Below are 141,271 nucleotides of genomic sequence, written 5' to 3' on the forward strand. Positions count from 1 at the left end.
TTTTTATGTAGTAGTTTAGAATGACTAAACAACTTTTTTGCCACTTTCATTGTCTTCCAAGAATCCCATCTCTCTTTCCATTCTTCATTTTCTATCATTCATTCTTCTCAGAACAGTCTGTGTGGTACTCTCTCTCTCCATTGTTTCTTCATGGATAAAGTGGCATCACAGGTACTCACGGGTTATCCAAATAGAAGAGAGAATTCTCATTTTGAGTCAATGACTGATTTAAGCCATCCCTCCCACAAGTTCAATGATGATGTGCTCAGTCACTTCAGTTGCGTCCAGTAAACTCTGCAATCTATGGACTGTAGCCAGCCAGGCTCCTCTGTCCATGGGGATTCTCCAGGCAAGAGTACTAGAGTGGGTTGCCATGCCATCCTCCAGGGGATCTTCCCAACCCAGGAATTGAACCCATATTTCTGGGATCCCCTGCATTGTAGGCAGTTTCTTTACCCACTGAACCACCTGGGAAGCCCATTAGCGCATTCGGTTCAGTTCAGTTTAGTTCAGTCGCTCAGTTGTGTCTGACTCCGCAACCCCATGAATCGCAGCACGCCAGGCCTCCCTGTCCATCACCAACTCCCAGAGTTCACTCAAACTCACCTCCATCAAGTCGGTGATGACATCCAGCCATCTCATCCTCTGTCATCCCCTTCTCCTCCTGCCCCCAATCCCTCCCAGCATCAGAGTCTTTTCCAATGAATCAACTCTTCACATGAGGTTGCCAAAGTATTGGAGTTTCAGCTTTAGCATCAGTCCTCCCAAAGAACACCCAGGACCAATCTCCTTTAGAATGGACTGGTTGGATCTCCTTGCAGTCCAAGGGACTCTCAAGAGTCTTTTCCAACACCACAGTTCAAAAGCATCAATTCTTTGGTGCTCAGTTTTCTTCACAGTCCAACTCTCACATCTATACATGACCACTGGAAAACCATAGCCTTGACTAGACGGACCTTTGTTGGCAAACTAACGTCTCTGCTTTTGAATATGCTATCTAGGTTGGTCATAACTTTCCTTCTAAGGAGTAAGTATCTTTTAATTTCATGGCTGCAATCACCATCTGCAGTGATTTTGGAGCCCCCAAAATAAAGTCTGACACTGTTTCCACTGTTTCCCCATCTATTTCCCATGAAGTGATGGGACCAGATGCCATGATCTTAGTTTTCTGAATGTTGAGCTTTAAGCCAACTTTTTCACTCTCCTCTTTCACTTTAAGACCCCCTAAACCTTGTTCCTATTAGCTCATGGTATCAGAATGAGGAGAAGTAAACCTACAGGTCTGTCTCCTGACTGCTTTCCTAAGGCATGTAACTGGTCTCTTATCAACTGCACACAGGCCTCCTGAATGCATAGTTTCTCTATCCCACAGAGCTCCTTAAACTGCTGTTGTAAGGGACATATGCAGTAAGCAAGGGCACCAGTATAAAGACAAATGCTAATCAAATAGTGTCAGAGCAGCATTTCACATACTCCCATCAAGCACAGGATATGAAGTGAAGAACAGAATGGAGAAATCATGTCCTAGAGAGGGCTGGTGGGCACTGCGAGTAGGCTGTGTAGGAGTGTCCTGTGCACTACCAAGAAGCCAAGAGATGCACTCCACACCATGTTTCTACCAAGAAATGGGAAGAGCCAGGTCTGACAGGGAAACATTCTATCCCTAAATTAAAACAGAGTGCAGTTCATGGACTGTGAATGCACATTTATGGCATAAAAGAATTTCAAATCTCTGTTTTCATAAAGCAAAAATCTCAAGTCTTTGTGATTGAGTTTCACATTAACTGGGACTTTATTTGCTTTCAACCTAAGCATTGTCAGTTTGAGAAGTAATCCACTGAGATACATAGATCTCTCCATCTAAATTCTAGGGTTTCTTCTTTTGATCCTTGATAAAAAAATTTTATCCAAGAAACAGAATAGATACATGAACCATTAGAGAATGAAATAGGGAATCAAGAAAGATTTAAGTTTTGGTGGCCCCTGCTTTTTTTTTTTAAGTTTTTTAAAGACTATAGCACAATAAAAGGATCACTGGCTCCGAGTCTCCTACAGACAACAAGTGATCAAACCAAAACAAACAAGCAAACCCACATCCCTAAACAAGTTTCAGTTCAGTTCAGTCACTCAGTCGTGTCCGACTCTTTGCGACCCCATGAATTGCAGCTCGCCAGGCCTCCCTGTCCATCACCAACTCCTGGAGTTCACTCAGAGTCAGTGATGCCATCCAGCCATCTCATCCTCTGTCATCCCCTTCTCCTTCTGCCCCCAATCACTCCCAGCTTCAGGGTCTTTTCCAATGAGTCAACTCTTCGCATAAGGTAGCCAAAGTACTAGACTTTCAGCTTTAGCATCATTCCTTCCAAAGAACACCCAGGACCAATCTCCTTTAGAATGGACTGGTTGGATCTCCTTTCAGTCCAAGGGACTCTCGAGAGTCTTCTCCAACACCACAGTTCAAAAGCATCAATTCTTCGGTGCTCAGCTTTCTTCATAGTCCAACTCTCACATCCATACATGACCACTGGAAAAACCATAGCCTTGACTAGACGGACTTTTGTTGGCAAAGTAATATATCTGCTTTTGAATATGCTATCTAGGTTGGTCATAACTTTCCTTCCAAGGAGTAAGCATCTTTTAATTTCATGGCTGCAATCACCATCTGCAGTGATTTTGGAGCCCCCAAAAATAAAGTCTGACACTGTTTCCACTGTTTCCCCATCTATTTCCCAACAAGTTTAGGCAACCTCAATTCCCTGCCCTGCCCCATGGTAAAAAACATGAATACCTTAGGTAGCAGTTCAGAATTTATCTTTATCTCTTACCTGACCCATCAATGGCAGTTCAAAGTCATGATTTTTTTTGGACATCCATATTTTTGCATATAGAATATAAATTCATATTAGATGATAACTGATTTTTTAAAAATTCAGGTAGAGAAAGAAGCAATAACTTTTAACTAAAACCTTCTACATTTTTTGATTACTGTTGAACTTGCTACCATTTAGCAAAAGCAAAATTTCATATGTTTACCTCAAATCTCATTGCTTTACAACTGTGGCATACATTTCACTAAAAATAAAAAGATGAAGCAGTTGATCCAGTGATTAATTTAACACTGCTTTCATTAGGAAAAGGGGGGAGGGGGTCATGATGAAGAGGAGACCAATAGACAAAAAAGGTAAATTAAACATACAATGGTTCCCTTAAAAAAAAAAAAAAAAGAAGAAGAAGAAGAAAAAGAGTTATCATTTTCAATTATCAATTAGTATCAATTCAATTATCAATGGCGATAATTGAAGTAAAGGAAACTTCAGCTAGTCTTTTACATCCAACAATGTGGAAAGATGGGATGTATTTTTCAAGTTTAAAATTTCTATATTGACAGTAACATTTTATAATTAGGCATAATATAAATATGCATCCAGTTAAAATTAATACATAAAAGTCTTGCCACATGACTAAGAATGAGACTGATTTTTCCCTACTAATGCTTTTGCAATTTTTTAAGTGAGAGGCTTGGTTTCACAGTTGCCAAGCAATAGAGATTAAAATAAGTCTAAGAAAGTCATCTTTTAAAATGAAATAGAAAGTAATTTTATCAAGAAATTAATTTCTCTAGTTGAGAATCAAACGATAATTCAAAATCCCTATTAAAGGAAGCCTATCCTTCTTTTAGAAATGGCCAATTTTCCATTGGTACTCAAGCTTAAAAGGAATTTATTATTTGAAATTTGCATAAGGAAATAATGAAAAACTTACTGGTTAAAGGCTACTAGTATGTCTTCCTTATGGTGGCTGCTGCTGCTGCTAAGTCGCTTCAGTCGTGTCCAACTCTGTGCGACCCCAGAGATGGCAGCCCAACAGGCTCCCCAGTCCCTGGGATTCTCCAGGCAAGAATACTGGAGTGGGTTGCCATTTCCTTCTCCAGTGCATGAAAGTGAAAAGTGAAAGTGAAGTCGCTCAGTCACGTCCGACTCTTAGCGACCCCATGGACTGCAGCCTACCAGGCTCCTCCATCCATGGGTTTTTCCAGGCAAGAGTACTGGAGTGGGGTGCCATTGCCTTCTCCTTCCTCATGGTTACTAATAAATAAATATGCTATAATTCTAAATAACTAGGGCTGCTTCCCTCCAATAACTCAGCAAGTAGTTTATATTTTTAAAAACTAAAAGATCTTCATGACCCAGATAACCCAGATCACTCACCTAGAGCCAGACATCCTGGAATGGGAAGTCAAGTAGGCCTTAGGAAGCATCATGACAAACAAAGCTACTGGAGGTGATAGAATTCCAGATGAGCTATTTAAGAATCCTAAAAGATGATGCTGTGAAAGTGCTGCACTCGATATGCTAGCAAATTAGGAAAACTCAGCAGTGGCCACAGGACTGGCAAAGGGCAGTTTTCATTCCAATCCCTAAGAAAGGCAATGCCAAAGAATGTTCAAACTACTGCACAACTGCACTCATCTCACACACTAGCGAAGTAATGCTCAAAATTCTCCAAGCCAGGCTTCAACTGTATGTGAACTTCCAGATGTTCAAGCTGGTTTTAGAATAGGCAGAGGAACCAGAGATCAAATTGCCAACATCCGTTGGATCATCAAATAAACACAAGAGTCCCAGAAAAACATCTATTTCTGCTTTATTGACTGCGCCAAAGCCTTTGACTGTGTGGATCACAACAAACTGTGGAAAATTCTGAAAGAGATGGGATTACCAGACCACCTGATCTGCCTCCTAAGAAATCTGTACGCAGGTCAAGAAGCAACAGTTAGAACCAGACATGGAAAAACAGACTGGTTCCAAATTGGGAATGGATTATGTCAAGGCTGTATATTGTCACCCTGCTTATTTAACTTATATGCAGAGTACATCATGAGAAATGCTGGGCTGGATGAAGCACAAGCTGGAATCAAGATTTCTGGGAAAAATATCAATAACCTCAGATATGCAGATGATACCACCTTTATGGCAGAAAGTGAAGAACTAAAGAACCTCTTGATGAAAGTGAAAGAAGAGAGTGAAAAAGCTGGCTTAAAACTCAACATTCAGAAAACTAAGGTCCTGGTACCTGGTCCCATTACTTCATGGCAAATAGGTGGGGAAAATAATGGAAGCAGTGAGAGACTTTATTATTTTGAGCTTCAAAATCACCACAAATGGTGACTGCAGCCGTTAAATTAAAAGACGCTTCTTCTTTGGAAGAAAAGCTATGACCAACCTAGACAGCATAAAAGGCAGAGACATTACTTTGCCAACAGAAGTGCATTTAGTCAAAGCTATGGTTTTTCCAGTGGTCATGTATGGATGTGAGAGTTGAAAAATATCTTTATGTTGTTGGACAATATCTTTATACTGAGCGCCAAAGAATTGATGCTTTTGAAATGCTGTGTTGGAGAAGACTCTTGAGAGTCCCTTGGACTGCAAGGAGATCCAACCAGTCCATTCTAAAGGAGATCGGTCCTGGGTGTTCTTTGGAAGGAATGATGCTAAAGCTGAAACTCCAATACTTTGGCCACCTCATGTGAAGAGCTAACTCATCTGAAAAGACCCTGTTGCTGGAAAAGATTGAAGGTGGGAGGAGAAGGGGATGACAGAGGATGAGATGGTTGGGTGGCATCACCGACTCGATGAACACGAGTTTGAGTATGCTCCGGGAGTTGGTGATGGACAGGGAAGCCTGGTGTTGTGCAGTCCATGAGGTCGCAAAGAGTCTGATATGAATGAGCCACTGAACTGAACTGATAGCCACATTTCTCACAGCCTTTAAAATCCTGATGTTCACAGAAAACTGTAGAATCTTTTAAATTTTATTTATTTAACTTTACAATATTGTATTGGTTTTGCCATACATTGACTTGAATCCGGCATGGATGTACATGTGTTCCCCATCCTGAACCCCCTTCCCACCTCCCTCCCCATCCCATCCCGCTGGGTCATCCCAGTGCACCAGCCGTGAGCACCCTGTATTATGCATCGAACCTGGACTGGCGATTCTTAAAATACAAAGTGACTTTTCATGAATTTAGGTCCCTTGGACTTAACCTATTTTTTGGTCAAATCAATCTACATAAATGTCAAGTAATTGACTAAATTCTGAACACTTTTAATCTAAATATGATTTTCCACATTTTATTAGATCTCTGATAATATGTTGTTAGAATAAACATACACACACATTTCCAAAATATTTCATTATATGCAATCCAGGCACTTTTTATCAAACTAACAAGAAAAGTTTAATACTTGGATGGAAATGCAAAAGATCTAAATAACTAAAACAGTTTATAAAATAAAAATAAAATTGGAGAACTTATATTATTTGATTTGAAAAATTACCATAAAACTATAGTAATTGGTGTGGGGTGGGAGGTGGGAGGGAGGGGACATATATATACCTATAGTCAATTTATGTTGATATATGGCAGAAACCAACACAATATTACAAAGCAATTATCTTCCAGTTAAAAGTAAACTTTTTAAAATGTCAAAAAAACTTATAGTAATCATGATAGTGTGATATTGGCGTAAGGATGGACCTACAGAACAATAGAGCAGAATGGCAAATCCAGAAATAGACACAAACATTTGTCTGTTCAGTTAATTTTCTATACAGGAGCCAAGTACTTCAGTGAACAATGATAGTCTTTTCCATAAATAGTGATGGAATAACTGAATATTTGTATAGGGATAAAGCTTAATCATTACCCCATACTCCATATTATGCATAAAAATTAACACGAAGTGGATCATAGTCCTGACTTTAAACGTTAAAAATGTAGTTTCTAAAGGGTGAAAATTTTTTAAACAAGGATTTTTTTTATAAATAACGTTAAGCAAAAAGAAAAAATCAATAAATTAGACTTCATCATGATTAAACCTTCTGCAATTTGAGAGTCTCTTAAGAAAACAAAAACTAACCATGTGATGAAAGGTTTTATATAACATGATCATCGATGTTAAATCCTGGTTATGATACTTTGCAAGATATTACCATTGGAATAAAATGGGTACATCTCTTTACATTTCTAGAAACTGTATATTAATCTATCAGTTCAGTTCGGTCACTCAGTCATGTCCGACTCTTTATAATTATTTCAAATTAAAGGCTTAATCTAAAAAAAGCACATCACAGACTGAGAGAAAACATTTGCAAAATATATATCTAACAAACAGCCTATATACAAAATATATTTCAATATTTTAGATATAAAAAATAAGATGATGAAACTTAATAAAGGTAAAATATTTGAACAGACCACTCACTGAAAGTTGCATACAAACAATGACAGGAAAATATGTTCAACATAATTGTCTATCCCAGAGATGCAAGTGAAATCTCCATCCAACTGAGTGGCTAAAATTAAATGACTGACACTTTTCTGGTTCCAGGCTAGATGTAAGCACATGCCCCTATCTATGTTCCTCACACTGCTTTCAAAACAAACAAAGAACCAAAATAATTCTACATGAAATTTATAAAGCAAGCAACAAAAGATGCCAGAAGTAGAGTGAAGAAGATAGATTGTATAGAGACCCTGAGACTAGAGAAAAGCCAGTGGTGATTTCCTATAGGTTTTGTTTGTTTGTTTGTCTTTGTTTTTTGCCTCACATATCATAGCCTGGGCACTTAAGAGTCTTGTGACCTGGAAAGAACAATGGGCAAAAAGAGAAAAACTTCCAGAAAAAGCCCACTTTCTCCAGCATAAGAACCAGGAAAAAGGACAAAAAACTTTTGACCATTCCTTCCCAATTTAGGGATACATAAAAGAGCACACACAAAGACACACACACTCACCCCTTAATTGTCACTGGCCATGGAAGCTGCAAGGATTGTAGACAGTCTTGTCTTTTACCCCACCCTGCAATAACAGGGAGGCACCTTCTTGTCAGCCATGGAGCTGACATGAAGTCCTGACACTCATTCCTGACAAGTAATAATGGAGTAGCACTTTACATTTACAGCCATGGAGACTCTGGGCAAAGACTGATTTTTGGTCTCTTCCCTTCAGTAACTAGGTGGAACTCAGCCCTCGCCAAATGACCACAGACTGTGGGAACACACTTGTCCTTCATCACTGATCTGCAATAGCAAGGTGGTGTCCCTTTTCCTCCACATGGGATGCTGCAGCTGCAGAGAAGATCAGCAAAGTTCTGTCTGTGCTTACCACCCTTCAGAAAAAGGGATACCCCTCCCGACTAAATAAAGGGGGATGGGGGTACAGAGGACTACAGAGAGAACTGAACTAGAAAGAGCAATTTTCTTAATCTTTGCATGAAGTCCTGTGCAGAACTCTGAATAGCCCATGCATAAACCAAAAAAATAAGAAAAGGTTTAAGAACTGAACACTGATGTGGACTTTTGCCCAGGTTTCGAATGCTGTCATAATTTAAAAAAATTAAAAGTTAAAAAAAAAACAAACCTGAATTTTGCAATAAGGAGCTCATGATATGAGCCACAGTCAGCCCCAGGTCTTGTCTTAGCTGACTGTACAGAGCTTCTCCATCATCATCTCTTGGGTTGTTGAAGAAGTTTGCTATGAACAGTGTTCTCTTGACAAAACTTTGTTACTCTTTGCCCTGTTCATTTTATACTCCATGGTGAAACTTGCCTGTTATTCTAGGTATCTCTTGACTTCCTATTTTGGCATTTTAGTCTGCTATGATGAAAAGGACATTTTTAATTTTTTGAGTGTTCGTTCTAGAAGGTGTTGTAAGTCTTCATAGAACCAGTCAAGTTCAGCTTCTTCAGCATTGGTGCTTGGGGCATAGACTTGGGATTACTGTGATGTTGAATGGTTTGCCTTGGAAATGAACTGAGATCATTCTGTCATTTTTAAGATTGCACCCAACTACTGAATTTCAGACTCTTTGGTTGACTATGAGGGCTACTCAATTTCTTCTAAGGGATTCTTGTCCACAGTAGTAGATAAAATGGTCATCTGAGTTAAATTCATCCATTCTCGTCCACTTGAGTTCATTCTCGTCTATATGTCAATGTTCACTCTTGCCACTCCTGCTTGACCACATCCAATTTACCTTGTCGTGGACCCAACATTCCAGGTTCCTATGCAATACTATAGTTTACAGCATCAGACTTTACTTTCACCACCAGACACATCCACAACTGAGCAATGTTTCTGCTTTTGCCCAGCCACTTCATTCTTTCTGGAGCTATTAGTAATTGCCACCCACAAGGGATCAGTTACATTGGGGCTTCCCAGGCGACGCTAGTGGTAAAGAACCTGTCTGCCAATGCAGAAGACTCAAGAGACATGGGTTCAATTCCTGGGTCAGAAAGATCCCCAGGAGGAAGGCTTGGCAACCCACTCCAGTATTCTTGCCTGGAGAATCTCATGGACAGAGGAGCCTGGTGGGCAACAGTCCATAGGGTCGCTGAGAGTCGGACACAACTAAAATGACTTAGCATGCACACACACTTCCTCAGTAGCATATTGGACATCTTCCTAGGTGTCTTGTAAGGGGAGCTTATCTTCTAGTTTCATATATTTTTGCCTTTTCATACTGTCTATGGGGTTCTTATGGCAACAATACTGGAGTAGTTTACTATTCCCTCCTCCAGTGGACCATGTTTTGTCAGAATTCTTCACTATGACCTATCTGTCTTGAGTGGCCCTGCCCCGCATGGCTCATAGCTTCACTGAATTGTGCAAGCCTCTTCATTACACAAGTCCCTGTGATATATGAAGGGGGTTGTTCCACTGCCTTCTGATATTTTTCAAGTGACTTCATACGTCCATCTTTCCAAAATTTTTATCTTTTTGAGCAAAGAACCCTTCCAGGTACCTTTTATATTCTTCCAGGGAATTGAAATTTTTTGCAATAAGCAAATTTTGTAAAGACAAAAATAAATGGAAATCTGAAGGTGTAACATCTAATAAATACGGCAGATGAATCAGAACTTCCCAGACAAGCTGTAACAGTTTTTGCATGATCATTAAAGAAACATGAGGTCTTGTTTTATCCTGATGGAAGATTATGCATTTCCTGTTGCCAATTCTGGAAGCTTTTCTGTGAGTGCTGCTTTCAGTTGGTCTAACTGGGAGCAGTGCTTGTTGGAATTAATTGTTCAGTTTTCCAGAAAGAGCTCATAATAGAGGACTGCCTTACAATCCCACCATATACACAACATCACCTTCTTTGGATGAAGACTGGCCTTTGGTGTGGTTGGTAGTGGTTTATTTCACTTGCCTCGTGATCTCTTCCATTTCATATAATTGTATAGCATCCACTTTCCATCACCCATCACAATTTGTTTTATAAAGGGAACATTTTCCTTATGTTTCAGTACAGAATTGCATGCATAAATATAGTCAAGAAGGTTTTTTTCACATAACTTTTGTGGAACCCAAACATTAAAGTGATTAACATAACCAAACTGGTGCAAATGATTTTCGATGCCTGATTTGTATATTTTGAGTATGTCAGCTACCTCCTTCATGGTATAACATTCAGTTCAGTTCAGTTCAGTCACTCAGTCATGTCCGACTCTTTGGGACCCCATGAACCGCAGGATGCCAGGCCTCCCTGTCCATCACCAACTGCCAGAGTCTACCCAAACCCATGTTCATTGAGTCAGTGATGCCATTCAACCATCTCATTCTCTGTCGTCCCCTTCTCCTCCTGCCCTCAATCTTTCCTAGCATCAGGATCTTTTCAAATGAGTCAGCTCTTCGCATCAGGTTGCCAAAGTATTGGAGTTTCAGCTTCAGCATCAGTCCTTCCAATGAATATTCAGGACTGATCTCCTTTAGGATGGACTGGTTGCATCTCCTTGCAGTCCAAGGGACTCTCAAGAGTCTTCTCCAACACCACAGTTCAAAAGCATCAATTCTTTGGAACTCAGCTTTCGTTATAGTCCAACTCTCACATCCATACCTGACTATTGGAAAAACCATAGCCTTGACTAGACAGACCTTTGTTAACAAAGTAATGTCTCTGATTTTTAATATGCTGTCTAGGTTGGTCATAACTTTCCTTCCAGGTATAATATTGATTGTTCTTAATTAATGTCTCAATTTGATTGCTATCAACTTCAACTGGTTTACCCAACCATGGAGCACTGTCCAGCAAGAAATCTCTAGCACAAAACTTCGCAAACCACTTTTGACATGTTTGATCAGTCACAACACTTTCTGCATACACTGCAGAAATCAAGTTTTGTGTTTCAGTTGTGTTTTCACCTTTCTTGAAACAATAAAGCATAATATGCAAAACGTTACTTTTTTCTTTCATCTTCAATATTAAAATGGCTACACAAAAATTCACCAATTTTGATAAGGTTTTTCTAATGCATGTATTGTGACAGTGGTCACAATACAATCTAATTGTTTCAAATGAAGTTAAAGACAAGTAAGTGCTACTAGAGCCATCATAAGAAGAACAAAAATTAAAGAAACTTTTGGCCAACCCAATAAATCACAGAGAGAAAACAACCTGAGGGACTTATGGGACAGAAACCAAAGGTCTGACATTTAAATCATCAAAGCACCAGAAAGAGAAGAAAGAGTGTGAATTAATATTTACTGAATAAATATTTGAAGAAATAGTAACTGCAAAGTCCTAATACTTAGAAAAAGACACACACAAAAATCTAATGTCTGAGGAAGCAGAGCCAACACTAAAAGAAAAATCCAAATAATCTGTACCAAGACATATCAGAAGAAAATTTTTGAAAAATAAACACAAAGAAACATCCTGAAAGCAGCCAGAGATAAATGAGGGTTAAACCTACAGGAGAATAATGATTTGAGTAACAGCTGATTTATCATTAGAAATGATGGAAGCCAAAAAAGGCACAACCTTTCTAAAGTGCTGAAAGAATGAACCAAAGTTCATTGTCAATGAACCAAAGTTCATTGAACCAAAGTTCAATGTCAACCAAAGTTATACATCCAGAAAAAAATATTCTCTAAGAACAAAGATGAAATCTATATTTTCAAATGAAACAAAATTCAGAGAATCTGTCACCAGCAGATCTTCTCTAAAAGAATGATTAAAGTAAGTTCTTCAGACAGAAAGGAAATGAGACCAAAAGAAAACTTAGAACACCCAAAATGGAGAAAAATCAACAGGAAGAGTAAATATATAGTTAATACAATATACTATTTTTTCTATCTTTTGAGGTTTTCCTTTTCAGTGGGTGAAAGTAAAAATGATAACACTGTCTAATGTGATTCTCAGTGTAAGTAGAAGTAATATTTAAGGCAATCATATTATAAAGAGGGAGGTTAAGGGCTGATAAAGTTTCTATATAATCTTTGAAGCAGTAAAATATTGATACTAGTAGCCAATGATATGTTACAGAGATTGGGAGAATGGATTACAAAAGATGAAGACAAAATTTTAAAAAACCAAACTACATGTTATGCACAAAATCTCACATGAAATGTAATGATTTAGGTATGCTAAACCTAAAAGTACCAAAAAGATACACCATGCAAACACTAAGCCAAGAAACCTGGAATGACTATATTAATATCAGACAAAGTAAATTTCAGAGCAAAAAAAAATGACCAGAGACAAAAACAATATTATATAACTATAAAATAGTCTATTCATGAAGAAAAGATAACAGTTCTAAATATATATTCATCAAACAACAGAGATTCAAAGCACAGTAGATGAAGTAAAATCTGACAGAATTGAGAAGAGAAACAGACAATAGATTATAATTATAGTTTGGATGTTGGGCTTTCCAGGTGGTGCTAGTGGTAAAGAACCCTCTTGCCAAAGCGGGAGATGCAAACAGATTCAGGTTCTATCTGTGGGTCGGTAAGATCCCCTGATGGAGGACATGGCAACCCCCTGCAAAATGCTTATCTGGAGAATCCCTTGAACAGAGGAGTCTGGAGGGCAATAATGCATAGGGTCACAAAGAGTCAGATGTGACTGAAGTGAGTTCGCACACACACACAGTTTGGGATTTTAACACCCTTCCCTCAATAATTGACAGAAGTAATGAACAGGATTCAGAAGAGAAAGAAAAGAATTGAAGGACCCCATCAATCAACATAATCTAGGGAACTCCTTGGTGGCCCAATGGTTAGGACTTGGTGCTTTCACTGCTGTGGGCTGGGTTTGATCCTTTGTAGGAGAAATAAAATCCCACAAGCCATGTAGCATGGCCATACACACATACACAAGCAAAAAACCAGGATCTAAGTGAAATGTACTGAACAACAGCAGAATACATCATTTCAAGTATACCTAGAAGATAAAGACAGTCTATGTCCTGGGTGTTCATTGGAAGGACTGATGTTGAAGCTGAAACTACAATACTTTGGCCACCTGATGCAAAGAGCTGACTCACTTGAAAAGATCTTGATACTGAGAAGGATTGAGGGCAGGAGAAGAAGGGGACAACACAGGATGAGATGGTTGGATGGCATCACTGACTCAATGGACATGGGTTTAGGTGGACTCCGGCAGTTGGTGATGGACAGGGAGGCCTGGCGTGCTGCGGTTCATGGGGTCGCAAAGAGTCAGACACGACTGAGCGACTGAACTGAACTGATGTCCTAGGATATAAAACAAATATGAAAAACATTAAAAGAATTAAAGTCATACAAAATATATTCTCTGACCACAGGGGAATCAAACTTGAAAGCAATAACAGTGATCAGAAAGTCTCCTGACCTTGGAAATTAAACAACACTTTTCTCAATTATGACAAACTGAACATTCCAATGGTCAAAATGAAGCTTCATGAAAATAATGTATGTATGAGAATAAAAATACAGCATAACATCTGTTGGATGTGGTTAAAGCAGTGCTTATCAGGAAATTTAGAGAACTAAAGTTATATAGTAGGAAATAAAACCAGTAATCTAAGCTTCCACCTCAAGAGAACAGTAAAAGAAGAGAAACTAAACAGAAAGCTAGAAGAAAGGGAATGATAAAGATAAAAACAAGAATCAGTAAAACGGAAAACATGAAAGTAAAAGAGAAAATCAAAGTCAAAGCTTTGGGCTTTTTAAAAATACAAATGAAATAGATAAACATCTTAGCAAGACTGACAATGATAAAAGGAAGATACAAATTACCAACATCAAGGATGAAAGCGAATTCCTACAGAACCCACGGATATTAGAAAGAATAATAAGACAATAACATGATCAAGTCTATACACAGAAATTCAACAAATTAGACAAAATGGCCCAATTCCTTGAAAACCACAAACACAGGATGAAGCTGATTGTTTAAGTAGTCTTATGTTAAATAAATTGAATGTGCAGTAAAAAGAAAGCCAAAAAAAAGAACTTGCAAAAAAGGAAATCTCCAGATCAGTTGTCTTCACTGGTGAATCTACCAAACATTTAAAGATGAATTAATGTGTGGAATCTAGTCAACCTCATGGAAGCTGAGAGTAGAATTATAATTGCCCAGGGTTGGGAGGGGGAGGAAATGAGGAGATGCTGGTCACAAGGTATAACACTTCAGTATGCAAGATAAATAAATTCTGGAAATTGAAAGAACAGTGGGATATGTGATGACTATAATAACAGTACGTGAAATTTGCTATGAGATTAAATCTTAACTGTTCTCACCCCAGAAAAAAAGAAAAAGAAAATGCTAACTGTGTGAGGTGATGAATATGTAAATTAGATTCTTTGTGATGATCACAATATATATGTAAATCAAAGTACCAAGTTATACACCTTTAATGTAAATGATTTTTGTCAATCATACCTTAGTGAAAGTGGGGGTGATATAACATCGGAAATTGAAATTTTTAAAACATATTATGATTATTTACAATTCTCCAAAAAAATAAAACAAATTTTATAAAACATGAGCAGGATCTGTATGGCAAAAAATACAAAATGTTGACTAAAAAAAATAAAACAAATGGAGATACATGCCATGTTCATAGATTAAAATACTCAGTATAGCTCAGATTCCTGAGGTTTCGGAGAAAAGTTTGCCTTTACCTCATGATAACCATCTTCCATCTGAAAAGCAGCTTCTGATTTGCCATTGGATCCTGACAGACACTAAACTCCTGAATATAGGAAAGCAAGTGATTGCTGCTGCTGTGTTGCTTCAGTCGTGTCCGACTCTGCACGACCCCACAGACGGTAGCCCACCAGGCTTCCCCGTCCCTGGGATTCTCCAGGCAAGAACACTGGAGTGGGTTGCCACTTCCTTCTCCAATGCATGAAAATGAAAAGTGAAAGTGAAGTCGCTCAGTCGTGTCCAACTCTAGCGACCCCATGGACTGCAGCCTACCAGGCTCCTCCATCCATGGGATTTTCTAGGCAAAAGTACTGGAGTGGGGTGCCATTGCCTTCTCCGAAGCAAGTGATTATGTGACCCAAAATATCCATCATTTACTTATGTAATCTGCTTCACTGAATTATAATAATGGATACATAAAGCTATTTCATTGTTAAACGGGATAGCAAAATGTAAGACCAGACCAGAGCCTCCCTGTGGTCCAGCGGTTAAGAATCCACCTGCCAATGCAAGGGACACAGTTTTGGTCACTGGTGCTAGAAGATCCCACATGCCGAGGGGCACCTGAGCCTGTGTGCCACAACTTCTGAACCCATGCTCTGGAACCTGCTAGCAGTAACTACTGAAGCCCATGCCCTGTATAGTTCATGCTCTACAACAAGAGAAGCCACCGCAGTGAGGAGCCTGCTCACTGCAACTGGAGAAAGCCCACACACAGCGACGGAGATCCAGTGCAGACAAAAATAAATAAATTATATTTAAAAAAGAGACCAGAGCAAAACAGAATCAGAAAGTATAAGCAAACTGTATAATAAAGTAGTTCACAGTGTCATGGTATCAATACTTATTTTAGAAAACTGTTGACCAAAGCCACCTGCATACTTGGGCAGCCATAATGATAATCACTTGCAAGAGCTGTTTTGCAACAGAGGTCCAGATAAGGAATAAGGTGCTGTAGTCAAAAACTAACTGGGAGAATTCAGGAGGGGCCTAAAAGAGGAAGGAGATGTCAATCTATATTCTACCAAACTCCCATAATCCTTCTCGCTGAAATTCATCTTGGCTGAGAGACACACACACCACCAGGAAGGACCCTGAGTCATACCGAACACAGGTCAAGCAAGGTGATTGGCCAGAGAAAACCCGGAAACTAATCCCATTACCATAAAACCCGAGATTGTAAGCCACATGATAGAGCGGTTCTCCTGGTTTCCCTTACTTTGCTGCTCTCTGCCTGAATACCACTTCCCAATAAAATCTTTTGCTTTGTCAGTATGGATGTCTCCTTGGACAATTCATTTCCAAGTGTTAGACAAAAGCCCACTCTCAGGCCTTGGAAGGGGTCCCCTTCCTGCAACACTTACTCTTATTGACTCAACACATGACTCCCCAATGCACCTTAGAGCCCCATGGGGAGTCCCCTATAAACATTTAACAGAGGAGGAAAGAGTACTTTTCTTAGGTTATGGATGTGTCTGCAAGGGATGGTGGCAGAATGGTGACCCTAAAAAACTGTAGTGAAGAGAAATCCTCCTTAGTGGGCAGAGTTTGGGGAGGTATATTTAATTGTCCACTTTGTTCGGAGGAAGATACGTTTAAAATCATACTAATTCTCTTGGACTGCAAGGAGATGCAACCAATCCATCCTAAAGGAAATCAGTCCTGAATATTCATTGGAAGGACTGATGTTGAGGCTGAAACTCCAGTACTTTGGCCACCTGATGGGAAGAGCTGACTCATTTGAAAAGATCCTGATGTTGGGAAAGATTGAAGGTGGGAGGAGAAGGGGACGAGAGAGGATAGGATGTTTGGATGGCATCACCAACTCAGTGGACATGAGTTTGCGTAAACTCCGGGAGTTGGTGATGTTCTGGGAGGCCTGGCGTGCTGCATTCCACGGGGTCTCAAAGAGTCGGACACGACTGAGTGACTGAACTGAACTGAGCTGATGTTGAAAATCATACTAACTCAAGATTAATGATTCAATGAGTTCACTGGTAGTCTGGGACTGGAAAATTATCAAGGAGACTTGGAAGAGACTATGTGGATACACTTCTAGGAACCAAACAGAGAGGGAGGATACAAATAATCACTACTGGACAGGACAAGAGGGTGAAAAACAAGTAGAATTTGGGTATTTATTTCTTTGGCCCTCTGCACGAAGCCTTGAGTTGGCCATTTTAATGTTCCTCTTCTGAAGACCATAGCTCCTCTTGGGGCAATTTCTTGCCAAGCTGTAGTTATATACCTAGCCCCCCACCATAGGTCTTGTGGTGAGAATGGCTCCATACAGCTACTAGTCACAGGGTGTGTCTCAACAACCCTGCTCGTATTTTATTAGATCTCCTTAAGTATCCCATTGTTTCCTAACAACTGACCACAGCAACCCTGATCATAAACTCCACAAGAGTAAGGATTTTTATCTCTTAATATTGTTTGTTAAAATCCCAGCATCTAGGATCATGTCTACCGCACAGCAGGTTTTCAATAAATGTTTGTTGAACAAATATATATATGGCCCATTTTCTCTCCATTAGAACACTGTAGACTTAAAACTAGTCACAATCTAGAAACTGAGAGTTATGTTTTTGGTTTCTTTTGTTATTGTTGGAATGTTTAGGACTTCAAGCCTGGGAGACAGCATCTCAAGTGACCCTCAGAGAATTGTTCCGAAGAGGAAAGGGGAAGGAGTCAGGCCATATTCAAATTTGCAACAAAGGGGGCAGGTAGTCTGAACATCAAAGATTATTGTTTCAAGTTAAGAATTTAGCACTATTCTGTGCAAGAGAAGATGCAAGGGTCTGGGCTCACTAAAATTATTCCTTTCAGATGCATTTCAGCTGTCTGTGGCCAGCATCTTGGGTTTCCACACTCCCTACAGGGAGTGCCTCAGCCTGATGGCTATTAGATAGCAGATATTCTTCTTCCTGAATTCCCTTAGGACTCACTGGCTCACACAGAAGAGCTGCAACACTCATGACTGTGACATCATTGTTTACTGATATGGCAGGAAATAAATACTCCATTTCACAACATGAATAGCAATTCATATGGCATCACTAATAATTAGTTTTCAAAAATGCATGTTATCTGCTATCTGGTATTGGAATGGATGTGAGAAAACAACATAAACTGATACAGTTTTTCTGAGGACAATTTATTCAGTTCAGTTCAGTTCAGTTCAGTCGCTCAGTCGTGTCTAACTCTTCGAGACCCCACGAATTGCAGCACGCCAGGCCTCCCTGTCCATCAGTGAACAGTGAACTGAGTTCACTGTTAGCGTCTGTTAAATATTTAACATTGACAGGGCCTACATGGAGGCTCATGGTTAAAATGGCTCATTATGTTGACCTCACAAAGAATGAAGTCACATTGACCCTTGAGACTGATCGCATTGCTCAAGCAGACATCCTGTTTTCCCACTAGTGCCGACTTTCTCAAGGCTATGCGAGCACCAGATTCCAGACCTCAGGTTACGTGACCACAAGACCCTAGCTGCAGGCTAAAAATTAACCACCTGCTCAAAGAATTTTTCATTGGCAAGGTATAAGAAGGACCCCGTCAGGAAGAGAGGACACTGGTTCTTCTCAAGGGCCAGTCACTTTCTTGGTTTCCCTTTAATAAATTTCCTTTTCTTGACTGACTGTCTGGCTCACTCTCTTTTCTCCACACTTGCCTTACAAACATGACCTTTTTTTTTTAATGCCATCTGGCTTTCAGGATCTTGATTCCCCTGCCCAGGGACTGAATCAGGCCCTTGATAGTGAAAGCACAGAATCCTAACCACTGGACCACCAGGGAATTCCCATGTGTATACACTTTAACTGGGCAAGTCTATCATTTTGGCATTTCTGTTAAAGAAATAATCACAAACATACAAAAAATGTATGGGCAATGATGTGTGCTATATATTATTTATAAAAGTGAAAACTGGAAACAAACTGAACATCAGTCACAAAGAGACTGATTAAATAAACATGATATACCCCTACAATGCAGCCAAGAAAAAGAATGCTTTAGTTCTACATAGCCTGACTAGATGGGCTTCACTGGTGGCTTAAACTGTAAAGAATCTGCCTGCAATGCAGGAGACCAAGGTTCAACTCCTGCTTCAGGAAGATACCCTGGAGAAGGGAATGGCTCCCAGTATTCTTGCCTGGAGAATTCCATGGACAAAGAAATCTAGTGGGCTACAGTCCATTGGGGTCACAAAGAGTTGGACACAACTGGAGACTTCCACTTCACTTTCAACCTGACCAGATAACTGGATCAAGAGACACTTTGTGCAAAAACAAGTAGTAAATAAGTAGTGATCATGCTTTTTGGAAAACGCAGTTAGCTCTAACATAAAGTCTAGAAGTCAACATCAGTTAATACTGGTTTTATACGGACGATGGGATGGAGAGTAGAGGGAAATTCCATTATCCGGCAAGGACTTATAATTTAAAGAGAAACATTAAAATATACTTACATTAAAAAATAAACAGGGACAACTGAAGTGTTTAAAAGAAAACAGGCTTATTTAATAGCTCTGCTCAGCACAGAATGTAAGGATGATAAAATATCAAGTTGCGAAGCTTATTACAACACTAATAAATGTAGTCGGGATGACCATCTACTGAACTGTCACATTTTGCTTTCCCAGTACAAGTTCAATGGTATTTACCTTAAAAGCTGCATTTAAAGAAAAAGAAGGGTATTTGATTATTAACAAACCAACTGCATTGTTTATGGAAAACACATTTTTTTGTCCTTCCTAAAGAGTCCACATGACACTGAGTGGGTCCATTTTTGCAAAGATGGAAAATTCAATATGATTAACGAGGTATATCCATGACCATTGGGAGTTGACCAACACAGAAGACTCCTTACCCAGTTGAGGTAAACCTGAATTCCTTTCACTCTGGCCTGGGGCCTAGCCAGGGAAGAGGGTCGAGGGTGGGGTGTGGGATGTGGCAGGAGCTCATCTCCACGGGAGACGTGCCTAGATCCCGGCTGCGGGGAAATCCATCCTGTCTCCCAGTGAAGAGGAAAAGTTAAAATTTTACATAACCTCCTGCTCCTTCTGCCTCTCTAACTCAGCTTACTCCTTGCAAAGTCTGGATCACGTAGGTCATATAGTCTCAGAAAGGGGGGACTTACAATACTAGGAACTGGAGCTTATCTCACTCACCCTTGTCCTGCTCTTTGCAACTGCCCAGCCCCTGCAAACCTGCTTAATCATGCCTGTCCATGTAAAGGTCAGGCATCCCCCTCCCCATCTTGATTGCTGTTTACAAGCGTGCAAAACCCCTTAGTTTAAACCAGCCTATTAGCAGCTAGTGTTGCCCACTATAGTCATTCTATAAAAACTCTGTAACCCCTTTGTTCTGGGCTCAGAGCTTAGAATGTTAACTCCTTTGGGCCCGCTGGCGTAATAAACTTGAGTTCTCCAACTCTCCCGAGTGTGGTGCTTGGTTTCTGCAACACCAAAACCCAGGCGTGGGAGCACGCCCACAGACTCCTGCAGGGCAGGTGAGGACGCGCCCAGTCGAGCACTAGCACATCCACTCCGGCGGGGAGACGCCTCCGGATCCAGCCAAGCAAGGCGGGAGAACACGCCCAGACGCAGGACTGCGGTGGATTCCCTGAACGAGGCATAGCGAGGCCAGAGGATGCCAAGATGGAGCGGCAGCGGTGGTGGCTGGGAGCAAGGGAAGAGCCCGTTAGCACCCGCTGAAATGCTCCCACTGCCCTCTCTGCTGGCCCAGAGCCCTGTCCACCCTGGCAGCAGGGAACTGAGGAGGCTGAGCACCAGGGGCAGGGTGTTCCAGGCACGGGTCAGGCTGAGAATTTCCTAGGAAAGCTGCTGACGCTTTATGTCTCTGCTCACGTAAATTGCACTAACTACTTGATGATTGTATTCCTTTTTTCATCTTATGAATAGGACCAAACTTTAAAAATCATTGTTATAGAAAAAATGTTTGATGTGAATTAATATGACCTTATTAATATTAATTAAATTACATATAGTTAATATATTAACTTTAAATATATAAATATTTATTGCTACTGCTACTGCTAAGTCACTTCAGTCATGTTCGACTCTGTGCGACCACACAGACGGCAGCCCACCAGGCTCCCCCCTCCCTGGGATTCTCCAGGCAAGAATACCAGAGTGGATTGCCATTTCCTTTTCCAATGCATGAAAGTGAAAAGTCAAAGTGAAGTTGCTTAGTCATGTCCCACTCTTAGAGACCTCATGGACTGCAGCCTACCAGACTCCTCCATCCATGGGATTTTCCAGGCAAGAGTACTGGAGTGGGGTGCCATTGCCGTCTCCAAATATTTACTAGTGATTTATATTAATATTAACTAGAATCTAGTTAATATTAATATATATTAATACATTAGTTCTTATTTAGTTAATATAGTAACATATTGCAGATGTTAACAAGCACAATATATGCAATTTAGTTAAAAGATGTCCTTATAATATTATTCTCATATGTACCTAATTTGGTTAAAAACAAACCAGGATGTTTACTTAAGGTGGCAGCAGAGTCATCTCTGAGAAATACGTGTTTTTTGTTTTTGCCGCACTGTTGTGGGAGCTTAGTTGCCTGACCAGGGAACCAAACCAAGGAAGCTCAGAGTCTTAACCATGTAACTGCCAGTGCTTTTCTTGATAATCATTTTCTTATTTTGGATTGTGTGCATTTTCATACATTAATCATTTTTTAAATTCCTCTTTTCCCTTTCCTGAGATAAATTCTGTTTGTCTCAAATACTTTCTTTTATAGTATCGCTGTGCTCAATGTTCAAATGTCTTATTTGCCTTATTCCCAAAATGTGTCTTGACTTCTTTTGGCAACCTTGAGTTTTAATGGGAGCATTGATGGAAAAAGAATGCCTATTCTTTTCTTTGTATTAAAAAAATGTGAAAAACATAGTGATGGAATAAATGTTAGGTATTAAAGCAGGACTCCAAGCAACAGTTAGAACCAGACATGGGACAACAGACTGGTTCCAAATTGGGAAAGGAGTACGTATGTCAAGGTTGTACACTGTCGCCCTGCTTATTAAACTTATAGGCAGAGCACATCATGTGAAATGCTGGGCTGGATGAATTACAAGCTGGAATCAAGATTGCTGGAAGAAAATATCAATAAACTCAAATACATAGATGACATCACCTTTATTGGCAGAAAGTGAAGAGGAACTAAAGAGCCTCTTGATGTAGGTGAAAAAGGAGAGTGAAAAAGCTGGGTTAAAAGTCAACACTCAAAAAATGAAGATCTTGGCATCAGATCCCATCACTTCATGACACATGGATGGGGAAACAATGGAAACAGCAAGAGACTTTATTTTCTTGGGCCCTAAAATCACTGCAGATGGTGACTGTAGCCATGATATTAAAAGATACTTGCTCCTTGGAAGAAAAGCTATGAACAACCTAGACAGCATATTAAAAAGCAGAGACATTACTTTACTGACAAAAGTCGGTATACTTAAAGCTATGGTTTTGCCAGTAGTCATGTATGGATGTGAGTTGGATTATAAAAAAGCTGAGCACCAAAGAATTGATGATTTTGAACTGAGGTGTTGAAGAAGACTCTTGAGAGTCCCTTGGACTGCAAGGAGATAAAACCAGTCAATCATAAAGGAAATCAGTCCTGAATATTCATTGGAAGGACTTATGCTGAAGCTGAAGCTCCAATACTTGGGCCACCTGATGCAGAGAACTGACTCATTTGAAAAGACCCTGGTGCTGGGAAAGATTGAAGGCAGGAGGAGAAAGGGAGGACAGAGGATGAGATGGTTGGATGGTATCACTGATTCAAGGGACTTGAGTTTGAGCAAGCTCCTGGAGTTGGTGATGGACAGGGAAGCCTGGCGTGCTGCAGTCCATGGGGTCGCAAAGAGTCAGGACACAACTGAGAGACTGAACTGAACACATATTCAAGTTTCCCAAACTGTCTCTTTTATGAAAAAACTGCTATTTCAATCGGGAGCCAATAGAAGACCACCCGTCGCATTTGGCAGTTACGTTAAAATTTAACCTGTTCTCTTCAGGATCTTTGAGATTCTGGGCAGGTTACTTTTTAAGACACTGCTCTACTGCTTTCTAAAATGCATAAAAGCCTCCAGAGAGACCACAACTGTGGACGCGGAGGTCTATGGGAAATGTAGTCTTGAATCCGTCTGTTTCACCGCGCGGCACTCTGGGAAGAGCATTCTGGGCTTCTTCAGCGCGTGTGCAGCCGTAGCCCCGCCTCCTCACTCGTCTCTGAACTCTAGGGGAGCGGTGTCGTTACGTGGGGTTCTGCTCGGAAAGTGAAGGGTGCGCACCTGGGGTGAGAGTGCGAGGGGGCGGGGGGTCAGCTGGGAGGGGGTGCCTTTGTGCCTAGGGATGAGAGCGGAAAATCTTTGACACGCACTCCCACCAACGCTGGTGTACATGCTTGAGCGGGCCCTCAGCCTGGGGAAGGCCAGTAAGGAGTGACCCGGGCCCTCGGGCTCCGAGGGTGCAGGTCGGGTTGGTCCGGTTAAGAGCAGGTGTTCAGTCTAGGCCTGGTTGTGTGGGACCTTGGATTTGGCCTCGCCTGCAGCCTAACAGGGGGAAAAGCCCATGTCGGCGACAGGAGAGAGAGTGAATTTATACCGCTGATGATGGCCATGGGTCTGCAATGAGAACCCTAGCTACGGAGCCAGAAGAGCCTGGGTAAATGCCAGGTCTGTCACCTGGAAGCAGGGTTACAGAAGGAACCTGGATAAGAGTCCAGTTTCTCATGAAAATGATACTAATGATGACTGTTTCATGGCGTTGTTTTGAAACTTAGACCTAAGTCATCCCTTGCAAAGTATTTACACAAGTGCCAGATAATGAGCACTGCATAAGTTCCAGTGCTATTATAGTTGGAAGACACTTTATTCTTTTTCACTGGACGGCTTTATGTAACCTCACAACCACTTTAACAAAAGGGGAGGCTCGGGGTGGTGGAACGATGTGCTCAGGTCATAAGTTAGTGGTGAGGGAATTCAGATTGGAGAGTAGGTGTGCTTTACTTACAACCTCAGGCTTATCTAAATATCACACCAGCCTAAAACCGTCATTGTAGCCTTCACAGCCCTTAATATAGTGGCCTGCCCCCAGTTTCCAGAAATACAAGGAACGTGAATGTAGATGGAATCCTACCATGTGTCAGATGTGTTCTGGGAATTCTACTGTCTCTTCCTGTCACTTGGGGCAGACAGCGGTCCCTGGCCTCTTCTGCATTGTCAGGAAGTCTCTCTTTTACGTGTAGTATTATAATAAATTCCAAGAATTAGGCGTTTGCTCCTAAAATGAATTTGTTTCTTAGATCCACATCCCACTTACCTTGAAATAAAGCCATCCTTGTGAGGTTGGAAGCAGGGAGTCTCTATAAAAGGGAGTCTTACCTGGAAGAGAGCATGCATAAGACTTTAGACCTCGCTCCAGAATCTCCTAGCAGAGACAGACTGGGCCTAGAAAGGAGTAGATGCTAAATTTGCAAGATCAGAAGCTGTTCTTAATCCCCCTGCTCAGAATGAGCCAGTCTTGGTGATGATGCCACCTCCAGAAGCCACCAAACTCTTGACCTTGGGGAGTTTGGGCCATTGCTGAGAAGAGCAAAGTGAGCTGAGGTGGTCCAGGGGCAGGCTACTCAGGAAGAGACATTTTGTTGGATAACTTGTAAGGGCAAGGGCTAGGGGTAAGAAATAACCAGCAGAGGGAGGAAATGCTGTCTCTCCTCCCCTTGAATGGCCCCACTTATTACAGATGCTGTGCTGCTGTCAGATGTGTCCATCACATGTGACACTTGTGACATCCTGACCTCACAGGATCCCAGGATGATAATATGTGAAGGGCTTTCCAAGGTCGTCTATTTTAACTCTCTTGAAAACTTTAAAGACATTGAACCTGAAAGGTTCAGTAATTTGTCCAGGGAAACTCAGTTTGTGACAGAATTAGGAGAACAGTGCACTCGATGCTGTCATAGGTTAGTCACCAAAAGCATCTTATCAAAAAGGCCTTTTAACAAATACATCACAGCTAAAACAATTTAAAATTATTGCCTTATAGCATCCTATCTAGGCTTTCTGTGGATTGTTTATACCAGGGGGTAAATAATAGTATTAATAGTAAGAAAAATAGATAAATGATTCATACTGAGTATTTTTCTGCTAAGTTAGTTTTAATGAAAGAATAGTGTCTTATTCTTTGGTGTATTTGATTAAACTAAATCTCTTGTTTTTATTTATTTGTGTTAGAAGGACACATGTATTATTTTTAAACAGTTGAGAAAAGTTTACATTCACTTGGTAAAAAACCACAGATGTAATCCTCATGGTCATCTCAGAGTCACACAAAGAGAGGTGGTGCCACCTGTACATGATCCCTCTCATGCCTTTTCAAGGCCCAGAGGAAGATGAGGAAAATAAGGAAGATGATCCCCAACTGGGGTGCTGAGATTTGGGGAGGTGAATCTGGGAGCTATACAACAGGTTAAATCTCATGACATCCATCTTCTTTCTGTCCTCTCAGCTGAACCACAATTCTCTACTCTCCCAAAAGCAGAAAATGAACATAATTCAGGTGAGCTCTTTATTCTTTCTCCATTCTGCATTGTATTGGATTTATAAGTCTAAGAAGCATACATATATTAATGGAAAAGGAAAACTAGAAATAGATCAAGTCAATCTTGAGGGATAATATATACACTGTCTTACTATTCACTGTGATGTTTGCTGTCAGCCTTTGATAGGTAACCTTTGTCAGGGTAAGTAGGTTACTTCCAGGAACCAGTTTGCTAAGATTTTACATTAGTCATGAATGCATATTAAATTATGTTGATTAAAGAACCTGCCTGAAATGCAGGAGACCCAGGTTTGATCCCTGGGTTGAGAAGATCCCCTGGAGAAGGGAATGGCTACCCACTCCAGTATTGTTCCCTGGAGAATTCCATGGACAGAGTATCCTGGCAGGTTACAGTCCATGGGATTGCAAAGAGTTGGATACGACTGAATAACTAACACACACACACACACACACACACACATTTTGTTATCTATTGGAGAAAAACTATAGCTTATTTCCTTTATAAATACTGTAAACAATATAATAGATTTTCTAGTGTACTAAACGGAGAAGGCAATGGCAACCCACTCCAGTACTCTTGCCTGGAGCATCCCATGGTTGGAGGAACCTGGTAGGCTGCAGTCCATGGGGTTGCTAAGAGTCGGACACGACTGAGCGACTTCACTTTCATGCATTGGAGAAGGAAATGGCAACCCACTCGTGTTTTTGCCTGGAGAATCCCAGGGACGAGGGAGCCTGGTGGGCTGCTGTCTATGGGGTCGCACAGAGTCGGACACGACTGAAGCGACTTAGCAGCAGTAACAACAGCGTACTAAAATCCGTGTAGACCTTAATTGCTAATAAGTTTGGTAAGTTGCTTCTTACATGTTTTCCTAGGACTTTTTGCTAGTACTGTATTTAGGATGTTTATTTTTGTATTCACAAGTTGAACTACATATACTTTCTTGTTTCTGTGTCCAATTACGGTATCATGGCATGGTCATAATCTCATGAAAGGAAATGGGACATTTTCCTGCTCCTTTAATAATATTGTAGATGAGAAAATTGTGTTTATGTGTAGGTTTTGTAAAGCTCACCTATGACTTAGGACCTTATGAAGACTTTTTGCATGAAGATTTTCAGTATTTATTGGTCATAAGTCTATGGTGGATTTGTATTTTTTTCTTTCATCATTACATTTTCATAGAAAATTGTTCATTTTTATTTAAATGTATTTATATAAGCTTGTTTATAGTATTCTCTTAGGATTTCTAAGTATTTGTTTCTTTTATCAGCAGTATCCTTTTTGATCAGCTTTAAAATTTTATTCAGTATAATTGTTGCCAATCAGGAAAGGACAAAGTATGTTCTATTAGGCCCAATCTAAAGCTAAGAATTTCTGTGTCTGAGGGTCTTAGTATTCTGTGCTAGCAGTGGAATCTAAATATTGTGAGTAGAAGAACATACACTTGCCTTGTTTGTGATTTTTACCTTTGGGTACGTTCCTGTCAGCACCCTTTGTTGACAAGAGTATGCTTTCTCCATTGAATTGCATTAGCATTTCTGAGGGAAATCAACTAGCATCCTACGTATGGATCTGTTTCTGGATTCTGTTTACTTCTTTTTTTATTTTCTAAATATTTTTATTGAAGTATAGTTGATTTACAGATTTCTGCTGCATGACAAATTGACTAAGTTGAATATATATATATGTGTGTGTGTATATATATATATATATATTTAGTACATTCTTTTTATATTCTGTTCCATTATAGTTTATCACAGGATATAGAATATAGTTCCCTGTGCTACACAGTAAGACCTTGTTGTTTATCCATCATATATATAATAGTTTGCATCTGTTAATCCCAAACTCCCAGTCCTTCCCTCCCCTGTCTCTGCTCCCACTTGGGAACCACAAGTCTACTTTTTATATCTTTGTGGACTCTGTTCATTTCTGATGATCTTAAATCCTTTTGCTAATACCACATTTTCTTGATGAGTGTCTCTTTACAGTAACTGTTGAAATAAATAACATGTGTCTTCCTACTTTTTTAAAGAGTGTTTTGGAGATTCAAAGTTCTTTGCTTCTCTATAGAAAGTTTTGAAAATCAGCTTGTTGATCTCAGGAAAACCTGCTGAGATTTTGATTTTGACTGCACTAACTCTATAGAATCTGTAATATGCCTCAATTTGAGGAGAATTGGCATCTTCTTCAAAATGAGTCTTCCAATTCATGAGCACATTATCTCTCTCACTGGGGGATTCAGAGGGTTTTCATTTTTTTTTAAGGTTTTTTTTTTTTTTTTTGATGTGGACCACTTTTTTCAAGTCTTTATTAAATTCCTTACAGTATTGCTCCTGTTTTGTGTTTTGGGTTTTTAGCCATGAGGCATGTGGGGTCTTTGCTCCCTGACCAAAGATGGAACCCACACCCCCTGCGTTGAAAGGTGAAATCTTAACCACTGAGTCTCCAGGAAAGTCCCAAGGTTTTCATTTTTATTCTTTTGAGTCAAAATCATAGTTCTGACTTACAGTTTTTACAGTTTAAAAGAAAAGTCTGTGTTTTGAAGATAAGCTCTAGTGGTGTAGTAGTGAAAGCAGGAACAATATAGGAAGCTATTTCTGTAATCCTAGCAGGGATGATGATCGTGAGAGAGTTACTTACAAGAAGTAGTGGGATTCTGGAGGTACCTTAGGTAAGAGCCAGCAGTCTAAGAGTGTGTGTTTCTTCTCTACAACCTTACAAATAGAGTATGTCATCAAACTTTTTGCATTTCTACAAATGTGATTAAAAAATGATAACTAAAATTTAGTTTTACAAGCTTTCTTCTCATAAGTGAGGTAGAACATCTTTTTTGTTTGTAATTCATCTATATTTCTTTTTTATTGAACTGTTTATTTCTTAAACATTTTCCTGTTGATGTGCTAATTTTTAATTACTATATCCAGCATAGCTTTATAGCCATTTTTTGGCAATATAAATTGTACAATTTTCCTAGTTTTTTGTATTTTTTCTCTGCTCATGCTTTTTATTTTTATTTTTTAACTGTGGTGAATTGTTTGGGCATTTGAAAAATATTTATTGAAATATAGTTGATTTACAATGTTGTGTTAATTTCAGGCATATAGCAAAATGATTCAGTTATACAAATATACACACATATATTTGTACACAAACACACACACATGTGTATATATATACAGTGTATATATTCTTTTTGAGATTCTTTCCCATTAAAGGTTAATACAAAATAATGAGTATAGTTTCCTATGCTATACAGTCAGTCCTTGTTGGTTATCTATTTTATATATAGTGATGTCCATATGTTAATCCCAAACTCCTATTTTATCCCTCTATCCTTTTTCTGTTTGGTAACCATAAGTCGTTTTCTATGTCTTTGAGTTTATTTCTCTTTTGCAAATAAGTTCATTGGTATCTTTTTAGATTCTACATATAAATGATATCCTGTATTTGTTCCATTCTCTTTATGCCTTACTTCACTTAATATGATAATCTCTGGATTCATCCATGTTTTGCAAATGGCATAATTTCTTTTTTGTGGCTGAACAGTATTCCATTGTATGTATGTATGTATGTCTGCTTTTGTGTATATGTATATCTTCTTTATCTATTTTACTGTGGAAGAACATTTAAGTTGTTTCGTGTCTTGGCTATTATAAATCCATTCAGTTCGGTTTAGTCACTCAGTCATATCTGACTCTTTGCGACCCCATGAACCACAGTATGCCAGGCCTCCCTGTCCATCACCAACTCCTGGAGTTTACTCAAACTCATGTCCATTGAGTTGGTGATGCCATCCAACCATCTCATCCTCTGTCGTCCCCTTCTCCTCCTGCCCTCAATCTTTCCCAGCATCAGGGTCTTTTCAAATGAGTCAGCTCTTCACATCAAGTGGCCAAAGTATTGGAGTTTCAGCTTCAACATCAGTCCTTCCAATGAACAGCCAGGACTGATCTCCTTTAGGATGGACTGGTTGGATCTCCTTGCAATCCAAGGGACTCTCAAGGGTCTTCTCCAACACCACAATTAAAAAGCATCAATTCTTCAGTGCTCTGCTTTTTTTATAGTTCAACTCTCACATCCATACATGACTACTGGAAAAACCATAGTCTTAACTAGACAGACCTTTGTTGACAAAGTAATGTCTCTGCTTTTTCATATGCTGTCTAGGTTGGTCATAACTTCCCTTCCAAGGAGTAAGTGTCTTTTAATTTCGTAGCTGCAATCACCATCTGCAGTGATTTTGAAGCCCCAAAAAATAAAGTCTGACACTGTTTCCACTGTTTCCCCATCTATTTGCCATGAAGTGACGGGACCAGATGCCATGATCTTAGTTTTCTGAATGTTGACTTTTAAGCCAACTTTTTCACTCTCCTCTTTCACTTTCATCAAGGGGCTCTTTAGTTCTTTTTCACTTTCTGCCATAAGGGTGGTGTTATCTGCATATCTGAGGTTATTGATGTTTCTCCCAGCAATATTGGTTCCAGTTTGTGCTTCTTCCAGTCCAGTGTTTCTCATGATGTACTCTGCATATAAGTTAAATAAGCAGGGTGATAATATACAGCCTTGACGTACTCCTTTTCCTATTTGGAACCAGTCTGTTGTTCCATGTCCAGTTCTAACTGTTGCTTCCTGACCTGCATATAGGTTTCTCAAGAGGCAGGTCAGGTGGTCTGGTATTCCCATCTCTTTCAGAATTTTCCACAGTTTATTGTGATCCACACAGTCAAAGGCTTTGGCATAGTCCATAAAGCAGAAATAGATGTTTTCTGGAACTCTCTTGCTTTCTCGATGATCTAAAATGTTGGCAATTTGATCTCTGGTTCCTCTGACTTTTCTAAAACCAGCTTGAACATCTGGAAGTTCATGGTTCACGTACTCCTGAAGCCTGGCTTGGAGAATTTTGAGAATCACTTTACTAGTGTGTGAGATGAGTGCAATTGTGCAGTAGTTTGAGCATTCTTTGGCATTGCCTTTCTTTGGGATTGGAATAAAAACTGACCTTTTCCAGTCCTGTGGCCACTGCTGAGTTTTCCAAATTTGCTGGCATATTGAGTGCATCACTTTCACAACATCATCTTTTAGGATATGAAAGAGCTCAACTGGAATTCCATCACCTCCACTAGCTTTGTTTGTAGTGATGTGTCCTAAGGCCACTTGACTTCACATTCCAGGATGTCTGGCTCTAGGTGAGTGATCACGCCATCGTGGTTATCTGGGTCGTGAAGATCTTTTTTGTACAGTTCTTCTGTGTATTCTTGCCACCTCTTCTTAATATCTTCTCCTTCTGTTAGGTCCTTACCATTTCTGTGCTTTATCGAGCCCATGTTTGCATGAAATGTTCCCTTGGTATCTCTAATTTTCTTGAAGAGATCTCTAGTCTTTCCCATTCTGTTGTTTTCCTCTATTTCTTTGCATTGATCGCTGAAGAAGGCTTTCTTACCTCTCCTTGCTATTCTTTGGAACTCTGCATTCAAATGGGTGTATCTTTCCTTTTCTCCTTTGCTTTTTACTTCTCTTCTTTTCACAGGTATTTGTAAGGCCTCCTCAGACAGCCATTTTGCTTTTTTGCATTTCTTTTTCCTGGGGGTGGTCTTGATCCCTGTCTCCTGTACAAAGTCACGAACCTCTGTCCATAGTTCATCAGGCAGTCTGTCTATCAGATCTAGCCCCTTAAATCTATTTCTCACTTCCACTGTATAATCATAAGGGATTTGATTTAGGTCATACCTGAATGGTCTAGTGGTTTTCCCTAGTTTCTTCAATTTAAGTCTGAATTTGGCAATAAGGAGTTCATGATCTGAGCCATAGTCAGCTCCCGGTCTTGTTTTTGCTGACTGTATAGACCTTCTCCATCTTTGGCTGCAAAGAATATAATCAATCTGATTTCGGTGTTGGCCATCTGGTGATGTCCACATGTAGAGTCTTCTCTTGTGTTGTTGGAAGAGGGTGTGTGTTATGACCAGTGCGTTCTCTTGGCAAAACTCTGTTACTCGAAACTCTTTGCCCTGCTTCATTCTGTACTCCAAGGCCAAATTCACCTTTTACTCCAGGTGGTTCTTGACGTCCTATTTTTGCATTCCAGTCCCTTATAATGAAAAGGACATCTTTTTTGGGTGTTAGTTCTAAAATGTCTTGTAGGTCTTCAAAGAACTGTTCAACTTCAGCCTCTTCAGTGTTATTGGTCGGGGCATAGACTTGGATTACCGTGATATTGAATAGTTATTATAAATAGTGCTGTGGTAAATATTGGGGTGCACGTATTTTCAAAGTATGGTTTTCTCCAGATAGATACTTAGGAGTGGGATCACTGAATCATATGGTAACTCAATTCTTAGTTATTTTAAGGACCTTCCATAATGTTCTCCACAGTGACTGCACCAATTTACATTCCCACCAGCTGTGTAGGAGGGTTTTCTTTTCTCCACACACTCTCCAGCATTTGTTACTGGTAAATGTTTTGATGATGGCCATTCTGACTGGTGTGAGGTGATACCTCATTGTACTTTTGATTTGCATTTCTCTAATAATTAGTGGTACTGAGCATCTTTTCATATGCCTGTTAGCCATCTGTGTGTCTTCTTTGGAGAAAGGTCCATTTAAGTCTTCTGCCCAGTTTTTGATTGGGTTACTTGAGTTCTTTTGTTATTTAGTTGTATGTGCTGTTTGTATATTTTAGAGAGTAATCCCTTGTTGGTAGCATCACTTGCAGATATTTCTCCCCATCTGTAGGTTGTCTTCCATTTTTTTATGGTTTCCTTTTCTGTGCAGAAGCTGTTCCATTCAATTTAGGTCCCATTTGTTTATTTTTGTTTTTATTTAAATTACTGCAGGAGATAGTTCCAGAAAAATGTTGCTGCGACTTATGTCAAAGAGTGTTCTGCCTGTATTTTGTTCTAGGATTTTTATATTATCCAGCGCTCCATTTAGGACTTTAATCCATTTATTTTTCTATATAGTTAGTTCATTATTTTACATGTAGCTGTTCAGTTTTCCCAGTACCACTGGTTGAAGAAGAGACTCTGTTTTCTCCATTGTGTAATCTTGCCTCCTTTGTTGTAGATTAATTGACCATAAGTGTTTGGGTTTATTTCTGGGTTTTCTATCCTGTTTCATTAATCTGTATGTCTGTTTTTGTGCCAATACCATATTGGGTTTTTTCCTATTTATTTTTTAACATATTTTTAAATTGGAGGATAACTGCTTTAATAATCCCATCATAGATCACAGCCTTATCATGGAGAAGGGGCTTGCATACCTCACTGAAGCTATGGGTGGCCATGCAGGGCCGCCCAAGATGGACAGGTCATATTAACGAGTTCTGACAAAATGTGTTCCACTGGGAAAGGAAATGGCAATGCCCACCAGTATTCTTGCCTGGAGAACCCATGGAAAGTATGAAAAGGCAAAAAGATACAACACCAAAAATGAGCCTCCCAGGTCAGAAGGTGTCCAGTATGCTACTGGGGAAGAGCAAGAGATGACTCTACACATGGACATCATCAGATGGTCAGTACCGATTTCAGATTGATTATGTCCTTTGCAGCAAAAGATGGAGAAGCTCTATACAGTCAGTTAAAATAAGACCTGGAGCTGACTGTGGCTCAGATCATCAGCTCCTTATTGCAAAGTTCAGGCTCAAATTGAAGGAATTAGAGAAAACCACTAGGCCATTCAGGTATGACCTAAATCAAATTCCTTATGATTATACAATGGAGGTGATGAATAGATTCAGGGGATTAGATTTGGTAGACAGAATACCTGAAGAACTGTGGACAGAGGTTCATAAAATTGTACAGTGTTACAGTGACCAAAACTATCCCAAAGAAAAAAATATAAGAAGGCAAAGTGGTATTTGAGGAGGCTTTACAAATAGCTGAGGAAAGAGAAGCAAAAGGCAAGGGAAAAAGGGAAAGATATACCCAGCTGAATTTACAGTTCCAGAGAATAGCAAGGAGAGATAAGGACATCTTCTTAAATGAACAATGCAAAGAAATAGAGAAAAACAATAAAATGGGGAAGACTAGAGGTCTCTAAAGAAAATTGGAGCCATCAAGGGAACATTTCATGCAAAAATGGGCATAATAAAGGACAGGTATAGTAAGGACCTAACAGAAGTAGAAGAGATTAAGAAGGAAGAATATTCAGAACCATATAATAAAGGTCTTTTTCAGTTATGATTTTCTCAGGATATGTGCCCAGTAGTGGGATTGCTAGATATATGGATGGAGAAGGCAATGGCAACCCATTCCAGTACTCTTGCCTGGAAAATCCCATGGACAGAGGAGCCTGGTGGGCTGCAGTCCATGGAGTCGCTAAGAGTCGGACACAACTGAGCGACTTCACTTTACTTTTCACTTTCATGCATTGGAGAAGGAAATGGCAACCCACTCCAGTGTTCTTGCCTGGAGAATCCCAGGGATGGGGGAGCCTGGTGGGCTGCCGTCTATGGGGTCACACAGAGTCGGACACCACTGAAGTGACTTAGCAGCAGCCGATATATGGTAATTTTATTCCTAGTTTTTTAGGGAATCTCCATACTGTTCTCCATCGTGGCTGTAGCAGTTTGCATTCCCACCAGCAGTGCAAGAGGGTTACTTTTTCTCCACACCCTCTCCTGCATTTATTGTTTGGGGATTTTTCGATGATGGCCATTCTGACTGGTGTGAAGTGATACTCATTTTAGTTTTGATTTTCATTTCTCTAGTAATGAGCTGTCTTGAGCATCTTATCATGGTGTCATTGGCCATCTGTATGTCTTCTTTGGAGAAATGTCTGTTTAGGTCTTCTGCCCATCCCAGTGTTCAATGCAGCACTATTTACAATAGCTAGGACGCTGAAGCAGCCTAAATGTCCACTGACAAATGAATGCAGAAAGAAGTTGTGATACATATATACAATGGGATACTACTCAGCCATAAAAAGGAACACATTTAAGTCAGTTCTTGTGAGGTGGATGGACCTGGAGCTTGTTATACAGAGTGAAATAAGTGAGAAAGTAAAAAATATACCTTAACACATATATATGAAATCTAGAAAACTGCTACTGATGAACCTATTTGTGAGGCAGGAATTGAAATGTAGACTTAGAGAACAGATTTAGGACACAGTGAGGGAAGGGGAGGAAGGGACAAATCAAGAGAATAGCGTTGAAACATACATCACCATATGTAAAATAGAAAGCTAATGGGAAGTTGCTGTATAACATTGGGAGCTCAATGCAGTAGTCTGTGATAACCTAGAGAGGTTGGATGGGGTGGGGGCATGGAGGGGAGGTTCAAGAGGGCGAGGACATATGTATACATACAGCTGCTTTCATGTTGTTGTATGGCAGAAGCCAACACTATATTGTAAAGCGGTTATTCTCCAAGCTAGGCTTCAGCAATACGTGAACTGAGAAAATACAGATGTACAGGCTGGATTTAGCATCACATCTTGCTTAAGCCTAGCTTGAAGGATTTTGAACATGACCTTGTTACCATGTGAAATGAGTGCAGCTATATGTTAGTTTGAACATTCTTTGGCACTGCTCTTTGGGATTGGAATGACAACACCTTTTCCAGTCCTATGGCCACTGCTGAGATTTCCAAATTTGCTGATATACTAGGTGCAGTACTTTAACAGCATCATTTTTTAGGATTTGAAATAGTTCAGCTGGAATTCTGTCACCTCCACTAGCTTTGTTTGTAGTAATGCTTCCAAAGGCCCACTTGACTTCATAGTCCAGGATGTCCTGCTCTAGGTTAATGACCACACCATCGTGGTTATCCAAGCCATTAAGAACTCCAGGCTGGGTGAATCCCAAGCGGCAATCAACATTGCCAGAAATATCAACAACCTCAGATATGCAGACAATACCACTCTAATGGTAGAACGTGAAGAGGAACTAAAGAGACTCATGATAAGGGTGAAAGTGGAGGGTGAAAAAGCTGGCTTGAAACTCAACATTCAAAAAACTAAGATCATAGCCTCCAGTCCCATCACTTCATGGCAAATGGAAGGGGAAACAGTGGAAGCAGTGACAGATTTTCTTTTCTTGGGCTCCAAAAATCACTGCAGATGCTGACTGCAGCCATGAAATTAAAAGACGCTTGCTCCTTGAAAAGAAACCTATGACAAACCTAGACAGCATATTAAAAAGCAGAGACATCAGTTTGCCAGAAAAGGTCTGTATACTCAAAGCTATGGTTTTTCCAGTAGTCATGTATAAATGTGAGAGTTGGGCTGTATAGAAGGCTGAGCACTGAAGAATTGATTTAGGCTTGTGGTGCTGGAGAAGACTCTTGAGAGTCTCTTGGAGTGCAAGGAGATCAAATTAGTCAGTCCTAAAGGAAATCAACTCTGAATATTCATTGGAAGTACTGTTGCTGAAGCTCCAATAATTTGGCCACCTGATGTGAAGAGCCAACTCGTTGGAAAAATCTTCTCCAGCACTAAAGTTTGAAAGCATCAGTTCTTTGGTGCTCAGTGCTAGAAACGACTGAAGGGAAGAGGAGAAGGAGGCATCAGAGGATGAGATGGTTGGAGATGAGACAGCATCCCCGACTCAATGGACATGAATTTGAACAAACTCTGGAAGATAGTGGAGGACAGAGGAGTCTGACATTCTACAGTCCATGAGGTCGCAAAGAGTTGGACACAACTTAGCAACTGAACAACTCAACAGCAACTTGGTTTACAGTGTAGTGTTGATTTCTGCTGTACAACAACATGAATCAGCCATAATTTTATATATATATATCCTCTGCCTCTTGAGCCTCCCTCCTCACTCCCATCTCACATCTCTAGTTTGTCACAGAGTGCCAGGCTGGGCTCCCTGTGTTAAATAGAAGCTTCACACTAGCTATATATTTTACACATGATAGTGTACAGATGGCGATTCTACTTCCTCACTTCGACCTTCTCTCTCCTTCCCCCATTGTGTCCATGAGTCCGTTCTTTACTTCTGTGTAGTAGAACTGTACTATTTTTCTAGAAACCATATAGATGCATTATTTGTTTTTATGTTTCAGATGTATTTCATTCTGTATAACAGGCTCTAGGTTCATTCACCTCACTGCTGCCGCTGCTGCTAAGTTGCTTCAGTCGTGTCTGACTCTGTGCGACCCCATAGACGGCAGCCCACCAGGCTCCCCCGTCCCTGGGATTCTCCAGGCAAGAACACTGGAGTGGGTTGCCATTTCCTTCTCCAATGCATGAATATGAAGAGTGAAAGTGAAGTCGCTCAGTCGTGTCCGACTCTTAGCGACCCCATGGACTATAGCCTACAAGGCTCCTCCATCCCTGGAGTGGGGTACCATTGCCTTCTCCACATTCACCTCATTACAACTGTATAAAATTTGTTCCTCTTTAGGCTGACTAATATTCCATTGTGTATATATCATATCATCTTTCTTGATTCATCTGGTGATGGATATCTAGGTTGCTTCCATGTACTGTTGGTGGTGTTGTTCAGTCACTAAGTTGTGTCTGGCTGTTTGTGAGCCCATGAACTGCAGCATGCCAGCCTCCCCTGTGCTTTACTATCTCCTGGAGTTTGGCTCAAACTCTTGTCTATTGAGTCAGTGATGTCATCCAACATTCTCATCCTCTTTTGCCCGCTTCTCCTCCTTTCTTCGGTCTTTCCCAGCATCACAGTCTTTTCCAATGTGTTGGTTCTTTGCATCAGGTGGCCAAATTATTGGAGCTTCAGCTTCAGCATCAGTCCTTCCAATAAATATTCAGGGTTGATTTCCTCTAGGGTTGACTGGTTTGATCTCCTTACTCTCCAAGGGACTCTCAAGAGTCTTCTCCAGCACCACAGTTTGAAAGCATCAGTTCTTTGGTGCTCAGTGCTCTTTATGGTTCAACTCTCACTTCCGAATATGACTACTGGAAAAAACCATAGCTTTGGCTATACAGACATTTGTTGGCAAATTGATGTCTCTGCTTTTTAATACACTAAGTTTGTCATAGCTTTTATTCCAAGGAGCAAGCATCTTTTAATTTCCTGGCTGCAATCAACCGTCTGCAGTGATTTTGGAGTCCAAGAAAATAAAGTCCATCACTATTTCCATTTTCTCCCCCATCTATTTGCCATAAAGTGATGGGGCCAGATGCCGTGATCTTAGTTTTTTTTTTAATGTTAAGTTTAAGCCAGCTTTTTCACTGTCCTCTTTCACTTTCATCAAGAGGCTCTTTAGTACCTCTTCGCTTTCTGCCATTAGGGTGGTATCATCTGCATATCTGATGTTGTTGATATTTCTCCCAGCCATCTTGATTCCAGCTTGTGAGTCATCCAGCCTGGCATTTTACATGATGTATTCTGCATAAAAGTTAAATAAGCAGGGTGACAGTATACAGCCTTGACATTCTCCTTTTCCAATTTGAATCAGTCCATTGTTCCATGCCCAGTTCTACCTGTTGCTTCTTGACCTGCATACAGGTTTCTCAGGAGACAGATAGGTTGGTCTGGTATTCCCATCTCTCTTTAAGAAATTTCCACAGTTTGTTGTGATCCACACAGTCAAAGGCTTTAGCATGGTCAATGAAGCAGAAGTAGATGTTTTCCTGAAATTCTCTTGCTTTTTCTCTGATCTAGTGGATGTTGACAGTTTGGTTTCTGGTTCCTCTGCCTTTTCTAAATCCAGCTTGTACATCTGGGAGTTCTCAGTTCACATATTGTTGAAGCCTAGCTTGAAAGATGTTGAGCATGACCTTGGTAGCATGTGAGATGAGGGCAATTGTACAGTAGTTTGAATATTCTTTGGCATTGCTCTTCTTTGGGATTGGAATGAAAACTGACCTTTTCCAGTCCTGTGGCCACTGCTGACTTTTCCAAATTTGATGGCATATTGAGTGTAGCACTTTAACTGCATCATCTTTTAGGATTTTAAATATCTCAGCTGAAATAATATCATTGCCACTAGTTTTTTTTTGTAGTAATGCTTCCTAAGGTCCACTTGACTTCAACTCCAGGATGTTTGGCTCTAGGTTTGTGAGAACACCTTCATGGTTATCTGGATCATTAAGATCTTTTTTGTATAGTTCTTCTTTGTTCTTGATATCTCTTCTTAATCTCTTCTGCTTCTCTTAGATACTTGTTTCTGTCCCTTATTGTGCCCATCTTTGCATGAAATGTTCCCCCAGTATCTCTAATTTTCTTGAAGAAGTTGCTAGTCTTTTCCATTTTATTGTTTCCCTCTATTTCTTTGCATTGTTCACTTAAGAAGGCTTTCTTATCTCTCCTTGCTATTCTTTGAACTTTGCATTCACTTGGGTATATCTTTCCCTTTCTCCTTTACTTTTTGCTTCTCTTCTTTTCTCAGCTATTTGTAAGGCCTCCTCAGACAACCATTTTGCCCTCTTGCATTTCTTTTCTTTGGAATGGTTTTGTTCACCACTTCCTATACAATGTTATGAACCTCCATCCATAGTTTGTCAGGCACTTTGTCCATCAGATCTAATCCCTTGAATCTATTTGTCATTTCCACTGTATAATCAAGGGATTTCATTTAGTTCATACCTGAATGGCCTAGTGTTTTTCCCTACTCCCTTTAAGTCTGAATTTTACAATAACGAGCTCATGACCTGAGCCATAGTCAGCTCCCGGTCTTGTTTTTCTTGACTATGTAGAGCTCCATCTTTGGCTGCAAGGAATATAATGAATCTGATTTAGGTATTGACCATCCATTGATGTCCATATGTAGAGCCGTCTCTTGTGTTGTTAGAAGAGGGTGTTTGCTATGATCAGTGAGTTATCTTGGCAAAACTTTTGTTAGTCTGCCCTGCTTCATCCTGTACTCCAAGGCCAAACTTGCCTGTTACTCCAGGTGTTTCTTGACTTCCTACTTTTGCATTCCAATCCCCTGTGATGAAAAAGACATCTCTTTTTGGTGTTGGTTCTAAAATGTCTTGTAGATCTTCAAAGAACTGTTTGGCTTCAACTTCTTTGGCATTATTTTTGGGGGCATAGGCTTATATTACTGTGATGTTGAATGGTTTGCCTTGGAATTGAACCTAGATCATTCTGTCATCTTAGGGATTGCACCCAAGTACTGCATTTCAGACTCTCTTGTTGACTATGAGTGCTGCTCCATTCCTTCTAAGGGATTATGTCCACAATAGTAGATTTAATTGTCATCTAAATTAAGTTCACCCATTCCCTTCCTAGGGAGAAGGCAGTAGCAACCCATTCCGGTACTCTTGCCTGGAAAATCCCATGGATGGAGGAGCCTGGTAGGCTGTAGTCCATGGGGTCACTAAGAGTTGGACAGGACTGAGTGACTTCACTTTCACTTTTCACTTTCATGCATTGGAGAAGGAAATGGCAACCCCTCTAGTGTTCTTGCCTGGAGAATCCCAGGGACGGGGGAGCCTGGTGGGCTGCCATCTCTGGGGTCGCACAGAGTTGGACACGACTGAAGCGACTTAGCAGCAGCATTTCCTTCCTAAAATGTTGATGTTCACTCTTGCCATTTCCTGTTTGACCACATCCACTTTACCTTGATTCATGGACCTAACATTCAGGTTCTTCTGCAATATTGTGCTTAACAGCATTGGACTTTACTTTCATCACCAGATACATCCACAACTGAGCATTTTTTCCACTTTGGCTCAGCCTCTTCATTCTTTCTGGAGCCGTTTCTTCACTCTTCTCTAGTAGTATATTGGAGATCTACCAACCTGGGGGATTATCTTCCAGTTTTATGTCTTTTTGCCATTTCATAGTGTTCATGGTGTTCTCAAAGCAAGAAAAATGAAGTAGTTTGACATTCCCTTCTCCAGTGGACCTCATTTTCTCAGAACTCTCCACCATGACCCATCTGTCTTGGGTGTCCCTGAATGGCACAGCTCATAGTTTCATTGAGTTACATTGAGTTACAAGGCTGTAATTGATGTTATCATTTGGTTAGCTTTCTGTGATTGTAGTTTTCATTCTGGAGGTCATGGTATTGCAGTTCTTGCTGCTTCCGTCTACCCTCTGATGGATGAGGATAAGAGGCCTGTGCAAGCTTCTGATGGAAGGGAATAGCTGTGAGGATAACTGGGTCTTGCTCTGGTGGGCAGAATCCTGCCCAGTAAATCTTTAATCCAATTTTCTGTTCATGAGTGGGGTTGAGCTCCCTCCCTGTAGTTTGCCCTGAGATGGACCCATCCTGGCGTCTGCATTTTCTGTGGTAGTGCTAATGTCAACCTCCTCCAAGAGGACTTATGCCAACACACCATACCTAGCAGGACTGCTGCTGCCAGTGCCCTTGACCCTGTGGCAGGCTGCTATCAACCTACACCTCTGCAGGAGACTCCCACACACACACAGGCAAGTCTGGCTCAGTCTCTTGTTGGATCACTGCTCCCTTCCCCTGAGTCCTGTTGCCACAAGGTTTTCTTTGTGCCTTCCAAGAGTCTCTGTTTCCCTCAGTTCAGTTCAGTACAGTCGCTCAGTCTTGTCCGACTCTCTGCGACCCCATGAACCACAGCACGCCAGGCTTCCCTGTCTATCACCAACTCCCAGAATTCACCCAAACCTATGTCCATCAAGTTGGTGATGCCATCCAGCCATCTCATCCTCTGTCGTCCCCTTTTCCTCCTGCCCTCAATCTTTCCCAGCATCAGGGTCTTTTCAAATGAGTCAGCTCTTTGCATCAGGTGGCCAAAGTATTGGAGTTTCAGCTTCAACATCAGTCCTTCCAATGAACACCCAGGACTGATCTCATTTAGGATGCACTGGTTGGATCTCCTTGCAGTCCAAGGGACTCTCAAGAGTCTTCTCCAACACCACAGTTCAAAAGCATCAATTCTTTGGCACTCAGCTTTCTGTATAGTCCAACTCTCACATCCATACATGACCACTGGAAAAACCATAGCCTTGACTAGACGGACCTTTGTTGGCAAAGTAATGTCTCTGCTTTTTAATATGCTGTCTAGGTTGGTCATAAATTTCCTTCCAAGGAGTAAGCGTCTTTTAATTTCATGGCTACAGTCACCATTTGCAGTGATTTTGGAGCCCAGAAAAATAAAGTCTGACACTGTTTCCACTGTTTTCCTGTCTATTTGCCATAAAGTGATAGGACCAGATGCCGTGATCTTAGTTTTCTGAATGTTGACTTTTAAGGCAACTTTTTCACTCTCCTCTTTCACTTTCATCAAGAGACTCTAGTTCTTTTTCACTTTCTGCCATAAGGGTGGTGTCATCTGCATATCTGCTGCTGCTGCTGCTGCTAAGTCGCTTTAGTTGTGTCCGACTCTGTGCGACCCCATAGACAGCAGCCCACCAGGCTCCCCCGTCCCTGGGTTTCTCCAGGCAAGAACACTGGAGTGGGTTGCCATTTCCTTCTCCATCTGCATATCTGAGGTTATTGATATTTCTCCTGGCAATCTTGATTCCAGCTTGTGCTTCATCCAGCCCAGTGTTTCTCATGATGTACTCTGAATAGAAGTTAAATAAGCAGGGTGACAATATACAGCCTTGATGTACTCCTTTTCCTATTTGGAACTAGTCTGTTGTTCCATGTCCAGTTCTAACTGTTGCTTCCTGATCCGCATACAGGTTTCTCAAGAGGCAGGTCAGGTGGTCTGGTATTCCCATTTCTTTCAGAATTTTCCCCAGTTTATTGTGATCCACACAGTCAAAGGCTTTGGCATAGTCAATAAAGCAGAAATAGATGTTTTTCTGGAACTCTCTTGCTTTTTCGATTATCCAGTGGATGTTGGCAATTTGATCTCTGGTTCCTCTGCCTTTTCTAAAACCAGCTTGTTTCCCTAGTCCTCTGGAAATTGTTCTGTCGTCAAATTGCACTGACCTTCAAACCTGGGGATTCCTGGTCCCTTTATCAGATCCCCAGATTGGGAAGTCTGATGAGGGGCCTAGAACCTTTGAATCACATTGAGAACTTCTTTGTTATAGTTGTTTTCCAGTTTGAGCATCACCCACCTGGCGGCTCTATGGTAGGGCTCCAGGCTCTATGCTAGGGCTAATGTCAACACATTGCACCTCCCAAGACTGCTGCTGCCACTGCTCCTGTCCCCACAGCAGGCCACTGCTGACCCACACCTCCTCAGGAGACCCTGAAACACTCACAGGCAGGCCTGGCTCAGTCTCTTGTGGAGGTCACTACTCCTTTCTCCTGGGTCCTGGTGCGCACAAGATTTTATTTATGCCCTCCAAGAGCCTCTGGCAGGTATGTGGTTTGATTTTAACATGATTGTGCCCCTCCTACCATCTCGTTGTGACCTCTTCTTTGTCCTTGGACGTGGGTTATCTTTTTTTGGTGGATTCCAACATCCTTCTGTCAGTGGTTGTTCAGCTGCTAGTTGGGATTTTGATGTTCTCACTGGAGGAGAAGGGTGCACATCCTTCTACTCGGCCATGTCCTGGCTATTGTAAATAATGTTGTATGAACACTGGGGTGTGTGTCTTTTTGAACTGTCATGTTTTCATGCTATATGCTTAGTAATGGGGTTGCTAGGTCATATGGTAAATTTATTCCTAGTTGGTTAAGGAATATTCATGATGTTCTCTGCAGTGGCTGTACCAATTTACATTCTCATCAGTAGTACAGGAAGGTTCCCTTTCTCCACATCCTCTCCACCATTTATTGTTGGTAGATTTTTTGATGATGACAATTCTAAATGGTGTGAGGTGATACCTCACTGTAGTTTTGATTTGCATTTCTCTAGTAATGAGTGACATTAAGCATCTTTTCACGTGTTTGTTGTCCATCTATGTCTTCTTTGGAGAAATGTCTGTTTAGGTCTTGTCATTTTTTTAATTCGGTTTTGTTTTCCTTATATTGAGCTATTTATGTTTTTTGTAGATTAATTGTTTGTCAGTTACTTTGTAATTATTGTCTCCCATTCTGAGGGTTGTCTTTTCATCTTTACAGTTTCCTTTGCTGTGCAAAAACTTTTAAGTTTAATAAAGTTCCATTTATTTATTTTTGTTTTTATTTCCATTGCTCTAGGAGGGAGTCAAAGAGGATCTTGCTGTGATTTATGTTAAGGAGTGTACTATCTGTGTTTTCCACTAAGAGCTATATATTTTCTGGTCTTACCTTTAAGTCTTTAATTCAACTTGAGTTTGTTGTTAGGAAGTATTCTAATTTCATTCTCGTACATGTAGCTGTCCAGTTTTTCCAGCTAAGAGGCTCTTTTTTCTCCATTGTATATTCCTGCCTCCTTTTTCAAAAATAAGGTACTCATGAGTACATGGGTTTATTTCTGGGGTTTCTCTCCTATTCTGCTTAGCTATATTTTTGTTTTTGTGCCAGAACCATATTGTCTTGATGAGTATAGCTTTGTAATATAGTCTGAAGTCAGTAAGATTGATTCATCTATCTCCATTTTTCTTTCTCACAATTGCTTTGCCTATTTGAGGTCTTTTGGGTTCCCAAACAATATGTAAAATTTTTTGTTCTAGTTCTGGAAAAATTCCATTGGTAATTGGATAGGGATTGCATTGAATATGTGGATGACTTTGGGTAGTATTCTCAAATTTTCACAATATTGATTCTCCTAATCTAAGAACATGGTATATCTCTCCATCTGTTTGATCTCTTTTATCAATATCTTATAGTTTTTTGCATACATGTCTTTTATCTCTTTAGGTAGGTTTATTCCTAGATATTTTATTCTTTTTGTTTTAGGAATGAACGGGATTGTTTACTTTCTGATTTCCCCTTTTGATTTTTTATTGTTAGTATAGGATACAGGGGATTTCTTTGTATCATTTGGTATCCTGCAACATTACTGAATTCATTGATTAGCTCTAGCAATTTTCTGGTGGCATCTTTAGGGTATTCTGTTTAGTATCCTGTCATCTGCAGATAGTGAAAGTTTTGCTTCTTGTTTTTCAGTCTGGCTTCCTTTTATTTCTTTTTCCTTTCTGACTGCCATGGCTAGGACTTCCAAATCTATATTGAATAATAGTAATGAGAGGGTCAATTCCTAGGCAGGTTGATAAGAAGTCTGGGGTCCCTGAGGAGGAGAAAGGGGTCTTGGGCTCTCAAAGCAGAGATAGGGGTCTGGAATTCTCAAGGAGGAGGAAAAGACATCTTTTTTTCCCCTCTACATTCCTTAGTCTAATGATTACACAACAACTCAGTTTAAACTCTGTACTAAGGACTGATGTTGAAGCTGAAACTCCAATACTTTGGCCACCCGATGCAAAGAGCTGACTCATTTGAAAAGACCCTGATGCTGGGAAAGATTGAGGGCAGGAGGAGAAGGGAACGACAGAGGATGACATGGTTGGATGGCATCACCGACTCAGTGGACATGAGTTTGAGTAAATTCCGGGAGTTGGTGATGGACAGGGAGGCCTGGCGTACTGTGTTCATGGGGTCGCAGAGTTGAACACGACTGAGTGACTGAACTGAATTGAAGGACTGTATAAATGGCAACCCACTCCAGTATTCTTGCCTGGAGAATCCCATGGATGGAGGAGCCTGGGCGGCTACAGTCCACGGGGGTCGCAAAGAGTCGGACATGACTGAGTGACTTCACTCATAACAACAATGTGCCTGCTTGAGGATAGTTTCTCCTCCTGAAAACCTTCTGGCTAATCCTGTTATCTTAAAATGTAAATTATGGGAGTGAGTCTAGTAAGAGCTTTACAACCTTGAGACATTCTTTTGATTTATTGTAATAACTAATTTAAAAAGTATATAACTCGCTTGCTAACACTAGCAAGGGGGGCATTCTCTATCCCCCTTCCGATGTCTGTGTCAGAGGCTTTCTCTGTCCCTTTTCTTTAGTAAAACTGTTACACAAAAGCTCTTTTGAGTGATCAAGCCTGGTCCTTGGTCCCAAAGCTAAATCTTATGTGGAGATCACAAATTTGACATCATTCACTGTAAGCTATCAGTGGCAAGAATGGGCGCCCATATCATGTTTCTGATCTTAGAGGAAATGCTTTTAGATTTTCCCCATTGAAAATGTTGTTTGGTGTGGGTTTGTTGTATATGGCCTTTATTATGTTCAGGTAGGTTCTTTCTATGCCAGTTTTCTGGAAAATGTTTATCATAAATGGGTGTTGAATTTTGTCAAAAGCTTTCTCTGCATTTATTGAGATGATCATATGGTTTTTATTTCTCAATTTGTTAATTTGGTTTATCGCATTTATTGACTTATGTATATTCAAGAATCCTTGCAGCCCTGGGATAAACCCCACCTGATCATGGTGTATGATCCTTTTAATGTGTTGTTGGATTCTGTTTGCTGTCATTTTTTTGAGGATTTTTGCATCTGTATTCATCAGTGATATTGTCCTGTGATTTTCTTTTTATGTGGTATCTTTGTCTCATTTTGGTATCAGGGTGATAGTGGCCTCATAGAATGAGTTTGGGAGTATTCCTCCTTCTGCAATTTTTTGGAAAAATTTGAGTAGGATCAGTTCAGTTCAGTTCAGTCGCTCAGTCGTGTCCAGCTCTTTGCGACCGCATGAATCGCAGCACACCAGGCCTCCCTGTCCATCACCAGCTCCCAGAGTTCACCCAGACTCACGTCCATCGAGTCAGTGATGCCATCCAGCCATCTCATCCTCTGTCGTCCCCTTCTCCTCCTGCCCCCAATCCCTCCCAGCATCAGAGTCTTTTCCAATGAGTCAACTCTTCGCATGAGGTGGCCAAAGTACTGGACTTTCAGCTTTAGCATCATTCCTTCCAAAGAAATCCCAGGGCTGATCTCCTTTAGAATGGACTGGTTGGATCTCCTTGCAGTCCAAGGGACTCTCAAGAGTCTTCTCCAACACCACAGTTCAAAAGCATCAATTCTTCGGCGCTCAGCCTTGTTCACAGTCCAACTCTCACATCCATACATGACCACAGGAAAAACAATAGCCTTGACTAGATGGACCTTTGTTGGCAAAGTAATATCTCTGCTTTTTAATATGCTATCTAGGTTGGTTATAACTTTCCTTCCAAGGAGTAAGCGTCTTTTAATTTCATGGCTGCAATCACCATCTGCAGTGACTTTGGGGCCCCCAAAATAAAATCTGACACTGTTTCCACTATTTCCCCATCTATTACCCATGAAGTGATGGGACCAGATGCCATGATCTTAGTTTTCTGAATGTTGAGCTTTAAGCCAACTTTTTCACTCTCCTCTTTCACTTTCATCAAGAGGCTTTTTAGTTCCTCTTCACTTTCTGCCATAAGGGTGGTGTCATCTGCATATCTGAGGTTATTGATATTTCTCCCAGCAATCTTGATTCCAACTTGTATTTCTTCCAGTCCAGCCTTTCTCATGATGTACTCTGCATAGAAGTTAAATAAGCAGGGTGACAATATACAGCCTTGACATACTCCTTTTCCTATTTGGAACCAGTCTGTTGTTCCATGCCCAGTTCTAACTGTTGCTTCCTGACCTGCATACAGATTTCTCAAGAGGCAGATCAGATGGTCTGGTATTCCCATCTCTTTCAGAATTTTCCACAGTTTGTTGTGATCCACACAGTCCAGGCTTTGGCATAGTTAATAAAGCAGAAATAGATGTTTTTCTGGAACTCTCTTGCTTTTTCCATGATCCAATGGATGTTGGCAGTTTGATCTCTGGTTCCTCTGCCTTTTCTAAAACCAGCTTGAACATCAGGAAGTTCACGGTTCACATATTGCTGAAGCCTGGCTTGGAGAATTTTGAGCATTACTTTACTAGCATGTGAGATGAGTGCAATTGAGTAGGATAGGTGTTAACTATTCTCTAAATGTTTGATAGAATTTGCCTGTGAAGCCGTGTGGCACTGGGCTTTTGTTTATTGGAAGATTTTTGATCATGGTTTTGATTTCAGTGCTTGTGATTGGTCTGTTCATATTTTCTGTTTCTTCCTGGTTCAGTCTTGGAAGGTTATACTTTTGTAACAATATGTCCATTTCTTCCAGGTTGTCCATTTTTTTGGCATGTAGTTGCTCCTGATAGTAGTCTTTTATGATCCTTTGTATTTCTGCATTGTCTGTTGTAGCTGCTTTTTCATTTCTAATCATATTGATTTGAGTCTTCTCCCTGTTGCTTTGATGAGTCTGGCTAATTGTCAACTTGGTTTATTGTCTCAAAGAACCAGTTTTAGTTTTATTGAACTTTGCTCTTATTTCATTATTTTTTCATTTATTTCAAAATAAATCAAACATCTGATCTCTGTGCTTTCTTTCCTTCTACTAACTTCATCAGGTTTTTTGTTCTTTTTCTAGTTGCTTTATATTCTAAGGTTAGGTTGTTTATTTGATGTTTCTTGTTTCTTGAGGTTAGCTTGTATTTCTGTAAACTTCCCTCTTAACACTTCTTTTATTGCATCCCATAAGTTTTGAGTTGTCTTTTTTTGGGGTAGTAACATACTGTTTTGATGACTATAGCTTTGTAGTATAATCTCTAGTCAGGTAGCTTGATCCCCTCTCCCCATCCCCCCAGTTCTATCTTCTTTTTCAAAATTACTTTGTCTATTTAGGGTCTTTTGAAAATATTTGATCTTTATATTGTTGAATTTAGCATTTTTTTCTTTTATGTTTTGTTGATTTTTAGTCATTGTTGGCCATTACCCACTATAACGATATAAAAGAATTGTTCTGTGTAGTCTTCTAGAATATGGTTTTATTTTTTACATTTAAATCTTGAATATATTTTAATTTTTCCTGCTCTGTGGTGTGATACATAGACCTCTCTTTTCCAGATGGCCATCTATTTATCCAAATGACATTTGTATCCAGCCTTTCCTCACTCATTAAATGATATTATCTGTATTTAAATAGGAAAGTGATTCTGTTTATCATTCTTCCTACTATCCACTTTCTCTAATTTAAGCTTAGACATCTTTCTGGGCTCTCACTAGTGCACTGCTCCTTTTGCCCACTTCTATGTTTGCATTAGACTGTGGATAATAGTATTCTATTTTTTTTAAATCTAGTATTACCTTACCCTCTGTCTTCCAGAATTTTTTCAAAATTCAGGCCTTGTGCTGAGGTTTTTCTGCATTCCTGTTTTGTCATATTTTTATTACTTTAAAAGTTTTGTATTTTATCTGAATGTGTTTTTGGAGACAGGAGATATAAGTATGTGTGTTTAGTCTATTCCCTTAAACTAGAGAAACAATTTTTGGTTGTAATTCTCCCTGGTGGCTCAGACAGTAAAGCGTCTGCCTGCAATGTGAAAGACCTGGGTTTGATCCCTGGGTCGGGAAGATCCCCTGGAGAAGGAAATGGCAACCCACTCCAGTACTCTTGCCTGGAAAATTCCATGGCCAGAGGAGCCTTGTAGGCTACAGTCCCTGGGGTTGCAAAGAGTCAGACATGACTGAGCAACTTCACTTCACTTCACTCTTAATATTTTTGTTTTCTCTTTTTACCACTGAGAATTTATTTCTCAGCCTTCCTGGCTTATCTTTACACCTTACTTTTAAATTTTGCTATTCCCTTGAATTTATTCCTTGGTTGTTTTCTTTCCTAAAATTTCTATATCCTTTCTGAACCAGCCCTTTTTCTCTAATGACTTCACTTACCATCTTAAGGATTAATGTCTCCTAAATCCTTTTTTTCATTTTAGACCTTCCTTCTCCATTCCAGGATCATGCAGCCAATCATGAAATAATTCCATTTGTAAATTCTGCAGGTGTTTTGAGTACAGTTGAATAACATCTACTCTCTGTGACCCAACTTGTGATTCTTATTTATTTTTCCAGTCTCTGTATATGGCATCAGCATCTATCTTGGTTGTGGAGCATTTCTTTGTATAGCTATAAAAAAAAAAATAGTGACCAGATTTTTTTCCTCTAAGAATTAATTCCCTTTCTTTATCTCTGTTGCTTTGCCTTAGGATAGATCATCCCTAAAATTGGGTAGTTTGTTTTGTTGCTGAAGATATTATCCACTATTCATATAGAGTGATAGTTCTAATGAGGAGAGATTTTTCTTCCTAGGAGACATTTGCAAGTATTTGAAGATATTTTTGATAGATGCTATTGATATCTGATTAGTAGAAGTAGGGATGCTGGTAAACATCCTGGAATACACAGGACAGTCTTCCACAGAAATAGCTTTATCTGGTCTAGAGTGTCAGTAGTGCCAAATTGAAGAAACCCTGTTCTAGTGTAAAGGCGGAGTTGCTCATCTTTTATAGCATTTTGTTTTAAACTCTAAACAGTTAAACATATGTTAGGAGAAAACCATGGTTTGAAAGTATACACTCACCCCAGTGTTCATTGCAGTGCTGTTTACAGTAGCCACAGCCTGAAAGCAGCCTAAATGTTCATCAAAGACTCTATATAGATACGGTGCATATATACAATGGAATGTTACTCAGCCATTAAAAAATGAAATAATGCCATTTGCAGCATCATGGATGGAAAGGTGGGGAGGGAGGGATAAATTGGGAGTTTGGAACTGACATATACACACTGCTATGTTGTGCTACTGTATAGCACAGGGAACTCTGCTCAGTATTCTGTCATAACCTAAATGAGAAAGGAATTTGAAAAAGAATATATATGTATATATAAATCTCTTTGCTGTACACTTGAAACTTACAGAATATTGTAAAACACCTATAGACCAATATAAAATAATCATTAAAACATAAACAGAAAATATAGTAAGAGTTAGTTTTCAAAAATATTTTCTACATCCTGATTCTGAACCCTCAGATTGAGTAGAAATATATTGTTACAGGCATCAGTGTCATTCAAGGATGTGACTGTGGAATTCACCCAGGAAGAGTGGCATCAGATGGACTCTGCTCAGAGGACCTTGTACAGAGATGTAATGCTGGAGAACTACAGCCACCTCGTCTCAGTGGGTGAGCAGACCTTACCATGCAACTTCCTCAAGATTGCAATTTCAGTTTTTTCTTTTTTTAAATATTAATCACTTTTATTGAAGAATATTAAATGAAAAATAAAATTCAGCACTTCATTATACAAATCAATAAGTTTAAAAAGTTATGCAGTAGCTTACCATCATCAGAGTCATGGTTTGGAATATTTTCATCATCCCCCCAAAATTCCTTGTACCCCTTTGCAGTAAGTCCCTTCCTCTCATATGCCAGCCAATCACTGATCTATTTTCTATTTCAATACTTTTTCCTTGTTTTGAATCTTATATAAATGAATTTATATATAGTATCTTTTGTCTGACTTCCACATTTAGCATGATGCTTTTGAGACTCCTGTGTGTGTATCACCAGTTTATTCTTTTTAGCCTGAGTAGAATTCTTTTGTGTGCATATACTACAGTTTGTTATTCTTTCAGCTCATGGATACATGGGTGTTTTTCCAGTTTGGAGCTGTTATGAATAAAGCTTCTATGAACATTCACATATAAGTCTTTGTGTCAATATGTTTTTATTTCTTATGTAAATACCTAGGAGTGGGCTTACCTAGTCTTCTGGTAAGTTTATATGTAACTTATTCAGAAAGTTCCAGATGTTTCCCCATTGGGTCTACTGTGTTTCATGCCTATAAGCAATGCCTAAGAGTTCTCACTGCTGTTACCAGCAGTTGGTTTGGTAAGTCTTACTATTTTTAACCATTGTAGTTGATGTCTAGTTGCATCTTATTGGATTTTAATTTGCATTTCTCTGGTAATTAACAATGTTGAACTTCTTTTCATGTGCTTTTTAACCATTCATAATCTCCTTTAATGAAGTGTTTCATCAAATCTTTTGCCCATTTTTTTGTTTTGTTTTTTGGTTTGGGTCTTATTGTTGAGTTGAAGGAGTTCAGACTTTACCAGATACATGTTTTGAAAATGTTTCTTCTCCAGGTCTGGCTTGCCTTTTTAGAAGAAAATGTTTACAGATGGTTTTGGTTTGCTATATACTTAAAAAATTTTTTATATGACATGATTAAGATTCAGGGATTTAGATCAATTGTATTCTTCATGTTTCCCCTAATGGTTATATCTTACATAACTATAGTATAGTCTTAACACAAGGAAATAGGCATTGGTACAATGAATGTGAATAGCTTTGTATCATTTTTTTACTTTATAATTTTGTATTGAGGCATGGTTGATTTATAATATGATGTTAGTTTCAGGTGTACAGCAGAGTGATGCAGTTATATATTCTTTTCCAGATTCTTTTCCCTGATAGGTTATTACAAAATACTAAGTATAGTTCTCTGTGCTACAGAGTACATCCTTGTTGTTATCTATTATATATTGGGTTGGCCAAAAGGTTCTTTTCTTTTTTTCCCATAAGATGGCTCTAGTAGTGCTTTAGTTGTCTTTAATGTCATTCGAAACCAGTTTGTTAGGTTTTATTGTGACAGCAGTCATATCAGTATACATTTAAAAAAAACGTATCAAAATTGGTGAATTTTTGTGTAGCCATTTTAATATTGAACACAGAAGGAAAAAAAAACAGTTTTGACATGTTATGCCTTATTATTTCAACAAAGGTAAAAATGCAACTAAAACACAAAAATAGACTTGTGCAGTGTATGGAGAAGGTATTGTGACTGATCAAACATGACAAAAGTGGTTTGTGTAGTTTTGTGCTGGAGATTTCTTGCTGGACAGTGCTCCATGGTCAGGTAGTTGAAGTTGATAATGATCAAATAGAGACATTAATTGAGAAGAATCAATGTTATATCATGTGGGAGATAGCTGACATACTCAAAATATCCAAATCAAGATTTGAAAGTCATTTGCACCAGCTTGGTTATGTTAATCACTTTGATGTTTAGGTTCCACCTAGGCTAAGTGAAAAAACCTTTGTAACCATATTTCACATGTGTTTCTCTACTGAAACGTAATAAAAATGTTCCATTTTTAAAACAAATTGTGATGGGTGTTGAAAAGTGGATACTGTACAATCATGTGAAATGGAAGAGATTGTGGGGGCAAGTGAAATGAACCACCACCAATCACACCAAAGGCATCTTCTTCCAAGGAAGATGGTGTTGTGTGTATGGTGGGATTGTAAGGGAATCCTCTGCTATGAGCTCCTTCTGGGGAATCAAACAATTAATTCCAACAAGAATTGCTCCCAGTTAGACCAACTGAGAGCAGCACTTGATGAAGAGTGTCCAGAATTAGTCAACAGAAAATGCATAGTCTCCATCAGGATAATGCAAGACCACATGTTTCTTTAATGACTAGGCATAAACTGTTAAGCTTTGGCTGGAAGTTCTGATTCACCCACCATATTCACCAGCCATTGTACCTTCAGATTTCCTTTTATTTTGGTCTTTACAAAATTCTCTTAATGGAAGAAATTTCAGCTCCCTGCAAGACTGTAAAAGGAACCTGGAACAATTCTTTGCTCAAAAAGATAAAAAAGTTTTGGGGAAATGGAATTATGAAGTTGCCTGAAAAATGGCAGAAGGTAAAGGAACAAAACAGTGAATTCATGGCACAATAAAGTTCTTGGTGAAAATGGAAAATGTGGCTTTTTTTTTTTTTTTAATCAAAGGAACTTCTTGGCCACCCCAATACATAGCAGTGTGTATAGGTTAATCCCAAACTCCTAATGTATCCCTTTCTTCTCCTTTACCCTCTGGTAACCATATGTTTATTTTCTGTGTCTGAGTCTGTTTATATTTTGAATTAAATTCATTTGTATCTTTTTTTTTATTCTGCACAAAAGCATATTTCATGATACTTTTCTTTTTCTATCTGGCTTACTTCACTTAGCATGATAATTTATAGGTCAGCCATGTATCTGCAGAAGGCGTGATTTTATTCTTTTTGTGGCTGAATAATATTTCATTCTGTGTATGAGATTATATCTATATCTATCTTACCACAATTTCTTTATCTGTTCATCTGTGTATGGACATTGGGTTGCTTCCATGTCCTAGCTATCATAAATAGAGCTGTGGTAACATTGGAGTATATGTATCTTCAAACCATGGTGTTCACCAAATATATACCTAGGATTTGGAGAAGGAAGTGGCAGCCCACTCCAGTATTCTTGCTTAGAGAATCCTGTGGACACAGGAGCCTGGGAAGGCTACAGTCCGTGGCGTTACAACTTAGCGGCTGAGCACACGCCTAGGATGTGCTTCCATGGATCATATGATAGCCCTATCATTTTCAGTTTTTTAAGGAACCTCCATACTGTACTCCATAGTGGCTACACCAGTTTACATTCCCACCAGCAGTGTGGGAGGATTTTTTCCTCCACACCTTCTCTAGCATTTGGTACTGATAGATGTTTTGATGATGGCCATTCTGACTGGTGTGAGGTAATAACCTCATTGTAATTTTGATTTGCATTTCTCTGATAATTAGTGATATTCAGCATGTTTTCATATGCTTATTAGCCATCTGTACATCTTCTTTGGAGAAATGTCCATTTAGGTCTGCCTGTTTTTTGATTGAGTTGCTTGGTTTCTTTTGTTACTGAGTTTCATGAACTGTTGTATGTTTTGGAAATTAATTCCTTATTGGTAGCATCATTTGCAGATATTTTCTCCCAGTTTGTAGGTTATCTTTCATTTTTATTGTGGTTTCCTTTGCTGTGCAAAAGCAAAAGTGTTGTTAGGCCCCCATTTGTGTGTTTTTATTTCCATTACTGTAGGAGACAGATCCAGAAAAATATTGCTGCAATTTATGTCAAAGAGTGTTTTGCCTGTATTTTCCTCTAGGATTTTTATAGTATCCAGTCTTACATTTAGGTCTTTAATCCATTTTGAGTTTATTTTTGTATATATTGTTCAGTTCAGTCTAGTCTCTCAGTCGTGTATGACTCTGTGACCCCATGAATCGCAGCACACCATACCTCCCTGTCCATCACCAACTCCTGGAGTTTCTCATCCTCTGTCGTCCCCTTCTCCTCCTGCCCTCAATTTCTCCCGGCATCAGGGTCTTTTCCAATGAGTCAACTCTTCATATGAGGTGGCCAAAGTATTGGAGTTTCAGCCTCAGCATCAGTCCTTCCAGTGCACACCCAGGACTGATCTCCTTTAGGATGGAGTGGTTGGATCTCTTGCAGTCCAAGGGACTCTCAAGAGTCTTCTCCAACACCACAGTTCAAAAGCATCAATTCTTCGGCGCTCAGCTTTCTTCACAGTCCAACTCTCACATCCATACATGACCACTAGGAAAACCATAGCCTTGACTAGACGGACCTTTGTTTGCAAAATAATGTCTCTGCTTTTGAATATGCTATCTAGGTTGGTCATAACTTTCCTTCCAAGGAGTAAGCCTCTTTAAATTTCATGGCTGCAATCACCATCTGCAGTGATTTTGAAGCCCCAAAAAATAAAGTCTGACACTGTTTCCACTGTTTCCCCATCTATTACCCATGAAGTGATGGGACCAGATGCCATGATCTTAGTTTTCTGAATGTTGAGCTTTAAGCCAACTTTTTCACTCTCCTCTTTCACTTTCATCAAGAGGCTTTTTAGTTCCTCTTCACTTTCTGCCATAAGAAAAGGGTGGTGTCATCTGCATATCTGAGGTTATTGATATTTCTCCCGGCAATCTTGATTCCAGCTTGTGCTTCTTCCAGCCCAGCGTTTCTCATGATGTACTCTGCATAGAAGTTAAATAAGCAGGGTGACAATATACAGCCTTGACATACTCCTTTTCCTATTTGGAACCAGTCTGTTGTTCCATGTCCAGTTCTAACTGTTGCTTCCTAACCTGCATACAGGTTTCTCAAGAGGCAGGTCAGGTGGTCTGGTATTCCCATCTCTTTCAGAATTTTCCACAGTTTATTGTGATCCACACAGTCCAAGGCTTTGGCATAGTCAATAAAGCAGAAATAGATGTTTTTCTGGAACTCTCTTGCTTTTTCGATGATCCAGTGGATGTTGGCAATTTGATTTCTGGTTCCTCTGCCTTTTCTAAAACCAGCTTGAACATCTGGAAGTTCACGGTTCACATATTGCTGAAGCCTAGCTTGGAGAATTTTGAGCATTACTTTGCTAGCATGTGAGATGAGTGCAATTGTGTGGTAGTTTGAGCATTCTTTGCCATTGCCTTTCTTTGGGATTGGAATGAAAACTGACCTTTTCCAGTCCTGTGGCCACTGCTGAGTTTTCCAAATTTGCTGGCATGTTGAGTGTAACACTTTCACATCATCATCTTTCAGGATTGAAATAGCTCAGCTGGAATTCCATCACCTCCACTAGCTTTGTTCGTAGTGATGCTTTCTAAGGCCCACTTGACTTCACATTCCAGGATGTCTGGCTCTAGGTGAGTGATCACACCATCATGCTTATCTGGGTCATGAAGATCTTTTTTGTACAGTTCTTCTGTGTATTCTTGCCACCTCTTAATATCTTCTGCTTCTGTTAGGTCCATACCATTTCTGTCCTTTATCGAGTCCATCTTTGCATGAAATGTTTCCTTGGTATCTCTAATATATTGTTAGAGAAAGTCTATAATTTCATTGTTTTTATGTAGCTGTTCAGTTTTCCCAGTACCATTTGTTGGGGAAGAGACTCTTTTCTCCATTGTATAGTCTTGCCTCCTTTGTCATGGATTAATTGACCATAAGTGTGTGGGTTTATATCTGGGTTTCTGTCCTCTTCCATTGATCTCTGTGTGTTTTTGTGCCAGTACCATGCTGCTTTAATGACTACAGCTTTGTAGTAGGGTCTGAAGTCAGGGGCCCTGATTCCCCCAGCTCTGATTTTCCTTTCTCAAGATTGCTTTGTCAAGTTTCAGGATCTTTTGTGTTCCCATTCAAATAAAAAATATTGGGTTCCAGTTATGTGAAAAAAGCCATTAGTAATTTGATACACATTGCATTGAATCTGTAGACTGCCTTTGGCAATATGATCATTTTGAAAATACTGATTCTTTGAATCCAGGAACATGGTATATCTTTCCATTTGTTTATGTCATCTTCTCTTTCTTTCATCATATCTTATATCAACAGTTATCAGAATATAGGTCTTTTGCCTCCCTAGGTAGTTTTATTGCTAGGTACTTTATTCTTTTTGATACAGTGCTAAAAGGATTGTTTCCTTAATTTCCTATTCTGATCTTTCCTTGCTAATGTATAGAGATGCATAGATTTCTGTGTATTAATCTTGTATCCTGCAACTTTACTAAGTTTATATATAAGCTCTAGTAATTTTCTTCTGTGTATTCTTGCCACCTCTTAATCTCTTCTGCTTCTGGTAGGTCCTTGCTGTTTCTGTCCTTTATTATGCTCATCTTTGCATGAAATGTTCCTTTGGTATCTAATTTTCTTAAAGAGATCTCTAGTCTTTCCCATTCTATTCTTTTGTATCTCTCCTTGCTATTCTTTGGAATCTACATTCAATTGGGTATGTCTTTCCCTTTCTCCTTTGCCTTCATTTCTTTTTTTTTCTCAGCTCTTTGTAAGGCATCCTCAAACAACCATTTTGCCTTCTTGCATTTCTTTTCTTTGGGATGGTTTTGGTCACTGCCTTCTATGCATTATTAAGAACCTCCAACCATAGTTCCTCAGGCACTTTGTCTACCAGATTTAATTACAAACCGCCATCCATAATTCCCCAGGGACTTTGTCTATCAGATCTAATCCCTTGTCTAACCTATTTGTCACTTCCAGTGTAACATAATCATAACAGACTTGATTTAGATCATACCTGAATGGCCTCGTGGTTTTCCCTACTTTCTTCAATTTAAGTCTGAATTTGGCAATAAGGAGCTCATGACCTGAGCCACAGTCAGCTCCAGGTCTTGTTTTTGCTGACTTGTGTAGAGCTTCTCCATCTTTGGCTGCAAGAAATATAATCAATCTGATTTCAGTATTGACCATCCCATGATATCCATGTGTAGAGTCGTCTCTTGTGTTGTTGGAAGAGGGTGTTTGCTATGATCAGTGTGTTCTCTTGGCAAAACTCTTGTTTGTCTTTGCCTTGCTTCATTTTGTACTCTAAGGCCAAACTTGCCTGTTATTTCAGGTATCTCTTGACTTCCTACTTTTGTATTTCAATCCCCTATGATGAGAAGGATATCATTTTTGGGTGTTAGTTCTAGAAGGTCTTGTAGGTCTTCATAGAACCGTTCAGCATCAGCTTCTTTGGCATTAGTGGTTGAAGCATAGACTTGGATTACTGTGATGTTGAATGGTTTGCATTGGAAATGAACAGAGATCATTCTGTCAAATTCTTGTTCACTATGAGGGCTACTCCAATCCTTCTAAGGGATTCTTGCCTACATTAATAGATATAATGGTCATCTGAATTAAATTCTCTCATTCCTGTCCATTTTAGTTCACTGATTCCTAAAAAGTTGATGTTCACTCTTGCCATCTCCTGTTTGACCACATCCACTTTACCTTGATACATGGACCTAACATTCCAGATTGCTACGTTATTGTTCTTTACAGCATCAGACTTTGCTTTCACCACCAGACACATCCACACGTGAGCATCATTTCTGCTTTGGTTCAGCCTCTTTATTCCTTCTGGATCCGTTTCTTTGCTCTTCCCCAGTAGCATATTGGAACCTACCAACCTGGAGGCTCATCTTCCAGTGTCATATCTTTTTGCTGTTTCATGCTATTCATGGGGTTCTCATGGCAAGAATACTGACATAGATTGCCATTCCCTACACAGAAGAACTGTATAAAAAAGGTCATAATGACCCAGCTAGCCATGATTGTGTGGTCACTCACTTAGAGTTAGACATACTATAGTTGAAGTCCACTGGGCCTTAGGAAGCTTTACTATGAAGAAAACTAGTGGAGATGATGGAATTCCAGCTGAGATAATTCACATCCTAAAAGATGATGCTGTTACAGTGCTACACTCAGTCTGCCAGCAGATTTGGATATCAGCAGTGGCCACAGGACTGGAAAAGGTCAGATTTCTTTCCAATCCCAAAGAAGGGCAATGCCAAAGAATATTCAGACTACTGTACAATTGTACTTATCTCACATGCTAGCAAGGTCATGCTCAAAATCCTTCAAGCTAAGCTTCAATAGTACATGAATCGAGAACTTCCAGATGTACATGCTGGATTTTGAAAAGCAGAGGAACCACAGATCAAATAGCCAAAATCTATTGGGTCATAGAAAAAGCAAGAGAGTTCCAAAAAAACATCTACTTCTACTTCATTGACTATGCTAAAGCCTTTGACTGTGTGGATCACCACAAACTGGAAAATTCTTAAAGAGATGGGAATACCAGACCACTTTACCTCTCTCCTGAGAAACCTGTATGCACGTCAAGAAGCAACATGGTACAGTGGACTACTTCAAAATTGGGAAAGGAGTGTGTCAAGGCTCTGTATTTTAACCCTGCTTATTTAACGTCTATGCAGGGTACTTCATGTGAAATTCTGGGCTTGATGAATTACAAGCTAGAAACAAGATGGCTGGGAGAAACATCAAAAACCTCAGATATACAGATGACACCATCCAAGTGGCAGAAAGCCAAGAGGAACTAAAGAGCCTCTTGATGAAGATGAAAGAGAGTGAAAATGCTGGCTTAAAACTCAACGTTGAATAAACTAAGATCATGGTGTCCAGTACCATCACTTCATGGCAAAATGATTCAGAAAAAATGGAAACAATGGCAGATTTTATTTTCTTGGGCTCTAAAATCACTGCAGATGGTGACTACAGCCATGAAATTAAAAGATGCCTGCTCCTTGGAAGAAAAACTATGACTAACCTAGACAGCATGTTAAAAAGTAGAGACATCACTTTGCCGACAAAGATCTGTATAGTCAAAGCTATGGTTTTTCCTTTGGTCATGTACAGACATGAGAGTTGGATTGTAAAGAAGGCTGAACAATGAAGAATTGATGCTTTAGAACTGTGTGCTGGAGAAGACTCTTGGGAGTTCCTTGGACAGCAAGGAGATCAAACCAATCACTCCTAAAGGAAATCAACCCTGAATATTCATTGGAAGGACTGATGCTGAAACTGAAGCTCCAGTATTTTGGCTTCCTGATGCAAAGAGCCAACTCATTGGAAAAGACCCTGATGCTGGAAATGATTGAGGGCAGGAGGAAAAGGGGGCAGCAGAGGATGATATGGTTGGATGGCATCACCAACTCAATGGATATGAGTTTGAGCATACTCTGGGAGATACTGAAGGACAGGGAATGGTGTGCTGAAGTCCATGGGATCACAATGAGTTGGACATGACTTAGTGACTAAACAACAACAGAGGAGTATTCTGGTAGTATTTTTAGGATTTTCTGTTTATAGTATGATATCATCTGCAAACAGTGACAGTCTTACTTTTTCTTTTTAAATTTGGATCCTTTTTTTTTTTTCTTTTTCATCTGATTGCTGTGGTTAAGAGTTTCAAAACTATGTTGAATAAAAGTATCAAGAGTGGACACTCTTGTCTTGTTCCTGATCTTAGAGGAACTCCTTTCAGATTATAGCATTGTGTATGATGTTAGCTGTGGACTTGTCATATATGGCCTTTATTGTGGTAGGTTCCCTCTGTGCCTGCTTTCTGAAGAGTTTTTATCATAAATGGAAGGTGAATTTTATCAAAGGCTTTTTCTGCATCTGTTTAGGATCACATGGTTTTTATTCTTCAGTTTGTTGATGTGTATTACACTGATTTGTGGTTATTGAAAAATCCTTGCATCCCTGGGATAAATCCCACTTGATTATGGTGTATGATCCTTTTAATGTATTGTTGGATTTGATTTGATAGTACTTTGTTGAGAAATTTTGTGTCTATGTTCATCACTGATACTGGCTTTCTTTTTTGTGGTGTCCTTGTACAGTTTGGGTGTCAGGATGGTGGTGGCCTCATAGAATGAGTCTGGAAATGTTCCTTCCTCTGCGGTTTTTTGAAATAATTGCAGAAGGATAGGTGTTAGCTCTTCTCTAAATGTTTGCTAGAATTTACCTGTGAAGCTGTCTGGTCCTGGACTTCTCTATGTTGGGAATTTTATAAAACACAGATTCAGTTTCAATACTTGTAATTAGTCTGTTTATATTTTCTGTATCTTCCTGGTTCAATCTTGGGAGATTTTACCTTTTAAGGATTTAACTGTTTCTTCTTGGGTGTCCATTTTATTGTTGATTTTTGTTGGCCTATGAAAACTCAGCAGTGGCCACAGGACTGGAAAAGTTCAGTTTCCAATTCTAATCCCAAAGAAAGGCAATGCCAAAGAATGCTCAAACTACCACACAATTGCACTCATCTCACATGCTAGTAAAGTAATGCTCAAAATTCTTCAAGCAGGCTTCAGCAATATGTGAACCGTGAACTTCCTGATGTTCAAGCTGGTTTTAGAAAAGGCAGAGGAACCAGAGATCAAATTGGCAACATCCACTGGATCATCAAAAAAGCAAGAGAGTTCCAGAAAAACATCTATTTCTGCTTTATTGACTATGCCAAAGCCTTGGACTGTGTGGATCACAATAAATTGTGGAAAATTCTGAAAGAGATGGGAATACCAGAGCACCTGACCTGCCTCTTGAGAAATCTGTATGCAGGTCAGGAAGCAACAGTTAGAACTGGACATGGAACAACAGACTGATTGCAAATAGGAAAAGGAGTACGTCAAGGCTGTATATTATCACCCTGCTTATTTAACTTCTATGCAGAGTACATCATGAGAAACGCTGGACTGGAAGAAACACAAGCTGGAATCAAGATTGCCGGGAGAAATATCAATAACCTCAGATATGCAGATGATACCACCCTTATGGCAGAAAGTGAAGAGGAACTAAAAAGCCTCTTGATGAAAGTGAAATTGGAAAGTGAAAAGTTGGCTTAAAGCTCAACATTCAGAAAACTAAGATCATGGCATCTGGTCCCATCACTTCATGGGAAATAGATGGGGAAACAATGGAAACAGTTGTCAGACTTTATTTTTGGGGGGCTCCAAAATCACTGCAGATGGTGACTGCAGCCATGAAATTAAAAGATGCTTACTCCTTGGAAGGAAAGTTATGATCAACCTAGATAGCATATTCAAAAGCAGAGACATTACTTTACCAACAAAGGTTTGTCTAGTCAAGGCTATGGTTTTTCCAGTGGTCATGTATGGATGTGAGAGTTGGACTGTGAAGAAGGCTGAGCGCCGAAGAATTGATGCTTTTGAACTGTGGTGTTGGAGAAGACTCTTGAGAGTCCCTTGGACTGCAAGGAGATCCAACCAGTCCATTCTGAAGGACATCAGCCCTGGGATTTCTTTGGAAGGAATGATGCTAAAGCTGAAAGTCCAGTACTTTGGCCACCTCATGCGAAGAGTTGACTCACTGGAAAAGATTCTGATGCTGGGAGGGATTGGGGGCAGGAGGAGAAGGGGACGACAGAGGATGAGATGGCTGGATGGCATCACTGACACGATGGATGTGAGTCTGAGTGAACTCCAGGAGTTGGTGATGGACAGGGAGGCCTGGTGTGCTGCAATTCATGGGGTCGCAAAGAGTCAGACATGACTGAGTGACTGAGCTGAACTGAACTGAACTGTACATTTGTCTTATATATTGTGGTCCTCCTGTGCTGGGTGCATACATATTTTGAATTCTTTTATCTTCCTCTTGGATTTGCTCGATCTTGCTCGATCATTATGTAGTGTCCTTCTTTGTCCTCTGTAACAATCTTTATTTTTAAAGTCTATTTTGTCTGATACGTATTAATACTCCAGCTTTCTTTTGATCTCCTTTTGCATGGAACACCTTTTTCCATCCCCTCACTTTCAGTCTGTATGTGTCTCTAGATCTGAGGTTGGTCTCTTGTAGACCACATATGTACAATTCTTTCTCTTTCTCTCAATTCAGCTAGTCTTTGTCTTTTGGTCAGAGCATTTACTCTGTTTACATTTAAGGTAATTATCCATATGTAAGTTGTTATTGCCATTTTGTTCATTGTTTTAGATTTTTTTTGCAGACCTTTTCTTTCTTTCCTTTGTTTTCTTCTCTTGTGGTTTGGATTCCTTTTCTTTTCTGTGTGTTTATCATGGATTTTTGTTTGCAGTTACCATGTTTTCATATAGCAGTATGCATATATTGATATATACTTGATTGTTTTAAGTTGCTTATCTCTTCAATTTACATTTCAGAAAGCCTTGTACTTCTACTCTCCATATCTCACAATTACTGGTTTTGATATATTTGTGTGTGAATAATTTCCTACCTTATTATATGTTTGTCTTTACTAGTGAGCTTTCCCACTATGTAATTTTCGTGTTTCTAGTTATTGCCATTTCTTTTCCACCTAGAGAAGTTCCATTGGCATTTATTGTAAAGCTAGTTTGGTGGTGCTGAATTCTCTTAGCTTTTGCTTGTCCATAAAGCTTTTGATTTCTCCATCAGATCTGAACACAAGCCTGTTCTGGGTAGAGTGTTCTCGTGTGTAGGTTTTTCCCTTTTAGCACTTTGAATACATTGTGCCAGTCCCCTCTGGCCTGCGGAGTTTCTGCTGAAAAATCAACTGATAGTCTTATTTCCTTGTACGTTATTTTTTGCTTCTACCTTCTTTTAATATTTTTTTCTTTGTCTTTAATTTTTGTCAGTTTGATCTCAGTGTCTTGACATGTTCCTCCTTGGGTGTATCCTGCATGGAATTCCCTGTTCTTTCTGGACTTGGGTGATTGTTTCCTTTCCCATGTAGGGGAAGTTTTCACCTGTTACCTCTTCAGATGTTTTCTCAGTCCCTTTCTTTCCTTCTTCTTGGATCCCTACTATCCAAATGCTATTGCATTTGACCTTGGCCCGGTGGTCTCATAAACTATCCTCATTTCTTTTCATTCTTTTTTCTTAATTCCGTTTCACAGCAGTGATTTCCATCACTATTCTAGCTCACTGATTTATTCTTCTGCCTCGTTTATTCTATTGCTTTTTTCTGGTGTATTTTTGTTTTAGTTACTGTATTCATCTACTCTCTTTGGTTGTTCTTTATACTCCTAACTCTTTGCTAGAAACCTCTTGTAACTTCTCACTCTATGCATCCATTCTTTTCCTCAGTTTCGTGTTCATCTTTACGATAATTACTCTGAACTCTTTCTCTGATAAATTGGTTATATCCACTTCACTAAGTTGTTCTTCTAGGTTTTATCTTGTGTCTTCATCTGGGCAATGCTGTTTTGCCATCCCGTTTTAAATTTCTATTTGTATTTTTATGAATATAGTACTTATGTGGTTTTTTTTTTTTACTTTGGGTAACTGGCCTTCTGTAGGGGATGTCCTATGTGTCCCATCAGTACACTCCCCTCTCATCACGTAAGGGCCAGAGATCAGCTGGTCCTAGGATAGGTTCCGACCTGTTTGAGGACTCAGTTCTTCAGACTGCATGATTGTAATTTTTTTGCTTCTTATGTCTGTCTCCTGGTAGGTGAGGTTTTTCTGGAACCTTTGCATGCTTCCTGGCAGGAGGATCTGGTACCTGCCTGCTGGTGGAGGAGCTGGGTCTTGTTGCTCATGTAGGCAGGGCTGTGTCAAGGGGCATATCTAGAAGTGCCTATAGGCTCAAGATGTCATTAGGCAACCTATCTGCTGATGGATTGGGCTTGCTCCCACCTTGTTGGTTGTTTGCCTGAGGTATCCCAGCACTGGAGCTTTTAGGCTGTTGGGTGGGGCAAAATCTCATTGCCAAGAACCAAAAATGTCTACTTCTAGCCAGAGTTTATGTCCCTGCTGTGTCCGCCACCAGCTTATAGACCCCAGAGAGAGCTACAGCCGCCATAGGAGACCTCCAAGACTGGTAGGTAGGTCTGGCCCAAGCTCCCATGGAGTCACAACCTTTTCTTTTTTTTTTCATTTTGGAGTCACTGCTTTGCCCCTGGGCCCAGTGTGTGCAGGGCCTTGTATGTACCCTCCAAGAATGGAGTATTTCCCCAGTCCTGTGGTACTCCTGTAATCAAGCCCCACTAGTCTTCAAAGCCACATGGTCTGGGGGCTACTCCTCCCTATTCTGGACCCCTAGACTGAGAAGTCTGGCATGGGGCTCAGAGCTGTCACTCCTGTGGGAGAATTTCTGTGACAATTATTTTCCAGTTTGTGGTTCACCCACCTGGGTGATGTTGGATTTGATTACATTGTGAGGACTCCCCCACTACTGTGTCATGGTTTCTTCTTTGTCTTTGGATGTAGAATATCCTTTTCCTGGTAGATTCCAGTCTTTCTTATCAATGGTTATTCAGCACTTATTGTGATTTTGGTGTGCTAGGCCATTTTATCATATGTGGATTCGTGTAATCACCACAACAATTCAGACTCAGAACTATTCCATCACCAAAAAGATTTCTTCGATGCTACCTCTTTATTTTCATATTCATCCTTTCTCCTACACTATGCATAATCTCTGCCAACTATTAATTGGCTCTTCATCTGTACAGTTTCCAGGACATTATGTAAATGGAATCATGCAGATTCTGACGTGTTGAGATGGAAATCCATCCAAGTTGTAGTGTGTGTGTATCAATAGTTTATTTTTTACTACAATGGTATTCCACTCTATAAATGAATGTGTTACAGTTTGTTTAGCCATTCACTTATTAAAGCATATTTGGTTGTTAATAATTTGGGGCTATTATAAATAAAGATGCTACGAACATTCATGTTCAGATTTTTGTGTAAGACAAATTTTTCTCTGGGATAAATGCCCAGAAATGTGATCAGAGTTGTATGGTAAGTATATATTTTGTTCTTTAAGAAACTACCAAACTCTATTATCAAAAAGATTACAAATAACAAATGTCGGCAAACATATGGAGAAAAGGGAACCTTCGTACTCTATTGGTGGGAATAAAAATTGGTGCAGTAAGCAGTAAATGTGGAAAACAGTATGAAGTATCCTCAAAATACCAAAGATAGAACTACTAGCAATTCCACTCCTGGGTATATATCCAAAGGAAATTAAAACACTAATTCAAAAAAGATATATGCACACCAGTATTCATAGCATTATTTACAACAGCCAAAATATGGAAGCTACCTATGTTTCCATCCACAGATAAATATATATGTATATAATGGAATATTTACTCAGCTATAAAAAATTTTCTATATACAACAGCATAGATGGACTTGGACTGCATTATGCTTTAGTGAAATAACGCAGACAGAGAAAGACAAATACTGTTCGGTGGATTAGACACTGAGTTGTGTCCCAGTCTTGTGAACCCTATGGCCTGTAGTCTGCCGGGCTCCTCTGTCCATGAGATTCTTCAGGCAAGAATACTGGAGTGGGCTGCCATTTCCTTCTCCAGGGGATCTTCCTGACCCAGGATTGAACCTGGGTCTCCTGCATTGCAGGCAGACCAACTGAGCTACAAAGGAAGCTTTGTATTTGTAGTTTTCCCAATACTGTATAATATCACTGTATTATATAGTGGAACCAATATAATATGTGGAACCTAAAAATAAGACAAACTAGGGAATATTACAAAAAGAAACAGACTCACAGAGAAAGCAAACTAATGGTTACCAGTGAGGAAAGTGAAGGGGGTGGGGTAAGATGGAGGTAGGGGAGTAAGATGGACAGACTACTATGTTTAAAATAAATAAGGTACAGGAATATATTGTATAGCATAGAGAATGTAACCAATATTTTATAGTAATCATAAATGGATTATAACCTTTAAAATTGTGAATGACTATGTCATACACCTGAAACTTATATAATTTGTAGATTGATTATGCCTCAGTTTAAGAAAATAGAAACTGCCAAATTGTTTACTAAGAGTGGCTGTACCATTTTGCATTTCTACGAACAGTTTGTGAGAAATCCAGTTACTTTTTATCCTTCTTAGTACTTGGTATTGTCAGTATTTTTTGTATTAGAAAAATGCTTTCCCTACATCTTTTGAGATGGTTTTTTTTTTCTTTCATTTATTTAATGTGGTATGGCACATAAATTGATTTGCATATAGTTAACCATCCTTGTGTCCCAAAGGTAAACCCCACTTGTTCATGGTAATAAGTGTGTAGTAATATCTCATCTTGGTCTTAACTAGCCTTTTTTAAATAGCTAGTGATAATTAAAATATTTTTTCATGTGTTCATATGCCATCTCTATATCCTTAGATAGTAAATGTCTGTTCATGACTTTTGTGTATTTTTTCTATCTTTATTGAGGTATAATGTCAAAAATTGTATATATCTAAGGTATAAGACACAGGGAAGCCCTAGTGGGTTAGCAGTAAAAAATTTGCCTGCAATGCAGGAGACTTGCAGGAGATGCGGGTTCACTCCCTGAGACAGGAAGATCCCCGGAAGTAAGAAATGGCAACCCAGTCCAGTATTCCTACCTGGAAAATTCCATGGACAGAGGAGCCTGTCAGGCTGCAGTCCGTGGGGCTGCAAAGAATTGGACATGACTGGGCAACTAAACAAAGCAACAAAGGTGTAAGACTTGATGTTTTTATATATGTATACTTTGTGAAATAATGGCCACAATCAAGCTAATTAACATACCCAGCACCTGACATAGCTACCTGTTTTGGAGGTTGGGGGTGGAGCCATGAGTACACAAAAGATCTACTCTCTTGGCAGACTTCAAGTATAAAATACAGTATTGTTAACTATAGTCACATTTGTGTATTATATCTCCATAGCTTATTCATCTTGGTTAATTGAACTTTGCATCCCTTTAACCAGTATCTTCCCATTCTCTAGCTCTCCAAGCCCTGGAAACCAACATTCTACTCTCTGTTCCTATGAGTTTGTTCTGAATTCCACCAAGATTATGCAGTATTTGTCTTTCTGTTTCTGGCTTATTTCACTTAGCATAGTGTCCTCTAGTTTTATCCATGTCAGGGCAGATGTCAGGATTTCCTTCCATTTTGTGGCTAAATAATATTCTACTGTTTGTATGTATACCGCATCTTCTTTAATCATTCATCTGCCAATAGACATTTTTGGATTGTTTAAATATCTTGAGTATTTTGAATAATACTGAAGTGAACATGGAGTGCAGATACTGATTTCACTGGCTTTGAACACCCAGAAGTAAAATTTCTGGCTCAGAAATCAGTTCTGTTTTTAGTTTTTTGAAGAAACTCTATTGTTTTACATAACGGCTACACTAATTTACATTCCCATCAACTGTGTAGGATGGTTCTGTTTTCTCTACATCCTCAGCAACACTTACCTTTTGTCTTTTTGATAATCACCGTTTTTTAACAGGTGTGAGGTGATACCTCACTGTGGTTTTGATTTGCATTTTCCTGATGATTAGTGATGTTGAGCACATTTTCATATTTCTGTAGGACATTGTATGGCTTCTTTTTGAGAAATGTCTACTCAGGTCCGTTTCCCATTTTTAACCTGGTTATTTGCTTTTATCCTATAGAGTTGTAAGACTCTTACTTTTTTAGATATCTACTCATAATTATTATTTTTTTTTGAAAATGCATTTTATTTTATTTTTTAAAATTTTATTTTATTTTTAAACTTTACATAATTGTATTAGTTTTGCCAAATATCAAAATGAATCCAAAAAAAAAAAAAAATGAATCCACCACAGGTATACATGTGCTCCCCATCCTGAACCCTCCTCCCTCCTCCCTCCCCATACCATCCCTCTGGGTTGTCCCAGTGCACTAGCCCCAAGCATCCAGTATCATGCATTGAACCTGGACTGGCATCTCGTTTCATACATGATATTTTACATGTTTCAATGCCATTCTCCCAAATCTTCCCACCCTCTCCCTCTCCCACAGAGTCCATAAGACTGTTCCATACATCAGTGTCTCTTTTGCTGTCTCGTACACAGGGTTATTGTTATCATCTTTCTAAATTCCATATATATGCGTTAGTATACTGTATTGGTGTTTTTCCTTCTGGCTTACTTCACTCTGTATAATAGGCTCCAGTTTCATCCACCTCATTAGAACTGATTCAAATGAATTCTTTTTAATGGCTGAGTAATACTCCATTGTGTATATGTACCACAGCTTGCTTATCCATTCATCTGCTGATGGACATCTAGGTTGCTTCCATGTCCTGGCTATTATAAACAGTGCTGCGATGAACATTGGGGTACATGTGTCTCTTTCCCTTCTGGTTTCCTCAGTGTGTATGCCCAGCAGTGGGATTGCTGGATCATAAGGCAGTTCTATTTCCAGTTTTTTAAGGAATCTCCACACTGTTCTCCATAGTGGCTGTACTAGTTTGCATTCCCACCAACAGTGTAAGAGGGTTCCCTTTTCTCCACACCCTCTCCAACATTTATTATTTGTAGACTTTTGGATCGCAGCCATTCTGACTGGTGTGAAATGGTACCTCATAGTGGTCTTGATTTGCATTTCTCTGATAATGAGTGATGTTGAGCATCTTTTCATGTGTTTGTTAGCCATCTGTATGTATTCTTTGGAGAAATGTCTATTTAGTTCTTTGGCCCATTTTTTGATTGGGTCATTTATTTTTCTGGAATTGAGCTGTAGGAGTTGCTTGTATATTTTTGAGATTAGTTGTCAGTTGCTTCATTTGCTATTATTTTCTCCCATTCTGAAGGCTGTCTTTTCACCTTGCTGATAGTTTCCTTTGATGTGCAGAAGCTTTTAAGGTTAATTAGGTCCCATTTGTTTATTTTTGCTTTTATTTCTGATATTCTGGAAGGTGGGTCATAGAGGATCCTGCTGTGATGTATGTCGGAGAGTGTTTTGCCTATGTTCTCCTCTAGGAGTTTTATAGTTTCTGGTCTTATGTTTAGATCTTTAATCCATTTTGAGTTTATTTTTGTGTAAGGTGTTAGAAAGTGTTCTAGTTTCATTCTTTTACAAGTGGTTGACCAGTTTTCCCAGCACCACTTGTTAAAGAAATTGTTTTTAATCCATTGTATATTCTTGCCTCCTTTGTCAAAGATAAGGTGTCCATATGTGCGTGGATTTATCTCTGGGCTTTCTATTTTGTTCCATTGATCTATATTTCTGTCTTTGTGCCAGTACCATACTGTCTTGATAACTGTGGCTTTGTAGTAGAGCCTGAAGTTAGGTAGGTTGATTCCTCCAGTTCCATTCTTCTTTCTCAAGATCGCTTTGGCTATTCGAGGTTTTTTGTATTTCCATACAAATTGTGAAATTATTTGTTCTAGCTCTGTGAAGAAAACTGTTGGTAGCTTGATAGGGATTGCATTGAATCTATAAATTGCTTTGGGTAGTATACTCATTTTCACTGTATTGATTCTTCCAATCCATGAACATGGTATATTTCTCCTTCTATTAGTGTCCTCTTTGATTTCTTTCACCAGTGTTTTATAGTTTTCTATATATAGGTCTTTAGTTTCTTTAGGTAGATATATTCCTAAGTATTTTATTCTTTCCGTTGCAATGGTGAATGGAATTGTTTCTTTAATTTCTCTTTCTGTTTTCTCATTATTAGTGTATAGGAATGCAAGGGATTTCTGTGTGTTGATTTTATATCCTGCAACTTTACTATAGTCATTGATTAGTTCTAGTAATTTTCTGGTGGAGTCTTTAGGGTTTTCTATGTAGAGGATAATGTCATCTGCAAATAGTGAGAGTTTTACTTCTTCTTTTCCAATTTGGATTCCTTTTATTTCTTTTTCTGCTCTGATTGCTGTGGCCAAAACTTCCAAAACTATGTTGAATAGTAATGGTGAAAGTGGGCACCCTTGTCTTGTTCCTGACTTTAGAGGAAATGCTTTCAATTTTTCACCATTGAGGATAATGTTTACTGTGGGTTTGTCATATATAGCTTTTATTATGTTGAGGTATGTTCCTTCTGTTCCTGCTTTCTGGAGAGTTTTTATCATAAATGGATGTTGAATTTTGTCAAAGGCTTTCTCTGCATCTATTGAGATAATCATATGACTTTTATTTTTCAATTTGTTAATGTGGTGTATTACATTGATTGATTTGCGGATATTGAAGAATCCTTGCATCCCTGGGATAAAGCCCACTTGGTCATGGTGTATGATCTTTTTAATGTGTTGTTGGATTCTGATTGCTAGAATTTTGTTAAGGATTTTTGCGTCTATGTTCATCAGTGATATTGGCCTGTAGTTTTCTTTTTTTGTGGGATCTTTGTCAGGCTTTGGTATTAGGGTGATGGTGGCCTCATAGAATGAGTTTGGAAGTTTACCTTCCTCTGCAATTTTCTGGAAGAGTTTGAGCAGGATAGGTGTTAGCTCTTCTCTAAATTTTTGGTAGAATTCAGCTGTGAAGCCATCTGGACCTGGGCTTTTGTTTGCTGGAAGATTTTTGATTACAGTTTCAATTTCCGTGTTTGTGATGGGTCTGTTAAGATTTTCTATTTCTTCCTGATCGAGTTTTGGAAAGTTGTACTTTTCTAAGAATTTGTCCATTTCTTCCACGTTGTCCATTTTATTGGCATATAATTGTTGATAGTAGTCTCTTATGATCCTTTGTATTTCTGTGTTGTCTGTTTTGACCTCTCCATTTTAATTTCTAATTTTATTGATTTGATTTTTCTTCCTTTGTTTCTTGATGAGTCTCGCTAATGGTTTGTCAATTTTATTTATCCTTTCAAAGAACCAGCTTTTGGTTTTGTTGATTTTTGCTATGGTCTCTTTTGTTTCTTTTGCATTTATTTCTGCTCTAATTTTTAAGATTTCTTTCCTTCTACTAACCCTGGGGTTCTTCATTTCTTCCTTTTCTAGTTGCTTTAGGCGTAGAGTTAGGTTATTTATTTGACTTTTTCTTGTTTCTTGAGGTGTGCCTGTATTGCTATGAACTTTCCCCTTAGGACTGCTTTTACCATGTCCCACAGGTTTTGGGTTGTTGTGTTTTCATTTTCATTCGTTTCTATGCAAATTTTGATTTCTTTTTGATTTCTTCTGTGATTTGTTGGTTATTCAGCAGCGTGTTGTTCAGCCTCCATATGTTGGAATTTTTAATCGTTTTTCTCCTGTAATTGAGATCTAATCTTACTGCATTGTGGTCAGAAAAGATGCTTGGAATGATTTCTATTTTTTTGAATTTACCAAGGCTAGCTTTATGGCCCAGGATGTGATCTATCCTGGAAAGGTTCCATGCGCTTGAGAAAAAGGTGAAATTCATTGTTTTGGGATGAAATGTCCTATAGATATCAATTAGGTCTAACTGGTCTATTGTATCATTTAAAGTTTGTGTTTCCTTGTTAATTTTCTGTTTAGTTGATCTATCCATAGGTGTGAGTGGGGTATTAAAGTCTCCCACTATTATTGTGTTATTGTTAATTTCTCCTTTCATACTTGTTAGCATTTGTCTTACATACTGCGGTGCTCCGTGTTGGGTGCATATATATTTATAATTGTTATATCTTCTTCTTGGATTGATCCTTTGATCATTATGTAGTGACCTTCTTTTGTCTCTTTTCACAGCCTTTGTTTTAAAGTCTATTTTATCTGATATGAGTATTGCTACTCCTGCTTTCTTTTGATCCCTATTTGCATGGAAAATCTTTTTCCAGCCCTTCACTTTCAGTCTGTATGTGTCCCTTGTTTTGAGGTGGGTCTCTTGTAGACAACATATGTAGGGGTCTTGTTTTTGTATCCATTCAGCCAGTCTTTGTCTTTTGGTTGGGGCATTCAACCCATTTATGTTTAAGGTAATTATTGATGAGTATGAACCTGTTGCCATTTACTTTATTGTTTTGGGTTCGAACTTATACACCATTTTTGTGTTTCCTGTCTAGAGAATATCCTTTAGTATTTGTTGGAGAGCTGGTTTGGTAGTGCAGAATTCTCTCAGCTTTTGCTTGTCTGAAAAGCTTTTGATTTCTCCTTCATACTTGAATGAGATCCTTGCTGGGTACAATAATCTGGGCTGTAGGTTATTTTCTTTCATCATTTTAAGTATGTCTTGCCATTCCCTCCTGGCTTGAAGAGTTTCTATTGAAAGATCAGCTGTTATCCTTATGGGAATTCCCTTGTGTGTTATTTGTTGTTTTTCCCTTGCTGCTTTTAATATTTGTTCTTTGTGTTTGATCTTTGTTAATTTGATTAATGTGTCTTGGGGTGTTTCGCCTTGGGTTTATCCTGTTTGGGACTCTCTGGGTTTCTTGGACTTGGGTGATTATTTCCTTCCCCAGTTTAGGGAAGTTTTCAACTATTATCTCCTCAAGTATTTTCTCATGGTCTTTCTTTTTGTCTTCTTCTTCTGAACCCCTATGATTGAATGTTGTAGCGTTTAATATTGTCCTGGAGGTCTCTGAGATTGTCCTCATTTCTTTTAATTCGTTTTTCTTTTATCCTCTCTGATTCATTTATTTCTACCATTCTATCTTCTAATTCACTAATCCTATCTTCTGCCTCTGTTATTCTACTATTTGTTGCCTCCAGAGTGTTTTTAATTTCATTTATTGCATTATTCATTATATATTGACTCTTTTTTATTTCTTCTAGGTCCTTGTTAAACCTTTCTTGCATCTTCTCAATCCTTGTCTCCAGGCTATTTATCTGTGATTGCATTTTAATTTCAAGATTTTGGATCAATTTCACTATCATTATTCGGAATTCTTTATCAGGTAGATTCCCTATCTCTTCCTCTTTTGTTTGGTTTGGTGGGCATTTATCCTGTTCCTTTATCTGCTGGGTATTCCTCTGTCTCTTCATCTTGTTTAAATTGCTGATTTGGGGGTGTCCTTTCTATATTCTGGCAGTTTGTGGAGTTCTTTTTATTGTGGCTTTTCCTCGCTGTGTGTCGGTTTGTACAGGTGGCTTGTCAAGGTTTCCTGGTTAGGGAAGCTTGTGTCGGTGTTCTGGTGGGTGGAGCTGTATTTCTTCTCTCTCCTTTCGAAGAGTTGGGTTGCTTTTCTGGGTGCCTGATGTCCTCTGCCGGCATTCAGAAGTTGTTTTGTGGAATTTACTCAACGTTTAAATGCTCTTTTGATGAATTTGTGGGGGAGAAAGTGTTTTCCCCGTCCTACTCCTCCGCCATCTTCTCATAATTATTATTATAGTTTTCAAATTTTTTCACCCATTCTCTGAGTTAACTTTTTCATTCTTTTGGTTATTTCCTTCTCTATCCAGAAGCTTTTTAGTTTGATGCAATCTCACTTGCCTGTTTTTGCCTTTGTTGTCCATGCTTTTGTTGTCATATAACAACCATTGCCAAGACTGACGTCAAGGAACTTTTTACCTAAGTTTTCTTCTAAGTGTTTTGTGATTTCAGACCTTTATGTCTTCAATCCGTTTTGAATTGATTTTTGTATATAGTGTGAGACAAGAGTCCAGATTCAGTTTCTACATGTGAATGTCCAATTTTCCCAGTACTGTTTATTGAAGAGACTGTCCTCTCCCCATTTTGTGTTTTTAGCACTCTTGTGAAGACCAGTTGACTGTAGATGTTCAGATGTATATTTGGGCTCTCTGTACTGTTCCACTGATCTGTAAATCTCATTATGCCAGTGTAAAACTGTTTTCATTACTCTCATGACTATATCAGTCCAGTTCCGTTCAGTCGCTCAGTCATGTCCAACTCTTTGCAACCCCATGAACCGCAGCATGCCAGGCCTCCCTGTCCATCACCAACTCCCGGAGTTCACCCACACTCATATCCATTGAGTTGGTGATACCATCCAACCATCTCATCCTCTGTCATCCCCTTCTCCTCCTGCCCTCATTACTGTATAGCCTTATAGTATATTTTGAAGTCAGAAAGTGTGGTGCCTCTAATTGTTCTTCTTTTTCAAGATGTTTTGGCTATCCAACATCTTTTTTGTTTCCATATGAAATTTAGGATCATTTTCTCTATTTCTATAAGCCACTAGGATTTTGATAGGGATTCAGTTCAGTTCAGTTCAGTCACTCAGTCATGTCTGACTCTGTGACCCCATTACTCTGATGACTATATCAGTCCAGTTCAGTTCAGTCGCTCAGTCATGTCCAACTCTTTGTAACCCCATCAACCGCAGCACGCCAGGCCTCCCTGTCCATCACCAACTCCCAGAGTTTACCCAAATTCATGACCATTGAGTCGGTGATGCCATTAAATCTATAGATCACTTTGGGTCACATGGACATTTTAACAGTATTTCTTCAATTTGTAAACATGGGATGTCTTTCCATTTACCTGTATCTTTAATTTCTTTCATCATTTTATAATATTCAATGTACAAGTCTCTGACCTCTTTGGTTAATTTCTAAGTATTTTTTTAATTTCCTTTTTGGATAATTCATTGTTGGTATAGAAACGCAACTGAATTTTGTAGGTTGATTTTTGTATCCTCTAACTATACTAAATTTATTTATTAGTTTTAATACAGTTGTTTTGGTTGAGTCATTTGGATTTTCTACATACGGAAGTTTGTCATCTGCAAAGAGAGATAGTTTACCTTCTTAGTTTTTATTTAGATGTTTTTTGTTTCTTTTTCTTGTCTTATTGCCCTGAGTAGGACTTCTCATGGTTCTAATAGAAGTGACAGTATGCATTCTCACTTAGAGGGAAAACTTTTGGTTTTCCCCCATTGGTTATAGGCTTTTCATATGTTGCCTTTACTAAGTTGGGAAAATTGTCCTCTGTACCTATTTTGTTGAGAATTTTAATTTTGAATGGCTGTTGAACTTTGTCAAACGCTTTTCCCACATTTTTTGTGATCTCTTCTTCTTTCATTTTATATAGGATAGCACATAGATTGATTTGCATATAGTTAATACACATCCTTGTGTACCAAGGGTAAATCCCACTTGTTCATGGTTTAAGTTCTTTTAAATGTGCTGTTAAATTTAGTTTGCTAGTCTTTTGTTGAGGATTTTTGAATGTCTGTTCTTTAGGGATATTAGCCTATAGTTCTCTTGCAGTAACTTTCTCTGGTTCTAGAATCAGGAGTGATGCTGACCTTGTAAAATGAGTTTGGAAGTGTCCCCTGTCCTTTTTTAAAAATGTGTGTATTGGAGTACAGTTGATTTACAATGTTGTTTTAGTTTTAGGGATATAGAAAAGTGGTTGAGTTATATGTATACATGCATTTGTTCTTTTTCAGATTCCTCACCCATATAGGTTATTACAGAATATTGAGTGGAGTTTCCTGTGCTATACAGTAGGACCTTGCTTTCCATTTTTTAAAAGAGTTTGGGAAGAATTGGTATTCATTCCTTGAGTGTTTGGTAGAATTCTACCATAAAGCCATCTGGCCCTGGACTTTTCTTTCTCAGGTTTTTGATTACTGATTATTGTTGTTTAGTCGCTAAGTCCTGTCTGACTCTTTTGCAGCCTCATGGACTGTAGCCCACCAGGCTTCTCTGTCCATGGAATTTCCCAAGCAAGAACAATGGAGTGGTTGCCATTTCTTTCTCTAGGGGATCTTCCTGACCCAGAGATTGAACCCATGTCTCCTGCATTGGTAGGTGGGTTCTTTACCACTGAGCTGCCAGCGAAGCTGCTTGATTACTCCTGGACAAATACTGGGTCAAAAAGGAAATGAAAAGGAAATTCTAAAAGTATCTTAAGGTCTCCTTATTTTTTAATAGGTCAGTTCAGGCTTTTGTTTCTTCATGATTCAGTTTTGACAGGTTGTATCTTTCTAGTAATTTATCCATTGTATCTATTGTAATATCTCCTCTTTTCATTTTTATTTTATTTATTTGAATTTCTCTCTTTTTCCCTTTAGTGTAAGGGTTTGTTGACTGTTTAGCTTTTCAAAAAAACAACTTCTAGTTTATATTACTCTGTTCTCTATTTCTGCTCTAATCTCTATTATTTTCTTCTTCCTACTAACTTTGGCTTAGTTCTTTTTTCTAGTTCCTTGTGGTATAAAATTAATTATTTCTTTGATATGCTTCTTTTTTATGTAGGCATTTATCATTTTCTTCTTACACTGCTCTTGCTGCCTCTCATAAGTTTTAGTATGTTGTGTTTTTGTTTTTCTTAAGATACTTTTAGAATTCCCTTTTCATTTCCTTTTTGACCCAGGAGAGTATGTTACTTAATTTCCACATTTTTGAATTTTCTTTTTTTTCTACCTGTTGATTTCTAGTTCAGTAAAGATGCTTAGAATGATTTCAGTCTTCTTAAGTTTGTCAAGGCTTGGTTTGTGACCAAACATCTATCATGAACAATGATCCCCGTGTGCTTGAAAGAATGTGTATTTTTCTCTTGGGTGAAATCTTCTGTATATATCTGTTTATATATACACACACACACATGCAATCTAGAGTTAGATGTGTATATGTCTATAATGGTTATATCTTCTGTGGAATTGACCATTTTATCATTTTATGGTGACCTGTTTAGTCACCAGAGACAGTATTCTGTCTGCTGTAAGTATAGCCACTTACGTTTCTTTTTACCATTTCTGTGAAATATCTTTTTCCATCCCTTCACTTTTAGCCTATGTTTGTCTTAAATTTAAAATGAATCTCTTGTAGATAACACATCTCTGAATCTTGTTTTTTAATCCATTCATGTATTCTATGCCTTTGATTTGAGAATTTAATATGTTTACATTTAAAGTCATTATTGATAAGTGAGGACATACTGTTACCATATTGTTAACTGTTTTCTCTCTTACAGTTGTTTTGTCCCTTTCTTCCTGTCTTGTCTTTTTTTATTATTTAGTAATTCTTGTATGATTTCTTTTGATTCTTTCTCTCAGTATCTTTTGCATGTCTATTGCATTTTTTTCTTTGTAGTTAGCTTGACTTTTGCCAAAATATTTTGTAGTTACAACCATCTATTTTAGGTTGATAGTCTCAACTGCTCACAAAAACTCTACACTTTTACTCTTTCCCCCATACTTTTTGTTCTTGCAGTCAAAGTTTGCTTCTTTTTATATTATGGATCTATTATATAATCTTTATCTAATTTTTGTCTTTTAATTTTTTATTAGCATAAATATTATTTTAACTATTACAGTATTACATTATTCTGTATTTATTTGCCTTCATCAGTGAGACTTTTGATTTGCTGTTTAATATATTTTCACTTCATTTTGAAGAACTCCCTTAATTCAACATTTGTTATAAGGCAGGTCTAATAGTTACAAACTCAATTAGTTTTTTGAGTTTTATTTTTCTCAGAAAAGATTTCTTTTTCTTCGTTGCAAAGGATACTTTTGCTAAGCCTAGTATTCTAAGTTGGCAGGTTTTTTCTTTTAGTGTTTTGAAGGTGACACCCTACTCTCTCCTAACCTGCAAGGTTTGTGCTGAGTAATTGACTAATAGTCTTACGGGAGCTCCCTTCTATGCGATGAGTCACTTTTCCCTTGCTGCTTTCAAAATTCTGTTGTCCATAACTTTTGACAATTTGATGATGTGTCTCAATGTACTTTAGGTTAATTAATCTTATTTGGGACCTTTGAGTTTGATCAGTCTGGATGTTCATTTCCTTTCCAAAGATTTGAGAACTTTTTAGCCCTAATACCTTTTTTATTCTTTTACTTTTTTATTAAAATATATTTGACATGTAACACTGTATAAACTTAAGGTATTCAACTTTGTTAATTTGATACATTATATGGTGATATGTTTGCCATTGTAGTGACAATTAGCACCTCTATCACACTACATAATTATTCTTTCAGCTAAGTCGTGTCTGACTCTTTTGTGACCCCATGGACTGTAGCCCACCAGGCTCTTCTCTCAATGGGATTTCTCAGGCAAGAATACTGGAGTGGGTTGCCATTTCCTTTTCTAGGGGATCGATCTTCCTGATCCAGGGATTGAACCCGTGTCTCCTGCATTATGGACAGAAGCCACTGAGGAAGCTTTTCTTCTTAGTAGTTGGAGTAATTAAGTTATAATCTCTTAGCAAATTTGATGATTATAATACAGTGTTGCCTATTTTTACTGTGCTGTGAATTATATCTCTAGGGCTTATTTACCACTCATTACAAGTTTGTAATCTTAAATAACTTCTGTCCTGCTCCGTACCACCTACCACCCTTGCCCTCCCCCTATTCTTGGAAACTGCAATTTTATTCTCTGTTTTTACAAGTTTGGCATTTTAAAATTCCACATATAGGTAATATCATACAGTATTTGTCTTTCTCTGTCTGACTTTTCTCACTTAGCACAATGTATAATGTGCTATAAGTCCATCCAGTGTTGTAAATGAAATGACAAGCTATCCTCCTGTCTCATGGCTAAATATTCCATTGTATATATGTATCACATTTTCTTTATCCATTCATCCATCAATAGACATTTAGGTTGTTTCTAAATCTTGACTACTGTAAGCAGTGCAGCAGTGAACATAATGAAGATAAATGCCCAGAAGTGAAATTGTTGGACATGTTAGATCATTTTTTAATTTTCTGAGGAGCCTCCATACTCTTTTTCATCAAGGCTGCACCAGTTTACATTCCTACAAACAGTGTTCCCTCTTCTCCACATCCTCACTGCCACTTGTTATTTCTTATCTTTTTGACAATAGCTGTTTTAACAGGTGTGGTGTGATACCTCATTGTGGCTTTGATTTGTATTTCCTTGATGATTTATGATGTAGAGCATCTTTTTATATACCTGTTGGCCATTTATATGACTTATTTAGAAAAATATTATTCAAGTATTCTGCACATTTTTAATTGTTCTTTTGTTATTGAGCTGTATGAATTCTTTATATATATTGGATATTGTCATATATATGACTGGCAGATTTTTTTCTCCCATTCTGTATGTTGCCATTTCATGTTGCTGTTTCTTTTGATGTGCAAAAGCTTTTAAGTGTGATGTAGTGCCATTTGTTGATTTTTACTTTTGCTGAATTTTTTTTTTTTTTTTTTGGTGTCATATTCAGAAAAGTATTGCCAAGATCAATATTAAGGACCTTCTTCCTTGTGTTTTCTTCTGTTAATAAGAATTTTATTGTATCAGGTTTTGTGTTTAAATGTTTGATCCATTTCAAATTAATTCTTGTGGGTGGTGTAAGTTAGGGCTCCAGTTTTATTGCTTTGCATGTGTTTATCCAGCACCATTTATTGAAGAGGCTATCTTTTCCCCATTGGGTACTCTTGGCTACCTTGTCAAATATTAGTTGACCTTATAAGCAAGTATTTAATTCTGGGATCTCTATTCTGTTCCACTGGTTTGTACATTTTTGTGCCCACACTATACAGTGTTTACTACTGTTGTTTGAAATCAGGAGGTATGATACCTCCAGCTTTGGTCTTTTTCCTCAAGGTTGCTTTGGCTATTCATGGTCTTTTGTAGTTCTATACAGATTTTAAGATTTTTTTTCTATTTCTGTGAAGAATGCCATCATCATTATGATGGAGATTGCATTGAATCTAGTGATGACTTTTGGTTATATGGACATTTTAGCAATTCTTTTTTTTTTTTAAATTTTATTTAACTTTACAATATTGTATTGGTTTTGCCATATATCAAAATGAATCCACCACAGGTATACATGTGTTCTCCATCCTGAACCCTCCTCCCTCCTTCCTCCCCATACCATCCCTCTGGGTCATCTCAGTGCACCAGCCCCAAGCATCCAGTATCGTGCATCGAACCTGGACTGGCGACTCATTTCATATATGATATTATACATATTTCCATGCCATTCTCCCAAATCATCCCACCCTCTCCCTCTCCCACAGAGTCCAAAAGACTGTTCTATACATCAATGTCTCTTTTGCTGTCTCGTATACAGGGTTATTGTTACCGTCTTTCTAAATTCCATGTATATGCGTTAGTATACTGTATTTGTGTTTTTCTTTCTGGCTTATGATCCATGCACACAGATCCATTTGTTTGTGTCTTATTTGATTTCTGTCAGCAAAATCTTGCAGTTTTCATTGTAGAGATTTTTACTTTCTTTTGTTAAGTTTATTTCTAAATGTTTTATTGTTTTTGATGCTATGGTGAATGGAAGAGTTTTCTTTCTTTTACATGTTTCATTCATCCTTAATGTATAGAAATAGATTTATACCTCAATATTTTATTTTGGGTGATTGTAAATGCTACTGTATTTTAAGTTTCTGTCTCCTTATCAGTTGCTAGTTTATAGAAACATTTTTATATGATGTTCCTTTATACTCACACCTTGCTGAACTTTCTTGTGAGTGATGAGAGCGGACACATTTGCCTTGTTTGCAACCTCAGAGGAAAAACATCTTGTCTTTCACCAAGTGATGTTAGAAGATTTTCTTCAGCTATTCTTCATCAACTTGAGGAAGTTTTCCTCTATTCCTTGTTTTCAGAGAGTATTTATCATGAATGAGTACTGAATTTTGTCAGACACTTCTGTTGTATCTGCTGCTGTGATTATGTTTTTTCTTTATTTGCCCCATTAACATGGTAGACTCCACTGGCTGATTTTCAAGTAGTAAATTGGCCTTGCATAATTGGAATAAACCTTACTTGGTCATATATTTTTATTTATTGCTCAATTACATTTGTTAGTATTTTTAAAGTAGTTTTTTCACTTTTATTCATGAGAGGCATTGGTCTATATTTTTTATACTGTGTTTATCTAGGATTTATAAATTTATAATGTAAATTTATATTATTTATATAATACTGGCCTCATTCAATTCATTGGAAATTTTTTCCTCCTGTTCTGTTTTCTGGAAGAGACCATGTAGAAGTTTTGTTTATTCTTCTTTAAATGTTTGGGGGAATTCCCTAGCAAAAGCACCAGGACCAGGAGATTTCCTTTTTGGATGTTTTAACTTACAAACTCAGTTTCCTTAATAGTTATAGTACTATTTAAATTGAGTCTATTAGATTTAAAGAGTAGAGTTTCTCATATTATTCTCTTATTTTCATTTTAATATCTGTAGGATCTGTATTGATATCCTTGTTTTATTCATCATGTTGATAGTTTGTTCTCTCTCAAATAAAAGTTGTCAGTTTCATTGCTTTTTTCAACCAGCTTCTATCAACCAGCTTTCAACCAACTACAGACTTTTCTCTGTAGTTTTTCTGTTTTTAATTTCACTGATTTCTGCTCCTTATTTTTTTCCTTCTGCTTAAGTTGGGTTGTGGTCTTTTATAGTTTCTGACTGTGAGACTCTTTTAGATGTTTCTTTTCTAATGTAATAATTTAATGATATAAATCTCTCTCTCTTCACTGTTCTAGCTACATTATATAAATTGTATATAAAGTCACTAAAACATTTTTAATTTATATCTCTTTCTCTGATAGAATCATCACTTACATGATATATGATCTTGAAGAAATGAAATTAAAGTATAACAACTGTTTGCTGTTGTTCAGTCACAAAGTCATGTCCGACTCTTTGCGACCCCATGGACTGCAGCACACCAGGCTTCCTGTCCGTCACTGTCTCCCAGAGTTTGCTCAAACTCATGTCCATTGAGTTGGTGTTGCCATCCAACCATCTCATCCTCTACCTTCCCCTTCTCCTTCTGCCTTCAATCTTTCCCAGCCTCTGGGTCTTTACTTAATACCTACTATTTGGTGGACCCCTGTACAGTCTTGAAGATATATAACATATCCCCAATTTTCATAGGGTGGTCTGAATACTCAGTCCAGTCATTGAACTAACTAGTAGAGAAGTATTAATAATTATGAACAAAATACAGAGCCTCTCTGCTTTCAGGGAGCATGACATTTTGAGAGGGAAATAAATTATATAAACAAATGTAACTAAATTTGATAGGCATCAGGAAGCAAAAATATGCAATGCAGTTTCTCTAGTAACAGTACTTTAGAGAGCGCCATGAAATCTTCCTATTAAAAAAAGTATGATATGAGGCTTCCTTGGCAGTCCAGTGGTTAAGACTTCATGCTCCCAATGGGACATGGGTTCGATCTCTGGTTAAGGAAATAAGATTCTGTGTGCTTCACAGTGCAGCCTGAAAACTTTTTTTTAATAAAAATTAAAATGTCTGATATTTGTTAGTACAGCATGAAGAATACATCAGGAGAGGTATTCAGTGAACTATGTACTATTTTATAAAGTTTTTTAAATTCAAAAAGAATTATTAAGATAAAGTGATGCTTGAACACATCTCTAAAGAAAGTACAGGAAGAAATGAAATAAGGAAATATAAGTATTCCAAGGAGTATATGGTGTTCTTTCAGTTCAGTTCAGTCACTCAGTTGTGTCCGACTCTGCGACCCCATGAATCACAGCACGCCAGGCCTCCCTGTCCATCACCAACTCCCGGAGTTCACTCAAACTCACGTCCATCGAGTCAGTGATGCCATCCAGCCATCTCATCCTCTGTCGTCCCCTTCTCCTCCTGCCCCCAATCCCTCACAGCATCAGGGTCTTTTCCAGTGAGTCAGCTCTTCGCATGAGGTGGCCAAAGTACTAGAGTTTCAGCTTTAGCATCATTCCTTCCAAAGAACACTCAGGACTGATCTCCTTTAGAGTAAATAGACTGGTTGGATCTCCTTGCAGTCCAAGGGACTCTCAAGAGTCTTTTCCAACACCACAGTTCAAAAGCATCAATTCTTCAACATTCAGCTTTCTTCACAGTCCAACTCTCACATCCATACATGACCACAGGAAAAACCATAGCCTTGACTAGACGGACCTTTGTTGGCAAAGTAATGTCTCTGCTTTTGAATATGCTATCTGGGTTGGTCATAACTTTCCTTCCAAGGAGTAAACGTCTTTTAATTTCATGGCTGCAGTCACAATCTGCAGTGATATTGGATCCCCCAAAAATAAAGTCTGACACTGTTTCCACTGTTTCCCCATCTATTTCCCATGAAGTGATGGGACCAGATGCCATGATCTTAGTTTTCTGAATGTTGAGCTTTAAGCCAACTTTTTCACTCTCCACTTTCACTTTCATCAAGAGACTTTTTAGTTCCTCTTCACTTTCAGCCATAAGGGTGGTGTCATCTGCATATCTGAGGTTATTGATATTTCTCCTGGCAATCTTGATTCCAGCTTGTGCTTCTTCCAGCCCAGCGTTTCTCATGATGTACTCTGCATAGAAGTTAAATAAGTAGGGTGACAATATACAGCCTTGAAGTACTCCTTTTCCTATTTGGAACCAGTCTGTTGTTCCATGTCCAGTTCTAACTGTTGCTTCCTGACCTGCATACAGGTTTCTCAAGAGGCAGGTCAGGTGCTCTGGTATTCCCATCTCTTTCAGAATTTTCCACAATTTATTGTGATCCACACAGTCAAAGGTTGCCTGCAATACAGAAGACATGGGTTTGATCTCTGGGTCGGGAAAATCCCCTGGAGAAGGAAATGGCAACAAGAAAGCAAGAAGGCATATGGTATAACATGTGGAAAAGGACCAAGAGAATACATTGAAGCCATGTTCTGAAGTTTTTAAGCAATACGTAGACATTAGTGTTTTAAATAAAATAGTAACTCAATCAGATTGTTCCTTTAATAAATGTACATTTTTGAGACTAAAAAAAATTCCAGGTGTATTAGATTTTACATAGCAACTTCATCTCCAGGAATCTATCCTAAAGCTATATCTGCACAGATATAATATAATACATACACAAGGTCATTCATCACAACATAGTTGATAATAGGAATAAAACAACAACAACCCAAATGTTCATCATTGATTGATTGATTTAGATTACATCTACCCACAAATGACTGTTATGCAGCCATAATATAAGAAGAGTTTATACACAGATAAGAAGTAATATTCAGTATATATTAAATGAAAAAGAAGTAGAACAGTGTGCATTAAAAGTTATCTTTTGAGTAAAGAAAGGGAGAGAGGAATATATGCAATTGCTTATATCTTAAAAAATGAAAATACTGGAAGAAAATCAGAAAATAATAAAAATGGGAGGGAGGGGAGTGACTGGAGGGGACAGGAATAAATGTGGGACTTTAATTATACCTTTTTATACAATTTGAATTTTTTAACTACATGAATATTTTACATACTTAAAAAGCTACAGAAAAATTTTAAAGCAGTTTTTGTTAAGTGTGAAAATTTGGAGACTGTTTCATACAATTTTGATTAGACATACTTCACCTTGTTCCTTCTCTTAAATACAGCTAAAACCCTAGACATTATATATAAAACAAACATAATACTTTGGACAGTGGGTTAAAAAAACAATCCAGAAACACCAACAGAACAGACAAAAAAAATAAATAAAAGCCCAAGTAAAACCTGCTTCCTCTAGACGGGGAAAAGAATAGAGGCGGCATAGAAAAATAGAAAATTTTAGATAGCTGCCCTACCTCAGCTAAAACACCATGGAAAAACTGAAGCCCATCTGCATTAGTAAAGACTGACTTCCATCATTCCGCTCTAACAAGTACCACTCCACCTTTCCAATAGCATGATGACAGAGAAAGCCTGATGGGGAACCAGGACTTTCAGCAGTGACTAGCAGCAAAAAGTGGCCCCAGTCCCTCCCTCATGGTGTCTGGTGAGAGGCCAAGTGGAGAACCTGGACTTCAAACCTCATCTGGCAGTAAAAAGCAGTATCTCTCTAGCTTCCATGGTGTCAGAGGCAGCCTACTATAATAGAAGATAAAGAAGATTCACAGTCACATAACATAATGCTTAGAATGTTCAGGATGCAGTTGAAAATATTAACAGTAACAAGTTATAAGGTGAATTAAAGCATATGGATAAGTTAATGACAGCAGTAGCACAAGGGATGGCAAAGATCACAGGGAATAAGCTATTAACAGGTGCCTGCACTAAATTAGAAGTGAATTGTTACAGTGTTACTGTAATACAGACACAGATTACTTTAAAATGTATATTGTGAACACTGGGCAACCACTAGAAAGATTTTAAAAGAAGTGTAAATGATACACTAAGAGAAGAAATGAAATGGATTCATATAAAAAGAATGGCTACAAGAGTAATACACCATGATAACACTAACCAAAAGAAAGTGTAAATAAATATATTAATTTTAGACAAAGTATACTTTAAAACGTGGAAGATTACCAAGAATAGAGAAAATTGTATACTGAAGTCAGTTCTCTAAGAAGACATTAAAGTCCTAAATATTTATGCACCTAACATAAATTCAAATACAGGAGGAAATTCAAATTCAAAATACAGAAGGAAAAAACTGATAGAACTGGAGAGACAGTTAAATCCACTATTAGAGTTGGAGCCTTAAACTCTATTCTGTCACTATTAATAGATCAAGAAGGCATAAAATTAATAGGGATATAGATGACCTGAACAGTGCTGTCAACCAGTTTGGATACTGATACATACACACATACATATATATGTGTACACACACACACACACACACACACACAGACTATTCCAGCTATGAGAGAATACACTTTATTTGCAAGTATACATGAAATATGTATTCCAATACTTTGTCCACCTATTGTAAAGAACCAACTCATTGGAAAAGATCCTGATGCTGGGAAAGATTGAGCACAGGAGAAAAAGGGGGCAACAGGATGAGATGGTTGGATAGCATCATCGACCCAATGGACATGAGTTTGAGCCAACTCTGGGAGATAGCAAAGGACAGGGAAGCATGGCATGCTGCAGTCCATGGGGTCGCAAAGAGTCAGACATGATTTAGCAACTGAACAACAATGAAACCACAGATACATTGTTAACCAAAATAGAACACATTCTAGGCCAAAAACACACTTCAACAAACTTAAATGTATAGAAATTAAAAGTATATTCTCAGATTACACCAAAAGTAAACAAGAAATCACATATAGAAAGATAGCTGGAGTACTCCAAAATATTTGCAAATTAGCCAAAACATTTCTAAATGGTGCATGAGTCAGAAAAAGAGGTTATAAGAGAAAGCTTGAGAATTTTTTAATGGAAAAAAAAAAAAAAACTTGTAGATGCAGCTAAAGCAGTACTCAGAGGTTAGTTTATAGTACTAAGTGCACATAGTAGGAAAAAAGATCTAAGGTCAGTAACCAAAGTGTCCATCTTAGGAAACTAGAAAAAGGAAATTAAACCTAAAGCAAGCAGAAGAAGGAAATAATAACAAAACAGAAATCAGTGAAATTGAAAATAGGAAAAAAATGAAGAAAAATAAAACAAGTTCTTTAAAACGATCAATAGATTAATCCCTAGCTAGGCTAACAGAGAAAAGAAGAAAGACAAATTACCAATATGAGTTATAAAAGAACAGTCAGCACTACTGATCCCTTAGACACTAAAATATATATAATAAGGGAATACTGCAAACAGTTCTCTGCCCATAAAGTTGATTATTTGAATGAAATAGACCGATTCCTTGAAACACAAATGTCCATATGTACTTGTGATGAAATACCTTGAATAGTTCTATATCTGTGAAAGAATTTTTATTTAGAGTTTAAAACCATCTAAAAAAGAAAGTGCCAGACATAAATGATTTCACCAGTAAATTCTATCAAATTTTTAAGGAATAATACCAATTCTGTACAAACTCTTCCAGAAAAGTAAGCAGCAGGAAAGAATTCCCCACCATTTCATTAGTCCAGTATTAACATACAATGGGAAAACTAGAAGAAAGCTACAGACTTAATATTTCTCATGGACTTAGATCTAAAATCTTTTATAAATATTAAAAAACCAAATACAGCAAATTTGTTTCACTGCAGAAAGGCAAGACTGGTGCTACATGTATAAACCAATAAATGTAAGTCACAGTAACAGACAGTAAGAAATACTGTGTGATCATAGCAATGGAAATTTTTTTAAATTTCCAAGGCATTTGTATATTTGCATCCCCCACAATATCGTGTTGAAATCCCAGCCTTCAAAGTATTTAAAGGTGGGGCCACTTGGCAGTTATTTGGTCATGAGGCCAAAACTATCATAAATGGGATCAGTGTCCTTAGAAAAGGAACCCCAGAGAGCTTACTCACCATTCTATCATATGAGGATACCTCAAGAAATCAGCCATCTCTGAACCAGGAAATGGGTCCTCATCACACAGCGAATTTATTGGCACCTGGATCTTGGACTTCCCAGCCTCCAGAACTATAAGAAATAAATGTTTGTTGTTTATAGACCACGCAGTTTATGGAATTGTTACAGCAGCCTGAATACTAAGACACAATTCATTGCGAAAAAAGTAAAGAATCACTCTCAGAAAATTAGGAATATAAGAATATGACCCAATAAAGGATGTATATGAAAGATCTAATGCTAACAACATACTTGTTGTGGGAGATAGAATACTTTCCCTCTAAGTTAGAAAATAAGGTAAGGATCAATTTCTTATCAGTATTATTTAGTGCCTTACTAGAACTCCTTACTAGTAAAGTAAGGTTAAGAAAAGGGGGAAGAAAGTATATAGATTGAAAAGGAACAAATAAAACTGCGTTTATTCACACATGACATTTCCTATAGAAAACCCCCCAAAATATACCAAAACATTCCTGGAAATAATAAGCAAATATAACAACTTTACAGGATCCACGATCTATTTGTAAAAGTTATTTCTGTCCTGTATATTAAAAATGAACAATTGAAACTTAAGTACAAAAAATAATAATAATTGTGTTAAAAAGAGGAAGTCAGATCAGAACAGTCGCTCAGTTGTGTCTGACTCTTTACGACCCCATGAATCACAGCACGCCAGGCTTCCCTGTCCATCACCAAGTCCCGGAGTTCACTCAAACTCACGTCCATTGAGTCAGTGATGCCATCCAGCCATCTCATCCTCTGTCGTCCCCTTCTCCTCCTGCCCCCAATCCCTCCCAGCATCAGAATCTTTTCCAATGAGTCAACTCTTTGCATGAGGTGGCCAAAGTACTGGAGTTTCAGCTTTAGCATCATTCCTTCCAAAGAAATCCCAGGGTTGATCTGCTTCAGAGTGGACCGGTTGGATCTCCTTGCAGTCCAAGGGACTCTCAAGAGTCTTCTCCAACACCACAGTTCAAAAGCATCAATTCTTTGACGCTCAGCCTTCTTCATAGTCCAACTCTCACATCCATACATGACCACAGGAAAAACCATAGCCTTGACTAGACGAACCTTTGTTGGCAAAGTAATGTCTCTGCTTTTGAATATGCTATCTAGGTTGGTCATAACTTTCCTTCCAAAAAGAGGAAGTACTTAAGGATAAATCTACAAAATATGTTTGCAGAAAACTACAAGATGCAGATGAAAGAAATTGAACAATATCCAAATAATGGAGAGATGTTTTTTATTTATGGATTGGACAACTTAAGATATCAGTTCTCTCTGCTATCTTGATCTATAGATTCAAGGCAGTATCTGTCTTGATTACAGTAAATTTTTATCAGTAAACTGATTCTAAGATTTATATGGAAAATCAAGGGATCTACAATAGCCAAAATGAATCTGATAACAGAGATGATATTTCCTGATTTCAAGGTATATAATATTGGTGAAAGAATACTCTTGTTATTGAGTGGAACAGAATGGAAACTTGAGTAGATATACACAAACATAATAAAGTGAATTTTGACAAAGTTCAAAGGCAATTCAATGGAGAATGTATAACCTTTCATCAAGTAGTGCCAGAACAATTGAATGTCCATATGTTATAGAAACAACAACCTCAAATTCAGGCCTCATATCTTACCCAAAAATAAGCTTAATATAGATCATAGGCATAAGTGTAAAATGCAAAATAGAACCATCTAGAAGCCAAAAACATAGAATATCTGAGAACTAGGATTGTCAATACATTTTTACATACACCACCAAAAGAAGATTTATGAAAGAAAAAAATTGATATGTTGGACTTCATTATAATTTTAAAATGGTGCTCTGAAAGACACTGTTAAGAGAATGAAAACAAAAACCATGGACTGGAAGAAAATTTGTTAATTGTACTGTTACTCAGGAATTATACAGAATATACAAAGAGCTCTTAAAATTGAATAGTAAGAGATAATGATGTCAGTAAAATAGTGAGCTAGAAAACTCCAAGCTCTCATTCCCCCGTAGAAACAATGTTTTAAAAGTTTGTCAGAACTCTGAATAGTGAAGTTTTAGTTAAGCAACTAAACAAATACATGATCGAGAAAAGGTCATCTACAAAATGGTAGAAAATTCTTTAGTGTTTTTACTCATCTTTGTCCCACACACTGCTGAGTACAGTGATGGTCTTGGTCTTGAGCAGATGGCTTCCCAGTTCCCAGGTCCTTCCTCAAACCAGAAAATTTACAAATTAATTTGCAAATTATTTTGTATGTCTGTTCTGACCTATCGTGGGGGATACCTAAAGGGTTAACTCAAGGTGTTCATCTGTTTCACATAATACAGAGTACAGGCAGGAAAAGTGACAAGACATGCTCGTAAAAGACACAAAGCATACTACAAGTCCATAGATGCCTGGGGCAAGAGATTATGAGTGGAGATATACAATAGGCCATGTAAGACAAAGAGGATAAGCTGGGGAAAGATTCTTGAAAATTAGGACACTCAAAAGTAGCCAAAAACATAGGTGAATTTAAAAAGCCATTGACTTGCCTGGGCAAGACACATACTCAGAATCTAAGACTGGAGAAGACTTTAAGCTTCCACCACAGTCTGACTTCTGGCATAAAACAAACCTAGGTAAGTGGTGACGGAGTGCCACAGAATAGATCCAGTTTGCAGATAGGGAGAGGTGGTTCTCTCATTTTTGTGTTGTTTGTTTTGGGCAGTTTTTTATTTTTTAGCTTCTATCAAGGAATTCCATCAAAATATCAGCTAAATGTGAACCAAAGGAACAGAGAGTTTGGTGATCCACACAATACAAGCAATTGACTGTACAAAAAAATAGTTTGGGTAAATCTCAAGACACTTGGACTACTACAGCCTCCAACAGTCAAAATAATAATAATATTAGCAAACCCTGGGAAAGAGGAAAATCTGATTTCCAGAGTTGACACATTTTAATAATCAAATGCCCTATTTTCAATGAAACATCACAAAGTATACAGAGGAATGGGAAAACATGCCTCATTGAAGGGAACAAAATTCTTTGACAGGAAAAACCACCCTTGAGGAACCCAGACATCAAATTTTCTGGAGAAGTACTTTAAGATAACTGTCTTAAATATGACCAAAAAGCAAAGAGAAAACATGGAAAAGAACTAAAGGACATTAGGAAAACAACATATGGATAAAATTAGAACAGCAAAAAAAAAAAAAAAAAGGAAAAATTAAAAGGAACAAAACAGAAATTCTGCAGTTGAAAATTTTTCTGAAATGCAAAATTCACTATAGGACTTCAACAAGAGACAGAAAGACAGAAAAAGAGCTAGAAGATAGGACAATTGAAATTACCTAATCTGAGAATCACAAAGGAACAAGAATGAGGAAAAGTGAACAGACCAAAAGACTTTCGGGGTACCATCAAGAGGAAAAATGAATGCATAGTGTGAGTCCCAAAAGAGAAGAAAGAAAAAGGAATAAAAAGTTACTTGAAAAAATAATGGCTAAAAACTCCAAACTTGATGAAATACATGAATCTATAAATCCAACAAGTTCAATGAACTCCAAGTGTAAGCCCCAAAAGACCCAAACTGAGAAACATACTCTGTCAAAATATATACAGAGAATCTTAAAAGCAGTGAGAAAAGTGACTCATCACATGCATGGGACCCTGAGCACAATTATCTCCCTATTCCCCCCAGAAACTTTGGAGAACAGAAGGCAGTGGGATAATGTATGCTGAAAGAAATGAACTGTCAAGTGAGAATTCTATATCCATAGGAAATGGCAACCCACTCCAGTGTTCTTGCCTGGAGAATCCCAGGGACGGCTGAGCCTGGTGGGCTGCCATCTATGGGGTTGCACAGAGTCGGACATGACTGAAGCGACTTAGCAGCAGCAGCAGCAAGATAGTGCTTTAAAATTGAGGGAGAAATTAAGAAATTCTAAGAAAATTAGAGGGAGTTCATTACCACTGGAGGTGCCCTTAAGGAATGTTAAAGGAAGTCCGTCAGGTTGAAATGAAAGGATGTTAGATGGTGACCGGCATCTAAAATCTCCAGTAAAGCCCAAGGTATGGACAAATAGAAAAGCCAGTTTTAGTTTTCATTTTGGTGTGTTGCTTCACTTTTTATATTCTGCAAAACTAACAAATAAATAAAAATGATTATGCATCTATATTATTGGGCTCACAGTGTAAACAGATGTAATTTGTGAGATGAGTAGCATAAACGTAGAGGACAGAACTGTAGGGGCTTTCATATGATTGATGTCAAGATGATATAGATTTAAATTAAATTCTTATAACTATGTATATAACCCCTGTGATAACCACAAAAAAAATCTACAGAATATACATAAACAAATGAGACAAATCAAAATTTATCAGAACAAAACAATCAGCTAAACACAAATGGTGCTAGTCATGGAGAAAATGAGGGCAAAAAAACTATAATATATACCAAAAGCCGGTGGCAAAGTGGCTGAAGTAAGTCATTCCTTGTCCGTAAATACTTCAAGTGTAAATGGATTAAACTGTATCAAAAGAGAGAGATTGTTAGAATTTTAAAAATGAACCAACTTTATGCTGTCTTATAAGAGACTTAATTTAGATCTAAAAACACACTTAGGTTGAAAATGAAAGATGGGAAAAGATATTCTATGCAAATAGTAACCAAAAGACAGTAGAGGAGGCTATTCTATTAATAGACAAAATAGACTTGGAGTCAGAAACTGTTACAAGAGGAAAAAAAAAAGAACATTATATATTGACAAAAGGGTCAGTCCACAAAAAAAAAAAGAAATGCATAAGCATATATGTATCAAACATCAGAGTCTCAAAATATATGAAGCAAACACTGACAATTGAAGGGAGAAACATATGATTCTACAGTAATGAACACTTCTGTATTCCACTTTCAATAATGGATTAAACAACCAGAGAAAGATTAAATAAAGGACTTGAACATCATAAAACAACTGAACCTAACAGAGAAGACTCCACCCAAGTTCAGTAAATTACATATTTTTTTCTGATGTGCACGTGGATCATTCTCTAAAATAGACCACAAAACAAGTTTTAACACATTCTAAAAGACTGAAGTCATATGTAGTGTCTATTCCAAACACAATAAAAATAAATCATTAAAAGAAAATAGAATGTCATAAATATATAGAAAATAGAAAGTGAAGTCACTCAGTCGTGTCTGACTCTTTGCAGCCTCATGGACTGTAGCCCACCAGGCTCCTCCGTCCATGGGATTTTCCAGGCAAGAATACTAGAGTGGGTTCCTATTTCCTTCTCCAGGGGATCTTCCCGACCCAGGGATTGAACCCGGGTTTCCCTCATTGCAGGCAGACGCTTGACTGTCTGAGCCACCAGGGAAGCATATAGAAAATAGCATGCTCTTAACCAGTGAGTGAAGAAATCACGAGAGAAATTAGAAAATATCTTGAGACAGTAAAAATATAAATACAATATACCAAAACTCATGGGATATGGTGAAAGTAACACTAAGGTGGGAATTTATACCTGTAACTACATATATCAAACAAGAAAAAAGCTCTAAAATCAATGACCTGACTTTACACCTTAAGGAAGTAGAGACCAAAGAACAAACTAAACCTAAAGTTAGCAGAAAGAAGAAGATATTATAATACAGATTAGAAAAGAGATAAATAAATGGATAAACAAGAAATCAGTGAAACCAAAAGTTAGTTCTTTGACAAAGAAGCAAAATTCACAAACCTTAGCTAGATGAATAAGAAAAAAAAAGAAGGCTCAAATTACCTAAATCAGAAATGAAATTGGGGCAATATTACCAATTCCACAGAAATAAAATATTTATGAAAATACTATGAGTAATTATATGACAGCAGATTGGACAACCTAGACGAAATGGTCAAATTCCTAGAAACCCTTTGTCTTCCAAAACAAAATTATAAAGAAATAGAAAATAACATAGATCTATATGTAGTTTCTAGTATAATTTTCCAATTAAGAGAAACCAAAGTTCCTTGGAGAAATGGCTGGTTCTAGAGCTGGAACATGGAACATGCAAGATGAGTATGTAAGAACATAAGTATGTAAGAACTCAAAAAACAGAATGATGGGGGTATGTCAAAGACCATAGGAGCCTAACCGAAAGACCTTGCAATAGCTAAAGCTGCAACAATTTGAACAATAAAATGATAAATAATAAAATAGTGTTGGTTTATAACTCAAAGTATAAATTACTTATGAGTCCATACTAGTAAGTGTGGTTGATTAATACAATTAATCATACAGATAAGTATGATTAAGTAAGTAAATGGGAGAGAACCGTAAAATCTCCAACACAGAATTACTAACAATATAGTTACTGTACCTTCAAGGAAGTGGAGCAAAATTTCCCATGACTTGCTTCCCTTGTGGTTCAGTTGGTAAAGAATCCACTTGCAATGTGGGAGACCAGGGTTTGATCCCTGGGTTGGGAAGATCCCCTGGAGAAGGAAATGACTACCCATTCCAGTATTCTGGCCTGGAAAATTCCAAGGATTGTAAAGTCCATGGGGTTGCAAAGAGTCAGACATGATTGAGTGACTTTCACTTTAGTGGGTTTTGCCTAGTGACTTCCTTCTCAGAGTACAATATAGGGACTTAGCTGACAGTCTGACGTTTAAGACTCCCCACTTCCACTGAAGAGGGCACAGGTTCAATCCCTGGTCAGAAAAAAGATCCTGCATGCCACTCTGCATGCTAAAAATTAATAATAATAATGATAATAAAGAATATGTATCAGGTGAGGTTGGGAAGTAACTACATTGGAGAATCCTGATATAATTTTAACCAGGTTATCATCATTGATTAATCATATTGATAGCATGTACCCTTGATTTGGTGGGGTAAGAATGAGTCATTTTACCTCTGTGGTCCTTCTCCCAGAAACACAACACCATTTTTAACTATGAGAAAAACATCAGACAAACCAAAACTGAAGCCTTCTTACAATGTCCTCTAAACTGTCAAGATTATATTTTAAAAAATGATTACTTATAGTCCAGAGGAGGCTAAAGAGACAAGATAACCAAATATAATGTGGTATCCTGGATGGAATTGTGGAACAGGAAAAGAAAAATGATTAGGTTAAAAAACAAGGAAATCTGAATAAAGTATAGATTTTACTTAATAATAGTGTATCATTATTATATTAATTGGTACGTCAAACATGCTAGTGATAAAGAATGTTAACAGTAGGGTAAGTTGGATACAAGTTATACAAGAATTCTCCTTTCTCTCTTTGCCATTTTTCTGTTAATTTAAAAGTATTCTTAAATAAGACATGTATTGGGGGGGGGCTCCTCAAGGCATGAGTACAGCAGAATGGAGAGGAAAGGGAGAGGGGAATCACTGCACGACAGAACAATATAAATGGCTCAGTCATTACAGAGAAAAAAAATAGAATACAGCTAAGCAGAACATCTCTAAGGGAAGGTGCATTATTTGGGCAATCTGATTGTTGCTGCTAATGCTGTGGTTTTAAAAAGTGAATCCAAAATTAGAATAAGCTCACTTTGAGTAGAATTTAATATGTAAGTTTTTAACTTATATGCAGAGTACATCATGCAAAATGCTGGGCTGGATGACTCACAAGCTGGAATCAAGGTAGCTGGAAGAAAACAACCTCAGGTATGCAGATTATACCATTCTAATGACAGAGAGCAAGGAGGAACTAAAGAGCTGAGGATGATGAGGGTGATGAAAAAGCTGGCTTGAAACTCCACATTCAAAAACTAAGATCATGGCATCTGGTCCCATCACTTCATGGTAAATAGGTGGAGAAAAAGTGGAAACTAGTGACAGATTTTATTTTCTTGGGCTCCAAAATCTCTGCGGAGAATGACTGCAGCCATTGCTCCTTGAAGAAAAACTAGGACAAACCTGGACATCATATTAAAAAGCAGAGATGTCACTTTGCTGACAAAAGTCCATATAGTCGAAGTTATGGTTTTTCCAGCAGTTCTGTATGGATGTGAGAGTCGAACCATAAAGAAGGCTGAGTGTCAAAGAATTGATGCTTTCAAATTTTGGTTCTGGAGAAAACTCTTGAGAGTCTCTTGGACAGCAAGATAAAGCCAGTCAATCTAAAGGAAATCAACCCTAAATATTCATTGAAAGGACTGATGCTGGAACTGAAGCTCCAGGACTTTGGCCACCTGATATGAAGAGCTGACTCACTGGAAATAACTGTGATGCTGGGAAATAATGAGAGCAGGAGAAGAAGGGGGCAACAGAGGATGAGATCGTTTGATGGCATCACCAACTCAGTGGACATGAGTTTGGGCAAACCTAGGGAGATAGTGAAGGACAGGGAAGCCTGGTGTGCTGCAGTTCATGGGGTCACAAAGATTCAGACAAATCTTAACAACTGAACATTAACAAGAATAAAAAAGTGTGGTCTAAATTTCAGTTCCATCCTCTTCACTTAATTCTATTTTGTTAATATATCAGAAAGGTAATCTGAAGTTTGGTACAAGGGTAAAGATTTCCAAATTAAGTGACAAGAAGCATTAACTCTGAGTTGCAATGTAGAAACAAAGCTGGCATATCTGTTGTAAATACATGAAAACAGTAAATTCAGAAGTGGAAAGATATTTAAAGTTTAACCAAAACCTAAAGCTAGATTTCTTTCTCTTTAGATATTGAGACATAAAATGCATCTGTTGATTCTTTTGAAGTTTGGGCTTATGAAGATCTTCTGTCAGGCTTCCCAGCCTGGGGATCCAACAGAGGGACTGGGAATCCCCAGGGAATCTGAACTTGAAGGCCAGTGGGATTTGATTATAAGACTTCCACAGGACTGGGGGAAACAGACTCCAGTCTTGGGGGGCACCAGCAAAATCTTGCATACACCAAGACTCAGAGGAAAGGATCTGTGACCCCACAGGAGACTGAACCAAAACTACCTGCTGGTGTTGGAAGGTCTCCTGTGTAGGCATGGATTGGCAGGCGCTCACCACAGGGATGGGGGCACTGGCAGCAGCAGTCTGGGAAGGTCCCCCTTGGTGTAAACCCTCTTGGAAGTTGCCATTAGCCCTACTAAAGAGCCCATATACCCAAGGCCTGGGTAGCTTCAGGCCAAAAAACTACCAGGGAGGGAGCACAACCCCACTCATCAGCAGGTACTTGAATTAAAGCTTTATTGAGCATGGCCCTGCCGAACAGAGCAAGACCCAGTTTTTCCCCACTGCCAGTGCCTCCTATCAGAAGCTTACACAAGCTTTTTAACCTCCATCAGAGGGCAGACAGAAGAAGCAAAAATAACCACAGTCCCACAGTGACTAAAACAAAAGCCACATTACAGAAACTTAATTAGCTTGGAAAAGCAGAAAGTTATGTCCTAGATGAAGGGACAAGATAAAACCTCAGAAAAAAACAACTACATGAAGTGGAGATAGGCAACATTCCAGAAAATAATTCAGAATAATGATACTGAAGATGATTGAGGATCTTGGAAAAAGAATGGAGGCAAAGATTGAGAAGATGCAAGAAATGTTTACCAAAGACCTAGGAGGACAAAGAACAAACAGGGATGAATAATACACTAGAAGAAATCAATAGGAGAATAACTGAGGCAAAAGAACAGATAAGTGGCCTGGAGGACAGAATGGTGGAAATCACTGCCGCAGAACAGAATATAGAAAAAAGAGAATGAAAAGAAATGAAGACAGCCTATTTTAAATAATAGGCTGGGACAGACCTCTGGGACAACATTAAACGCACCAACATTTGCATTACAAGGGTCCCAGAAGGAGAAGAGGGAGAGGAAAAGGACCTGAAAAAATATTTGAAGAGATAATAGCTGAAAACTTCCCTAACATGGGAAAGGAAATAGGCAACCAAGTCCAGGAAGCAGAGAGAGCCCCAGGCTGGATAAACACAAGGAGGAACACACTGAGACACATAGTAATCAAACTGACACAAATTAAAGGCAGAGATAAAATATTAAAACCAACTAGGGAAAAACGACAACATAAAAGCTCCCATCAGGCTATCAGCTGATTTCTCAACAGAAACTCTACATACCAGAAGGGAATGACATGATATATTTAAAGTGATGAAATGGGAAAACCTACAACTAAGAATACTCTACCCAGAAAGAGTCTTCTTCAGATTTGTTGAACAAATCAAAAGCTTTCCAGATAAGCAAAAGTTAAGAGAATTCAGCACCACCAAACCAGCTTTACAACAAATGCTAAAGGAACTTCTCTAGGCAGAAAACAAGAAAAGAAAAAGACCTACCTACAGAATATAAACCCCAAACAATTAAGAAAACAGTAATAGGATCATACATATCAATAATTAGCTTAAATGTAAATGGATTAAGTACACCAACCAAAAGATATATAGACTAACTGAACAGATGAAAACACGTGCATGTATCCAGTTCCACTTAACCACATGACTCTACTTGATCCCCCCAGATTGTATATAATTATTTTATATTGTTAGGTTAATCATGTTCCCATTATGACTTGCAACTGTAATTATATTTTTGTCTATTGATTGTGAAAACTGATAAACATCTTTCTCTATTGTGATTATGTAACTGTAGCAATACCATGGTATCATCATTGGTCAACAGAAAAATGATAGAATTCTATATCACCAAAAGTACCATTTAATAGAAAAACCTGTAATCACTTTTTACAATTCAGATGCATAAAATTCAGAATTATCTTAGAATTTTTTGAAAATGCCCAGGTTTTGATTTTTTTTTTCACCAGAGCTCCAGATATGTTTCTAATGAGTAGCCATGTTTAAAGACTGCTGGAATATATGAAGATCTTTTTTGATGTTCTTTCTCAAGCCTTTATCAAGCATAGTAGAAACAGCTCTTGTATACACATATATAAATAATATGTATAATATATATATATTTTAGAAAACCTATGAATTTTTCTAACTAAAAAATTTATGGCATTTTTATTGTACCTGTTTGACTTAGTATAAATAGAATGTTAGATTTCTAACTTAAATAGATATGCAACAAGCAACAAAAGTTTACTGTATAGCACAGGAAGCTATGGTCAATATCTTATAATAACCTATGCCGCTAAGTCACTTCAGTCGTGTCCGACTCTGTGTGACCCCGTAGATGGCAGCCCACCAGGCTCTGCATCCCTGGGATTCTCCAGGCAAGAACACTGGAGTGGGTTGCCATGTCCTTCTCCAATGCATGGAAGTGAAAAGTGAAAGGGAAGTCGCTCAGTCGTGTCTGACTCTTTGCGACCCCGTGGACTGAAGCCTACCAGGCTCCTCCATCCATGGGATTTTCCAGGCAAGAGTACTGGAGTGGGTAGCCATTGCCTTCTCCATATAATAACCTATAATGGATAATAATTTCAAAAATAATATATGCGTATATGTATGAATCACAAAAAGAATTCTACTTTTTGAAATTTAGGAATGTTTATCTTTTTGCCAGTTTTTCTAAATGTCCTATGGACATCTAATAACAATGTATGAGATACAAAATTTTAAATATATTTGTATAGGATATGAGTACTATAAATAGAAATCTATTATATTTAAATTATTAATGACCTCATTCAAGGTGCTTCTATTATTTTTTCTGCACTTGATAAAATATTCTCAGAGAAATGTTATTATGTCTTACAATGATTATATATTTTTTGCTTTCCCTTATATTTCTTATTTTTGTTTTATGTATCTTTGTTTCTTGGTTGTTAGGTATCTAATGGTTTATGATGTCTATCTTCTTTGAGAGTTGTATCTTTTATTAATAAAATATTCATCTTTGTTTCATTTTAAGAGAAAAAAAGACAATTTGGTACTGACACAAAAACAAATATAGATCAGTGGAACAGGATAGAAAGCCCAGAAATAAACCCATGCACCTGTGGTCACCTAATCTATGACATATGAGGCAAGACTAAACAATAGCAAAAAGGCAGTCTCTTCAATAAGTGGTACTGGGAAGACTGGACAGTTACATGTAAAAGAATGAAATTAGAACATTCCCTAACACCATCTACAAAAATAAACTCAGAATGGATTAAGGACCTAAATGTAAGACTGGACCCTATAAAACTCTAAGAGGAAAACATAAGAACACTCTTTGAAGGAAATGGCAACCTACTCCAGTATCCTTGCCTGGAAAAATCTCATGGACAGAGGAGCCTGGTGGACTGCAGTCTGTGGGGTCGCAAAGAGTCAGGCACAACTGAGCGACTAACACTTACTTACCTACTTGACATAAATCAGAGCAAGATGTTTTTTGACCCACCTCCCAGAGTAATGAAAATAAAAATAAACAAGTGGGACCTAGTTAAAAGCTTTTGCAGAACAAAGGAAACCACAAACAAGACATAAAGACAACCCTCAGAATGGGGAAAAATATTTGCAAACAAAACAACTGACAAAGGGTCAATCTCCAAAATATAAATAATTTTAACTTACATAGTAAAAAAGATCATGCAGTTGACAGTGTAAACACAGGAAACAAATCAATCATTTGTGGGTGGGTAAGCCAAAGAATGCTTAAACTACCACAAAATTGCACTCATCTCACATGCTAGTAAAGTATGCTTAAAATTCTCCAAGCCAGGCTTCAGCAATACGTGAACTTCCAGATGTTCAAGCTGGTTTTAGAAAAGGCAGAGGAACCAGAGATCATATTGCCAACATTTGTTGGATCATTGAAACAGGAAAGGAGTACCAGAAAAACATCTGCTTTATTGACTAAGCCTCTAACTGTGTAGATCACAGCAAACTGAAAAATTCTTCAAGAGATGGGAATACCAGACCACCTGACCTGACTCCTGAGAAATCTGTATGCAGGTCAAGAAGCAACAGTTAGAACTGGACATGGAACAACAGACTGGTTCCAAATAGGAAAAGGAGTATGTCAAGGCTGTATATTGTCACCCTGCTTATTTAACTTATATGCAGAGTACATAATGCAAAATGTCGGGCTGGATGAAGCACAAGCTGGAATCAAGATTGCCAGGAGAAATATCAATAATCTCAGATATGCAGATGACACCACCCTGATGGCAGAAAGCAAAGAAGAACTAAAGGGCCTCTTGATGAAAGTGAAAGAGGAGAGTGAAAAAGATGGCTTAAAACTCAACATTCAGAAAACAAAGATCATGGCATCCGGTCCCATCACTTCATGGCAAATAGATGGGGAAACAATGGAAACAGTGAGAAACTTTATTTTGGGGGCTCCAAAATCACTGCAGATGGTGACTGAAGCCATAAAATTAAAAGACACTTGCTCCTTTGAATAAAAGCTATGACCATCCTAGACAACATATTAAAAAGCAGAGACATTACTATTGCCAACAAAGGTCCATCTAGTCAAAGCTATGGTTTTTCCATTAGTCATGTATGGATGTGAGAGTTGGACTATAAAGAAAGCTGAGTGCCGAAGAATTGATGCTCTTGAACTGTGGTGTTGGAGAAAACTCTTGAGAGTCCCTTGGACTGCAAGGAGATCAAACCAGTCCATCCTAAAGGAGATCAGTCCTGGTTGTTCATTGGAAGGACTGATGCTAAAGCTGAAGCTCCAATACTTTGGCCACCTGATGCTAAGAACTGACTCATTGGAAAAGACCCTTGTGCTGGGAAAGATTGAAGGTGGGAGAAGGAGATGACGGAGGATGAGGTGGTTGGATGGCATCACCAACTCAATGGACATGAGTTTGAGCAAGCTTCAGGTGTTGGCGATGGACAGGGAAGCCTGGCATGCTGCAGTCCATGGGGTCGCAGAGTTGGACACAACTGAGCAACTGAACTGAACTGAACTGAACTTATAATAAATATTGGTAAATTTCTCAGCAACTCTGCATGCCTCATCTACATAAGTTTAAAATCCCCAATATTCCTAACTCTCACTATTTCCCATCTCCTACAGTACATTATTGTTGTTTTAAAACACAATTTACTATTTTTAAGAGTTCTGAAAATGATAAAAGTTTATTTTATTTTTATCCACTTGTGTCCAGATTATGGTGCTCTTTTTTTTCTATATATTAATCCAGATTTCCACCTGATCTCATTTTTCTTCTAGCTGAAGAATTTCTTTCAGAGAATTAACTTTCCTGTAATATATATCAGTTGGTGATAAAGTCTTTAATTTTTATTTGTTTGAAAATGCCTTATATTAGTCATGTATAAAATTCTAGGCGGGCTTTTTTCTTTCAGTACTTTAAAATTGTTACTTCATAGTCTTCTGACGTATAATTTGTGACAAAAAGTAGGCATCCATTCTTTTTTCTTCTTCCATACATATTATGTCTTTTTCTATTCAACATTTTCTTTTTATCTGTGACTTTAGCAGTTTAATTATAATGTATCTTGGTGTGGTGTTCTTCATGTTTCTTCTCCTTGGCGTTTATTTAGCTTCTTAGGTCCATGGATTTATACACTTCTTGGGTTTCCCTTGTGGCTCAGCTGGTAAAGAATCTGCCTCTAATGCGGAAGACCTTGGTTCAATCCCTGGGTTGTGAAGATCCCTTGGAGAAGGGAAAGGCTACCCATTTCAGTATTCTGGCCTAGAGAATTCCATGGACTGTATAGTCCATGGGGTTGCAAAGAGTCAGACACAACTGAGCGACTTTCACTTTCACTTTGCTTTCAAAAATCTAACTTTTGCCCATTATTGCTTTTTCCATTCTCTCTTTGTTCCTTCTGAAATGCTAGTTACCCATATTAGACAACTTTATCCCATAGGTCAGAGATAACTGTTTATTATTTTCTAGTCTGTATTCACTGTGGGTTTCTTCTTTCATAGTTTTTAACCTTAAAGTTATCCATTGTGCCTTTTGTCATTTAACCTTCCATATGTAGTGTGTGTGTGTGTGTGTGTGTGTGTGTGTATATACTGTTATTAATCTTATCCATTTTTTTTGTTTCTTGTTTGGTTGATTTGTTTACTCATTTCAGATATTTTTCATATTGAGAATTCCAGTTAGGAACTTTTTTTAATAAATTCTCTTATCATATTCTTGAACATATGGAGTATTTTTACTGTTTTAATGGCCTTGACTATTAATTTTATGTGTCGTTTCTTACTCTGTGGCTTACTGATTCATTTTTCTTCTTGATTACAATAATATATCCCTTTTATTCATTTTAAGTAATTTTTTATCGAGGGCTAGATGTTACAGATTTTATGTTGTTAAGTGGTAGTTTTGCTGTATTGTCTGAAATCTTCTGGGCCCTTTCCTAGGATGAATTTAAATTACTTGGAATTACTTTAATCCTTTTAAGGTTTGCTTTAAGGTTTGTTATATTGGATTCAGAACTCATTTTACTCTCAGACTTATTTGGCCCCCCTACCAAGGCAATAAATGCCCTTCTGGTTACTGTATCCAATTGGCCATGGGTTAGGAAGTTTTATATCTCTCTGTGTGCTTTGTGAAATTTCAGCCTATGCTTTTCCACTGGTTTTTCCCCAACCTCAAGTGTTTTCCTTACATTTTCAAAAGTTAGTACTCAGGAGACCCTTCTGCAGATCAAAGACTCTGTATCTTTCTTCTCTTGTATTTTCTCTTACAAATCCTATTTGTCATGACTTTCTTGAGGTCCAATTCTATCGCCTTAACTTAGTGAGTCCACCAAGCGGTTTTGGTGGTCTCTTTTTGTTTAGGGTTGAAAACTCTCTAAGCAATAAGCTTTGGTAATCACAGGGCTCACCTCATTTGTTTCTCTGTTCTCAAGTATCACTGTCTGTATTGCCTGTTTTCTAAAGTCTAAAACCCATTTCATACACTTTGTATGGTTTGTTTAGATGTCTGATATGGAGGTGTGTGTGTGTGTTTGTGTGTGTGTGTGGTTGCTTCAGTCGTGTCCAACTCTGTGATCCCATGGACTGTAGCCTACCAGGCTCTTCAGTCCATGGGATTCTCCAGGCAAGAATAGTTGAGTGGATTACCATGCCCACCTAGGGATGTAACCCGCATTGCCTACATTAGCAGGCAGGTTCTTTACCACTAGCACCACCTGAGAAGCCCTCATGGAGAGGTAAATTGGTTCTTCTACTCCATTATGGCTGGCTATAGAGTCAGTCCTGATGAAATCTTGTTTAAGGAACAGACATTGACAATTTTAGAACTTAATGTTATTTAGGCTTGTGACTTACGGGTTTAAGAAGAGTGATCCTTTATAAGTATAAGAAAATGGTTTTTGCTATCATTCCCTCCACCAAAAAAAATTCTAGCAAGCACCCTCAATGTGCCATTTCTGAAGCTGTACCTTTCTTCACATTCAGAAACAACGAAACCTATGCAGCTAACTCAAGTGCTAAAGTATTTCCCATTTACAGGGTACTGCTTTACAAAGCCAGAACTGATCTTCATGTTGGAACAAGGAGAAGATCCATGGTTATTAGAGAAAGAATTTATAAACAGAAGTTCCCCAGGTGAGTTACTGAATACTGGCAGAAGGCATCCAAGAAAATCAGATCCGAAGTGATCACCTAGATAGAAGTCAGCAGTTTGAAATGTTTTTCAGCACTCTCCTATTAGAGGTCTTTACATTTGAAATTTTAGAAATAATAAATCTAATAAAATGTGAGAAGGGGACAACTAAAAGCAATGGAATGTAAGCATGTTGATATTCTCATCTTTAGAAGATGGGAGCTAAGTATACCCTTTGAAACTGAAAAATTAAGTAATGGATGCATATTTAACAGTAAAAAGATAAAAACTAAGAAAAGTTAATAAACTGAAATTGGGAGTAACAGAGCAGAAGAGAGAAATAAATTAATTTTATCATTATATAATAAATTACTAGATACAATCAAAATTAATAGATGATTAAGAAATTGTATAGTTAGAAAGGATAAAGACTAGAGCAAAGTGCAACCCTCCTAATTGTTAAAAGTTATTTACATTTGACAGACTAAAGAAAACAGACCTATTAGTAGAGAAATTTCTTATAAATACTGTATCAGGGTCCTCAGGATCATCATCAGGTTTATTAATTCACCTGGAGGACTCAGCACACAGGCATACTCGTAACTAAGATTTATACCGTGAAATCATACAGAGCAAAATCAGTAAAGAGAACAGATGTATGGGGCAAAGTCAGTAGAAAACCAGTTATGACAACTCGTGTGAAATATCTACCTGGAAAGTTCATTTGCAATGAAGAGTCTGATGCTGGGAGGGATTGGGGGCAGGAGGAGAAGGGGACGACAGAGGATGAGATGGCTGGATGGCATCACTGACTCGATGGACGTGAGTCTGAGTGAACTCTGGGAGTTGGTGATGGACAGGGAGGCCTGGCGTGCTGCAATTCATGGGGTTGCGAAGAGTCGAACAAGACTGAGCAACTGAACTGAACTGAACCCAGAGTTTTTACTGTAGGCACCCATATATCAAAATTCTAGGCTTTCTGATAGAAGCTAATTATTCAGTATAAATATATTTTTTGTACAAACAGTTTAAGCACATTGAGCCCCTCTTAGCAATTCTGGGAATCCTGGTAACCATCTTGAAATCTGAGTTCCCAAATGCTAGTTAAGGGCTCATCTTGTAAGCAGGCTTTTCTAAGGGTAACAGTCTAGGCCTGCTGTGTTAAAAATTTTCACCACAAAAGCTATGCAAACATACAACATAAAACAGAGGAAGACAAACATATCTGACATATCAACTCTCAATGTAAATGGATTAAATACACCTATTAAGAGAAAAGGCTATCATATTGTATCAAAGAAATTGTTCTTGCTTAGTCACTAAGTCATGTCTGACTCTTTCACGACCCCATGGACTGTAGCCCTCCAAGCTCCTCTGTCCATGGGATTTCCCAGGCAAGAATACTGGAGTGGGTTGCCATTTCATTAGCCAAGGGATCTTCCCAACCTAGGGATCGAATCCACGTCTCCTGTTTGGCAGGCAGATTCTTTACCACTGAGCCACTAGGGAAGCCCATCAAATAGTACATCTACAAAATAGTTTAGGAAGTTTGAAAATGCAGTCATGGATTATTAAGCCAGTAAACATAAAAGCAACTCAGTGTTTATTTATTTCAAAGTTCAGTTCAGGTCAAAAACAGGTGGAAAAAGGACATTTTGATAATGCTAAAGAAGATAATTTTTAAAGGATATAGAAAAGTTCAAAATATTAGTACACCAAATAAATTGTCATCAAGATTCAAAAAACAAAAAACTGCAAGAGTTATAAGGAGAAACAGGAACTCATTAGAAGTAGTCAACCTTAATATCCCTCTCTAATTTTGTTTCACACCCTGTGGACTCTAGAATGTGTGTGTGTGTGTGTGTGTGTGTGTGTGTTAGTTGCTCAGTCATGTCTGACTCTTTGCAACCCCATAGACTGCAGCCCACCAGGCCCCTCCGTCTATGGGATTCTCTAGGCAAGAACACTGGAGTGGGTTGCCATTTCCTTCTCCAAAAGGAACTATAGAAAGAAAGAAACTAAAGTCGCTCAGTCGTGTCTGACTCTTTGCGACCCCATAGACTGTAGCCTACCAGGCTCCTCCATCCATGGAATTTTCCAGGCAAGAGTACTGGAGTGGATTGCCATTTCCTTCTCCAGGACTCTAGAAGAGTGCCTGGCAAACTGTGGCCCACATGCCAAATCCTGCCTACTGATTGTTTTGGCAAAGAAACATTTATTGGAACACAGCAATATCCATTTGTTTACGTATTCAAGCTACAAGGCAGACTTGAATAGCTACAGTAGAGACTGAATAACCAGTAAAGCCTAAATCATTAACTCTGTGGCCTTTCACAGAAAAAGTTTACCAACCTCTTATCTAGAAATATAAATAGCATATTTTATAAAGATGAATGTAGTATGTTCTGAAAACAAAGCTATGCAAACACGGTACATAACTAAATTTATAGAGGGATGCAAAGAATATCACAGTGAAGGTTTTATTTTGGAAAAGTGAGCAAAGCTTCATAAAGCATAGCTATGGTGCTATAGATTAAAATGTGAACTATTATTTTAGGTACAACCAAGAAAGAGAAAATGCTTCTCATTTATGGGTTTTCCTTCAATTTTAAGATGCCTCTTGATTTTGGTGATGGGTATTTACTGTAAAGTCACAGATATGGGTGCTTTTATCCCTTTATAAAGTGAATGATATACAGGTAGTAGCTTCTTTCAGGTCTTAAAATAAATGTTGCTTAAATTTGTGAGAAGGATGTTACAAATTTTGTTTTTTGTTGTTAAGATTTGGGAAAATAGTGTGCCCTACCTGAAGGGCACCTACGTTCTCAAGGGTTCTAAGGCTAGAATGGAGGATAATTTAGGGAAAGAATGTGAGTATGAAGTTATTGTTGGAAATGAACCACTTAATGAGGACTGATACGCTATCAAAAATTAGAGCAGAAAATAATGTGTACTAGACAGGAAACCTGGGTTCGATCCCTGGGTCAGGAAGATCCCCTGGAGGAGGAAATGGCAACCCACTCGAGTATTCTTGCCTGGGAAATTCCATGGACAGAGGAGCCTGGTGGACTATAGTCCATGGGCTTGCAAAAAATCAAACACAACTGAGTATGCATGCATGCTCATGCTAAGAGGATTGGTAGCAAGAACACATAATGAGCATATAGTTAGTGTAAAACTTTCTTTTTCTGAATTACATCACTTTAATCTTTCATCTGTTGGTACCTAAGGTAGTATAACCAAAGCCTTCAAATATTTTTAGCATGGGCATGACATTTTTGCATGGAGTGTGGGTAACAAGAGGACAATAGCAGTCAAATGTTCATAGGAAATTTGTGGTAAATAAATATAAAAAAGGATACTTAAAAGATTTTTAGGGCCAACTTGAAACATAATCCTTAAGATCTTGCAGTGAATAAAAACTAGATATGTGGGAAAATAGATGGAAATTAAGGATTGGACAGGAGCAAGACTAGTCTGGAGGACATAAGTGAACAAATTAAAAAAAAGGAAAGTAAAGATTTGATGATTAAGAGGGATTCACTACTGAACAACCCTGATATAATACCAAGGCACTAGAACCAGGAAAGAGGGGTAACTCCAACACAGGCAGAAAAATTACTTTAACTCTCATCAGGTTTCTCACTTCCACCTATACACTTATGTTTCTGATTCTTTCTTTCAACGTAAGAAAGTTGGTGCCATGATTTTTGTTTGTTTGTTTGCCATACATGTAGCTTGCAGAATCTTAGTTCCCAGACCAGGGTGGAGCTCCAGTTGGAAACATACAGACTAGTGGTTTTCTTATCATTGTACTCTATGTTTCACTGTGAATATAGTCACTGGTGTGCTTCCCTAAGGCAAACTCTATCTCAGTAAAGCCACTAAAAGCAATTCTCCATTGATACATTTTGTTATGTACTTAGAGCAAAATCCTTGTCGAATTCATTCCAGTCTTTGTTTTCTCTGTTCCCAGGATTCAGCTCTCTTAAATATATTCTCTTTTCTTAATTGTTGCTTTCCTTTATATCCTCTTCTTTTTCCAGTTTTGAAAATTATGGTTTAAGTTACCAAAGATATGTGTAATTTCATTTCTAGATTGCTCTCTCTTTTTCCACTAGAAAAAGTTTTTAACAACAAAAGAAGAGAGAATATAAACTTGAAATTATTTTGGGGAAAGAAACTGAGCCAGACACCAAGGAGTCAAACACATAATGGGGCATAGGTATATAAATCTCATTTTATAAGTGTGTTAAGTATCATAAAATATTTTTAATTTTCTCATTTTTAGAAGAATTCCAACCTGATGAACTCTTAGAGGAGAGCCTAGAAAACCAAGGCAAATGTTTGAGGCAAGTTTTATTCATCAACAAATCATTGACTATGGAACAAGAAATATCAGGAAAACCATGTACTCTGGACATAAACATTTTTCCTGCAGAAACAATACCCTGTAAATTTGACACTACAGGGTCTACTTACTTGCTTCTTAGCTCACTGGCCCCACACTGTCAATATTCAAAAAAGACTTATGCGCCTAATGTATGTGAGAATTGGCTTTTCAGTATTAAGGACGGCAGAACTAATACTGGAGAGAATTCTTTTGTTTGTAGTAAAAATGTGAAAACCTTTGGACATAAAGACAAAGTTATCCAGCATCAGACAATTCAGACTTTGCAGCAAGCTTTTGAATATAATGAATGTAGAAAAGATTTTCTTGAAAAGACTGCCCTTGTTATGTCTAAGAGTACCCATCCAAAAATGAAACCTTATGAATTCAATAAATTTGGGGAAAACCAACATGAGAAATCAACCTTGATAGTTTCTCAGAGCAGTCATCCAGAGGAGAAGAGTCACTATGAGTTTAATAAATATGAATGTACTAAAAACAGAAATAATTTTAGTAGGATCACTCAAAAAACTGACATAGAAGGGAAATCTTTCAGCCAAAAATTACACACTAAAGAACAGGAAAAATTTTATACAGGGGTGAAATCCTTTGAATATGGAAAGAATTTCAGCCATAATTCAACCCTCCCAGTGCATCAGAGAATTCACACAATAGAACAAACCTATGACTATGGCACATGTACAGACACTTTGGGTTACCAGTCAGCTTGCAATGTGCATAAGAAAACTCAAACAGTGTTGAAACCCTATGAGTGTAATGAATGTGGAAAATCCTGCAGTAAAACTTCATGCCTGATTCAGCCTCAGAAAAGTCACATGGAGGAGAAACCCTTTGAATGTCATCAATGTGGGAAAGCTTTCAGTGAGAAGTCACGTCTAAGAAAACATGAGAGAACTCACACAGGAGAGAAACCCTATAAATGCGACGGATGTGAGAAAGCTTTCAGTGCAAAGTCAGGACTAAGAATACATCAGAGAACTCACACAGGAGAGAAACCTTTTGAATGTAATGAATGTGGGAAATCTTTCAACTATAAATCAATTCTCATAGTACATCAAAGAATTCATACAGGAGAGAGACCCTTTGAATGTAATGAATGTGGAAAATCTTTCAGCCATATGTCAGGCCTAAGAAATCATCGGAGAACTCACACAGGTGAAAGACCATATAAATGTGATGAATGTGGGAAGGCTTTCAAACTGAAGTCAGGCCTAAGGAAACATCATAGAACTCATACAGGGGAGAAGCCCTATAAATGTAATCAGTGTGAGAAAGCATTTGGCCAGAAATCACAACTCAGAGGACATCATAGAATTCACACAGGGGAAAAACCCTATACATGTAATCATTGTGGGGAAGCATTTAGCCAGAAGTCAAACCTTAGAGTACATCACAGAACTCACACTGGGGAAAAACCCTATAAATGTGATGAGTGTGGAAAAACTTTCAGGCAGAAATCAAATCTTAGAGGACATCAGAGAACTCACACTGGGGAGAAACCCTATGGATGTAGTGAATGTGCCAAATCTTTCAGTGAGAAGTCAGTCCTAAGAAAACATCAGAGAACTCATACAGGAGAGAAACCCTATAATTGTAATCACTGTGGTGAAGCTTTCAGCCAGAAATCAAACCTCAGAGTACATCAGAGAACTCACACTGGAGAGAAACCCTACAAATGTGATAAATGTGGAAAAACTTTCAGTCAAAAATCAAGCCTTAGAGAACATCAGAAAGCCCATACAGGGAAATAAAAATATAAATATAATGAAGATGGAAAAACTCTGAGCTGAAAATAAAGTCTCACAATACAAAATACATATGAGAGAACTCCTAAGAATATAATAAAAACTTGGAAGTTCTTATGCAAGATACTGGTTTACTCAACATCAGAAAACTTAACATGAGCAAATCTCTTGGAATATATTTTATATGGGCAGTTTCATCTTGAGTATAGTCCTCATTGTAGATCAGAGAATTCAATCCAGTAAAGAAACTAAAATAATACAAGAAATACTCTAGGCATTCAATCCTTAGAAAACTCACACTGCAGAAGAACTCTGGGAATATAATGAATATGTCATAACTTTGTCCCAGCAAATCAAAATTCACTCATCATCAGAGAAATCAAACAGTGAGAAAATTGGGAATGGAGTAAATGTGAGAACTGTTAGTCAAACACCAGTTTTTTCAATAAGCAGAAAATAACATAAAGGGTAGAGACCTTACAGTATATTAAAACAGACAAGAAAACAAGGTAATGGATGTGGGGAATCCTTCTACTATGTCCAACCTCTATTTGACTAACATAAGGGTAATAACTATATGACATATAATGACATATGTCATATGATATATGACATAATGATATATTCATTGTTCACCAATAACCATTTCCTCTTTTTCTAATGCCATACCTAGCTTAAATTTCTCAACCACTGTCATCCAACTTGAAATCCTATTTTTAACCTCTAGATAGTGAAATGTAGGGCTTAATGACAAGTCTTACTAAATACATCTCTCAAATTCTTAATGTTTTCTCCTGTCCCTTGTCAGAATGCAGTGGATATTACCCCCAGCAAAACCAAGGGGCTTATGCACAGAAGATGAAAGAGTACAAAATAGAAAGAAACAGGGCCAAAGAATAAATATTGAATGGAATTTTCTCCTGCATGTACACAGACATTTTGCTATGAGGAAATAGAATTGTTCTTTGCTGAGCTTCTGCAGGTTCAAGTATACTTAATACTGACATATACTCAAACCTATGAATATGATTTCTGTGGACATGTGAACTCAGTGAAGTATATCAGAAATATCACACAGGAAAAACCCCTGGCAAATCCTGAATGACCATAGCTTTTGTCCATATCTCTTCCTCATCAGGTGAGTATCAGGGGAAGATATCTAATATTACTGCATATATAGGTAATCCATTACCCAAAAAATGAGATCTCATTGAATATCTGATAATTGAGCTGCCAAAGCTCAATTTGAATATGTCAAAGCTTTTAATGAGTCATCAAAGTTTAATATCACTCAGAGTTTGTTATAAGGGAAAAATTTATCAGTTTGAGAAAGTTAATAATAGCCTTTATGTTAATCAAAACTGTTGTTTCTTGTGTAATATTAAGACATTTAATGAACTATAACAGTATTGGTTCATGGACATTTACTAGAATAAGAAGATTTTTAAAAATAAGAAATAAATGGGTATAAGTTACACAGTGTTGAATATATGCGAATATTTTCTGAGTTTTCTGTTGTCTACATCAGTTTGTATGTGCATGCCACTTAAATGTTTGTTTTGTGTGTATCCTAGAAGTCTACAGCATTGTAATAGAATTATGTACCCCTTATTTAGTAACTGTTCTGATATTAATACATCATCTACATGTATACTAATAACAAATAAACCTTTCACAGGAAGTATCTGAAAATTCGAAATCCTATACCACATTTCTTTTCTCTTGTTGCCTCCTGACATGTGCATATAGGAAAGGCCATTTTTACTAAGCTGTCTTTTTTCAACAAAGACAAACCCTGTTTTCTGTGTACTTTTGTATTATCTCAGGGTCACTAATACAAATATTGTGTTGAAGCCTACACACATACAAATTTATGTAAATGTGTTTGTATCCTGCCTCTCTTCAATGTCACTGAATCCTTCCTCAGTTGTATCAAGTATACTGATAATCCATCCCTTAAAAGGCATTCTTCATTTGTTGGTTTTTTTTTATTTCCAGCATTTAAATTTTACTATAATTTCTCTCTCTTCTGAACTAACCTATCTGATCTTGAATGTTATTTAGCTTTTTTTACAATCATTTTATATGGTTTGTGGCATTCTCTGTCTCAGTTAAACAACTGCTTGAGTTCTCGTTTCTCCCTGCAGCTACCTAGCTCTCCAGACTTTGGACTCGTTTTTTGCCCCATAATCTCAGATATCTGATGTAGTCAAAAAAAAGTTGTTAATTGAAACTCTTCCCAGCTATCTTCTTATTTAAGAATAGAAACAATGCTTTTTCCTGCTCTCTAATGATCTGAAATGTAACTGAGAGTTGTTAGTTGATTTTTGACATATGTTCCTGGGTAATTTGATATGGAAATGATGATAAAATAATTGGATATTCACATATTTCAAATGCACCTTGATATTTATACAATAATTAAAGTTTTATTCCAAATAGATTATAAACTTAAAATAGCTAACAGTATAAAATTTCTGTTGGGAAACATAGAAACTGCTTTGAAGCATGGAGAGATTTTTAAGATGTAATACAAAGAATTGTGTGAGACATAAAAGCAAAAAAGATAAGCTGGAGTTTATTAAAATTTAAAGTGTTTGCTTTTCAAGATTTTATTTTGAAAACAAAAAAATCACACATTGGGAGAAAATGTCTCTAATAGATGTATCTGTCAAAGTACTGAAATTCACAATATTCCATGTTCATAATGCAATAATTCCAGGCCAGAATACTGGAGTGGGTAGCCATTCCTTTCTCCAAGAGATCTTCCCACCCCAAGGATCAAACCCAGGTCTCCCACATTGCAGGTGGATTGTTTATCATCTGAGTCCACCAGAGAAGCCCAATAATACAAACAACTCAGTTTAAATTGGGAAAAAAGATAAGATTAAAACAGGTATTTCACAGCAGAAGATATATAGATAGCCAGTAAGTACTAGAAAAGATTCCAAAGCTTTAATCATCAGGAAAGTGTAAATTAAAACTATAATGCTATAATGTGATAGCATTAAAAATCCATTTGATAATTCCTTGTAAAAGTAATGCTGCTGCTGCTGCTGCTGCTGCTGCTAAGTCACTTCAGTCGTGTCCGACTCTGTGTGACCCCAAAGACGGCAGCCCACCAGGCTCCCCCGTCCCTGGGATTCTCCAGGCAAGAACACAGGAGTGGGTTGCCATTTCCTTCTCCTATGCATGAAAGTGAAAAGTGAAAGTGAAGTTGCTCAGTCGTATCTGACTCCCAGCGACCCCATGGACTGCAGCCCACCAGGCTCCTCCGTCCATGGGATTCTCCAGGCAAGAGTACTGGAGTAGGGTGCCATTGCCTTCTCCAAAAGTAATGCTACCTTATCTAAAACCAACCATTTCAATTCTAGGTGTTTACGCCTAGCAAAACTTAAATTATTGTAAAAAATAAAATAATTTTTTAAAAAGAATTGTATTAAAATGTTCATAGAATCTTTATTTATACTATCCCCAAGTTAGAAAGAACCAAAATGTCCATCAGCAGATAGATGTATAGTCAGTGATGTTGCCTAACAATGGAATACCACTCAGTAGTGAAAATGAAGAACCTATTAATATTACACTAATACATGTAACAACATTAATAATAAGATCAGGCTGAGCAAAGGAAGCCAGGCACCAGAAAGTAGAGCTGTATGATTCTATTTATGCAAAATTCTAGGAAAGACGTCTAATCTAGAGGGATAGGAAGCAGCCCATTGGTTGCCCTGGTGTGGGGTGAAGATTAATTTGGTAGGGGAACGAGGGAATGTTTTAATATGACAGAAAGTTCTATGCAGATTGTGATGGTATTTACAAAGGTATATAAATTTTCAAAACTCATCAGAAGGTATCAAAAATGCATGTTCATGTTAGTCGCTTAATCGTGTCCAACTGTTTGCAACTCCATGGACTGTAGCCTGCCAGACTCCTCTGTTCATGGAATTCTCCAGGGAAGAATACTGGAGGGGGTTGCCATAGTCTCCTCCAGGGGATCTTCCTGACCCAGAGATCAAACCTCGGTCTCCAGCATTGCAGGCAGATTGTTTACCATCTGAGCCACATATTTATATAAATTACACATCAATATATCTGACTTTAAAGATTATAGAAGTGAATTTTGGATCTCCAGCATATTATGGGACTCAGATTCTGAATTCGTCACATGGTTCACTTGCTTTACTCCTTGTATATTTATTCCCTTCTCCCTCCCATGTGGCTGTGTGACCTTGGGCAAGGCAGTTCTCCTTTATATCCCTCAGTTTCCTCATTTGGTAGGGGTGCATAATGATGGTAATTACCTACAATGCTTCTTGAGGGCATTTTCTGAGTTAATCTATATGTCAGTTATTTTGAACTATGCCTGGCACAGAGTAAATGAGCAATAAGTAATAACTAACCATTATCTTTTGAATTGTGGTGCTGGAGAAGACTCTTGAGAGTTCCTTGGACAGCAAAGAGATCAAACCAGTCACTGTGAAAGGAAATCAACCTTGAATATTCATTGGAAGGACTGATGCTGAAGCTCCAATACTTTGGCCTCCTAATATAAAGAGCTGACTCACTGGAAGAGACCCTGATGCTGGGAAAGATTGAGGGCAGGAGGAGAAGAGGGTGACAGAGGATGAGATGGTTGGATGGCATCATCAACTCAGTGGACATGAGTTTGAGTGAACTCCGGGGGACAGTGAAGGACAGTGAAGTCTGGTGTGCTGCAGTTCATGGGATAGCAAAGAGTCAGACTTGACTTAGCAACTGAACAACAGCAAACCATTACCTATTTTACTACTACTATTAAAAACAGAGCTTAAAGCAAGATTTTAGCTGATATAATAAAAAATACATTAGGCCTAAAGGAGATTCAGCCTTGATATAGGTGGGAATTCCTCATATTCTTGAGGCATTACTTTTTATCTGATGATACAATTCCTGAAATTTTGGAAGCTTCAGACCTGTGCACTGGCCTATGTACCTCAGCCAAATTTCCAAGTGTCCAACTCCCAGGAAATTTCTTTTCCACAACAGCAGGAAAATCACCACCTGTGACTATCTCTCCCCTTCCCCCCAGAGCTTCTCTCTGATAGAAGTCTGAACTAAACTGGAATATTGTCACTTGGGTTCTCTGTTACAAGTTCTTGCATCCAGGGTAGGAGTTACACAGCAGATGTATAACTATTCTAGACAGAAGTCACGCTTTAAGATAGAACCAGCAACACACACACACACACATCCTCTAATGGTCACTACTGCCCTGAGTCCTGTTTCCTTGCTATACTGAAGGTGATTCCATTAATGCCTTTTAGCACAGGAACTGCATCTTGAGTTCTCTTGTGTACAGAAGTCACTTCATGGTGACCTCTCTGACAAAAGATTTAGAGATCAGCAGGTGATTTGGCCCTAATCATGGGCAAAAGGCATGAAATTTTTCCTTCTTTACCAGAGCTTATGTCAGAACCTTAAAAAGACACCATTTCAAGTAGTAGATAGCCTCCTGCCAGGTTACAGAGTTTTGGGGGGCATGACTTGGGCCAGAGTTTGAGAACTCATCTTCAAGGTCAGTGGAGAATTTTGAGAAGGACCTTGAGATAAGATTGAGCTTGATGAGACAAATTTGGAGAGTAGAGTGACATATATACATGACCATGTATAAAACAGTTGGCTAGTGGGAACCTGCTATATAGCACAGGAAACTTCTTGGTGCTCTGTGATGACCTAGAGGGATGGGATGGGGAGGTGGGAGGGAGGTTCCCAAGGGAGGGGATGTATGTCACTTGGGTTGACATACAAAGCTGATTCACTTTGTTGTACATTAGAAATTAACAACATTGTAAAGCAACATACTCCAATAAAAAAGAAATTTTAATAGGAAAAAAATATTTAACTCAATTCTCAGAGGCCCCTCCATATTCCTAAGGGAAACTTAGAGTCATCAGTGGTGAAGGCATGACTATACCTGTAAATTCTTCAGCAGTGGGTGAGATGAAATCAAATGGAGTGATGAGACAAAGTGGTTTTTTACTTGATAGTATAACATTTTCATGTCAAAATTATTGGAACAGTGCAGAAACAAACTGTACTCACAAGATACAGGAAAATAAGTATAGAAAGTTGTAGTGAAAAGATGCAGTCATATTTATGCATGCAACAGAAGCCACCAAGTTGCCATCAATTGTGCAACTTTATTCCCTGAACTAATGCTTTATATCCACATATTTTAAATGGAAGTGAGGGTTTGGGCCTTTATTTTTCAATGTACAGCATATGTTTTGGTGACTTATCCGTGGAAAAAGCAAACCCAATGTCTAATCTCTGCAGGAGGCTGAGCAATATCTTATCCTGAGTCTACAAGCCAAGTGTTTGTCCCATGGAAGCCCCTTTGTAGCTGGCAGCTCCTGGACATGAAGGTGACCTTTCTGGTACAGACAGCACAGATGCTGATGTCTCCAAATAGGCAAACCAGGTAGACTTCAGGGGCCTCCTGTAAAGCCCTACTAGTACCACACTGGAAATACAAGCCAGGCTACAAGGTTTGAGCAACTTCCCAGATCAAAATCTGTAATGGCTGTTGAGGATCAGAAGCCTCTGGGATTTCTAATTCTGCCTGATTTCACAGAGAACAATCCAGCTGAGGCAGGGGTGGTGGCACTGTCTTGCCACTGGTGCCAGGGGTTTTCAGGATGCTGGGGATCATGACAGGTGTTTTTTCTGGTCTGCTTGCTGTACGCTTCAGGCTGTCAAGCAATGTTTCCTATACATGTGCCTTTTCTGTGTAATCTTTAAGAGCAAAGAGTAGCTCTTTCCGCCATCTTTCCGTGCCGCCAGAATGGTGCGCATGAATGTCCTGGCCGATGCTCTCAAGAGTATCAACAATGCCGAAAAGAGAGGCAAACGCCAGGTCCTTATTAGGCCGTGCTCCAAAGTCATCGTCAGGTTTCTAACAGTGATGATGAAGCATGGTTACATTGGCGAATTTGAAATCATTGATGATCACAGGGCTGGGAAAATTGTTGTGAACCTCACAGGCAGGCTAAATAAGTGTGGAGTGATCAGCCCTAGATTTGATGTGCAACTCAAAGATCTAGAAAAATGGCAGAATAACCTGCTCCCATCCCGTCAGTTTGGTTTCATTGTACTGACAACCTCAGCTGGCATCATGGACCATGAAGAAGCAAGACGAAAACATACAGGAGGGAAAATCCTTGGATTCTTTTTCTAGGGATGTAATACATACAAATAAAATGCCTCAGAGGGGAAAAAAAAAAAAAGAGCAAAGAGTAGCCTCTGTGCATGAAAGAGTGCACGACAGCCGCTGACACGTACCATACTTAGCTCTGAACAACATCTGGGGAAGGCAGTGGCAACCCACTCCAGTACTCTTGCCTGTGAAATCCCATGGACGGAAGAGCCTGGTAGGGTCTTTTTGGGATACAATGAAAACACTGCTTAAGGGGGAGTTTATAGCTAAATAATATGAAAAGATTGGAAAACTTCACTAAAGAGGCTAAGTCATGGGGTCTCAAAGAGTCTGACATGACTGAGCGACTTCACTTTCACTTTTCACTTTCGTGTATTGGAGAAGGAAATGGCAACCCACTCCAGTATTCTTGCTTGGAGAATCCCAGGGATGGTGGAGCCTGGTGGGCTGCTGTCTATGGGATCGCACAGAGTCAGACACGACTGATGCAACTTAGCAGCAGCAGCAGCTGAACAACATCTAAGTGCGGACTTCTTTAAGCTTGGGCACATTACACCTACTTATCAATAATAAAGGTTTATCAAAGGAAGGAGTACATGAATGATGTTTATAACCAACAATACACTGGTAATTTGTTTTTATATTATTAATATATTTTTCTTGGGAAAAGAATACAGTTTTTTATTTTTTTTTTTTTTTTTTTTATTTTTTAGAATACAGTTTTTAAAATAAGTCTGGCTTAGCCTCTTTAGTGAAGTTTTCCAATCTTTTCGTATTATTTAGCTATAAACTCCCTCTTAGCAATGTTTTCATTGTATACCATGATTTTGGTATAACTATCCTATTGTGATTGTAGAAGAGATTTTGTATGATGTCTATCTTTTTAAATCTGCTGAGGCTTAATTTGCGGCCTAACATATAATCTCTTCTGGAAAATATCCCATTGGGCTTTGGATACAATATTCTGTATATGTCAGATCTAGGTGGTTAATTGCGTTGTTCAAGTTCTCTATTTCCTTATGTATCTTCTGTCTGGTTGTACTGTTCATTAGTGAGGTACTAAAGTCTCCCTGGGAGAAATATCAATAACCTCAGATATGCAGATGACACCACCCTTATGGCAGAAAGTGAAGAAGAACTAAAGAGCCTCTTGATGAAAGTGAAAGAGGAGAGTGAAAAAGTTGGCTTAAAGCTGAACATTCGGAAAACTAAGATCATGGTATCCGGTCCCATCACTTCATGGCAAATAGATGGGGAAACAGTAAACAGTGGCTGACTTTATTTTGGGGGGCTCCAAAATCACTGCAGATGGTGATTGCAGCCATGAAATTAAAAGACGCTTACCTCTTGGAAGGAAAGTTATGACCAACCTAGACTACATATTAAAAAGCAGAGACATTACTTTGTCAACAAAGGTCCATTTAGTCAAGGCTATGGTTTTTCCGGTAGTCATGTATGGATGTGAGAGTCGGATTATAAAGAAAGCTGAGTGCAGAAGAATTGATGCTTTTGAACTGTGGTGTTGGAGAAGACTCTTGAGAGTCCCTTGGACTGCAAGGAGATCCAACCAGTCCATCCTAAAGGAGATCAGTCCTGAGTGTTCATTGGAAGGACTGATGAAGCTGAAACTCCAGTACTTTGGCCACCTGATGTGAAGAGCTGACTCATTTGAAAAGACCCTGATGCTGGGAAAGATTGAAGGTAGGAGGAGAAGGGGATGACAAAGGATGAGATGGTTGGATGGCATCACTGACTCAATGGACATGAGTTTGGGTAAACTCCAGGAGTTGGTGATGGACAGGAAGGCCTAGCGTGCTGCAGTTCATGGGGTTGCAAAGAGTTGGACATGACTGAGCAACGGAACTGAGCTGAAAGTCTCCCTATTATTACAGAAATGTTTGTTTCCCCCTTCAGTTGTGTTTTTAAAGGCTACTTACCTCCCAGGATATTTATGACTTTCTTAATTCCCTTAACATATGGGATTGCTTTAGAATGCCCTACTTCTTAAATGTCTGGCTCCCAAAAATGAAAGAAAAATTAAGAGAGAAAAAGAAGTGCTGGACTTATACATCCTCTTGAAATTGCTTCAGCCAGATAAAGAGGGGCTTGCAAGAATGGCAGCCTGCCTCTGTGTCCACACTTCTGTCATCAGAAGCAGTAGTCAGCAGTAAAAGAAGATTTCCAATATTTGGGGGTCATTCTCCTTATTGCTCACCCTGTTTCCACAACAGGAAATACATAAAACTACATAAAAACTGCTTCAGGAACATGTTCATGGTTGTCTGCACAAGGTTGAAGGTGTGTGAGATGAGTAACTGCTATGGTGCTAAAAGCTGAAATTGACTAAAATCAACTTCAATTTATAGGACCAATGCTTCTCCAGGAATAGAAATCTTCAGTAGACTCCAAAACAGTTACAACAGACAGATTCTGCCAGCATAATTTTTGTCTGGATAGGGAGACAGATTCCTGGTCCTTCCTAACCCCACCATCTTCCCTCTAGCTCTACCTCCTTTTCATATTATTCAAATTTACAATGGTTAATTGTGTATTTAAGGGACAATGTTATGTTTTGTTTCTATAACAGCATTTTTCACCATATAAATTCTGTTGCTTATTTCTGAATGCTCTCCAGTTTGTGGCTTGGAAGTTCTCAGAGCTTAAGTCAATATCCTCAGTCACTGGAAAGCCAAGTATATTGTTTCTAGGAAGCTAAATGTTTTGGTCAGATTTGATGTATGATTTATGTTTTATTTTATCTACAAGATTATTCTTTAAATCCATGGGAAAGATTTTTAGTTTGGAGGGGGTAGTTTTCTGAGAGATAAATCTTCCCTACCCAATTATCTGGCAATCCTACTTTAATTAATTTCACTCTATCTGGTGAGTCCTGTTAAGATTATTTGTAAAATTTAATTATGGGAGACCTAGCATCTTTTATTTCCCAAATCAGCCATGGCTTTCAGGTGGCTGCTGTGGAAGGACTATTTAATACAAGTAAACCAAAGGCCCCCTGGATGCCTGTGGACCATTGAGCAGACAAGCTCTTCGTGAAAAGTTAGTATCTTTTATTTTTTCACAAATCACCACAGCTAATTAGCATTGCCTCCTTTAAGTTTCTTATTGGCATGTGTTAATCAAAATTAACCCACCATATGAAATAAGCATGTTGTATTTTAAACTAAGAAAACAGAGAAATGTGAAGAGCAATATTACTAAGTAAAGTCACTCAAATTTGATATGCTTATTACAATGACATTGATCTTTGTGTCTTAGCTTCTGAATGTGTTTGGTGTAGTGGATAACTCTGGCAATTAGATGGTCCTTCTTGATGATGTTTCTACATGCATAAAGAATAATAGGATTACAATGAAAACCAAATGTACTGAAAGAAAGGAAGGAAATATTTTTAAAAATAATTTTGGTATAGAAGTAAATGTGATACTTTACTAATACATAAGATACCCAAATCTCTTGTGAGATATATAAACTGTCATAATTTCAAAGCAGAGATGAGCCAAGTAATATTTCTAAATACATATAACTACTTGTATGTGATACATGAGAATATTTATGATTTCTCTTTGTGACGGAGTGATAGGTACTCTGACACTTCGAATTTTTGTTGCCCATGTTCATAATTGAAGGAATAGATAAGTTTTAATAAGGGCTGGTTACATTTAAGATGTAATTTGGGGAGTTTCCTGGTGGCCTAGTGGATGGGTTCACTCCCATGGCCTGGATTCAATCCCTGGTTGGGGAACTGAGATCCCACAGGCCACACAATATGGCCAAAAAAAAAAAAGTTACTTTGAGTGACCTCAGCAAGATGGAAGAGTAGGTTGTCCCTGACCTCAGTTCTCCTTAGAGGAATACTGACTAGCAACTATCCAGAGACAAGATACCTTTGTGAAAATTCCAGAACCCAGAGGTAAAACTGAAGCACTCTCCTTGGACCGACAACAACAACAACAACAACAAAAAAAAGGGACCACGTTAGAAAGGCAAGAGCAGCAGTTTCAATTTGATCATATCACCTCTTCCCAAGGCTGATACAGCACTGCATCAAGAGACATCTCTGGGCCTATAATTTCTCTAGTGGGAATTAGCCCAAGGTGGGCATACAACTTCCTCAGCATTGCAGATGCTTCTCAGAAGGCCCACTTGGATCTCACCTCACAGGAATTTGTGGAGCTGGACCACCTGATATTAGACAGAGATAAAGAAGGCAGCAGAGTTTATAGTAGCCAGCACAAATGTCTGCAAATCACATTCCTGCTGCTGGTTGTGCCTGAGCAGAGATCGTAGCCAGTGGTCTCTGCTCATTTGCAGACCCAGACCACTGGCTTCATGTGCCCAGGGAGCTCAACTGGCAGTTATGTCAGGTTTGGGTCCCCAGCCAACAATCACTACTGGCTATAACATCCATTCTAGGGGCCACTCAGGGAAGTAAGATGGCAGCCCTTCCAACTGCTGAACATAATCTCTAGTCTCGCCCTACTGGAAAGCCTAGACAAAAAACATGGGCAGTTATGGAGTTCATCCTATAGCTGCATTGGGGTAGGAAGGTAAACCAGCTGCCCCTCTCAACTCAAGAGTATAGCCTCCAGCCCTTCATGAACACAGAACCAAATAGGGACTCCCAGGAAGCCTTAAAGCCCAACATATAGAACTGCCTGGCTGCAGAGCACAGCCTGTGCCTTCATCTAGCCAGTGACCCAATCAAAGAGAATAGCCTGAGCATAATTTGTGGCCCTCTCCTGACAAGTAAGCCCAGACAGCAACCCTATCCAACTGTGGAGCACAGTCTCCACCCCACCCAACCGTATAGTATAGTTGACAGCCCCACCAGATGAAGGAACCCAATGGAGCAACTTTTATCAATAGTGGCACACAGCCTGCAGCATCCAATCACAAAACCAGCCTGTGACCCTGACCAATTTAAGGGCACAGCCTGCAGCCCTACCTGGCAACAGACCACAGCCTGAAGTCCCATCCTATCATAAAGCCCTACCTGCAGCCCTGCCTGAACACAGACTTTAGCCAGTAGCACTATCCAGATGGGGAGCACAGTCTGAGGCCCCACCTGACTAGGTGGTATTGCAACGTGTGCCTGCAGCCCTACCCAGTCACAGAGTCCAATAAGCAGCAATGCTTTACAAAGGAACACTAACTGACCTGTCCAACCAGAGAGGAACACAGAACCCAACAAGTGGCACTACCTGACCATAGAGCACAGCCAACAGCCCCACCTAATCAGGGTGTCCAGTCAGTGCCTTCCCTCCCCATACTTCAGAGTAAGAGCAGTCAGAGCCTTCCCTCCCCCCACTTCAGAGTATGAGCAGTATAAGTATTAACTAGAGAACAAGCCTTACTTTCCCACAGGTGTTACCAGATAACCTGCCCAGGACACAAAGCTGAGATAACTGGTGAAGTTCTTCCCCTGACAAAGCAAACCTGTAAATTCTGGAAAAGAAAACTACTTCTTCAGTTGCACAGAAACCAAAACAAGGTACAAGGATCACAAAGAGTCAGGTAAACATGACATCACCAAAGGAAACTAATGAAGTTCTAGGAATGGACCCTAAAGATCTATTAACTTTCTGAAAAAGAATTCAGAATAATCCTCTTAAAGAAGTTTATCAAACTATTAAGAACACGCAGATAAATAACTAAGTGGAATTAGGAAAACAATACATGAACAAAATGAGAAGTTAAAGAAATAGAAACCAACACACACACTAAAATCCCATTGTATTCAGGATACAATGACTGAAGAACTGAAGAGAGTTTCAATAGCTGACTTGACCAAACAGAAAAAAGAATCAGTGAACTAAGGTGCAGATAATTAGAAATTATCCAATCATAGAAGAAAGAGGAAAAGGAATTTAAAAGGATGAAGAAAATCTACAGAACTTGTAGGACACCATCAAAGGAAACAATATATTCATAATAGGAATTTAAGAAAGAGAGAAAGAAACAGTCTATTTAAAGAAAGAATGGCTGAAAGCTTCCCAAACTTGGGGAGAGAACTGGTCATATTCAAGACCCAAAAGTCTCCAGATATGTTGAACCCAAAAAGAGCTACATCAAGAGACATTGTAATTATTGTCAAAAGTCAAAGACAATTTAAAAAGTAACATTTAAGAGAGCCTCCCTCCTAAAACTATCACTGGGTTTCAAAGCAAAAATCACTCAGGCGGAGAGAGTGGGATGTTGTATTCAAAATACTGGGGAGAAAGAAAGACTGTCAACTAAGATTGTTATGCCTAGCAAAGCTGTCCTTCAGAAATGAGATAAAGTGTTTTCCAAACAAACAAAAGCTAAACTACACCAGATCTGCCTTACAAAAGTTGCTAAAGAGAATTCTTCAAGCTAAAATGAAACAATGTTAGCAGTGTAAAAGCATATAAACATGTAAAATTCAAAAGTAAAAGTAAATACAGGGGTCCCCAGTCACTTTTCACTTTCATGCATTGGAGAAGGAAATGGCAACCCACTCCAGTGTTCTTGCCTGGAGAATCCCAGGGACAGGGGAGCCTGGTGGGCTGCCATCTGTGGGGTCGCACAGAGTCAGACAGTACTGAAGCAACTTAGCAGCAGCAGCAGCAGCAGCAGTCTCCAGCCTCTGGATCTATACTTTTTGTCAGATTGCAGCAGCATTAGTGCACAATAAATGTAATGTACTTGAATTATCCCAAAACCATCCCCCACCCCCTGGTCCATGGTGCCAAAAATGTTGGGGACCTTTGGGTAAATATATAGTCAAAATCAGATTCTCTAATATTGTTATAATGGTGGTGCATAAATAACCTTCAACTCAAGATTTAAAATGAAAAAACAAACATAATAAATATAACCATGACTATAGTGATTTTTTATTGGATTCACAATATTTTAAAAGCTGTAAACTGTAAAACATCAATAACCTAAAATATGAGGGAGAGGACTTCCCTGGTGATCCAGTGGTTAATACTCCATGATTCCAATGCAGTGGGCACAGGTTTGATCCCTGATTAAGGAACTAAGGTCCCAAATGCTGCAGGGCATGGCCAATAAAAAAATAAAATGTGAAAGAGGAGGGAGAAGTATAGTTTCCATATTTTGCCAAAATTATCAACTTAAGATAGTATTTTAAAATAAGATATCTTATAACTATAAGCTTCATGGTAACCACAAAGGGAAAATGTACAGTAATACACAAAAGATTAAGATGAAGGGAATCAAAGCACATCACCATATAAAAGTCACCAAACCACAAAGGTAGACAGCAAGAGAGGGAGAAAAGAAGAAAGGCACAACAAAATAGTCATAAAACAATGAACAAAATGGCAATAGTAAGTCTTTACCTATTAATAATTACTTTAAATATGAATAGGTTAAATTCTTCCATGAAAAGGCAGAATGGTTGAGTGGATAAGGGAGAAAAAAAAGATCCCACAATATTCTGCCTACAATAGGCTCACTTAAACTTTAAAAACATGGGCTGAAATGAAGAAATAGGGAAAAGATATTCCAAGCAAAGTTATCAAAAGAGAGTAGGGATAGTTATACTTAAGTCAGACAAAATAAACATTAAACTAAAATTTGTCACAAGAGACAAAGAAGGTCATTATATAATGATAAAGTGGTCAATTCAAGAAGATATAACATGTTTAATATTTATGTACCCTACATTGGAACAACTAAATATGTAAAGGTCATACCAACAGAACTAAAAGAAGAAGCAAACAGCACTACAATAACAGCAGGAGCCTTAATATCCTGACTTGTAACAATGGATATAACATTCAGCTACACTTGTGAGTTCAGTTCAGTTCAGTTCAGGCACTGAGTCATGTCCTACTCTCTGTGACCCCATGGATTGCAGCACACCAGGCCTCCCTGTCCATCACCAACTCCAGGAGTTTGCTCAAACTCATGTCCATTGAGTCAGTGATGCCATCCAACCATCTCATCCTCTGTCGTCCCCTTCTCCTCCCACCTTCAATCTTTCCCAGCATCAGGGTCTTTTCCAATGAATCGTTCTTTGCATCAGGTGGCCAGAGTATTAGAGTTTCAGCTTCAACATCAGTCCTTCCAATGAATATTCAGGACTGATTTCCTTTATGATGGACTGGTTGGATCTCCTTGCAGTCCAAGGGACTCTCAAGAGACTTCTCCAACATCACAGTTCAAAAGCATCAATTCTTCGGCCCTCAGCTTTCTTTATATTCCAACTCTCACATCCATACATGACCACTGGAAAAACCATAGCCCTGACTAGACGGACCTTTGTTGACAAAATAATGTCTCTGCTTTTTAATATGCTGTTTAGGTTGGTCATAACATTGACTATGCCAAAGCCTTTGACTGTGAAGATGACAATAAACTGTGGAAAATTCTGAAAGAGATGGGAATACCAGACCACCTGACCTGCCTCTTAAGAAACCTGTATGAAGGTCAGGAAGCAACAGTTAGAACTGGACATGGAACAACAGACTGGTTCCAAATAGGAAAAGGAGTATGTCAAGGCTGTATATTGTCACCCTGCTTTTTAAATTATATGCAGAGTACATCATGAGAAACACTGGGCTGGAGGAAGCACAGGCTGGAATCAAGATTGCCAGGAGAAATATCAATAACCTCAGATATGCAGATGACACCATCCTTATGGCAGAAAGTGAAGAGAAACTAAAGAGCCTCTTGATGAAGGTGAAAGTGGAGAGTGAAGAAGTTGGCTTAAAGCTCAACATTCAGAAAACTAAGATCATGGCATCTGGTCCCATCATTTCATGGCAAATAGATAGGGAAACAGTGGCTGACTTTATTTTTCTGGGCTCCAAAATCACTGCAGATGGTGACTGCAGACATGAAATTAAAAGACGCTTACTCCTTGGAAGGAAAGTTAGGATGTCAGACACAACTGACATGACTTAGCAGCAGCAGCAGCAGCAGCAGACAGCATATGGAAAAGCAGAGACATTACTTTGTCAACAAGGTCCATCTAGTCAAGGCTATGGTTTTTCTAGTGGTCATGTATGGATGTGAGAGTTGGACTATAAAGAAAGCTGAGTGCAGAAGAATTGATGCTTTTGAACTGTGGTGTTAGAGAAGACTCTTGAGAGTCCCTTGGACTGCCGGGAGATCCAACCAGTCCATCCTAAAGGAGATCAGTCCTGAATATTCATTGGAAGGACTGATGCTGAAGCTGAAATTCCAATACTTTGGCCACCTGATGCGAAGAGCTGACTCATTTGAAAAGACCCTGATGCTGGGAGGGATTGGGGGCAGGAGGAGAAGGGGACGACAGAGGATGAGATGGTTGGATGGCATCACCAACTCAATGGACATGGGTTTGGGTGGACTCCAGGAGTTGGTGATGGACAGGGAGGCCTGGCATGCTGCGGTTCATGGGGTCACAAAGAGTCGGACACGACTGAGCAACTGAACTGAGCTGACTAACTGATACCTACTATCACTATACTCTTAGTATGGAATATTTAACATAATTCTAATTAAGTAATTGAATGAATGCCCTTGGTATCTTGCTGGACTCCTGTTAAATTTGTCTGAAACTATCTACTTACTAAAGTATCAAGTGGTTTTAGAATAGAAGTGTTAAATGATTTCTATCTAGAGCATGATAAAGTTGAAATATTGCTATCTGTACAGTTAAATTCACATACAAAGAGAAACCACTGTTCACTCAGTTAATATTTCCAGAACATGTGACATTTTAATTTACGCTTGTACCTTACCACTTGAGGACAAAAGTGACAACTAAAATAGCAACATTGAAATATAAAATCAGAATAAAATCATGCCCTATCACAATATTCTATCAAGGCAAAATTGTAGACTGTGGTTCTCTAAGAATAACTCAGATGTGAAATTCCTCCTCCTAATATTCTCCACCACACTCCTCAACACCCCCCAAAACACACACTCACACATTCTCTTCAGGTTCTAACAAAATAAATTTAATTGTGAGCTTATCAATTATAAGGTAGAAGTTTAATTTATCTTACCATTACAGAAACAGCAAAGATTTTTCATTAAAAGCTAGATTTAGAAGCTTAATATAAAGTACCAGATTTATAATTTTAATTTATTTTGTAATACTGGTACAATAAGATTGTTCTGTAAAATATATGGGAAAATGTTCCAAAGTAACCTATTTTTCTCCTTAATTATTTTCCCAATTCAACAAGTTAATAAAATATCAAAGGAGGTATGGTTTAACATAACTACATTTATTTTTGAAAATTCAAAAGGAATTTTATGATCTTTCATCTGTATAATTAAATTATGATGCTAAAGATTTTAGGCCTTGGGGAAACTAACTGCACTTTTCCTGATTCTCCCATTACTCTGAAAATATAAGTACCAGGTTCCAATGTTTAAACAAATGGGAGTCTGATTTGTTTCTGATATGGATTTAAACATATTATAACATATGCATTTAAAAATACTTTAATTACCTATTTAACTTCATTTTTTAACTACTTGGGAGTGGATAGCAATGTCATCACTTGTTCCAAAGAATGACTCTCATAGCCTTCTCTTTTGGTTCTCTGCACTTTTATCTTCTCAAGACCTGTTTACACAAGAAACAAACTGTCTTCTGTTGTACTGCAATCCAAATACACCAAGTTTTAGCATTCACTGATCTCTCCTTGACATAGAGAAAATTTGAAAAAGTTTTCTTTAAAATCTGAATTAACTTTGATTTGATTTTGCAAAAACTGCATTAATTAAATGTCATATAAATTAAGAACTTTTATCATCTCTGAGCAATTCCAGGATAAGAAGCTGTAGCTTTCAACTGCAGACTGAAAAATCCCTATCATTTAACCTGTAAGTTTCTTTGTGTTCGGTTCAAAGCATCAGTGGCTCTTACAGCTATTTGATGGTCATCTGATACTCCATCCACTACCTTTATCCAATTAAGTCCCTGTTTCTGCTTAAGTTTTTCCTCCTGTAGTGGACATAAAAGAGCTTTAAAAGAAGAATCGAAAAGACAGAAAGAAGACAAGACCTATGAAGAAATAAGTCGACAAAACTGCCTTCTTAAGCAGTTTGGACAGTTCTTCTGAAGAGGGAAAGCTGAGCAGTGCATACCTGGTGGTAAATTCCCACCCTTGTATCTTTGAGATGGAGGTAAATGGGGAAGATAAAAAAAAAATGAAGTTTTCGTTAGAGCACTCATTAACATAATGAGATTAGTAAAAAGGTTAGTAATTGCCAAAGGTTAGAGAGGCAGGAGGGAAGGATGAATGGGGGAGCACAGAGAAATTTAGGGTAGTATATGATAATTTAGTATATGATACTATAATAGAGGATACATGTCATTATACATTTGTCAAAACCCATAGAATATACAACATCAAGAGTAGAATGGTAAAATAAACTGTGAAGTTTGGGTAACAGTGATGTGTTAATGCAGGGGCATCATTTTAACAAATATACATTCTGGTGCAGGATGTCAACATGGGAATTTACATACCTTCTGCTCAATTTTGCTGTGAACCTAAAATTTCTCTTTAAAAAAGCCTATTTTTAAAGTTGATATTTATTTCCCATTTGTAGAAAAGATAATAGAGTTTTGTTGAGCTTATTTTGCTATATAATTATATCCCTTTCATTCAACATACAGCTATATTCACTTTATTTTTTTTCAATTTTTAGAATTATTTTTCCTTTGTGTTTTAATTATGAAAATATTTGCATGGTTACAAGTCAAAATTATTCTAAAAAAGAACATTAATAGAAAATTTGCTTTCCTCCTCAACTCTGCAATTCTTTTCCTTCCTCTTTACACAGTTTTCTTAGTTTTGGTTTATCCTTTCATTGTTTCTTTTAAAAATACAAGCAAATGCATTTAAATATGGTCACACCCCCTTCTCTTTCTTACACAAAATTCAAATACTATAAAAGTGTTTTGTATCTTTCACTTTTTTTTTGCTTAATAATATATGATGATGATCACTCCATATCTGTAGACAGAGATCTTCCTGCTCATTTTTACAGCTACATAGTACTCCACCAGATGAATGCAACAGGTTTGGGGTTTTTTTTTTAAGTTTCCTGTAATAGAGTTTTGGGTTGTCATAACCTGTTATTAAAAACAATGCAGTGCTGCAATGAAAAACTTTGAAACATTTGACAATAAAAAAATCAAAGTTAGTTGTATTAAATGCAATAATAAGCTTAAAGGAGAGTTCCAGCATCATGGTAATCATTCCTTGTTAGTAATTAGTAATAACCTACCCCCCACATTGGCTTCTTATTGAATATTGCTTTATTTGCCTAGATGTGAACCTCCCACTTTCACTCAGATACATGCTAGCTACCCAAGTGTTCACTATGGAGTTGTAATTCTCTTATAAGCCCCACATTCCTTGCCACAATGATAGGCCTATGCTGAGACACCTAATCCAAATTGGGTCCATCAAATAACCTCAACTGGATGGCCTGGGTTTAGTAATTTGACTGAAACTGTGCCATTCAGAGCTCTACTCTGCCTTCTAAATTAGAGCTCTAGGAGGGGTATTTTCTGATCACCAATTCCAATGTGTGTGTTGTGGTGGAGGAGGGTGAGGGTTCTCTTCACACCTCCAAGCAATGCTCCAGATATCAGAATTCAACTCAATTCTGACATTATCTATGAGAGATGGTATCAGATTCCACAGGCTATGGGTTCAGTTCTACAAGACTATCCCCACCTTACTGTGATGTCAGTCACAGCTAGTAGGTTCCCAAGTTTTCCCCAACTTCTGTCCAACTTAGCTAAAAATCAAAGGTTCCCATGAGGACCCTCAGGTTTTTATTAACTTGCTAGTGTGTGCACAGTCACTCAATCATGTCTGACTCTTTGTGACCCTTTGGACTGTAGCCCGCCAGCCTCCTCTGTCCATGGGATTTTTCAGGCAAGAATACCATAGTGGGTTGTCATTTCCTCCTCCCAGGGATCTTCTCAACCCAGGGATCAAAGCCCTGATTAACTTGACAGAGCAGTTCACAGAACTCAGAGAAACATTTTACTTAGTAGATCACTGGTTTATTACAAAAGAATATAACTCAGGAACAACCAAATGGGTGATAGGGCAACATAGGGGGAAAAGGCGTGTACCTCTAGGCTCTCTCTCTGTGTGTACCACCTGCCCGCAAACCTCTGCACATTCACCAGCCTGGAAGCTCCTGGAACTTCCTATTATTGGGATTTTTATGGAGGCTTCATCATGAAGGCACAATCAATCATTAACTCTGTTTTTAGACCTTCTCTCTTCTCAAGAACATGGTAAGTGGGGCTGAAAATTCCAAGCTTCTAATCATATGGTTCAGCTTTTCTGGTGACCACCCACCATCCAGGAGCTATCCAGAGCTACTACATTAAACTAAAAGATGCCCCTGCTGCTGCTGCTGCATCACTTCAGTCGTGTCCGACTCTGTGCGACCCCATAGATGGCAGCCCACCAGGCTCCCCCATCCCTGGGATTCTCTAGGCAAGAACACTGGAGTGGGTTGCCATTTCCTTCTCCAGTGCATGAAAGTGAAAAGCCAAAGTGAAGTCACTCAGTTGTGTCCAACTCTTAGCGACCCCATGGACTGCAGCCTTCCAGGCTCCTCCATCCATGGGATTTTCCAGGCAAGAGTACTGGAGTGGGATGCCATTGCCTTCTGCAAAAGATGCTCCTATCACCCAGGAAATGACAAAGGTTTAGGAGCACCATCAGGAACCAGGGTTAAAGGCCAAATATTAGAACAGAAATGCCTCAAGAGCTCTTATCACTTAGGAAATTACAAGGGTTTCAGGAGCTCTGTGCCAGGAACTGGGGGCAGAACCAATATATATTTTCCATTACCTCACAAGGGGGTATATGTGAGGGGAATGTGTGAGACATGGTTCCGGGAGTAGCCATGTTCTCAGGCACTGTATAACGGGAGAAGCTGAGAAAAGCAACCCGACCATATAGAGATGCAGAACTAGAGAAGAAGGAAGAAGTTCCTGGTGGTGTTATCTTCTGAGACAAGCCATATCTCTGCCTTTCTTGCTATTTTGTTACATGGAACAGGAAATTTCTCTTTTATTCCAAAAAATAAAAAGGAAATTAGGCATTAAGATGTTACATTGAATTGAAAAAGAATTGCCAACCAAAAAGCTCATACTAGAGTCAGAACCTACTTTGATTCTTGCTCTATCGTTTTCTCTTAGTCCATCTAGGTTTTCAAACAGAAGAGTTCACTGCTCCTGGGACACAGTTGGTGCTTGATAAGTGAATGTTGATTGAACAGATGAATGAGTAAACAAAGGATGTGCTATTATTTCTTTTCAGTGATTATTTTCTCAACAATCTAAACATGTATTAATAGATTATAATTCAATCTGAAATTATGTTTCTTAAATCTAAGAGTTACTGAATTTCAAGTTGGTTCTCACACAACTGATAAAAGCACTGTTTCATCATCTGTTTACTAAAGAAAGATTCAGTGTCCTGGATTGGCAAGTTTTAAAGAAAGATGGGAAATACTCTCTGACTGGTGTTTTTGTGTAGCTATAGAACATTTAAAATCTACCCACTGCAAATCAACATGAATTTTATCTTCATGTTACTAAATAATGGTTCGGTTCAATTCAGTCGCTCAGTCGTGTCCGACTCTTTGCGACCCCATGAATTGCAGCACGCCAGGCCTCCCTGTCCATCACCAACTCCCGGAGTTCACTCAGACTCATGTCCATCGAGTCAGTGATGCCATCCAGCCATGTCATCCTCTGTCGTCCCCTTCTCCTCCTGCCCACAATCCCTCCCAGCATCAGAGTCTTTTCCAATGAGTCGACTCTTCGCATGAGGTGGCCAAAGTATTGGAGTTTCAGCTTCAGCATCATTCCCTCCAAAGAAATCCCAGGGCTGATCTTCAGAATGGACTGGTTGGATCTCCTTGCAGTCCAAGGGACTCTCAAGAGTCTTCTCCAACACCACAGTTCAAAAGCATCAATTCTTCAGTGCTCAGCCTTCTTCACAGTCCAACTCTCACATCCATACATGACCACTGGAAAAACTATAGCCTTGACTAGATGGACCTTTGTTGGCAAAGTAATGTCTCTGCTTTTGAATATGCTATCTAGGTTGGTCATAACTTTCCTTCCAAGGAGTAAGCGTCTTTTAATTTCATGGCTGCAATCACCAACTGTAGTGAATTTGGGGCCCCCCAAAATAAAGTCTGACACTGTTTCCACTGTTTCCCCATCTATTTCCCATGAAGTGATGGGACCAGATGCCATGATCTTAGTTTTCTGAATGTTGAGCTTTAAGCCAACTTTTTCACTCTCCACTTTCACCTTCATCAAGAGGCTTTTTAGTTCCTCTTCACTTTCTGCCATAAGCGTGGTGTCATCTGCATATGTGAGGTTATTGATATTTCTCCTGGCAATCTTGATTCCAGCTTGTGCTTCTTCCAGCCCAGCGTTTCTCATGATGTACTCTGCATATAAGTTAAATAAGCAGGGTGACAATATACAGCCTTGACATACTCCTTTTCCTATTTGGAACCAGTCTGTTGTTCCATGTCCAGTTCTGACTGTTGCTTCCTGACCTTCATATAGGTTTCTCAATGGTAGATACCACAAATTTATTTTATGAAACTACATTGCTTGTAGAGCAAACTTGTTCCATTCATCAAGGGATGCTTGCTCTTACTCTTATTTACTAAAACTCAAAAAGAGGCATTCTGTTTGCATAGCCTAGATAAGTGACATATCTTAAGATCTTTCATCTCAAATACAAACTTACTGAATTAGGGTCCAATGAAGCGCAATAAATTAATTAAATGGAAAAAATAATATAAAGAACTATTAACTATATACAGGCAGTAACCAAAGATGAAAAGATGACTCTAAAGAGTATCCTAGGTCTGAGAAAGAGTGCTCAAGGAAGGAATAACTTGTGAGAGGCTCCCTCCCTGTGGCTGAGATTCACTTTCTTTCAAGATGTGGGTTTAGCCTATTGGATGATAGAGAAATTTTCTCAGTTGCCTAAGCCAAAGCTGGTATACTGTCTAGGCAAGCAGAAGATACCTCTTTAGGCTGCAGGTGGGTAGAAACTACCAAATAGGCATGCCGAGGGAGCTAGTCATCAGGAGCCCACTGTGTGATACTAAGCCTGGCATGTGTGGTGTCCACATTGGGAGAACAGTAGGAAAACCCTCCAGGGTGCAAGTGGACTGAGGCTGGCAGGTAGTGAGCAGAGGGAGAGCACCAGGGCATCAGGAACCCATCTCAGAGAGGTATAGTGTGAGGCTCATAATGTTCACATTGTGAGGACTGTGAAAAAGTGGGGGTGGGCCGGGGCTGAAAGCTCACCATGGGATCTCATACTCCTGAGGGCCCAGTGGAACAGAGCGTCACTAAAGTTCCACACATGCAGTCCTAGTAATCGTGAATTTGGAGCAAGATAAGGCAAAATCAAAGCACATCAAAAAATACAAGAGAAGCCTTTGCTCCTGCAATATCCCTCTGGCACCCCATTTTAAATCACAGGTTTATTATTCAGGTATGGTAAGGCCAAGTCATAGCAAACACCCTCTTCCAACAACACAAGAGAAGACTCTACACATGGACATCACCAGATGGCCAACACTGAAATCAGATTGATTATATTCTTTGCTGCCAAAGATGGAGAAGCTCTATACAGTCAGCAAAAACAAGACCAGGAGCTGACTGTGGCTCAGATCATGAACTCCTTATTGCCAAATTCAGACTGAAATTGAAGAAACTAGGGAAAACCACTAGACCATTCAGGTATGACCTAAATCAAATTCCTTATGATCATACAGTGGAAGTGAGAAATAGATTTAAGGGACTAGATCTGATAGACAGAGTGCCTGATGAACTATGGACGGAGGTTCGTGACATTGTACAGGAGACAGGGATCAAGACCATCCCAATGGAAAAGAAATGCAAAAAAGCAAAATGGCTGTCTGAGGAGACCTTACAAATAGCTGTGAAAAGAAGAGAAGCAAAGGAGAAAAGGAAAGATATAAGCATCTGAATGCAGAGTTCCAAAGAATAGCAAGGAGAGATAAGAAAGCCTTCCTCCTCGATCAATGCAAAGAAATAGAGGAAAACAACAGAATGGGAAAGACTAGAGATCTCTTCAAGAAAATTAGAGATACCAAGGGAACATTTCATGCAAAGATGGGCTCAATAAAGGACAGAAATGGTATGGACCTAACAGAAGCAGAAGATATTAAGAAGAGGGGGCAACAATACACAGAAGAACTGTACAAAAAAGATCTTCATGACCCAGATAATCACAATGGTGTGATCACTCACCTAGAGCCAGACATCCTGGAATGTGAAGTCAAGTGGGCCTTAGAAAGCATCACTATGAACAAAGGTAGTGGAGGTGATGGAATTCCAGTTGAGCGATTTCAAATCCTGAAAGATGATGCTGTGAAAGTGCTGCACTCAATATGCCAGCAAATTTGGAAAACTCAGCAGTGGCCACAGGACTGGAAACAGTCAGTTTTCATTCCAATCCCAAAGAAAGGCAATGCCAAAGAATGTTCAAACTACCACACAATTGCACTCATCTCACACGCTAGTAAAGTAATGCTCAAAATTCTCCAAGCCAGGCTTCAGCAATACGTGAACCATGAACTTCCAGATGGTCAAGCTGGTTTTAGAAAAGGCAGAGGAACCAGAGATCAAATTGCCAACGTCCACTGGATCATCGAAAAAGCAAGAGGGTTCCAGAAAAACATCTACTTCTGCTTTACTGACTATGCCAAAGCCTTTGACTGTGTGGATCACAATAAACTGTGGAAAATTCTGAAAGAGATAGGAATACCAGACCACCTGACCTGCCTCTTGAGAAACCTATATGAAGGTCAGGAAGCAACAGTTAGAACTGGACATGGAACTCCTTGGAAGGAAAGTTATGACCAACCTAGATAGCATATTCAAAAGCAGAGATATTACTTTGCCAACACAGGTCCGTCTAGTCAAGGCTATGGTTTTTCCTGTGGTCATGTATGGATGTGAGAGTTGGACTGTGAAGAAAGCTGAGCACTGAAGAATTGATGCTTTTGAACTGTGGTGTTGGAGAAGACTCTTGAGAGTCCCTTGGACTGCAAGGAGATCCAACCAGTCCATTCTAAAGGAGATCAGTCCTGGGTGATTTTTGGAAGGAATGATGCTAAAGCTGAAACTCCAGTACTTTGGCCACCTCATGGGAAGAGTTGACTCATTGGAAAAGACTCTGATGCTGGGAGGGATTGTGGGCAGGAGGAGAAGGGGACGACAGAGGATGAGATGGCTGGATGGCATCACTGACTTGATGGACGAGCTTGGGTGAACTCTGGGAGTTGGTGATGGACAGGGAGGCCTGGCGTGCTGTAGTTCATTGGGTCTCAAAGAGTTGGACACGACTGAGCAGTTGAACTGAACTGAACAGAAGGCCAAGTCAGGAGACAATTGCCATTGAAAAGATAGTTTGTTACTCACAGTTCCCAAGAGGAGAAAGGAGGCCACACAGGGATGCATCAGTCAGTCAGGAGGCAGAGGGAGTGAGAGGAAAACATGGGCAAGAGTCTTTATTTTGGTCTTCACGGGAAAGAATGGGAGAGGCAGGGTAAATAGGCCTAGGATTAAGCAGCTTAGATAATTTTAGTGAGCTCCAGAGGGTAGGGGCTGCCCCTGGTTGTCTTATAACTGGCCCTGGAATGATTAGTGAAAAGGAACAGTGGCATAGTGTGAAAGCCCAATAAAAGACTGGTTGAGGGGTATGGGCTCTGAATTCTTTAGTGTGCATCTTAAAGCTGTGCCTGCAAGCAAGCGCTTTGCTCTCTCTAGGAACTGGCTACCTGGCAGTCCCTCCAGGGCCAGCAAGGCCCCAGATGGAAAACCATCAGAAATACATGGTTAATACCACCCCCTACTGACAAGATGTGTTTACTGCAGAGGAGAAATGCTTTATTACCATAGATCAAGCAATGAAGGGGGGATTTGTAGCTGAGATGCATTCATTACTAACCAGCACAACTACTCAGATTATTGATCATCCTGTTTAAAGATTTTCAACCAGTTGAGTTCATCTCTGAGTGTTTATTTTTTTATTTCATTTTTTTGATCAGTGATAGTATCATCTTTGGAAAATTGATCACTCTGTGTTTTGTATTCTGTAATGGTCATTTTAGACTTCCCTCGTGGCTCAGATGGTAAAGCGTCTGCCTACAGTGCAGGAGACCCAGGTTCGATCCCTGGGTTGGGAAGATCCTCTGGAGAAGGAAACGGCAACCCACTCCAGTACTCTTGCCTGGAAAATCCCATGGACCGAGGTAGCGTGGTAGGCTACAGTGCATGGGGTCGCAAAGAGTCAGACACGACTGAGCGACTTCACTTCACTTCAATGATCATTTTGGCTTATTTTCCAGTGTCCATTTTATTCAAATCATCAATTTAAACCAATCATAGTCTTTTGCCAGAGATTGGTCCAGAGCAGCGTACGTCTAAACTGTGTTGACCTGAAACAAACAGGCTGCCAGGCTTTTCTCCAGAAAAGATGGGTTTATATTCTGAAGCAACAGGGAATTGCAGTTGTAGGTCTGCAACCATGGTGAGCCACATGCAAGTTCACCCACCGCAAGGAAAGATGCACATTTTCATAGAGGGAAAAGGAAGTTGGGAGGCTACAGTAAGCAGAGTCCATAGCTCCTCATTGGCCAAGTCCTTGCCAGGAAAGGAATCTTTCTTAAAACTGTTGAGCTTGGCTATCACTGCAGGGTGTGAGGGCTCCCCCTTCTGGTTTCCCAACTCTATTTAACTCAGGTTTCTGTTTAATAAAATTTTTTATAGCAAATTTAGGTAAGCTAAACTAAAAGGCATGTAGCTGCCCCCTCTTCTGTCTAGAAAAGCTCTCACTCCCTACTTGTCAGAGGGGGAGTGAGTTGGCCTTTGGATAGACATCTACCACCCTCCCCGCCTCCTCAGTTGCTGGCATCTGAAACAAAGCAAACTTACTTTTCCACCAACCCTGCCTGCTTATTGGCTTTTGACTGGTGAGCAGCCGGATCCACTACACACCATTTGGTAACAGTCTGACAAACTGAAGGTCTTTCTAGGAAGCTGGAACAGTGTGTACAGAGGTAAAGAGGTAGAAAACGCAAGATACACTTGGGGACGTACAAATAGTTTAGTTTGTATGAACACTTGTTTCAAAGGCATAACAAAAGGTGTAACTAAATAAGGAGATATTAATAGATTTATGTGACCTGGTAAGGAGTCTCAGGGGGAAGGCAATGGCAACCCACTCCAGTACTCTTGCCTGGAAAATCCCATGGACGGAGGAGCCTGGTGGGCTGCAGTCCATGGGGTCACGAAGAGTCGGACATGACTGGGCCACTTCACTTTCACTTTTCACTTTCATGCATTGGAGAAGGAAATGGCAACCCACTCCAGTGTTCTTGCCTGGAGAATCCCAGGGACAGGGGAGCCTGGTGGGCTGCCGTCTATGGGGTCACACAGAGTCAGACACGGCTGAGGCGACTTAGCAGCAGCAGCAGCAGCAGCAAACTAAAAGGAAAAGTTTGCTAGAGCTTCTGGGGATGAAAATATCCTGTGTCTCTTCATCACATCTGAACTAGAAAATGCAGCTCTACTGCTACTGGGATCCAGCTTGTGACTACACAGGAGGCTAGCTTAAGGGCAATGCCAGAACAAAGGAGGGTAGAACTAAGAGAAGAGGTGAGGAAGGAATACCACTCCTAGAACCTACCTGGGGCTTCCCTAATAGCTCAGCTGGTAAAGAATCCACCTGCAATGCAGGAGACCCCATTTGATTCCTGGGTCGGGAAGATCTCCTGGAGGAGGGCATGACAACCAACTCCAGGATTCTTGCTTGGAGAATTCCATGGACAGAGGAGGCTGGAGGGCTGCAATCCATCAGGTCACAAAGAGTCAGACTTGACTGAGTGACTAAGCACAGCACACAATCTGACTTGTCTCTGAATTTCCTGTATGGTAGATAATAAATATCCTTATGATGCAAAACCATTTGAGCCAAGGTTTTCTGTCACTTGAAACCAAAAGTACAATAACTGATTCAAGTTCTCACTATATTTTATTCATACTTCTGCTATATTATTTATTGCTTTTCATCACAACTATTTATTCTGAATTTATCTTCCTGACTATTGTCTCCTTGCCTTGAGCTTGTCTTAGTTAACTTAATCTTTCTAGATAGCAGATAAAAGCTATTATATATAAAATAAACAATAAAATCCTACTGTATAGCACAGGAAACTGTATTCAATATCCTATAATAAAACATAATAAAAAATAATGTGAAAAAGAATATATATACATGGGTGTATATATATGTAACTGCATAACTGAATCACTTTGCTGTATATCAGGAACTAGCACCACACTATAAATCAACTATACTTCAATAAAAAAAGAAATGGGCAAAAAAACAAATAATCATAACTGTAACACATGCTTTAAAAAAAAAAAAGCATGCAGTGTACCAAATAACCAGAAATTAGGAGGTCAGGAAAACCTGATAAGTTGGAATATTTGATGAGCTAGAATATACGATGAACCAAGTGACATAGCCCCAAGTTCAACCAGGAAGTTTGGGGGAGTTTTGACCATCTATTGGGACACCAGTGTGAAGACTGTGCTTGGAGTTAGTTGTTACAGCATCTAAACCCAAGAAATCTGGGTATTGACTACCAGGTAAGGCTCATCTCTGAATAATCTGAATGAAATAGAGCTGGTTGGGAGTTAGGTTGGTGGGTTTCTGTGGACTGGCACACTTGCATTTGGATATGGCCTCTGAGCTCTGCCTTGCTTGTTTCAAACAGTGGAAAATACCAGTTCTATAAAGCACTCTGCCTACTTTTCTCCCACTCATACTGGATCCATGCTAGCTGCTGAAAACTCTCTGGTACCACCATTCTTGCACATTCCGTACATTGACCAATCGGACAAGATTCATAGAGGCCTACAGTGTGCCAGACTTTGTGCCAGTCTGTGAAGATATTACAGTGCTGCAAGAGGCAAGGAGCTTACTGTTTGATTCAAAGATTTCCAGACTTGCTTGGTTCACAGTAGTTTATTTGTTGGTGTCAATAGTTTATTCACAACACCCTTAGGCTGAAAGAAATTCCTATCAGTTTCTTTTACTTAGAAGTTAGATCCAAACAACTTCTGTCTGAACAACTTGGTAGCCATTTTAAGATACAACTATAAATTAAGGGGACTTCCCAGGTGGCTCAGTGGTAAAGAATCTGCCTGCAATGCAAGAGATGCAGAAGACACGGATTCGATCCCTGGTCTGGAAGATCCCCTGGAGGAGGAAATGGCAACCTACTCCAGTATTTTTGCCTGGAAAAACCCATGGACAGAGGAGCGTGGCGGGCTACAGTCCAAAGGGTTGCAAAGAGTCGGATATGACTAACACACATACACTATAAGAAAAAGTAACATCTTTATTTCACCCAGGGCATGCCTACCTGTTGGACATTGCACAACTTCTCCAGTCTTGGAATCAGATTGGACATCTCCAACCTTGTTCCCTAAACACAGTGATTTTTGTGAGGTTCTAGCTTTTTATCACAATTGTTAGAAACCCAGCTTGGCAAAGATATGACATTATTCAAAATATAGTGAAAAGAAATGCAGTCTCATGGAAATCATGAACTACCTCCCCTCACAAGAAGGATGTCAAACAGATAACCTCTACTTCCCTCAAGTATTTAAAATATGCTGCAGTGCCCCTGAGAGTGCATCTATGGTACCCCAGCACTGGCAGATCATGACTTAGAAATAGGTCTATGATTAGAACTGTCCCAACCCACAGCAGAGTTTCTCAAACTAGGAGCACTTAAATGTATGTTCAATAATGGATGTCTTTACACAACCGAAAGCCAGAGGATTCTGGATCAGTCTCTCCTGTACTGTGGCAGAGTGAATACTCTGTGCTAGATAAGGGTGATCCTGAAGGTCTTACACTAAACAAATACCATAAATTTTGTTGTTGTTTAGTCACCAAGTTGTGTCCGACTCTGTGACCCCATAGACTGTAGCACACCAGGCTTCCCTGTCCCTCAGCACCTCCTAGAGTTTGCCCAAATTCGTGTCCATTGAATTGGTGATGCCGTCCAACCATCTCATCCTCTGTCACCCTCTACTTCTTCTACCTTCAATTTTTCCCAGCATCAGGGTCTTTTCCAATGATTTGGCTCTTCGCATCAGGTGGCCAAAGTATTGGAGCTTCAGCATCAGTCCTTCCAATGATTATTCAGGGTTGATTTCCTTCAAGATAGACTGGTTTAATCTCCTTTCAGTCCAAAGGACACTACAGGATCATATTTTCTGAATCACAAATCCAGAAACAAAGGTGGGTGAACTTTTAAAGACAAAGAACCCGAATGTTGTCTTGTTCTGCCCTGGAAGGCTTGGACACATTGTCACCATCTATGAGAAACCCCAGTACAAGACCAACCTCCAAGTCCAGGACCAGCTGAGTCTCAAAGAGGCTGCAGAAATTCCTAAATTCCCATATGCACGCTTGCCTGCAGCCTGCACCAGAAGAAAGCAAGGTGGGATAGAAACAGGCTTAAAAGACTACCTGGTATGCATGTAGCGTAGGACAACTACAAAGCTGATGCAAAGCCAATTAAATCCATTTTTCCCATCCTTCTCAATCCATCATTTACATACATACATACACACACAGTCATCTCACTTAAGGACCCTAGTAAATAGCTTTAGCAAAACAAAAATTTGAAGAAAGAAAATGGACTCCTGAAACAACCTAGCACATTTATAAATAGGTTTATTATACCAGCTCTTAAAAAATATAATTGAGGGAATTTTCTCGATAGCAATGGTCCATATTTTTATGGAGTTGTGGCTCAGTGGTAAAGAATCTGCCTGCAATGCAGCAGGAGACACAGGAGACTTGGGTTGGATCCTGGGTCAGGAAGATCCCATGGAGGAGGGAACGGCTACCCATTCCAATATTCTTGCCTGAAAAATCCCATGGACAGAGGAGCCTGGCGAGTTACCATCCAGGGGGCTGCAAAAGAGGGACTGAGCATGCAACAATAAGTGCATAACAGGGGTGAATAATCAGGCAAAACTCACCTAACTGTGGACAGATGCACTAATTTTGATAAGTAAAATGTTAACCAACAGTAGAATCTAGGTGGTGGATATAGGAGTGTTCACTGTAAAATTCAACTTTCTGGGCATGTTTTTAAATTTCCATGATAAAATTTTGACAAATGTTTAAATTTTAACTAAAAATAAAATTTAAATCCACACTTAAGATTTATACATTACAGTGTATGTTAACGATAGCTCCAAAAAAAAAAAAAAAGCACGAGAACTGAGGAGGGAGTGGATTTAAACCAGACTAAATCTAGC

The 141,271-nt window shown here is 38.7% G+C and overlaps 1 protein-coding gene and 1 non-coding gene across 2 annotated transcripts; both read left to right on the forward strand.

Annotated features, from left to right (window-relative positions):
- The first annotated feature begins 23,219 nt into the window (after positions 1 to 23,219).
- On the forward strand, positions 23,220 to 114,052 carry ZNF782 (zinc finger protein 782). The gene is made up of 5 exons (XM_070375287.1): positions 23,220 to 23,317; positions 25,531 to 25,581; positions 50,215 to 50,341; positions 103,406 to 103,501; positions 107,791 to 114,052. Exons 2-5 carry the CDS (start codon positions 25,567 to 25,569, stop codon positions 109,659 to 109,661), a joined length of 2,109 nt encoding a protein of 702 aa, XP_070231388.1. The 5' UTR covers positions 23,220 to 23,317; positions 25,531 to 25,566; the 3' UTR covers positions 109,662 to 114,052.
- Positions 114,053 to 116,433: 2,381 nt separating this feature from the next.
- On the forward strand, positions 116,434 to 116,906 carry LOC102285558 (small ribosomal subunit protein uS8). The gene has a single exon (XR_001351734.2). It is a non-coding gene; the product is annotated as a small ribosomal subunit protein uS8 (transcript).
- The last annotated feature ends 24,365 nt before the right edge of the window (positions 116,907 to 141,271 follow it).

The sequence above is a fragment of the Bos mutus genome, chromosome 8 (genome assembly GCF_027580195.1).
Source record: "Bos mutus isolate GX-2022 chromosome 8, NWIPB_WYAK_1.1, whole genome shotgun sequence".
NCBI lineage: Eukaryota > Metazoa > Chordata > Mammalia > Artiodactyla > Bovidae > Bos > Bos mutus.

What these genes read in the sequence shown, in the direction of transcription:
- ZNF782 (XM_070375287.1), top strand. An exon ending in CAGCCACCTCGTCTCAGTGG is followed by an intron (nt 50,342 to 103,405) that starts GTGAGCAGACCT and finishes TCCCATTTACAG; the next exon opens with GGTACTGCTTTACAAAGCCA. An exon ending in TATAAACAGAAGTTCCCCAG is followed by an intron (nt 103,502 to 107,790) that starts GTGAGTTACTGA and finishes TCTCATTTTTAG; the next exon opens with AAGAATTCCAACCTGATGAA.